The 123,725-nt window shown below is 35.4% G+C and overlaps 3 protein-coding genes across 5 annotated transcripts; 2 read left to right on the forward strand and 1 right to left on the reverse strand.

The window, feature by feature from the left end:
* Positions 1-1,518: 1,518 nt before the first annotated feature.
* On the forward strand, positions 1,519-40,953 carry LOC121370585 (tetratricopeptide repeat protein 27-like). Its single transcript, XM_041495903.1, has 24 exons — positions 1,519-2,014; positions 6,578-6,758; positions 8,676-8,802; positions 9,742-9,876; positions 11,287-11,389; positions 12,350-12,389; positions 14,273-14,397; positions 14,828-14,961; positions 16,323-16,441; positions 17,277-17,343; positions 17,526-17,639; positions 21,668-21,763; positions 22,423-22,545; positions 24,025-24,198; positions 24,517-24,570; positions 26,615-26,713; positions 27,436-27,488; positions 31,371-31,449; positions 32,228-32,314; positions 34,178-34,291; positions 37,049-37,132; positions 37,301-37,412; positions 40,128-40,228; positions 40,787-40,953. Exons 1-24 carry the CDS (start codon positions 1,951-1,953, stop codon positions 40,904-40,906), a joined length of 2,505 nt encoding a protein of 834 aa, XP_041351837.1. The 5' UTR covers positions 1,519-1,950; the 3' UTR covers positions 40,907-40,953.
* Positions 40,954-45,379: 4,426 nt separating this feature from the next.
* LOC121370587 (cytochrome b-245 heavy chain-like) lies at positions 45,380-73,614 on the reverse strand. 2 transcript variants are annotated; one of them, XM_041495907.1, is made up of 16 exons: positions 73,557-73,614; positions 69,990-70,085; positions 68,994-69,104; positions 66,930-67,014; positions 65,733-65,863; positions 60,454-60,554; positions 58,236-58,316; positions 55,528-55,651; positions 54,811-54,903; positions 53,677-53,811; positions 53,175-53,293; positions 52,671-52,707; positions 50,911-50,993; positions 50,092-50,284; positions 49,171-49,298; positions 45,380-48,754 (listed from the first exon to the last, which is right to left on the reverse strand). In XM_041495907.1, the coding sequence occupies exons 3-16, from the start codon at positions 69,051-69,053 to the stop codon at positions 48,628-48,630; spliced, it is 1,497 nt and encodes a 498-aa protein (XP_041351841.1). In that variant the 5' UTR covers positions 69,054-69,104; positions 69,990-70,085; positions 73,557-73,614; the 3' UTR covers positions 45,380-48,627. The 2 variants fall into 2 exon arrangements, with proteins under 2 accessions (XP_041351841.1, XP_041351840.1); XM_041495906.1 differs by lacking the exon at positions 73,557-73,614 and adding an exon at positions 73,258-73,406.
* Positions 73,615-73,700: 86 nt separating this feature from the next.
* On the forward strand, positions 73,701-111,060 carry LOC121370586 (ribosomal oxygenase 1-like). 2 transcript variants are annotated; one of them, XM_041495904.1, is made up of 20 exons: positions 73,701-73,896; positions 82,032-82,107; positions 82,489-82,605; positions 82,991-83,219; positions 84,104-84,241; positions 86,156-86,385; positions 88,392-88,516; positions 91,221-91,320; positions 91,883-91,996; positions 93,750-93,856; positions 95,584-95,691; positions 96,195-96,229; positions 98,503-98,597; positions 99,083-99,166; positions 99,914-100,018; positions 102,136-102,277; positions 104,056-104,179; positions 104,617-104,716; positions 107,717-107,803; positions 109,245-111,060. In XM_041495904.1, exons 2-20 carry the CDS (start codon positions 82,060-82,062, stop codon positions 109,347-109,349), a joined length of 2,193 nt encoding a protein of 730 aa, XP_041351838.1. In that variant the 5' UTR covers positions 73,701-73,896; positions 82,032-82,059; the 3' UTR covers positions 109,350-111,060. The 2 variants fall into 2 exon arrangements, with proteins under 2 accessions (XP_041351838.1, XP_041351839.1); XM_041495905.1 differs by having other exon boundaries at positions 84,104-84,220.
* The last annotated feature ends 12,665 nt before the right edge of the window (positions 111,061-123,725 follow it).

Genomic DNA, 123,725 nt, shown 5'->3' on the forward strand with positions numbered 1-123,725 from the left:
TTCGAATATTGGTTAATGTGAACAAGAATGAGATGAAATGGAATATACGGGTATATATTATATTCATCTTATATTGTAGGTTGGCCCCACCCAATATAAAATCCTGGCTACGCCAGTGACGCATATAATAGGCTACTTAGTAGGCCTATACTGCAAGAGACCGGGACACATTTGAGGACAGTAACTGTTATTTTGGCATTCACAGCGTTCATATTATTATTATTATTATTATTACCACCATATTATAACAGCGTTCAGTATGAGGTATTTAGGTATGTAAAAAAAAAAAAGAAGAAAGTATAATAATTATAGTAAAAAATAATAATTAAAAAAATAAAATAAAACAAGTACACAAAATGTTTTTGGGAAAATACCGTTTTTCATCTTTGGATGGTAAATCTAATTTTTCCAGGCCCGTAGCCAGAGGGGGATCGGGGGGATCGGACGACCCCGCCCCCCCCCCCACAGGATTGAGAGTCCCGCTCAAATAAAAATCGGATTTTACATATAAAAGTCCTTGTCCCCAAATGCTACCCGTCGGACTCCTCAATCACCAAATCAGTTAAAGCGGTATGGTTAAATAAGCTATCATTTTTAATGCCAATTCCTTGTCACATGAGTGCTTGTGTTTTACCATTAATTAATATTGCAATAAAAAATTAATAGGTCTACATCTCTGTTGGCCTATTGGTAAGGCTGTCGCCGTCTTTTAAACACCAGTGTTATTCATGAACAGTTGAAAAGGCACCCATGCTTTATCATATTAAGGCTAGAGGGTAAAACGGGTATGGCGCCATACCCAAAGGTTTTTAAAGATTTTTTTTAAAGTTAACATTTTGACAAAATTAATTACTGTTATCATTACTGTATGATTTTCTTAACCCTGATTCCAAAATTAAGTCATTATCTTTCTGAGAGAGGTCACCCATGTTGACTGTGGTTGCATTCAGTTCCATAGCGCCATACCCCAAAATTTCCTTCTGCAGAAACACTGGTTTCAGATCTCAGTCTATGCATAAAGATTAAACGCGGCCTCAAAACTAGTGGGGTGGGGTGCACGAACACATTGTTTTAGTTTATGCATGACTTACTTTTCGTGACCATGTCGAGGACCTAATTTAGTTTTAGGTACGGAGACGGTAGCCTTGACCTACTGACCGGGCTTGAAACTATTTAGCGGGACATCGGCTGCCCTAGCCTTGACCTATTTAGAGGGATAACGCCCATCATAGCCTTGACCTATTTAGAGGAACAACGCCCGTTCTAGCCCAGAAGCTCCTTGGCTTCTGGCCTGGGCCAAAGTCTGCTAGACCGCATCTTATAATATCATGGATGGTCATGCATTTTCACATTGAAAACGTGTGACGTACACGTGTAGTCTTTTAAATATTGGTATTTATTTTCAAGATCGTGTGTTATTTGAAAGTTATGTTGCGGAGTATTTTAAATTTAAAAATAATAATAGGGAAGAAAGAACCGAATATTGAAGTTGTGTTTGTTTGTTATAATTTTATTTTTGTTGTCAGTTATAACCTATTGTTGAAGTTTATATTTGTACGGGGGGTACACTATTGTACGATATCAGGTGCATATTGGTGAATGGTGATGTCGGGGATTGAAAAAAAAAACCATGCTTTAAGTTTACTATGCTCCTTTCGGCAGGGATGAGAACTCGCAAGATCCCCGTGTGGCTTCTCCCCCTCCCCCCCCCTCCCCCACACCCCCCGCCATAACCCGCCCGGTTGGCATTTTATTTTCACCATGGTCAAGCGCCATTTAATTTTGTCTACTACACTATTTTTTTTTTTTTTTTTTTTTTTTTTACGCGATAATAAGAACACTGTTTATCTTCCCGGATGTAGGTTGGCCGTCCCCCACAATGCAACATTCATGATGTCAGCCTCCATAAAGGCGTGAAAGCATGTTAATAACATTATAAAGTCTTTTAAAATGAATGATTTGAGAAAAGTTGAACTAGCTATTCTTTCAGGAACTAGCCATCCATTTTTCACTGGTAATTGTTTAGTGGTGTTGTCTCGATATTTATATTATGGCGCGATATCTGGTTAAACGCGCTAAAGGTATCGTAGAGCGAATCCATGATTATGACGTTTCGCCCCCCCAGTCAGTTCGCCCCCCAGTTTGACCTGTTCGCCCCATGTACCAGTTCGCCCTAACTATTTATCAGTTCGCCCCCAACTCCCAGTTATTTGTTACTTTTAAACAATTATTGTATTGTTCCTCTAGAGGCATGTTACGCCCTGTGTGTGTGTGTGTGTGTGTGTGTGTGTGTTTCTTTTCTTAGAGGGGATGGATTGTTGTCTTTCCACGATTTGGAGGCATCATGAGTCAGTCCGGCATCGATGATATAATCAACAGTTTAACAGGGGCGTAGGCTGGGGCAAATAGTCCGCTTTCAGTACTAAAACATACACTGATACAGGTTTATAAATATGGAGTTTTGGGTAGTGCAAAAACAAAATACAAAAAGGTCCACTTGGTTCATATTCGAACCCCCCCCCCCCCCCAGGTCCAGATCATGATATGCCCCTGAGTTTAATTAATATAAAAAGCACTTTTACACATATAAACCACATTATCAACATTTATTGAAACATCCATTCCTGCCAGAGATAGGATCTTTTTCAAAAATAAAGAAATAATTTGAGTAAAAAGAATTATGAGCATCTATAAACTTTCACAAATAAAATAAAATAAACCTTCAACTTATTTGATTTTAAAACAATGGTTAGTCAGCTTCATAACCTTGATGCTGATTATGCATCTTCGGCTAACACCTAAAAGGGCTTTGAACCGTAATTCCAATTCGATATGGCCTCTTCTGGTGAGCCTTATTCTAATTGAGGGATTATCTTTTTGGGGGTGAACTGGTACCTTTGTGGGGGCGAACTGGTTAAGCACGCGGGGGCGAACTGACATCCTACTTGGGGGTGAACAGACCTGGGCGAACTGGCTTGGGGGCGAAACTGCCTGGTACCTCGTAGAGTAATCAATAGTCGCACATGTCACATTTTTTCTAAAACTCGTGAGCACGCACAAACTAGTGATGTCACATTTATCAACAAATGATAAAACAAAACTTCCTGGTCTGTTAACAGAATGATTTACATCATTGTTTTTTCATCAGTGAAATATGGATTTCATGTGAAATTACGATAAGATATGCTATACCAGTACTTATTGTCATTGTGTACAAAGCCAAAACAAGGGTGCGAAAAGTGATTGTTGTCAAGTTTAATACCAAATATAAGTGTCCAGAGGCGGAAAGAATGGAGTGCGTGACTTATTGTTACGTTTTAAATCAGGCGAGCATATGAGGACCAATAATGTTGTAATTATCAACGGAAGAAGAAATAGCACTTCCTGGTCCATTAACAGGGCTACATGTAGTAGTATTGTAGGCCTACATGTACGTTAAAAATTAACATTTCCGGTGATTTTCCTGGGAGAAAATAAAGGAACTGTAGGGGTCCTCCCCCTAAAAAAACAACAGTACCCAAACTAACAAAAAACACATACAAAAGAACTCAAACGTAAAAACATTTGAAAGCTCTATGTATAGACCAATCCCTTTCTTTGCCTATTAATATCTTGTATGAAAAGGTTGGTACGATGGATACGCTTACTTAGTTCATCAACATAAACCTCCAGTGCATTTACACTCAAAGTTTATTAAATTATCTTGATGAACTTAAGTTGATTTACTTTTATGTATGGTAGCTGAACCAGACAGAAATATTTACTGTTGATGACTCAAACTGTGTTCAGCTAACGATAAACACATGGATACAATACTTATGGAAAGAATAGTCTTTACTTTTCAGTTATGGTACATAAAATAAAATCAATAACTGCATGAGTTAACGTAAAAATATTAACAATGGACGTAAAATGAATCTTGTAAACCGAACATAATTAAGAAAGAAATCTAACAAAGTGGGAGGGAGGGATGAAAATCACATAAATTCAACTACTTGGCCATGTGTGAGGTTATGTGATGGAACAGTATATTATTTTAGATTCCTTCATTTTAAAGGCATATTGTCACAAACCACTGACCTATTTAATGGTCTAACAAAGTGTTACCTGAACAAAATTAATTTGATTTGTTCCTAAATGTACTTTATTGAACCATCTTCGTAACCACCATACTCCATTTTTTTAAATGCCATTTTGTAAAAATAAATGAATTATGGCAATGGTCCATAATTCAAAAACTAAAATTGCTGAGAGGGATGACATGGATTTCACTCCATCATAGTTCAGTTAAGGTGATGCGATAGCTAGATTTGGTTTTCAACAATTAATGTAATTTTTATTTATTATCCATTTTTAGAGAAATACGGTCCTTAAATCCGTGACAGTATGCCTTTAACTCAACTTCAAGTGAGCCAAATATGGTAATTTTGAGGAATACACAAAAAATGACTTAGTAAAATTAATGCTGTAAGGGGTTTTATAAATGTTTGTAGTTAGTTCATGGAAATGTTCCAGGGGCCCGTATTTTCGAAGCAATATCTTAGCCTACGAAATCGTAAAATCGTCGTAAGCTATGACGTCACTATGGCATGTGCTGTAGTGACGTCACACCCTACAATGGTTTTAAAATTTTGGTCCCTGAACGACATGCAGACAACAACAAATTGGATGTTGTTTGTGTGAACCATGCACAAAAAACCAAACTGAATGGAATTTGAAGCTTAACACAGTTAGGGACGTTGACTGTAGATGATCTACATATTTATATATATATATATATATTTTAGTTCTATCGTCTTCAAGTGAATCGATCACATTGATATCGTTGGTTGATGAAAGTAGTTTTGTTTTTTAAAGGTAGTGTAAATATTTTGGCACCCAAAATAAATCAATTTAATGATGAACACTACCATTTCTGTTATTTTTATAAACGGTGATATCCCTAACAAAATGCAAAGTTTATAATCTTTTATTAGGAATTGCTGAATAAACATATGTCAGTAAGTAAAAATTATCAGTTATGACCAATTAAATCTGCAATTGAGGACAAATTATGAGAAGACAGTCAGTGGACACAAAAGACTGAATTCTTATCATGTGACATGTCACAAATTTGGAGCCAAATAAGTGGTTTTTCAGCCGGAGATTGCTGATATGACTAAAATAAAATAAAATGTGTTGAGTGCGTCGTTAAATAAACCATTTCTTTTCCTTTACATTTTTTTTTGATGAACTGATCCAAGCTATGTGCCAAAATTACCTCATTAAAACTCTGCAAGTCTTTATATTTTGAACTTAATCCTACAGGAACCGGCGTCGTGGCAGGCCATCGGTCTACAGGCTGGTAGGTACTGGGTTCGGATCCCAGTCGAGGCATGGGATTTTTAATCGAGATACCGACTCCAAACCCTGAGTGAGTGCTCCGCAAGACTCAATGGGTGGGTGTAAACCACTTGCACCGACCAGTGATCCATAACTGGTTCAACAAAGGCCATGGTTTGTGCTATCCTGCCTGTGGGAAGCGCAAATAAAAGATCCCTTGCTGCCTGTCGTAAAAAGAGTAGCCTATGTGGCGACAGCAGGTTTCCTCTAAAAACAGTGTCAGAATGACCATATGTTTGACGTCCAATAGCCGATGATAAGATAAAAAATCAATGTGCTCTAGTGGCGTCGTTAAATAAAACAGACTTTTTTAATCCTACAGTACATTCAATTATGTGCCAAAATTACATTATGAAAACTGCATAATCTTTATATTTTGGACGTGATCCTACGAGACATTTAAAATTCAATAGGACCACAACCCTGGTCAGGCTGCTGGTGATCTTTTGCACTTGCCAAGCACAGGTGGTCCCTAATTCCACCCACCCCAAACCCTTTGCTGTCCTGGATATAGGAGCCAGCATGGGCCGATACCTGCACCCATGACAGGTGTGCGCTACAACAGCTTACTCTGAATGTGCATGTTAAGCCCTATGACCTGACCTAATTGCCAAGCATAAAAACCATATACAAGCATATACCTGGCTGTGTATTAGTCTATCACAGTCACTGACCAGTACTCTGACCAGAACAAGTGCGCTAGCAATTAAAACACTACTACTGATAACTTATTTTCGTGCTTATATCCAATTAAGGTTCAAGCACGCTGTCCTGAGCACACACATCAGCTATCTGGGCTATCTGTCCAGGACAGTAGCCTGAGTAGGTTGGTTGGTTAGTGGTTAGTGTGAGAGAAGAGGGTGTAGTGGCCTTACACCTACCCATTGAGACCTTAAGAACTCACTCTGGGTGGAGCTGGTACCGGGCTGCGAACCCTCTACCTACCAGCCTGTAGTCTGATGGCTTAACTACTGTGCCACCAAATAATGAATGGGCCTAAAACATAACAGTTCCTTTTCTTTCTTTTTTTCCTTTTCTGATTCACAGTGACATGCCGACACAGTGCTAGAATTAGGTCTACATTGATGTGCTTGAACTTAGTGGGGTAAGAAAGCACATACTATCTCTCTGGGGAAAGTACTGTGTTGTGTAATGTTTCTAACAATATGTGCTCACATTGTTTAATTAATTTCAGATGTTCCCAGTACTGTGCCATTAGCCAGTAGTTTCCTAGAGGGGAACTTTGAGGATGTTTTGCGTCATCCAATTGGTCAGAAGATCTTAACAGCAGAGAAAGGCCCTGAAAATCTGCTTTCTGATATCAAAGCAAATGTTGACCATTTTCTGTCAGAAAAAGATCGTGATGTGCAAAGTTTGTGAGTAATTTATTTTCTGATTGCAATGTGCAGGATTTATATGTTTTTGGTAATACTTATTCACAATAAATTCCACTTTTGAAGGTCACCTGAGTCGTTTTCATCCGGCGTCCTGTGTAAACTTTTCAAATTGTGTACTTCTTCCCCAAAACTACATTTCCAGCCAAGGTTTATGAAAACTTCCTTGACACATGGAGAAACAAATTTTTGGATGCGGTCATTTTGACCCACAAAGAGTCAATTAAAACAAATCTTCTTTATTTGTGTGACAGCATGAAAAACCTGCGATGTGAAAATGTTATAAAAATTAAAATAGAGTTTTTGAAAGCATAAGATAAAGCACATACTACAGAGAAAAGTGTTACTTTAATTAATTAAATGGGATGAAAACATTTTAAAATATTGAACAATTTGTATTGAAGATTATTAATTTGAGAAAATGTACTCCCAAGTTTTATCCCTAAAACCCCATTAATTATGGGTTCAAATAATCACTTAAAAAGAACATAATATACATCAACTGAGTTATTCTGTACTGTGTAATCATGTAATTATTTTAACTGTATATACCACTGACAAGAATTTGACACTGAACCACCCCCCACCCTAACCAACTTGAGCTGGCACGTTTTTCTTCTTTTTGTTTTTACATGACTTTGTTTGTCTCAGTTTAACACAATTTAAATGTTTCGTGTTTCTTATTACAGCATACACAGTCTTAGTAATGCTGCATTTATATGTTAGTTTATAAACTAAACAGATGAACACGTTTTGCTTATTTATACTTTGGAAGAATTGTTGATTTTTGCCATGTAAATTGTCTGCATGTGCATTACTCTTATGTAACAGATATCTCTGTGCAGTTGCTATATTTAGAAAGTAGATTTCATGACCATTCCATTTTACAATAAGCTCAGCCAAATAAGTGGTTAATTCTTGCATAATTAAAATTAAATCTTTCATTTTTTTTGTATGAAAGTTAAGGTTTTTTTAACTATGACAAAAATGGGGGAAAATAATAAACTTTTTGTGTATTTTATTTTATTTGACATCCGACATCTGACGGGTTTCTCATGTCAGCACACGTTTACAGAAATGCTATAACTGAATGCCTTCATATATTTAGAGGTCAACAGATGGTTTATCTAATTTGTTTATATCATTAGCATGAGGATGAAGTTTGCTAAACATGTACCAGTAGGTCTATAGTGTAGACAAATGTATTTAATTTAATTTCTTCAATTTCTTCTCCAAAACTACTTGACTAATTCCAAGCAAATTTTGTTTCAAGCATTGTTGACACATGGAAAAATGCTTCTTTAAAATTATTTTAGAAATTGAACATAAATTTTCTCTTATTTTTACAATTTTATTTATTTTTAAACTTTAAACTATGACGCAATTCAAACAGTAAACCAAAGGAACAATGAACAATTGAGCATGTTTAACATAAAGTCTGTGTTGAGTTTGTCCTTACTCATAGGCCTACATGTACACTTTTCACATTTATTGGCTACACAGCCCTTAATGCGAAGTTTGTTTTGTTTAACAACACCACAAGTGCACAATAATTAATTAATCATCGGCTATTGGATGTCAAACATGTGGTAATTGCTGACTCATTATCAGAGAAAACTTGCTACATTTTTCCTAATGCAGCAAGGGATCTTTTATATGCACCTTCCACACAGACAGGAAAGCACATACCACAGCCTTTGACCAGTTGTGGTGCACTGGTTGGAATGAGAAAAATCCCAATCAGTTGAATGGATCCTTAGAGGTGGTTCGATCCTGCAAAGCAAGCACCTCAAGCGAGCACTCAACCGACTGAGCTAAATCCCACTCCTGCTTAATACGAAATATAGTACTCTGTAATATCTTATACTTTATGAATACATGGATGTTTTTTCATTGCAGACAGCTGGATGTATTGATAGTGGGAGCATCATGTCTTCAGTTGTTTGTTCAAAACAACTGGGTTGGGCCATTCTCCGACAACCCACCACAAACATTCCTTGGCAAACAGTTCAAAGAGGATGAACAGGTATTAGATATAGAGAATAACCTGTTGTTGCCTAAATATATTGGCTTTATCCTACAAAGGAAAGAATGTCTAAGGCTTTATTAAGCTGCATTTACCATTTGACTTGAGAGGGATAAAGCTAATATGTTACGGAAATAACAAATTCTTTTATGTTTCTGCAATCCAATAAGCATAGTTCAAAAATTATATTTATTACTCCAGCGTTCAGGAAATATCACAAAGATATGAGCACACATGTCTGAAACGGGAACTGTTCCGATGGATTCTGATCTATCAGCACTAACACCTGACATTTATTATACCATTCAGTCGCGGACACATATGTGCCTATCTTAACATAATTTATATACTGAAGTATGATGTAATATGGTTTTTATCTATAAACATTATTCACAGCTAATCGAAAATAAGTTGACGCTTAATTCGATGTGCAGTTCAATCAGCATGTTTGCAATTTTTGCCATATATTTTATTTGTGAACATATATGCGTATACAGTATGTTTTAGTAATTGAACATCGTCCACTTTTTTTTCTTTTTGAGATTTTCATGATTTTGTATCCTCTGATACTCATAAAAAATTGGATAAAAGTGATTTCCCTCTGGCACAATTGCTATAATTTTTATATGTATTTTCCTACTTGTAACTTGTCTGACCTGTAAAATGGTAACCTATTTTTCAATAGTATTGACAAGCCATTGAAAAGTGTTGATAGAGCAACACACAGTTTAATCAGTTTGTTCATTCATGTGATAAGTGAAATATTAAAAACAAATTAATTTGTTAAAATTGTTTTATTTTTGCCACCACTGTATGTTCTTACTTAGCATCAACTTCAACCATCTCTTCCTCAAGCAATTATGCTCAAATGTTCCATAGTTAACGATGGTGTTAGTGAGTTGGTTGGGTAGTTTGTTAAATATGTTTTAATACTTTCAGATCCTTGAAAGTTGGGTAACCAAAGAGCTTGAAGTTGATGGTTCTTCACTTTACACACTTGCAAGATTCGTTCCATATCTTTACATAGCTCGGTGCATCTTCCACGAATGTCAGGACCGTTTGAAGCAATTACAGGTAAATTCAGTTTAAAAAACTTTAAGCTTTTTGGCTCACATGCAATGTGCAATACAAGTCTGTAACACAAAATGTCCTGTCTAGGGGTCCATCCATCAACATTTGGTTAAACTCATGTTAAATTTGCTTAAAGTTTGTTAGGGTCGAATATCAACTCTCCCACTCGCCCATGTTTTACCTTCTGACTACTGGATTAATTTTTTACAAAAAACATGTTGAGGGGTACAATTAATAACTTTTAATCACATATTTTCACTTAAAATGTTTATAAATGCATAAAATAAAGTTTATATCTGAATCAGTAAGTATTATTTTTATGGGTTTTTCAAATTTTTATATTTTAGATATGTTGATTAAAATTAGGCCAAAAATCAAAAAGGTCACATTTGCTTACAGGCATTTGTGGCCAGATGTCCAGTATTTATGTCCATTATTCCCAATCACTGGGTTTTTAACCATAATTTGTTTTGGAAACAAATGTCAGCTTTAGTTTTTCAATGGAGAATACCTGGGAATTCTGAGTTGAAAAAGTGGTTTTCAGCAAGTATTTCCACTTGACATCAGTGGCAGAATGTCGTAGTCATTTTCAGGAATTAATAGCTGATTGTGACAGCTAATTCCATAATACATTTGATCGTTTTACCAACAATAACAATTCCGAAATATTGGGATAGGAATTGCAGTACTCTCAATTAATCTGTTTTCTGTTGTTCTATTATTATTTCCGGTGAGTGCCATATGCAAAAAGAAGGGAAAATATGAATTGGAGTATACACTGTATGTGGACTACTGTGACGTGAGATACTGTGAGATATCTCGCGTATAGTAGTCAGAAGGTTAAAACTTATTAAAGACATATGGTACATATTGGCTATATTCTGTTGTGCATTTATAGTGTTTTATTCAGTTAAGTTGAATTTTTTCTAATTGCCATAACCTTTTGAATGCTTAAATTAATGGCTTTTCATATTTGGTATGGTTGTTCACCAAGTGATAGTTTTTCATCTGCACACCTCTAGGTCATTGAATGCGACTCCAGAGTAAGGTCAGAGTCATTTAAAACTTGGTTAAAATTTCTGTCATTGCCTTTATATCTTAATCATTTTGTTAACCAGTGTGATTCAGTGTGACACCACGACAAGTCATTCAGCAAACAGTAGTCTTTCAACTTTATATGTGAACTCAGACAGACGGGCACTATGACTGGTATATCAAAGGCCGTGGTATGTGTTATCCTGTCTATGGGATGGTGCATATAACAGATCCCTTGCTGCTAATGGAAATATGTAGCAGGCTTCTTCTATGACTGTGTCAAAAATGACCATGTGTTTGACATCCAGTAGCCGATGGTTAATAAATCAAATGTGCACTAGTGGTGTTGTTAAACAGAACAAACTTTAACTTTTACAGACAGCTGACTGGTGGTTGTTGAGATGTGCAGTCGTACACCAGGAGATCCTTGATGAAAAATCTCACACTCTGAAGGAGACGTCACTCCATCTGATAACTGATAGTATGTATCATACCATGCACAGTACTCATTTAGTAGTGTTCCTTATAGAATTCTGTCAACTGTAGGTGAAATTAACCTTGTTACAATTGGATTAATTTTTTATTAAAAAACCCAAACCATGTTAAATCGTATTCAAATTATAACATATACTCATATATTTTAACATAATTTTTTTATCATAAAATGTTATTTCATGACAGTGCCATATGCAGACTATATATTTCTACTTTTACGAAGTATATTACAAAATGCCTACACTAGACAATGATGACATAGCTGCAGTCTGTGAAAATCATGTGAATTATGTCACTATAGTCAAAGAAGTTTTACTTTTCACTTTTTGTGAAAAAGATTTTCAAATTATTATTTTTTAAATTGTAAACTTAAATAGCCTTTATTAGAAATGAAAATATACATGTCATCTGATATTTGACTAGACAAAAATATTTGTTTTAGTTTTAAATTTAATTTATTGTAAAGTTAACCTTTAACACCTAAATTACAATACTGTATTATCACTACCGGTAAGTGAATGTGACTGCAACAGGCCCAAATTCAAAATTGAGCTACTATCAAATTCCCTCCAACATATGGAGAAATCTATAAATGTAAGTACAGTCAAGTCCATGTTTACAGCATGAGCATTTAAGCAAGCTTTAATCTGTTTTGAAATCCAAGGGGAATATCTCGGGCAATTTGGGTATTATTTATGGTAAATCAGTAGTCTTTGCAGGGTTTTTTGTGTGTTGAGAACCATTAAATTCTGTAAGTAAAATGTGTGTAAATCACATTACATGATCACACAAATTTACTGAAAGTTAATATATCACTTTTTGCTGTTTGTTTCTTCGAAATACATGTATGATTTACTGTTCTGTAGATTATATGTTTCATGTCTACATGTAACAGTATGTATGTATGTAGTAAAAATAAGATTGTTATTATTAATGTTTGTTTTAGTTTCCAACAGAGAGCCACTGCTGACAGATGACAGTTGTAGGTAAGCACTTAAACAACCTGTTTGTTCCACATGTCTGACACTGATTTTTGTTTCACGTTGATGAAGTGTGAGACTAAACGATCACATCTTCGTGTTACAGCGGTAGGGAATCACTGAGAATCAGCAGCATCTTCTCCATTAGCAGTGTTTCTGCCAGAAAGACATTTTTGGGTATGGCGTTATGGAATTGAATTCAACCACAGTCAACAGGAGGTATGGGAGGCCTCCCTAAGAAAGAAAATGGGTTAAGTTTAGGGTTAGGGTTAAGGAAAGCATACAGTAATGATAAGAATAATTAATTTTGTCAAAAAGTTAACTTAAAAAAAAAAAAAATCTGCCAAAAATTTGGGTGTGGCACCATACCCGTTTTACCCTTTGGCAGAAACACTGATTAGGTTACAGTTTAGATTAAAGCTGTTTTAATTTGATTACTGAAGTGAAATATTCATACGGATAATTAATCAGTTATGTATTGTAATCATGAGTTGTCTAGGCTAAACACCAAATATTTATCATGTATTTCACTTCGGTTAAATCCCGAAATGTGTCATTTTGTAGTTCAGTGTTTCGCATCTTTCAGTTGTTACTAGCATGTTTACATTATCACTGTCATGTCTCTTAACTCTTTGTCTGGCCTCTGTGGCGTCATGGTTATGCCATCGGTCTATAGGCTGGTAGGTACTGGGTTCGGATCCTAGTTGAGGCATGGTATTTTTAATCCAGATACCGACTCCAAACCCTGAGTGAGTTCTCCGCAGGGGTCAATGGGTAGGTGTAAACCACTTGCACCGACCAGTGATCCATAACTGGTTCAACAAAGGCCATGGTTTGTGCTATCCTGCTTGTGGAAAGCGCAAATAAGATATCCCTTGCTGCCTATCGTAAAAGAATAGTCTATGTGGCGACAGCGGGTTTTCTCTAAAAAAAACCAGTGTCAGAATGACCATATGTTTGACGTCCAATAGCCGATGATAAGATAAAAAATCAATGTGCTCTAGTGGCGTCGTTAAATAAAACAAACTTTACTTTATTAATCACCGCCAGTGTCAGAATGACCATATGTTTGACGTCCAATAGCCGATGATAAGATAAAAAATCAATGTGCTCTAGTGGCGTCGTTAAATAAAACAAACTTTACTTTATTAATCACCGCCAGTGTCAGAATGACTATATGTTTGACGTCCAATAGCCGATGATAAGATAAAAAATCAATGTGCTCTAGTGGCGTCGTTAAATAAAACAAACTTTACTTTATTAATCACCGCCAGTGTCAGAATGACTATATGTTTGACGTCCAATAGCCGATGATAAGATAAAAAATCAATGTGCTCTAGTGGCGTCGTTAAATAAAACAAACTTTACTTAACTCTTAGCTTGCTGCTGCAAAGATATACCTCTCCTGGCCAGGGTCAGTGGCAAATTATTAAAAATATTTTGAGTGAGTTTGAAAGTGTTTAACTATAACTTTCATTGTGTGGAGACATTGATTTAAATTTGGAATGAAATAAGGGCTTCCAGTGAGCACAAAATCCTGACAACCATAGCAGAGGATTTGTTTTGTTTAACGACACCACTAGAGCACAATGATTTATTAATCATCAGCTATTGGATGTCAGACATATGGTCATTTTGACACAGTCATAGAGAGGAGGCCTGCTACATTTTTTCATTAGTTGCAAGGGATCTTATATATGCACCATCCCACAGACAGGATAGCACATACCACAGCCTTTGATATACCAGTCGTGGTGCAGAGGAAGACAGTATTCGGTGATGACAGAGACCTAGACCTATCCAGTTTGAACAGTTTAATACATTTTGTTTAGAATAATTCTGTCATGATGATTAATATGTGGAATATGACTTGTGTTTTGACATTTTAGAGATGTTAGTATGATGTTTCATCTCGAGGCTGGCCATGTCTGTCATACGTACTTTGAAATCAAGTTGGCACGAGAACATTTTGACACTGCAAAGAAGATCTCAGGACTCGAAGTTAAACTTACAGGTTAAATACAAATCTTTTTAGAACGTTGTTTTCCTTCTGTCCTAATTTCAATGTAAAATCGCTATTGTACTGTTTTTGTTTCTTGACTATATGCATTTAATTTTGGAGCATCGTCATACTAATTTCATTTATATGTCAATAAAATTAGTCATGTGATGTGGTTAATTTGCATTTAATAAAAAAATATATAATCTGAAAAATATCACAATCATGTTATTTTATTGGATATGCTACTTATTATATGATAGAGGATATTTAATTATTGTTGAGTATGAAGGTTACAAAAATATGTACTTTAAGTTTGAGCTTATATAAGAGATTATTACTTTTGTGTGTTTCAGGATTGTCAGTGTCATATATTAGGAATAAAAACTCTGGTAATAACCTCTATATTTGAACATAATAAATAATTTATGTATTTTCTTCTTAGGTGCAATGGGCAAAAGAACTCGGTTTCAGCAAGATGAAAAAGCCCAGCTTATACTGCAGGTGACAAGAGAGGAGACGAGAGCTGTTGGCGAGTCATCATTACAGGTTGTCTGCCACAGTCTCACACTGCCAAAGGTATTGTGGTGCAAAACAATCTTTATTTAACACTTTCAAATGCATTGTTCATTTTACCCGAAATACAGATTGTGCTCAGATTATCTGACATATACCTTTAGAAGAGTTTAGCCAGTCGTTTGCCTAATGTGAATTTGCAAATATATTTCATTATCAATTAGCCAAAAAGCTACTTTCAAAATCATTTGCCCTTTGCAGATGCTGTTTGGCTAATTGAAACTTGTTTTTGGCTGCTGATTTTCTGACCAAATTTGCAAAACTGCTAATAATTATGGGGATTCAGCCTAAAGCCTGCTTTAGGCCCAAAACACATCGGATCTGGGTCTGGCAAGTATGGTACCAGTCCAAAATGAAACACATTGAATCAAATGGGACAAAACACACCATGTCTATGCTGGCATCAACTACAGATCTGGCAACAGATGTCATAGAAAATTTGCTTATTATATTGATAACAGGTAATAGTTACAGACCCAGACGTCAACATATACCAGACATGGCATTTTTGTCACACTCTCCGGATCCAGACCCAGCTTCAATGTGTTTTGGGCCTTACAAATGTTTTCTTTAATTTACCTATAGATTTGGGGTGTTTGTATGTTATACAAAATGATCTAACATAAGACGTGTCCTGCTGTTAACTCCAGTAACTACTAACTTGGTTACTGTTCTCGTCGTGAATATGGGTTGTTTTATTTCAGATTGTAACAGTACTAACTTGGTTACTGTTCTCATCGTGAATATGGGTTGTTTTATTTCAGATTGTAACAGTACTAACTTGGTTACTGTTCTCGTCGTGAATATGGGTTGTTTTATTTCAGATTGTAACAGTACTAACTTGGTTACTGTTCTCGTCGTGAATATGGGTTGTTTTATTTTAGATTGTAACAGTACTAACTTGGTTACTGTTCTCATCGTCAATATGGGTTGCTTTATTTCAGATTGTAACAGTACTAACTTGGTTACTGTTCTCATCATCAATATGGGTTGTTTTATTTCAGATTGTAACAGTACTAACTTGGTTACTGTTCTCATCATCAATATGGGTTGTTTTATTTCAGATTGTAACAGTACTAACTTGGTTACTGTTCTCGTCGTGAATATGGGTTGTTTTATTTCAGATTGTAACAGTACTAACTTGGTTACTGTTCAAATCGTGAATATGGGTTGTTTTATTTCAGATTGTAACAGTACTAACTTGGTTACTGTTCTTATTGTGAATATGGGTTGTTTTATTTTAGATTGTAACAGTACTAACTTGGTTACTGTTCAAATCGTGAATATGGGTTGTTTTATTTTAGATTGTAACAGTACTAACTTGGTTACTGTTCTCATCGTGAATATGGGTTGTTTTATTTTAGATTGTGGCTCTGGATGATGATACAGTGCTAGATGTGGTTCAGTTTTCTGGAGACAACCAGGATCTAGAGTTGTCTGTGTCGCTGTCACCTGTTGAACAGGCCGTCGTTCTCGGTGTCATGTGAGTCCACTTACTACAGTCAGACCTGTCTTAAGCGGTCACACAAGGGAAGGAAAGGAAATAGTTTATTTAACGACACACTCAACACATTTTATTTATGGTTATATGGCATCTCATACAAGGGAGTAGAGAAAAAATGACCGCTTAAGACAGGTGGCCGCTGATTACAGATTGCCACATGTACAGTCTTAAAATGTTTATTGTTGTTTCTTTTTTTGCCATCTGTACTACTAATTAAAGGTTGTTTGATCCACAATTTACTACATGTATAAATCGACTTTCGACATGTCTCCTCCTTCAGAAATTGTTCTCAATAAGTTTGTTCTCTTTTTCCATTTAATTATTTTATTCCTACTTCATGCAGTGTATTGTCATAGTATGTGAATCTACAAATGTCAAGCCCAGAGGCAATTAGATACATTCCAGAGTCATACTTTCTTAATTGATACACAGTAGAGATGTCGGGACTGAATGGATACTAGTATTCCTGAAGGTGTGAAGACTGGTTATTTGCTGCACCTTATTGTTGTTAAAATATCCATTTCATATAATAGTAAACATTTTCTGTGGCCGCTTAATACAGGCATTTTAGCGATTTGGGATCCGATTTATTACAAGTGCATTTACATTAAAAATGTTTGGGAAGGGACAAAGGAGTCGCTTAAGACAGGTGACCGCTGATTACAGGTGGCCACTGATTACAGGTGGCCGCTAGGACAGGTTTGACTGTATTTACTTCATGTTAATTCCTCTAAATTTATCATTACATAATACATTACAATCAGGTCAGATTAACTTTGATGTCCTGTCTAATTATATTACATGCATTTTTCAGGGAAAGTTATCGACGCAGTGTGGCAGCTGAAAGATTGACAGAGGAAGAAATAATGGCCTATATTTGTGTGAGTTACATGTAAATTACAACCCATTTATCCCACGACAAATACTGACAAACATGGAAAGATATTGGGTGTGAATCGTTTTTAAAATTATAACATCCAAATTTGTTTAGGATAAGAATAGACAAGCAATTATTAAATGTTTTTGGTTTAAAACATGCTTGCTTTTCTTTCTGTTTTTTCAGACAATATTACCCCATGTGACAAATTGGTGTACCTCAATTATGGCCCTTGTCTTGAGGTCAAAATTTCAGAAGACTAGATGCAGAACAGTGGAACGTTCCATGAGTCAGATTGAGGTTGGTATTAGTATTATCAGATTAAACAATAGTTTGATACATTTGGGAAGGATGTTAGGTCCATTTACATAATGTACAATATTTGGTCACGTACAGTTGATTAAAATGTGACATTTAAATTTGTTTATGTGATATATGAAACAGATATATGTATCTCTTTTCCCTCTTAAATCTGTTGCTTCCTCTTTGTATAGTAGTATTGTCAGCAAAATATATGATATTTCCCTACTGTTGTTGGTTTTGCTGTCACTCTCTTCATCAGTTGCTAGGACTCGTTTGTGGGCCAAAGGCTAGAACTGGTTTGGTTGGATGTTCATCCCCTCCCCCCCCCCCCCCCCCCCCCCTACTTTACACTGAACTTTTTAATGATCCATTGAAAGTCGACTGTTAACATGGCTTATAATGCAACCATGCTTCCTATGACCTGATAACCCCTACATGATTATTCGAAGTGTTATTATGTCACTGCCTGATAACTCCTCCATTCCTAGCATGATAACCTTGGCGTTGCTTGTGTTATCAGATCACTAGGAAATGAGTTGTGCACATGACAGATGTTTGCTCAATTTTCAGGTAGATTGTTTCGTAATTTTTCTAACATCAATTTGCAGCAATAATTGTTACATACAATTGAATCCCATTGGCTCGAACCCCGTCGGTGTTCGAGAAAGTGTTCGACCCATCGTGTAATTTGACCGAACCATTCGATCAACATCGGATATTTCCGTAACATCAGTTAGAAAGTTGAATTAGACACAAATTGTGTAATGGATGTAAGTGCACTGAAATAAAATGGAAAATTCGTAATCTGTATTTACATGAATTAATTACTAAACAATTTGAATATTTCAACAATAAAAAACTCAGCACTGTCCACTTTCCAGAAATGTAGTGATGTTCAAAGTAACGCTTTATGCTGAGGCCCGTTTGTGCACTAATTGTTTGATTGGTATCACGGTTCATCTAACAAATACAGTAACACTAGATGTACTTGAAAGATCATTACCAATAGCCACTCAACAAACAACATGACAATTGTGGTAACAAAATGATTGCAATGCTATTTTTGCGATGGTCTGATTCATTTATGAGTGCGTCGTTAAATAAAACATTTCTTTCTTTCTTTCTATAGTTTGTTCTGCCTAAATAATTAATCCTAAGGTTGTAATAACCAACTGCGCAAGCGCAGCAATTGTTAGTCCTGTTTGGTGGTTTACCATTTGATATTTGACGGATTACCAGTTCGAGGGAAATATAGCTATTAACACAGATGGGACCGATAATTTAGTTCGAGCGAAGGCTTATAGTCTATCCTGGATGTGTTCGACCCATCAGCAGTTAATATAAGGGTTTACCGAACAAAAAACTCGGGACTTCATTTTTGTTTCGAGCGTTGCGGTGTGTTCGACCCTTCCGAGGTCGAGCCAGCGAGGTTCTACTGTAATTGTATTTTGTATCTATTTGTATAAAGGTGTATTTTGTTGCTATTTATATAAAGGTGCATTTTGTTGCTATTTATATAAAGGTGTATTTTGTTGCTATTTATGTAAAGGTGTATTCTGTTGCTATTTGTAACCCCTGCAATTAAGAAAATGTCTATGGCAAATAATTTGCTGTGGAAAAATTATGTCCGCGGCATTTTCCACAGAAATTTTGTTTGAAACTCTGGATTGTAAGTAAATTTGAATGATTAGTTTGTTATTTGTGTTGTTTGCCAATATATATTGTAAGATTTATTCATGTCAGTGGCGGTATTCGTTGATTAAAAGTAACATAACAGTTAACACATGAATGACATGAACGTTCAAGGACAATGGGGTGGCAAGGGGATGACAGTTTATCATATACAGCGTAGTCAGTCCATAGTGACATACCAGTTCAATTTTTATATTTTAAGTTTTTTTTATCAAAGTGACAGAATATATTTAATGCAATATAGAATTAAACTAATTTTCGTTAATAACGGCATAATTTCTGTTAGGAAATCTATCACAAAGACCAAATGCCCCCCTTTCAAGCCCAAGTAAATCGGTAAAGTTTTTTTTTTTTTTTTTTTTGGACCAGACAAGGGTAGCATGTTTTGCCAGTATGAATGACTGAGAAATTTTGATTATATATATGTATTTTTAAAAATATTTCATCATCAGGTTAACCATAACACTTCAAGTGACTTGTAGGAGTTTTTGTTAAACATTTTACTCAAAATAAAGCACCCTTAATGCACCATAGCCATGGTTCAACAGTGTATAAGCTGTCACCCCCCCCCCCCCCCCCCTGCAATCCAGTGGTCCCTGCAATGCATGTGCTATGAACAGTCAACAGAGTTCAATGACCTAGTTAATACTAGCTTAATGCGGGTAATTTACATATATTTACGATCATGCCCGATGACGCTGAGATTCAGATACTTAGTAATAACGGCGCAGTTACTGTTTTAATATTTACTTTTAATCTGTTTTCTGTTCACAAAGTATATTTTATTTTTAACAATAAGGAAAAAATACATCTTGAAAACAAATTCCAATATAGTCCACGGCAAAAGTAATGCCGCAGAGAACGAAAAACTGTGGAAATCTCCACGGCATTGCCGATTACCACGGGCAATTGCAGGGGTTGTATTTGTATAAAGGTGTATTCTGTTGCTATTTGTATGAAGGTGTATTCTGTTGCTATTTGTATGAAGGTGTATTCTGTTGCTATTTGTATGAAGGTGTATTCTGTTGCTGTTTGTATGAAGGTGTATTCTGTTGCTGTTTGTATGAAGGTGTATTCTGTTGCTGTTTGTATGAAGGTGTATTCTGTTGCTATTTGTATGAAGGTGTATTCTGTGTTTTGCTGTTTGTATGAAGGTGTATTCTGTTGCTGTTTGTATGAAGGTGTATTCTGTTGCTGTTTGTATGAAGGTGTATTCTGTTGCTATTTGTATGAAGGTGTATTCTGTTGCTGTTTGTATGAAGGTGTATTCTGTTGCTATTTGTATGAAGGTGTATTCTGTTGCTGTTTGTATGAAGGTGTATTCTGTTGCTGTTTGTATGAAGGTGTATTTGTATTCTGTTGCTGTTTGTATGAAGGTGTATTCTGTTGCTGTTTGTATGAAGGTGTATTCTGTTGCTATTTGTATGAAGGTGTATTCTGTTGCTGTTTGTATGAAGGTGTATTCTGTTGCTATTTGTATGAAGGTGTATTCTGTTGCTATTTGTATGAAGGTGTATTCTGTTGCTGTTTGTATGAAGGTGTATTCTGTTGCTATTTGTATGAAGGTGTATTCTGTTGCTGTTTGTATGAAGGTGTATTCTGTTGCTGTTTGTATGAAGGTGTATTCTGTTGCTGTTTGTATGAAGGTGTATTCTGTTGCTGTTTGTATGAAGGTGTATTGTGTTGCTGTTTGTATGAAGGTGTATTCTGTTGCTGTTTGTATGAAGGTGTATTCTGTTGCTATTTGTATGAAGGTGTATTCTGTTGCTGTTTGTATGAAGGTGTATTCTGTTGCTATTTGTATGAAGGTGTATTCTGTTGCTATTTGTATGAAGGTGTATTGTGTTGCTGTTTGTATGAAGGTGTATTCTGTTGCTGTTTGTATGAAGGTGTATTCTGTTGCTGTTTGTATGAAGGTGTATTCTGTTGCTATTTGTATGAAGGTGTATTGTGTTGCTGTTTGTATGAAGGTGTATTCTGTTGCTATTTGTATGAAGGTGTATTGTGTTGCTGTTTGTATGAAGGTGTATTCTGTTGCTGTTTGTATGAAGATGTATTCTGTTGCTATTTGTATGAAGGTGTATTCTGTTGCTGTTTGTATGAAGGTGTATTCTGTTGCTGTTTGTATGAAGGTGTATTCTGTTGCTGTTTGTATGAAGGTGTATTCTGTTGCTGTTTGTATGAAGGTGTATTCTGTTGCTGTTTGTATGAAGGTGTATTCTGTTGCTGTTTGTATGAAGGTGTATTCTGTTACTATTTATATAAAGATGTATTTTGTTGTTATTTGTGGGTGCCTTGATAGACAGATTTGACCATTTTCTGTTTTAATTCAGGAGCTGGTGAACCAGATGTACCGACCATCTCCATCTCCTTCTCAAAGACTCTCGCTGTTTTACGCGACTAACGTGCCAACCATATGGAATCTGCAGGTACGTACTTGCAAAACAACAACAGACGGTTTAATACTAAACCTGAAAAGGGTACCAAAAGTTAAACTAGTCTAGAAATTGTGTTAGCTTTGTAATTTTAAAACGTTATGAAACGATATGTTGCAATTTAATATTCAGTGTTCTGCACTGACTGGGATTTTGTTGAACCACAGTGTTATTTCTAGCCAGCGCTCCACAACTGATATATTAAATGTATTGTATGTGCTATTCTGCCTGTAGAAATTTGCATATAAATAATAACGATAACACTGAAAGAGAATATTTTTCAGCTCTTATTAGCCAGATATTTCATATATAAATGTATCCAAAGAGTCGTATATAAATGTATCGTATATAAATGTGTCCACTTAATAGTACCCATTTTCAAAACAAAATCAGTGATGTGAAGTTAACAAATATAACTACAACCTTAATACATTTTTATAGTCAGTGTATCATTCACTTTTTGAACAAGCCTAATTTGGTAAATTTGTATATGTATCCTCTTGTTCACAGCAATCCAGTTATTATTAATATAAAAATATTACTTTGTATACAACTCTTTGGTGTACATTGTGAATACACATATGAAATAAGTGTGTGTGTGTGTTGTGTGCATGTTTTACAAAATGTCTGATTTTAACATGTTATTTTAACAGCGGGAGCTGGCCAGTTTGTTGTTGTCACTTGGAGCTATAGGATCTGCTCTCGATATATTTGAGAGACTGGAAATGTGGGAACAGGTCATAGAATGCTATCAGACACTGCAAAAACTAGAGAAGGTATGGAATTCACACACATCTTGAAATGTAACAGTGTGTGTGACTGTGACTGTGAGTGTGTGTTCGTGTGTGTGTGTATTCGTGTGTGTGTGTGTATGTGTGTGTTTGAAATTTGTGAATGTGATTTTATACTTTAAAGTGCTTGGATTTTATAGACATGCCTTCTGTTTATAAAAAAACCCACAAGTTAAATATATTTAACATATTAACTGTAAATAAAAGATGTTTTGTAAATTTATCTTAACATTTTGAACACCAGACTGATAAGTTCACTTGTCAGTGAGTGGTTGGGTACTGTTTGTATACATGAGTGGCATATGTGTATAGCTTGTGATAGTAGTGTTATAGATATACTATAGCCCCTTACAAGACTTGATTGAAACATACAAACAGCTGTTTAACAAATTGGTTAAACAGTTGCATGGTGTGAACTGTATCTGATTGAGATGAATGTTCTACCCACCATGGTGCTAGAGGTGTTTGTATCTTAGTTCACTCCATCTGTAGCAGACCTGTTGAGTTCACGGAGGTCTGCTGTTCTATAATCTGTCTCACAGGGAATGCCTTTTTTCATACTATGAAATTTACTGCAAGTTATTTATTTCTGAGCTCTTGATTTGTAAATTGCACACAAAAATTGTTTTTTTTTATTTTTTATTTCCAAAACACTTTTACTTTTCTTTTTACATCAAACCAAACTGAAATTATTTAGAAAAAAAACAATTTTTATAGAAAGATGGGATGGACTATAGATACTACCAGTGACCAGCCATCTTACATCTGCCTGTGTCTGTGAGATGTTAGTCGGTAAAAGCCACACTGTATTCCATGTTCATGAGTAGATGTTGTGGTTAAAAGTCGTTGATAAGGTTATTTCTTGAGATTGTGCATTTAGATACTGTATTTGAATCTTCTTGGCGTGTGGCTATGATTTCATCAAGGATACTAAGCTGTTTGATGATGTTTGGGAAAACACCTTCGGTGCAGATTTTAAGGAAGGTATTTTGTAATATTTAAAAACACCCAGTGTCAGTTGGCAGGTTTTGAACCTACTGCACCAATTCGCATGAAAAGATCTTTATTTGGGTTTCCCTGGCAACATTGTTGAAGTAAGTCTTGTGATATGCACTTTGACTTTGTTGACAGCTTCATCTTTGGATTTGGTCCATCAGGGGAAGTTTAGCTTCACAGCCATGGAGGTTGTCATGGTTGTCTGTTGATCAAATCTCCACAGTGGTTAAGTTGAGACTAATCAGATGGCTGTGCAAGCCGTCAGTGGCTACAGCAAAATGTTGCAAGTTACGTCTGCTGGATACCCTTGACACATGGTTTGACTGTTGACGGATTCTGATCTGGAATGCATTATGGTGAGAGGCCAGAATTAGTGAAAATAATATACATTCCCATCATTTGTAAATGTTTTTCTCTAATAATATACATTCCCATCATTTGTAAATGTTATTTTCTTTTCACTTGAAGGCCAAAGCTGTGATAGAAGAGCAGCTGAAAGTGAAAGAGACGCCCATCCTGTATTGTTTCCTTGGAGATGTCACTAAAGATATGAAGTGCTACCAGAAAGCCTGGGAGCTATCAAATCACCACAGTGCCCGAGCTATGAGATGCATGGCTTACATTCACTTCACAAACAAACAGGTACAGGTTCTAATGTTAATTATGGAGTACAGTCAAGTCACTTCCCAAATAGGTATTATAGTACCTAAGCCATGATATGCATGATTTACGTTCTCTTCACAAATAAATTGGGACATGTTCTAATGTTAATCATGGAGTGCAGTGACATTTTTCTCTAATTTACTAGACCAAGTGATTAGTTACATTTGCTACCTAATAGGCATTAATTAATTAATTAATATGAATTGTTGTGGGGGGGAAGCTTTCTGGGTTTTTTTTATACAGTTACATTTTATTCTGTTAAAATGCTTTAATGGTTTTGATGATTTTATTTTTCAGTATGATGATGCCTTAGAGTGTTTTCAGAAATCTTTGAGCATCAACCCTCTTCAGGTTTGCTTGTTTCCCGTCTTTAGTATGTTTAGTATGTTTATATTCAGGGTTGGTCGGTTTTTGTCTCCCATTGCTGGTACTGTATATTCTCTATAATTACAGCTCCTGCTAAGTGTTTATGAAATTTTCAAGGTCATTAGTATTAAATGACGTCTGAAAGGACAATGTTTGGCAAAAATATAAAAATTGGAGAGGCATTATTCAATTACTCTATATTGCTGGGGGTCATAACCATATATGGGAAATAAAGCCACTGCATGCACTATAGTTTATATCAAACAAGCAATTTATGTGGTTATCTCCCTTTTCCCCAACTTTAGTAAAAACACTTGATATTAATACAGTGAAACAAGTTTTTGTTTATATCTGTTTTCACTTACGGGTAGTTATATAAGGGGATTACTATATTAATACGGCCATTCTAAAACCGTGACATTATTACATTGTTTTTCACTGATCATATAATAGGCTGTTGATGGATGGGGGTAATGGTATTCATTCCAAAATGCACCACGACTGGTACATCAAAGGCCGTGGTATGTGCTATCCTGTCTATGGGATGGTGCATATAAAAGATCCCTTGCTGCTAATCGAAAAGAGTAGCCCATGAAGTGGCGACAGCGGGTTTCCTCCCTCAATATCTGTGTAGTTCTTAACCATATGTCTGACGCCATATAACCATAAATAAAATGTGTTGAGTGCATTGTTAAATAAAACATTTCCTTCATTCCAAAATGTTATTGAGAGAGAGTCATTAGTTGAGTCTATGCACATTTAAAAAACCCACAAAATGTCCAGCATTTATGTTGATTGATTTATTTATTTACCATCCAGTACATAATTAGAGAATAGTCAACGAGCTACGAGACAATACCGTTGATTTTGCACGAGTGAAGTAATGTTGGCCTTCAGAAGTGCAAGATAAACAGTATTGCCGAGTAGCGAGTTTATCACCCATTTTCAATCTTTATCATTTTATGGAAGATTTTCAAATGATACTCTTATTGAAAACAATTTTGCAAGTTGAGAACAAGAGGCATTGTTGTGTCATAGATGTGCCGTATGTATCACTGATGACGCAACTAGTTGTTGATGTGACTGTCACCATGAAAAATATTTGTACACTTAATTAACCGCTGCACACACTAAAACGATCACCTAACAGTGTGACTTCAAAGCCTATAGTGAAGCACTGATTATGACGTAAAAATATATCTAGGGGAGAAATGTTTTTTTCTTCCCTAGGGAAAGATCATTTTTGTTTTCCCACTTTTCTCTGCCCATATGGATAATAATAATAGAATCGATCACCATTGCAAGGTATAGATAAGGCAATTCCAACCCGAGGGACAAAATGTCTTTTGTGAAGGCCAAGGTTTACCGAGGCCTTTACAAAAACATTTTGCCCTGAGGGTTGGAATTGTCTTATCTATACCTCACAACAGTGATTGATTCTTTTTCTTGCCCATTTAATTACAGTAACAAAACATTAATTTGTTTATTGTTGAACGATTCGTAAACTGTTCACCTACAAACGATGAAACTCATTTAATCATATGCTGAAAAATATAGTCCAACTTATGCAACGACATAAAAATCCAACAACTAAACAATAAACATAAAGTTGAAAATATTAATTTGTTTAAATATTTTTAAAAAGTGAAATGGCAAACAGAATTTTGAATACCATGAGTTATGACGTCAATCGTTGTAAAACATGAGTTATGACATCACACGTATGTAGAAATCGTCTAGCCCTAGGGTCAGACAGATTTTTCTAGCACTGTGCAAAAGCTGGATAACCCTGTCCAGTGGGCAAGAATATGTGAGACATGGCTGTGCAGGTCTATATGTTTATCTGTCTTTATTTGTCTTTTCACTATTTAGTACATTGCATGCAAACCATCATGACAGATGTGTACGTTATATTGTAATGTAATGTAGACACCTGTATGAGCTTGACTGGGAAAATATTAGCACTTTCTTGGAATGTTTTGCATTCTGTTGTTGAACATTGATCGATGTTTGAATATTTTGTTTGTAGATACCAGTGTGGTTTACATATGGGTGTACAGCAATGGCAGCCGAAAAGTTTGAGATTGCAGTAAAAGCCTTCAAAAGATGTGTTAACATTGACTTTGATGTACGTATGATAAAAGTATTTTAATGTTTAACATTTTGACACATGCGTTTTTACATTGTATGGTGTCATAATGCTTGCATGTTGCAGAATACCAATATGTTTTCTGCTGCTTTATGTGTAACACAAATGAAAGGACATGCTGCAAGTAAGAATGGTTTCAGTGTGCGAATGATGTCCCTAACCTTGTCACGGGGATTACTGGGCCATTTTATATAATATAAGGGTCTTCTTTTTATCCTATCTAGAACACTCTGTTTATTGCAAATAACTTAAAATATCTTTCATTGGTGAGACCAAATGTATAAGTTGGATATAGGTCATGAAATGGAGGAACATTTACTTCAGGCTTATACTAAAAATAATGTTCATCAAAAAGATGTGTGTTTTTACTATATTTATTGCTTTCTGTTTTCCAATTTTTAAAGCAAATAATATTGTAAACCTTGGATGAAAATCTTTTTTTATACAGTGAAACCCCTCTAAACCGGACACCCTCGGGACAGTCCAGTATTAAGAGGTATCAGTTTTAGAGAGGTGCTTTTCTGCACCGATATTTAAAAAAGGACCGTGAAAAATGTCCGGTTTTGAGGGAATTCCAGTTTACAGAGGGTTCAGTTTCGAGAGGTTTCACTTTATATGTAAAATTTAGAATTTTTACAAAATTAACAAACAAAAAAATTAATATCAACACTTTTACCTCATGAATATTTTGACTATTTTAGAATTATGAAGCTTGGGCCAATCTTGCGACATCATATGTGAAACTAAAAGACTTGTAAGTTATCGGCTTTAATTTCCTTGTTTTAGTTCAACATGGAATCAGTTTACATAAAACAAACCCTCAAACTAATCAAGTAACACCATTGTGACAATTTTGAAGTGCTAATTTGAATTGGTTTAGGATATTTGATGCTTATTGTATGAGCATACATTCAGTGACAATAACATTTCATTTCTACTTACTTTCATGCTTGTATCCAATTAAGGTTCAAGCACGCTGTCCTGGGCACACACACCTCAACAATCTGAGTTGTCTGTCCAGGACAGTGGGTTAGTGGTTAGTGAGAGAAAAGAGGTGTGTAGTGGTCTTACCTATTGAGTCGTTATAACTCGCTCTGGGTGGGAGCAGATACCGGGCTGCAAACCAAGTGCCTACCAGCCTTATGTCCGAGATAACCGAGTCCGGTGACAATAATAAATTGATCATAGCGTCAGCAGTAGTCCAGTTCTCATGCATAACTAGAAAGTAGAAGATTAAAAATATTTGTAAACCAATCTTTGCTTCTTAAGAATATCAATCAAATGTTGTTGACTGAAAATTAACATGATAAATAATACATAAAAATCATAACATCTCTTAGATTTTCCCTACTTCACTGCTGCAATTTAAACTAATTATGTACAGATTGGTAGTATTTTAAAGCACTTTGTTTTTCATGTACCTGTCTTTGGGATGTCATATTATGGTATGGTATGACTTCCTTATCAGTTCATATTAGATCATCAAACCTTGCATGCAAGTACAACTTGGGATGGGTGTACCATAACTAGGTACATGTTACTGCACATTAAAAAAAAAACCTTGTCCAGGCCATATCTTCCTTATCAACTGATATAGAATAATCAAAAGTTGCATTGAAGTCCAGCTCGAGATGGCAATTTTATCATGACCTACTTTTCATCAAGGTGTTCTTGATGGACCAGGGTTTCTTTCATTTTTTTTGCATTTTGCTGCCCCTTCTACATTTTGCCACCCCTCTATTTTTCTGCACCCCTCTTGTTTTTTCTCCACACTATGCAGAGTTTTTCCACTATGAAGTGATCGATCTGTTTACGTGTTGCAAACTTAACATGAAAAACCCAAGCCTCCTATCATGCAGTTCTCTAAACCAATCAAGCCATATCTTGCTATGTATTAGCTGATTTTTCATGTCTTTAAGTACCATCCTGGAAAGGGGGCGGGATTTAGAACATTCGGTACAGTGCTCGCTTGAGGTGCTTGCGTTTCAGGATCAAACCACCTGGGTGGATCCATTCAACTGATAGGATTGTTTCTCGTTCCAACCAGTGAACCACAACTGGACAACGGCCGTGGTATGTGCTTTCCTGTTTGTGGGAAAGTGCAAATAAAAGATCTGTTGCTGCATTAGGAAAAATGTAGCAAGTTTCTGCTGATGAATACCTGTCAGAATTGCCAACTGTTTGACATCCAATAGCCAATGATTAATTAATCAGTATGCTCTAGTGGTGTTCTTAAACAAAACAAACAATCCAGGAAAGAAGGGTTGACAAATACAGTGTCAACAAAAAAGGTATAAGAGAGTACAATATAATAGTGATGTGTATGGAAACCCAATACAGGCTTTAATAGCTTATCATTACATAATTTAACCAGTATTTTTAGCAGCCTCTGTTACGTCCCACACCAGTATCCATTTTTGTGTCCTCCACCTCAGTGTGAGCACTGTCAGTGTCTTCTGACTGTGCGACACATTTTGGTGGAGTGTAAGCATTTGTCAGTAATTCAAAAAGATTTATTTGGTCAAACAAATGTGATGGAATCATTTCAATTCCATCCAGAACTTATTTTACAATTTTTACGTGATACGTAATTATATCTATCTGTGATATTTGTATTTTTACACAGTCCTTTACACTGTGTTTTTATTTGACTATTGGATTTTTATACTGATGTTGATCATCACTTTATTTTTCCATTACCATAGTTTGACACCCAATAGCCGATGTATTTTTTGTTCTGGGGTGTTGTTAAACATTCATTCATTCCATTTTGTCTTTGATACACACAATAAAACTTATGTTTTATTTGAGCAATGAAAACATATATTTTTTATATTTGTTGTGTAAGCAATCTCTGGCTGAAGCCACTTATTTGGTGCCAAGTTTGTCACGTGATCAAAATGGTTATTTGTGTCCACTGCCTTCTGCTATTTAGTCCTCAATTGCAAAATCTGATTTAATTGGTCTAACTGATGATGTTCACTTTAATACTGACATTAGTTTATTCTGAAATTCCAAATAAAAGATTGGGAAATTTTTCATTTTATTAGGTATATCACCACTTTAAAAAAAACCCAGAAGTATCATTATCTATATTGGGTGATAAAAAATATTTACACTGCCTTTATAAAAACAAAACTAGCTTGCGATATTGGTGCAATCAATTAATTTGAAGAAGATAGAACTAAAAGAACAACACATCAATGTTATCCCAAATTAGAGGATCTAGTTAAAAAAATCATTATTCATTTTTCAGATATCTTGAAATCTTTATTAAATTTCATGAAAACAAATGTTTGTGCATGATAGACCAACATTATCTCGATGTACATTTGTGTATCTATATACTTTTCCGGTTCACCTACATAAAACTAAATGTTGAGTTGGCTTGTACATCATACAAGCCTCTTTGTACTAGATACTGAGGGGCAAAATAAGGGGTCAGCCTATCCACACCGTCAGCTAATACTCAATATACGGTAACCAATCTTCCAAATATTTTTATGTGGGGGTTTTTTGGTGTTTTTTTAGCTGGAGGGTATGTCATGCTCCCCCTTTAATTTTCACCTAATGAGAACATTGCACAGATTACGGGACATTAAAGAAAATCTTGTTCCTGTCATATCTTCCTTATCAATTCATACAGGATCATCAGACTGTGCTTGAAAATACGACTTGAAAATATAACTAAGTCACTATGACCTACTTTTCACAAATTACTAAACATTAAAGGAAACCCTTGTCTAGGTCATATCTTCCTTTTATCAATTGATATGGGATCATGAAACCTTGCATGCAAATACAACTTGGGATGGCAGTGTTTTGTATACTATTACTAGGTCACTGCGATCTACTATTTAGGGTACTACATAATACATCTGCAATTACTAGGTTATCACCCAGGCCTACTTTTCACTGTTCTAGATAACTTATCTTCTGTCACAGATAAATCATATAATTTGTCTGGATTCTGAACATCATAGGAAAGTCTTGTTCAGCCTTTGAAGAAGCCAAGCAGTTTACTTTACCAGAAGTAAACAGTACATACCTAAACTCTTTCTTCGTCAGTATTAATGTGTCACCATGGTATCCATGCTACAAAACTGTTGTGATAAAGATCAGTAACTTCATTAATCAATCAGCACCTTCTCCAGTGGGTGCAGTATCATCATTAGTTGGTCCAAAACAAACTGTGATAATTAAATTTCCGTTACATTCACTACAATTTAACGTCATCCCATTGGTCCAGTCGTAGCAACGCTAGTTTGTTCATTTCTTGATGAACGTAAAAATATCTGATGACGTCACTTTATAATCATGGTTCTTTGTTTTACTAAGCTTTATTGGTTAAGAACCATGAAATAATGCAAAATAAAATATGAACTTTTAGTGTTATTATTAGTAAGCATGTTTCAAAGTATTATCTGTTATTTCTTTTACGTTATTTCTTTTACGTTCATCTGGGTATGAAAAAACAATAATAATCCGCAAATGTATGTAAGAATGGCTTTGCCCATATGAGCATAAACAAAATAACAGGCAATCCTTAAAATTGCATCTCTTTGCACAAGTTTCACACAATTATAATCTAACCATACACCATCACTAAATAAAATAAATGTTTATTGTATTTCAGACCAAAAGCTTTTGCAGTCTTGAAAGAATCCATTAAGTGCAACTATGACAACTGGAGGTTATGGGAAAATTGCCTTATTGTAAGTTTTTCCTTGAATATTCACATGTTGATTGTAAGATTTGTTTTCTGGTGACTAGCTGAATAATAATGTTTCAAAAACACAATGATACTTCTGATTTACATGATAATTTTTCATTTATGTGCTTGCATTATAAGAAAATGTTTTTAAAAATAATTCCCCAACAACCCAAATAACCTTTTCTTTATATCATACTTAATATTCTCAATACATCATATAAAAACCTTTACATTTTGTTTCATATTTAGGATAGCTTAAGCTTCTGTCTTCTTTCAATTTATTTTCATATTTATATCCAATTAAGGTTCAAGCATGCTGTACTGGGCACACACCTCAGCTATCTAGTCGGTCTGTCCAGGACAGTGGGTTAGTTGGTAGTGGTTAGTGAGAGAGAAGTCTTACACCTACCCATCGAGTCGTTAAAACTCGTTCTGGATGGAAGCCGGCTTTGAACCCTGTATCTACCAGCCTTATGTGTAATGGTTTAACCACGACACCACTGAGGCTGGTCGCTTAAGCTATAAATAATGTATCTAAATGCTTAACAGTAGAGAAGAGAATTGTTTTAAAATTGTTAGTCAGGTCAGGTCAGGTCATAGGGTTTTACGTGCACATTCAGAACAAGCTGTTGTAGCGCACGCCTTTCGTGGGCACAAGAGCCGGCCTTGGCCGGCCCCTTTGTCCAAGACAGGAAAATTGTTAGTTAATTCAAGATAAACATATACTGGGCAGTTTGAACATTGTGTTTATCAATAAGAATAACTTTATTACAATGTAGATTGGTGCAGACTGTGGGGAGTTTAATGAAGTGATCAGAGCTTATCACAGATTGATGGACATTAAGGACAAGTGGACAGACTTAGAGGTATGTAATTTAAACAATTATTAAATATGTAGAATTTTGGTATTTTTCTGTGTACTGTCCAGAATGTAACAGTCTCAATAGTGTTTCTAGTTGCTTTACATTTAAATAAAATAAATATTAAAATTTTCCTTGTTGCTATTAAGGCCTCCATATTGGACTCGAGTATTCGAAAGTCAAACTCGACCCGGACCTGAGTACCCGACACTTACACTAGATGATAATGAGACTTGGGAATAAAGTGAAACAGCATCTTAAGTCCAGTGCTGAACATGGATGCCAAATCATGCGATTGTATTGCATTTCACACATTCAACTTTTGTTTTTCCTTCATGTCTGTTGTGAAATTAATTGTTTCAAAGAGCATGATCCTTTAAAAATGTAACAATGGTGGTAAGCTATGTTAAAACTTGACGTTTACAAATTTCTAATTGATTTGAAGTAATGAGAGTGCTCCAATTCCGTGATTAATGATGTAATCGAGTTCAGTAAACTTAACTGAATATTAATCCTGTGAGTTATTTCATAAAAAACTTAGTATTTCTTGCTAAATGTTGTCGAGCGGAAATGCACGAGACGTACTATTTCCGGTTTGCTACCACTGGATGCCCCTTAGTGTTATTGCTATAGTAAAACGATGATGTTTTTTGAGCAAATGTTATGATTATATAACATTGATATTACAAATTTGACATAGATGTGGCTATTTGTGATCAGTTGTGTATTGTCCTGTGTTTTTCTTGGAGTATATTTGACGTCATACTAGAGATTCAAAAAAGACCAGACGTCAATGTTGGGGTATAAATAGAACTGTTAGCAGTTGTAAACGGTTGGACCAAATTTTGACAACTATCACTGATCGAGCTAAACTGCACAGTTATAACGTTTCATTGAATATTTTTCTTACATTTTGGACAGCATTCTACTTCCAATAAATTACTTTAAAGTAGTTTTGTATTCCAACTCAATCAGCATTAAATTTATCCCAGTGGTCAGAGATATCTTGAGTAATGGGCGATTGTCTAGTCTCCTGGTTTGTTACCAGCACTGCAATACTCAAGAAACATATTGCCTAGTTTTTGGTTGTTTAAATAAGGTGTATTCCATTTGTATTAAATATTTAGTTCTTTTGCATAAAACTCTTAATTAACTGGTTTGAGAGCATCTTGATAATGGGTGATTGTCTTCTCCTGGTGGCGTTAGTCGGTCACTGATGAACATTCAATGGATAATGGGCGACTGCCTAGTCTTTTGGCTGTTTAAATAAATAGGAGATTTTTAACTGTGATACTTGTAATTGACATCACTGGTTAACTATATGTTTTCATAGTTTAGTGTTAATAGTATTCTTAGTTCATAACTTTGGTTGATATCTTAATAATATTTCATGTATAAAATTCCTGTGTTTTCAATGCAATAACAACCCGTCTTTAAAGTGACATCTTGTTGTCTTGTTCATTTTAACTATTATTTTGTGGTAAACGCCTTCATGGTCACACGTAGTTCGAGCGTGCGGCACACTAAAATCGTAGAACCCATTAGGTCTAGTTGCACGACACACGGCCACACAACTCGCACGCAAATTCTACCACAATGTCTCACAAGCCCTATAATGTAACAGGTGGCAAGTATATAGCAAAATTACATACAAAGATATAATTAAATGAGTGCTCTTCCTTTCATGAGTACTCGAGTCCTGTGAACAGACTTGAATCCTGTGAACAGACTCGAGTCGTGCTAGACTTGGTCCATGCCCAAGTACTTGAGTACCCGTGGAGGCCCTAGTTGCTATATTAGTTGATGTTTGCAGCAAATGTTACTGACTATATGGTGTTACATTTGACATGATGTGGGTATGTTGATCAGGTTCTGAATATCCTGGTTCGGGCTGTCACTGAGAACATCCCTGATACAAATGGGACACCAGCTGGTAAACTGAGACCTGCACTGATGGAACTGTTTGGACGAATCACTTCTAAGGTTTGTATTTCTCAGCATACATTTATCCCAGTGGCAGAATATCAGTCCAAGCTATGTTTTTACCAGCTGCAATAAAAGATACATACGGCTAAGTAAGGTTATTCCATTTTATCATTTTTAAGCATAAAACATAATTAGAGATTTGAATCTTTGATAAATTTCTTTTCCATCAGTCTCATCATGATTGTCCTAACAATTTACAAAGTTAGGAGCATTAAAAAATTGGCCAGTAACTACCAAATGTTTGACATCCAATAGCCAATGATTAATTAATCAATGTGCTCTAGTGGTGTCATTAAACAAAACAAACTTCTTCTTCTTCCAATTTTGTAAAAAAAACTTAGTTGTAATCTCAACTAAAATTAGAAATTTAATCTTTTCCTCCTAGTAAATACCAAATACCAAATTTCATCTAAATTAATGGGATCATGTTTAATTTCCCTATTTTGAGGTTGATTTCTTCAAAATAAAGTAATAAAATGGCATTACCGCATTGCATTGGCATTATTTGTTGACATTAATATGTACATGAGTAGAGATGGCTCATTGTTGTTAACAAAAAACCCAGTAGATATGTTACCAGAAGGGTTTTGCTTTGCCACTGCATCCAGAAATCCACAACAGAGAGGTGGGACGTAGCTCAGTGGTAAAGTGCTCGCCTGATGCACGGTTGGTCTGGGATCGATCGCTGTCGGTGGGCCCATTGGGCTATTTCTTGTTCCAGCCAATGTACCACAACTGGTATATCAAAGGCTGTGGTATGTGCTATCCTGTCTGTGAGATGGTGCATATAAAAGATCCCTTGCTAGTAATGAAAAAATGACTGTGTCATATTACGAAATATTTAACATCCCATAGCTGATGAATATTAAACCAATGTGCTCTAGTTGTGTTGTTAAACAAAACAAAAGTTAACTTTTCCACAACTGATGTACTATTCCTCTCTGCTAATTGGAAGGAGTAGCGACATTGGGGCAGGTGGAGCTCAGTAGAGTAGGTCAGAATATCAATCACCTTTGGTGATTCCACCAGTCTTTTTCTGTCCCATTCAGACTGATGTGCTGTGTGCAGTTCTGTCAGAAAGTCCACATAAAAGATCAGTTGTTGCTGTTAGGTAGGAATAACCTTCTCACTAGATCCAATGTTGAAATAATTATATGTTAAATACCAAATAGTTGTAAACTGTGCTGAGGAGTGTTAAACATTGTTTCATTTCCTTGAGAAATTTTAATGGCCACCACAATAGTAAAATGACCCAATGACTTTTATTTTTTGTACCTAAATTAAACGTATATTTTAGTACTCAGTAATTCCTACTGAATAATTGGTTCCATAGATGGGGCGGGATGTAGCCCAGTGGTAAAGCGCTTGTTTAATACACGGCCGGTTTATTTCTCATTCCAGCCAGTGCACCATGACTAGTATATCAAAGGCTGTGGTATGGTATGGTATGATGCATATAAAAGATCCCTTGCTACTAATGGAAAAATTTAGCTTGTTTCCTTTCTAAAACGTAGCCCAGTGGTACAGCGCTCACTTGATGCGCGGTCCGTTTGGGATCGATCCCCGTCAGTGGGCCCATTGTGCTATTTTTCACTCCAGCCAGTGCACCATGACTGGTATATCAAAGGCCGTGGTATGTGCTATCCAGTCGATGGGATGGTGCATATAAAAGATCCGTTGCTGCTAGTCGAAAAGAGTAGCCTATGTAGTGGCGACAGCGGGTTTCCTCTCTCAATATCTGTGTGGTCCTTAACCATATGTCTGATGCCATAAAATAAAATGTGTTGAGTGCGTCATTAAATAAAACATTTCCTTCCTTTCTAAGATTACCAAATGTTTGACATTCAGTGGCCGATGATTGGTGGATCAATGTGCTCTGGTGGTGGTGTTAAACAATTTTATTTTTTTTACTTTTGGGTACATACATGTATGTGTGCAGAGATAATCCAAGATGGATGCACAAAATGGCCACCTTTATATTAAATAAAATAAAAAGTGCTAAAATATTTAAGTTGAGGCTATGACAATTTGTTATTCATTTCACTATACCAGGCCATAATTAGAATTGAAAAAGTAGGAGAAGTGACTTCTCCCTTCCCAGAAGAAATGGGAGAACTTTGATAAAATAGGTGAAATGCATTTGTAAAGTTTTGCCATGTTCTGCATTCATTCAGAAAAATTCTCATTTATACCGATTATTTTTCAATATAAGATACTACGACTTCAGGTAATAAAATTTAAACAAAACAGTTGAAAACGTGATATTATTAGATAGTTGATAATGTGTTATGTTATAAGGAAAGTGGTAATTAGTATTTTCTGGCATTATTAAAACAAGGCTTGACTGGTCACTGCAAACGGCACGACATGTGTCGATGTACAGTCTGGCGCCAAAGTAGAAACACGGACTGACAAGATGCTTAGTGACACTAAACAAGTTGGGGTCTTGATGTCTCAAATATTCCAGCGACTTCAACTTCTCACTCCTGCTAAATCGATGACTTAATTTGACTTTCAGCGAAGAAAACGTTCATTTCTCTGGCTAGATTAGGGCCTGCTATAAGTATTAAGAGTATTGAGCTATGCTATCGAGTATTTCAAATTCACCCAATTTGTCTGAGTAATATGATATATTTTGTGTATAAGTAAACAATATTGATTAAAAACCATGGTATGATTTATCACTTGGCTGCACGATGGTAATTTTGTTGCCAACATTGGGAATTTAATACATTTATATCAATTGTTTTGCAGATCACAAGTGAAGCAAGAATATGGCAGATGTATGCAGAACTAAATTCATCGGGTTCCACAAGAGATAAAATAACCTCAGAAAAGGTGATTCTTTTTATTGTACAAAATTTATGAATAATAAAATAAAATTGATGTATAAAAGAATAAATTCACTGTAATGAACATATTGTACATGAAGATATAGTTGATGGATAAGTAAAATTTTGTGCAGTGCAGTTTATCACTTATCTTATATACTATTATTACATTTAGACCTTGCAGTACCTACAGAAAGCTCATCGTTGTGATATGCAGAAATCGGACTGGGAGAAAAACATTGATAAATGTAAAGAGGTTGCTGCTCTGTCTGCACAGTTAGCTAAAGGTGAGTGTTAAACAAAGAAAAACTAATAAAATTCATCGGGACCTCATGGAATAACAGTTTTCCTTGTATGCTAAACATATTTAACCTTCGAGTTTTCTTCGCACATTTTATTACAAAAGAAAAAATATTTATCACAGTGGTTATTAGATCTAAATTATAGTAATTGTGACACTTAGTTACCAGGAATAACAGCAACATCACCTCAGCACATTTTTAAATTACAGCTTTATGGTTATTTTGACTCTTGGTCAAAAACAGAAAACCTGACAAACATGTTTATAAGGCACGGTGGTGCAGTAATTCTAGATCAGATATATATTATTAGCATTTAGCCTACCAGCATTTGTCATGATGATGGAACTGGCCTCGGTGGCATCGTGGTTAGGCCATCTGTCTACAGGCTGGTAGGTACTGGGTTCGGATCCCAGTCGAGGCATGGGATTTTTAATCCAGCTACCGACTCCAAACCCTGAGTGAGTGCTCCGCAAGGCTCAATGGGTAGGTGTAAACCACTTGCCCCGACCAGTGATCCATAACTGGTTCAACAAAGGCCATGGTTTGTGCTATCCTGCCTGTGGGAAGCGCAAATAAAAGACCCCTTGGTGCTAATCGGAAAGAGTAGCCCATGTAGTGGCGACAGCGGGTTTCCTCTCAAACTCTGTGTGGTCCTTAACCATATGTCTGACGCCATATAACCATAAATAAAATATGTAAAATGCATTTTGTGATATAAAAAACAACAGGATAATCAGAAACACTTCGATTTCTACGGAGATTGATAATTTAAACAATAAAATGTAAGTAATGTTTGATTTTCGTGATCATGAATGGTTCCAATAATGAAAAATATGCCATAATGTTTAAAAACTAGGGTCTGTCCCTTTAAGTTATCCAAAAAGACAACAGAAATCTCCCCCAAACTGAATTTGTGACAGGATAGTGGAACTTTTTTCTGGAGAAGACTAATATATGTTTTATTTAACGACACACTCAACACATTTTTTATTTACGATTATATGGCGTCGCAGAGGAAACCTGCTTTCACCACTTCATGATTAGCAGCTAGGGATCTTTTATATGCACCATCCCACAGACAGGATAGTACATACCACGGCCTGTGTTACACCAGTTGTGGAGCACTGGCTGGAACAAGAAATAGCCCATTAGGCCCACAGACGGGGATCGATCTTAGATCAGTCACTGTACCACTGAGCTATGTCCCGCCCTCCACTGACGGGGATCGATCTTAGATCAGTCACTGTACCACTGAGCTGTTCCCGCCCTCCACTGACGGGGATCGATCTTAGATCAGTCACTGTACCACTGAGCTATGTCCCACCCTCCACTGACGGGGATCGATCTTAGATCAGTCATTGTACAACTGAGCTATGTCCCGCCCTCCACTGACGGGGATCGATCTTAGATCAGTCACTGTACCACTGAGCTATGTCCCGCTCTCCACTGACGGGGATCGATCTTAGATCAGTCACTGTACCACTGAGCTATGTCCCGCTCTCCACTGACGGGGATCGATCTTAGATCAGTCACTGTACCACTGAGCTATGTCCCGCCCTCCACTGACGGGGATCGATCTTAGATCAGTCACTGTACCATTGAGCTGTTCCCGCCCTCCACTGACGGGGATCGATCTTAGATCAGTCACTGTACCACTGAGCTATGTCCCGCCCTCCACTGACGGGGATCGATCTTAGATCAGTCACTGTACCACTGAGCTATGTCCCGCCCTCCACTGACGGGGATCGATCTTAGATCAGTCACTGTACCACTGAGCTATGTCCCGCCCTCCACTGACGGGGATCGATCTTAGATCAGTCACTGTACCACTGAGCTATGTCCCGCCCTCCACTGACGGGGATCGATCTTAGATCAGTCACTGTACCACTGAGCTATGTCCCGCCCTCCACTGACGGGGATCGATCTTAGATCAGTCACTGTACCACTGAGCTATGTCCCGCCCTCCACTGACGGGGATCGATCTTAGATCAGTCACTGTACCACTGAGCTATGTCCCGCCCTCCACTGACGGGGATCGATCTTAGATCAGTCACTGTACCACTGAGCTATGTCCCGCTCTCCACTGACGGGGATCGATCTTAGATCAGTCACTGTACCACTGAGCTGTTCCCGCCCTCCACTGACGGGGATCGATCTTAGATCAGTCACTGTACCACTGAGCTATGTCCCGCCCTCTACCGACTACAAATAAGCAGTTATAATATATTAGTCTTGCACTTTACACTTGCAAACTAAAAAGGGTACATTTTTGTATTATCTGTCCCCACCCCATCACAATAACTATGACAGTGGTTGATAAGCAGCCGTAATGGCCTCGGTGGTGTCGTGGTTAAGCCATCGGACATAAGGCTGGTAGGCACAGGGTTCGCAGCTCGGTACAGACTCCCACCCAGAGCGAGTTTTAATGACTCCATGGGTAGGTGTAAGACCAATACACCCTCTTCTTTCTCACTAACCACTAACAACTTACCCACTGTCCTGGACAGACAGCCCAGACAGCCCAGATAGCTGAGGTGTATGCCCAGGACAGCATACTTGAACCTTAATTGGATATAAGCACGAAAATAAGTTGAAATGAAATGAATGAATAAGCAGCTGTGGCTGGCTGTAATGAAAGACTCGGTGCTAGCATTAAGTAAAAATGGCGTCTGGCTACAGTTGTATGTTTGTCTCTTCTAGCCTACCAGCAGTGTGCCGAGTTGACAGATGATCACACTCAATGTCTGCAGATGATGTCTTCAGCAAAGCTCATGTTGAAAGGAATCACCACAAAAATCAAAGTTAGTTGTTTTCACTAAAAAAAAAATTCTACATAATTTGATTTTTTTTAAATGCATGCATCCATGCATCCACAAGTGAAACAGCTGCCAGTTATGTCATGCTGGAACCTTAATATGTATCCAGTACAAACAAGATTTGGTATTTAAAGGCTATTTGAGTTTTGTTTTAAGCACCAAGTTACAAAATTTACAAGTTATTTTTCTTATTTTGGAAGATTTATTGTGTTATTGTTGGCACCTGTAATTATCTTAGAATTCCTGCTTGTAGTCTAATATTTTGTTATTTTGTTTTTTGTTATTTTATTTCCAAACCTGAACCTCATTTTATTTTTTAAATATCAAATTTGGTAACAAAAAGATACATTACTTTTAACACATCATGCTGGTACATAAAACAATGACATTAGAACAGTAACAACTAGTCTTGAGAAAACTTACAATTAGCTTTTTCTTTTGTTTGAATGAATATTTCAGACATGGCTTTTAAGACAAAACTGTTACAATAGACTATTTCTTTTTGTATTTAATTTGCTAATATTCATGTATTTTTGGTTGTAGCAACAACACCTGGATCCTACAAATGAAACTGTACCAGAGGATCTCGAAAGGTTGTGTGGAGAACTTGAATCACAACTGCAAGTGGTTGTGTCAAAAATAGAACACATTAAAGGGTCCTAATATTTTTAAAAATATATTTGGAAGTAAACTTTCATATTTAAGAGACAGTATATCTTGTTGTTTTCATTAACTAACTTTACGGTAATACAGTTGGATCTCATATACTGACTTCATTGTTAGCTCTGCTACGATATTCGTCATCAGAGCTTTTGTAATACCGATTTGTCTGTCAACTTTTCCTGTGAAGTCTACCTTCTCCTATAGTTGTGATTGAATTGTTCTGAAACTTGGCACAATGGTCTTCTGGGGCACCCTCCACAAACTGATGGAGAGATATTTTGGAAATTTTTAATTTTTATTAAAAGTTTTTAAAATTTGAATTGAAAATTTGAAAGTCTTATCTTGTCCTAGAGTTCTGATGGGATAGTTCTGAAACTTGGTAGTGTGGTTCTCTAGAGTAGTCTTCACAAACTAATAGAGATATTTTGGAACTTTAAAATTTTAACTTTACTATATTTTAAACTAAATAGGAGAGGTCTATATACTGATAGGCCTCTTGTTTTTTTGTTTTTTTTAAATTTATTTATAACATAAGTGACAGTGACAGTGACAGTGACAGTGACATCGGCAATCAAAATGGCTCTTCTCATACTCTCTTATTTTGGCATGTGTGGACATAATCCTGGCAAACATGAAATTATAGGCCTATTAACTGTTTACACATCCTAACCACAATATGTAGCAGTCTACAGGGTTTTGTATTGCATACATACAGAGCATCTTGTGTGATATATATCTACATACTTAGTCTGTAGGCAAGTATTATGTTGAGTTAAGTATGCTTATGAATATGGAACCAGGTAGCTTAAATGGATCATGAAGTCTGGATAGAAATAAGAAATATTTTATTTAACAAATCACTGAACACTTTTTTATTTATGGATATATGGAGTTGGTGGTCTGAAAGGTGGCAGCAAGTTAACATTTAGGTAAGAAAATCAAGGATCAGAATTAATAGGGAGCATGAGGCAATTGCCACACAAATACACTATATGGTTTCTGATCATCGGTTTCACAAACGGCTTTTGCTTTCCTTCTTAAATCAGTGTACAGCTATTCAGGTTAAGAAATAAGGGCCACTATGTTGACATTAGGATGACCAATATTAAATTAGATATTGTACAAATAAAATGATTGGTTTAAATCTACATGTAGAACTGCTTCTCAGTTTTTATATCTGTACAAGTGATCTACAGGTAGAACTGCTTCTCAGTTTTTATATCCGTACAAGTGATCTATATGTAGAACTGTTTCTCAGTTTTTACCATTTGCTGCAATTTTTAAGATGTTATCGACTAACAGACTTTTTAACGATTGTAATTACCTATCAAATATATTTTTCTGCATAAAATATTAGTGGCTGTATATTAAACGTGTTTCTGATCGTTCTAATATTTGTACTATGTTAAATTTCATTTTATTTCCTAAAATATAGTTTTTTCGTACATATGAAATTATTTGAACAGACAATCCAGTTTGGGCTTCTTACAAATATTAAGATGACCAGAAACACATTGAATATACAGACACTGATATTCTAAACAAGAAAATATATTTAATATGTAAGTTTAATCGTAGGAATATTTTATTAGTCGGAAACATGGAGCAAACTCAGGAATGTCCCTTTAAAATGTCAGAAAAGATCACTTCCCATTTCACAAAATGAATTTCGAGCTTTGTTAATTCCAAAATTCCTTTTACATATAATTAAACTTGAGGTACACAACAGTGGTGTGATATGTTAAACCAATCAGGTCATTCTAGGGCCTTTGAGCTTCCACAGTTAAAAGTGTATCCCTTAGGTCAGCATACCCTTCAAGACTAAATTCATTCTGTGCATGAGAAGCAATCTCTCTCTGCTTCACAAATTTTAAGCTAGAAGCAAACACTTGAAATTAAGAAGCAGTTCTAGAAATCAGTTTCAAAATTATTAGACTACTAATTACTGTAATTAGACTTATGGTGTAAATTTCTTAATAATGAGGAAGACTTGAAGGAAGGAAATGTTTTATTTAACGACGCACTCAACACATTTTATTTACGGTTATATGGCATCAGACATATGGTTAAGGACCACACATATTGAGAGAGGAAACCCACTGTCGCCACTTCATGGGCTACTCTTTTCGATTAACAGCAAGGGATCTTTTATATGCACCATCCCACAGACAGGATAGCACATACCACGGCCTTTGATGTACCAGTCGTGGTGCATTAGATGGTGCGAGAAATAGCCCAATGGGCCCACTGACGGGGATCGATCCCAGACTGACCGCACATCAAGCGAGCGCTCTACCACTGGGCTACGTCCTGCCCCTGAGGAAGACTTGAGATCAACGTGAATAAAAGTCCAAAACAAATATTCTCAAGCTGTTTGTGAAGCTGATGTCATGGACTGAGTCTTAGGACGTCATGAAGCAGTGTTACTTTATTTATGTTGTTATGGCACGCTATTATCGTCTGACCGGCCTCGGTGGCGTCGTGGTTAGGCCATCGGTATACAGGCTGGTAGGTACTGGGTTTGGATCCCAGTCGAGGCATGGGATTTTTAATCCAGATACCAACTCCAAACCCTGAGTGAGTGCTCTGCAAGGCTCAATGGGTAGGTGTAAACCACTTACACCCACCAGTGATCCATAACTGGTTCAACAAAGGCCATGGTTTGTGCTATCCTGCCTGTGGGAAGCGCAAATAAAAGATCCCTTGCTGCTAATTGGAAAGAGTAGCCCATGTAGTGGCAACAGCGGGTTTCCTCTCAAAATCTGTGTGGTCCTTAACCACATGTCTGACGCCATATAACCGTAAAACATTTCTTTCTTTTTCTTTCCATTATCGTCTAATTTCTTTATAGCTAAAAAAAACCCAGTGAAATTATGTATCTAAACTACAGCATATAAAGCAAAGTAATTTATAATTTCATAGTGGGGACGTTTTTTCTACAACTAGCCTGTCTTAAATTGAAACCGGTAATTTCGCCAACCAACGGAGTGGTAAGTAGGCCTACTGTGTCTAAAATACAGTTTCCTAAATCTGATGCCACAGATTATTAGTTGGATTATGTTTTAGTTCACTTATGGTATAAAACTTGCATGATGTTGACTAGTACAAATGATACATGAAGAAAACCAATGTGACCTGCTTTTAAATTGGGATATTGGGTTTCTACTTGTAGCGTTTGTAGTAATCACTGACATGTAAGTTTAATCTCATAATTGCACTAAAACATGATCGAACTAAAGGTGTATAACATCAAGAGTTAGTATACTGTGTGTATTTTAGACACAGTAATTACCAAACCCTTGGTCAACAAAATTGTTTAGATGGAAAATACTCCTATTGTTATTTTTTTGTGGTAAATTCCTCACAACAGGAGTACATTTATAAATACATCATACATTGGGGGTGTTTACGCAACAGACTAGGGCAGCTATAATAGGTATGGTTATAATGGCACGCAGCATGCTGACATCACATTACGTAAGGGTTAATAGAAAGCAATTTGAGCGGCATTTGCTGTCTGCTCCTTGTTAATTTCAATAATTGACTAAATGGATAGCTTCAAATGAAATGAAATGTTTTTCATTTAAAGTTAGTTTTGTTTAACAACACCACTAGAGCACATTGATTTATTAATCATCTGCTATTGGGTGTTAACCATTTGGTAACTTTGACATATAGTCTTTAGAGCTGAAAGCCACGTTTTTTCATTAGTAGCAAGGAACTTTTATATGCAGACAGGATAGCACATACCATGGTCTTCGATATACCAGTCGTGGTGCACTGGCTAGAATGATAAACAGTCCAACTTTAATATGCACTCAACACATTTTAATTAAGGTTATATGGCGTTGGACATGATTCAGGACCACACAGATAATGAGTGAGAAAACCTGCCGTCACCATGCTCTTTATAATTATAGGAGCAAGGGATCTTTTATGTGCACCATCCCACAGACAGGATAGTATGTACCTCGGCCTTTGTAACACCAATTGTGGAGCTTCAATTCACATTAGTTTTAATATAAAGTATTCCCTGTAGCAGATGTGCATTAATGGACAGTAGGAAGGACGGAAATGGTTTATTTAATGAGGCACTCAACACATTTTATTTACGGTTATATGATTAAGGACCACACAGATATCGAGGGAGGAAACCAGCTGTCGCTACTTCATGGGCTACTCTTTTTCAATTAGCAGCAAGGGATCTTTTATATGCATCATCCCAAAGACAGGATAGCACATACCACACAGCCTTTGATGTACCACTTGTGGTGCACTGGCTGGAGCAAGAAATAGCCCAATGGGCCCACTGATGGGGATCGATCCCAAACCAACAACGCATCAAGCAAGTGCTTTACCACTGTAACGGACAGTATAAAACAACCAGCTTCCATGTTGACAACTGTGGTCTTACCATTTATGTTAATTTTAACATCCTGAAATATGTGATAATGAATAAACACAAATCAAGTGTAATATTTATATCATCTTTATTTTCTTGTAACACGGAGGGCTGTAGGAACAATATGTGAAATGGGAACAATATGTGAAATGGAAGTGGGGTGAGCACACGTTAAAATTTTAGTAAAATGTAAGAATGTTTTGAAACCCCCACCCTCCCTCCCAGTTCCTACAACCATGACATACTGCTAGTATGCTAAATGGTAAAATAATAGTACTTTAAGGTGTGTAAGTAAATATAATATCAAAGAAACTGTAATTAGATTACAGTAATATAACATGACCCAACATATTAAACACAAGGAGAACATAAACTGACACAATAATATATTTTTGCAGGAGTTGTGGAGTTGCCATGCAGTTTATGAAACAAGTTTGTGGATTATTTCGCATGCAAGAGTGAAAGAACAAGCTTCTTTCTGTGAAGCCTGTCCTGGGATTGGCAAGACCACCTGTCGGCCATGCTCATTTAAATCATGCCTTTATTATGATGCATCCTCCACCTCACTATGAGCCACACTGTTGTGGAAAAGTTCAAGTTTGTTTTGTTTAATGACACCACTAGAGCACATCAATTAATTAATCATAGGCTATTGCATGTCACACATACGGTAATTCTGAAGGATCATCAAAGGAAAGCCATATTTTTCCATTAGTAGCTAGGGATCTTTTTATATGCACTTTTCCACAAACAGGAAAGCACATGCCACTTTTCCACAAACAGGAAAGCACATGCCACAGCCTCTGACCAGTTGTGTAGCACTAGTTGGAACCAGAAAAAAACCAATCAGTTGAATGGATCCACAGAGGTGATTCGATCCTGTGATGCAAGCACCTCAAGCGAGCACTCAACCGACTGAGTTAAATACTGCCTATTGTGGTGGAGTGAAATCATCTTAAGCAAATAAAAAATTATATATTTGGTAGCAACAATGTGATGGAATCATTTCGATACCACCCTGAACTAGTACTAAAATGTTTGACAAATTCAGAATTTTACTACAAATTTTAAATTACTTTCTTGTGATATTTATATTTAATACAGAATTTGGTTATCACTTCAGTCTTATACTTGCCTTTGACACCCAACAGCCAATGTGTGCTGAGGAGTTGTTAAACATTCATTCATTCCAAGCGAAAGCAAGGGTATAATACAATTCCATAAACTTTGTGTTACACTTAAGTAAATATAATAATTTATTTATCACAAACTGCAATTTATATCAAACGTAAAGTATGACAACCAATGTTAATAATATTGAACAAGGTCAGTTACAAAGATGCTGAATTACATACATAAATAGTTCCCATTTATATGAATAAAACAACATAATCCAGATACCATTTATTAATTACATTTTATGTACAATGCAAGTTATAATACTGTTGATACATCGATGATGTTAATTTCATAAACTGCAACTGCCGCTAATTTATAGCTGCTATAAATAAAAAGACTAGTGTGCCATAAAGGTGTGTAGGAAAATACAATATTTACATGTATATAACAGTTTATTGTCAATCATGTGGGTAATAAAATTGCATATGTATACAAGTACATTAATTATGTATTTTAACACATGATTGCCACATATGGGATTTATTAACTATCATAAATATCCTACAGTTATAAATGTTCAAAAAAAAAATCTAAAGTACAAAGTTAAAGTTTGTTTTGTTTACTAAAACAACTAGAGCACAATAATTTATTAATCATCGGCTGTAGATTGAAAACATTTGATAATTATCACATATTAGCATCAAGGGATCTTTTATATGCACTTTCCCTGAAACAGGACAGCACATACCATGACCTTTGGAGAAAACCCAATTGGAGAATGGGTTCACTGAGGGAATTTGATCTTATGACCCAAGCATCTCTACCTGCTGAGCTACATCTCAGTACCAGGAAACAGCAAGACATTTATATTAACACATTACAAAAACATTTCTCATGTCAATTTTAAAATGTCTACAAGCAAAACACTAGAAAACAGCATGAACCGAGATTCATTTTGTAGATGACATTTTAAAGAGACTAATAAATATAAACTTTATATAAAATGGACTACCGGTATATTCAACATATAAAGCTTTGTCCTCAATTTATTACATGCCTATTCAATCTTAATATAGTGATAAAAACATTTTTAAACCGTGTGATAAATTTATCTTGTATCACACGTGTGATCAGGGCCTTGTTCCATGAAGCAATCTTAGTGTTAAGATCACCTTAAGTACATAATATAGTTGATCACCTAAGACGATCTTAGTGCTAAGATTTGCTTCATGGAACAGGGCCCTAGACCGGAACTTGTAAATGGGGAATTCCCTTTTTATTTTTACTGTATTAGTGCCTTTTTATTACCGATGTCATGTATGATTTACAAATTACGTCACATCTTGTTTGAAACATTACACAATATTGCTGCAGTGTATGATTCTTAATGTTAAATAAATCCATGAAACGAGAATTGATTAATACATTTATGAAAGTGTAGTTATGACATTACATTAAAAAAAGTTTTTGTAAAAAAAACATAAAAGAAGATATTTAATAAATACAGAACTTCACATAGGCCTACATTGTTTTTGCTTCCTATTAAAAGTTGAAGTTCTGTATGTGTGAAGTTCTGTATATTTACTCCACTATTCTATCCAGATAATCATGTTCAACAAACAATTAAATATTAATGACCTTTTTTCAAGATATTTTTTTCAATTTGAGATTCAATATATACCAGGGTTATATGTCTGGAAACTGACTGGTAATGACTACAAAATATACTGTTATATCACTTAAAATTGTCATTTTTATGTTCTAGTTTAAAAAATTTACTTTCTTTCCCAGTGTGTATTAAAACATTCATAGAGGGTATTTGCCACTTTAAACTAGAAACAAACAAACAAAACAACTAATTTATTATTTTTAGCTTTTGGAATGTATCATATGTAAACTGAATGTTTTCAAAACCATTAAAAACATTTGTATTCCTTATTTTTTTTAAATGTGTTGCATTACTCAACCAACTTGTTAACGAATATCTGTTGCACAACCAATAAATTTGGGAATGCCATAAATATCCAACATTTTAAAAAAGTGTTCAGTATAAATATATAATTCTCAGATATATAAATACATATAATAATACAACATACAAATTATAACAACAATGTGTAAATAGGAAAAATAAACAGCTCTTTTAAAAATGTTTGTTGCAAAATGTAAAAATACATGTAGTGAATTTAACTGAATCAAACTAAAAATTCTCCTTATTATAGACAAATTTCGTTCCAGTAGATTCAGATTGTGAATATCTGTTGCATAGTTTGTGAAGCTCTGTTGAAAGTCCTTTAGGTCCACAGAAAAAAAGACCAATCTTCACTCTGAACAAAAAAAAAAAAAAAAAAAAATATTAAAGAAAGTACATTTGATTATATTTTGACAAAACACTGGAAAATCACCCTGGATTATGTTTAACTAATGACTAAAAAATGACATAACACTCAGGAAGACCCTAGTGTGCCTTCTGGTTTTTTTTAACAGACTAACCCCGGATTGTGCTGAACTAACAACGGAAATATAACATTCCACTGAGGATGACCGTAGTGAGTCTACAATTTAACACACTAACCCCGGATTGTGCTGAACTAATGACGGAAATATGACATCCAACTGAGGACAACCGTAGTAAGTCTTTACAATTTAACAGACTAATCCCGGATTGTGCTGAACTAACGATGGAAATATGACATCCCACTGAGGACGACTGTAGTGAGTCTTTACAATTTAACACACTAACCCCGGATTGTGCTGAACTAACGACGGAAATATGACATCCCACTGAGGACGACCGTAGTGAGTCTTCTGTTGTAGACCTGTCACAGGATCGACTTTGTCAGCTTCATCATGCATCATTATATTTTTTGCCTATAAATAGAGATGTAAATTTGAATTAATCATTTAATAACTGCACCAGCAACCAATATACTTTTCTGTTATGACTTGATGACATGGACCATGTGGTGTCAGCAGTGAATGCCCAATCTTCCCAATGGAGTTAGTTTGAAAGCAATTTTAGCCAAACCAAATTTAATTTGCCAAAGAGAATCAGTATGTTATTTAAAACTCCTGACTAAAAGAGTAGTCCCTATATCACTGTTATTATGTATAAATTTTTTTTAAAGATAATGCTTTTGTGAAACTTTAATTATCAAAGACTACATCATGGGAGATATACAGACAATCCAAATCAAGTTCTGTAATTGGCAGAAAGCTATTGCATTATTTCACAAGAAGAAGAGACATAACTCTAAACCAGTGATGTCATAGGTCACTTGGACAAGCAATAATAGTTTGGCAGTGTTGATATGGTGTTTGACTTGTAGAAAATTGGAAATACTAAACATGGGGTACATATAACATTGACAGACATTACTCTAACATATCGAAATGTTTGTACATTTTGTCTGGATTTGCAGAAACAAAGATGGCTGCAACTTCCCAGACACGTTATTAATTCCCTTTTTAAGTGGGGCTGGTGGGAAAGACTACCTCAGTTAGATATGCTTATGAGCAATGCTAACAATGTTGATCTTTGTTTAAAACCATATGGACACAGAATTATGAACAATCAAAGCATTGTGCAGTTTCTAAAAACAGGAAATTAATATACGAGATTAGAGATACACTAAATCATGCTAAATTAAATCATTAGCATTACGTGATTCGGATCCCAGCCTCTTGTAAGGTAGATATTATAGAAAAACAGGTTTTTAATGCCTTTCTGTTGCATCTGGGTTTCCATGGACATAAGAAGATCCTGAAACCATTCAAAGGCATGCATGTCTGCACATATCCAGTACAAGTAAACTTTCTTCAAAACAAATTCAGAGTTAACATCCTGGTACTTGTACCTATGGAAACAAAACAAAACTGTAAAAGATTAATGTTAGTTATCATTACCATTTATTATTATGGTACACTGTAATCGATCCCAAATAATGACTTGCCTAAAACCAATTTATATCATTTACTACTAGACTGTCTTTAAGAAGAAGTTTGTTTTGTTTAATGACACCACTAGAGCACATTGATTTATTAATCATCAGCTATTAGATGTCAAACATATGGTCATTTTGACACAGTCATAGAGAGGAAACCCGCTACATATTTTTATTAGGAGCAAGGGATCTTTTATATGCATCATATGGACTTTAAGAGTTACTTACAAATGTATAAAAATCCAGTACTATCATAAACATTATGGTGCAAACTAAGAACACACAGAAAGTACAGAAATATGAACTAGAAGCAAAAAATTGCAAGTTCCAATCAGTAGTACTGAACAAATGTTTTTAATAAAAGCAAACTTTCTTTTTCAACGAAGCTGTGACCCTGTGAAAAATAATATCCCGGAAATTAAAAAAAATAAAAATAATTATCTACCATAGAGCTCATAAACAATCTACTTAAATTGGCTCACTGTATCATGCTACACATTACAAATACATTCAGTTGATTAATTATGATTTGTATTTACCAAATATGTTTCAGTGCAGAAGCAAATGGCGTCACTCCAATTCCCCCAGCCACCAGCACCGACACTTCATAATGTAAGAAGTCCTAAAATAATTAAAGTACATAGTGATGCAATGCTAGAGAGTAAAAAAAATAAAAAATAAATAAACATAGCAATTTTTGACCTGCTACTTAATTTCAGTGTACAAGACCCATTTTTACAAATTAAGCCCTCAAATGAGTAATTAATATGTTTGTACAAGCACACTGACTATTTAGTGAAATTATTTTATTACAAACACTTAAGACAAAGACGAGGCATTTTTTAGGACATCACAAATATACTATACAGATGGTGAAAAGATGAATGGTGACGTTGCAGTATTTTAGACTATTTGACAGGGAACATTCTGTTTTAAAATGTTGATTAGCAACTACAATGATCACTGAAACTTGCAAAATGCTTGACATGATCATACTCAGGGCTTCTAGATTATGGTAGCCCCACTCCCCCATGACTAGTGATATTCAATGTTGGGCTGGTAAATAACTTCTATTGCCATGCCTGACAGCTAGTGAAAACAAAGTTGTCAAATGCAGCATTTAAGTCTACTTTGTAAATATGAATATCCTGCCCCCAACCCCACTCCCCAATCTTAGTGTTGTTAATCGCTATCTCCCTCTTTGGGTAACATCTGATTATTATTATTAATAAAATCGGAATAGTGAATTTTAAATCGTGGCTAGTAAATGTTTTAAATCACTGATCCCATGGGCATGGCTAGTGGATTTTGTAAAAATTCTCGAAGTCCCGACACACACCACTCTTGCTGTCAGTCAAATTAGAAACTGAACTACCTGCTGGGTCAACATCACCCATGATGCCTTACACTTTCCTATGCATTCTAGTCATGCACTTATGCTGGGTTAGGGCATAGAGCTGACACGAATAAAAATATTCATTGCTTCAGATGGGACATGAACTCGTTACCCAAGTCCCACTATAACACTGAGGCTGCATATTTGTCTAAATCTATAGACGTTTGAAGATTCAAATGCAAAAAGAAATTATCTTAAATCTTTGACCTCTTTCAGGACTTCTAGGTCATGGCAGTCCCACTCCAATGGCTAGTGATATTCAATGTTGAGCTAGTAAATAACTACTATTGCCATGCCCGATGGCTAGTAAAAAAAAAAGTGTGAATATCCTGCCCCCACCCCAATGTTAGTGTTTTTAAGCTCTATCTCCCTTTTTAGGTGACATATCCGATTATTATTCTAATTACTATTAATTAGTAAAATTGTATTAACTTAAAGTAAAGTAGGGCTAGTGAATTTTTAATCGTGGCTAGTAAAATTGTTAATGTTTAAAATCACTGATCCCATTGCTAGTGGATTTTATAAAAATTCTAGAAGTCCTGCCTCTTTGGACCACTCAAATGGCTTACAGTTTAATCATACACCTCAACACCAGCCTCATTGATATTTAATATATGCAAAAATTACTTAGTTTTCCAGAAAGAGATACGAGCATTAAGAATACAATTTCAGAGATAGAACAAATACTGTTGATGTATTCGATAATCAAAACATGGCTACTTGAAATGTTTTAAAACAAACTTTATCAGTTGTATAGGACTACATGAAATATTTCAAAGCAGAATTTTACCACTTGTGTCATATAAACAGTCTATATTATTAATATACTGGTTTGAAAGTATCAGAATGTTTTAGAAAGCCTGGACACATAAACAAATATATAATAAGTGAATAACTGCACACTTCTGTTGCTGTTCCAAATGGACCATCGACTGCTATTCTGAAATAAAAATACAAACAATTTGCTAAATACTTAAACAAATAAAACATTGCTATATACAGTGTACGTCTATCTACAGTGTAAGTTGAGAAATGATGAACAGTAGAGGCTTGTTCCTTGTATATACAGTCTGTCCTAGTGAATATGTATCTGAGTATTATGTGTACCTCAACTAAACTACTCGCAACAAAAGATATCATCCATCTAAGATTGTTTGACCTGGCTGCTTAGCATTTAATTTGTGTCAGTCTTTTAAAATGCATTTTAATTCATTTAATTTTGTTTGTTTAGTGGCATTCATTTAAGCTTTTTTTTAGTGTCATTCATTCAGCTGATTTTTTAGGGTCTTCCATTATATTGTACTTTTACTAGAGCAACATTATTGTAGTTAACAGACAAGAGAGACAGCCAATTATTACTGTCCTACATGTTATACATCATTTGGAGAATACAGCTACTAAACTCACTTTGGCATTTTCCATGCTTGTTGAAATTCTCCCTCATCAACATGACATGCCTTTCCAAGAGCTTTTGTCCAATCTCCAACTTGACGAACATGAACGGAAAAGTAATCCTCATCTGGAGACTAGTCATAAATATAACCAAAAAGATATGGAGTGAAAATGCACTTCTATTTAAAATTAATATTGTGAATCATAATCTATTATCTAATAACACAATTAATGTCCTTAAATCAAGAATTAAAATACTTCAATATTATCAAATTGAATACAAATCCAACAAAGATTAAATTGAATACCTCATTAAACGCCTTCAAAAATGTAAACTTTTTGGAACTGATAACAAACAGAGGCTATTTCCTGTTTGTTTGTTTTGAATATGATTAGGAGTAATTTGTGAAAACCATATTTTCATGAATTTTGAATCGATGAGTATTTTTTTCACATATCATGAGTTGACATAAAAATTGTATTTGAGAAAAACAGGATAACTCTTGCTAAGACTTACAGACGTCAGTGTAAAGGGATGCCACTCGAGCTGCGATATGCTGGGACACTGCAGAAACACGTACTGGCCAGGCTCTGCACTGAAGCCACTCTTCTTCAGCTGCAGCTCAAACACATTGGATGGATGTTTTACCACCTGATTCAAAATACACACAACATTGTACTAGTACATAGAAAACAATAAACACATTAATGATGGTACTTGGAAAACAATGGGGAAAATATGTCTGTACTGTAGTATCCATTAAAATTTATAAATTCAATTACCTACTAAAAACCAGATTAACAAAAAGAATTGTGACAATTTTGTTTTCATGAATATACACCTTAATGAATGTTTACAGTGAGAAACAATGCATTCTGAGAGCAATGTCATTTTTTATTTTCTTTAAAAAAAATGTATCAACAAAACATGTCAAATTGTTATTAAAATGTTTTCACACAGTCAGGTCAAATCTTTTTTGACTATGAAGAAAGTAGATCTATACATCTTGAACTGAGCCTAAAAATCCACACAATGTGTCACAGTGTGATCAGTAATAAACTTGGGATACAACATCACAGTACTAAATACTGGTGAAAAAAGAAAATATTGTTGTCATTTGATCATAGATAAAATGTATTAGTTAACATATAACAGGACACAAGTTTGTTTATGAACACTTAACATGTCCACTCACAAGTGACCCCCTCCACCTCACTCCTCCCACCAATGAACTGGTCTAAACATCTCATCAGTCAATCGTCCACTGAAGGATGGGAGAGCTGAAGACAGACAGGTCAGTTTTGAGTTGGAAATGGTCTCGTCAGATATGTGAAAAGGTAATGCATGGTGATGAACAGAAACGGGTTGCAATAGGTCATAGTCTAGTTGGCAGATTCAACCAATTAAAAAATTATAATTTCATTATCCACTAGCAGATGGCATATTTCACTATAACACATAGTATTGATAAGCATTGCTTTTTATTTATATATCAATGTTTTTACAAATCGTACATAAAAAGAGAACTTTCTTCTTTTTTTCTAAAACATTTCTCCTTTTCTTTTTATGTGAAGGCAAACTGAAATTAGTGACAAAAAACACCTTGGGGGTATAGTAATATTGAGCAAATCAATAATTGCAATCACAAACCTTTGTTATGACGACTTTTTGCATACTATGAAAAAATCGAAGTCCACGCTCTATAATATACAGAACAAAAGGAGCCAAAATCCACTGCCAGGTCTGAAAGAAAAACACAAATTTAAAGCATAAGATTTATGTGGACAAGGCACATGAGATTATTACCAAAGAAGGGTTGGTGTTTTTTGGTGGGTTTTTTTTTTTTTGGGGGGGGGGGGGGGGGTTTCAAATCTAAACTATTTTTATTACTGTGAAATTTCCAAAAATATGTTTATTTTGATGGGCAGGCATTTAAAATCCTTCATTAAAATGTCTCACAATTTTACAGGAAAATGCGTATAATGATCCTTTACTGCCTAGACAATGTTACACCAAATACCTCTAGGCTTTTAATATTCTTAACAATTCAACAGGTAACAAAGGAAAATAAAAATCAATATGTCATTGAAAACTGCAATTATACAAGATGCACTTGCATAACAAATAATATGAATTTGAAGACTTCACGAGATAAAATACAAGTTATATTCAACAAAAGAACATGAATTTTTTTATTTATTATAAAACATTTGTAATGTTATTTATATTCTCTAAAAACACACACAAATCCACTGTAAACTGGGTAATCGATCAATGGAATCCTTTTGAAAGAAGGTCACTACAGTGAAAATATACAATTTCACTCAGCAATTATATTTTTCAATACTTATAATCTAATCTGCTTGCCTTTGCACTTTGCCCAGCAAATTGTGGAATTGGACAACTAGCATCAGAACCCCATTTGTCATAGTTTAAATAACACTTCTCAGGATTGTGTTGCAAGGTGTTAATTTGATGCCGGATAATACCTCTGCAAAAAAATAATAAACATAACAATGCATTATTATATACTCCACACAAAAGGTTAAATACCAATAAGTATAAAAATTAAGTACTAACTGACAATATTCTTAAAACGATTTGATATGGTAAACACACCCAAAGCTCACATTGGTCGTCCTATGAATTAGCTACTCTTGAATACAAGACCCATAGAAATGCACATGCAAAACACAATACTTGTAGATGCCATGCATATTTTTGCACATATGCAGTTGAACAAAATTAAAGTTTGTTTTGTTTAATGAATGTTAAAAAAAAAAATTGTTTAACGACACCACCAGAGCACATTGATTTACTTATCATCGGCTATTTAATGTCAAACATTTGGTAATATTGACATATAGTCTTACAGAGAAAACCCGCTACATTTTTCCATTGGCAGCACTGGATCTTTTATATGCACCATCGCACAGAGAGGATAGCACATACCACTGTCTTTGATATACCAATTGTGATGCACAGGCTGGAACGAGAAATACATCCCACCCCATACACAGGTGAATTTGCTTTATAAAGTGGAAGCTGATGTGGTTTAGACATCTCCAGCAATGGTTAGGCATTGTTTAACACCCAACCGGTCTCAGTGGCGTTGTGGTTAGACCATCGGCCATAGGTACTGGGTTCAGATCCCAGTTGAGGCATGGGATTTTTAATCCAGATACCGACTCCAAACCCTGAGTGAGTGCTCCACAAGGCTCAATGGGTATGTGTAAACCACTTGCACCGACCAGTGATCCATAACTGGTTCAACAAAGGCCATGGTTTGTGCTATCCTGCCTGTGGGAAGCGCAAATAAAAGATCCCTTGCTGCTAATCGGAAAGAGTAGCCCATAAAGTGGCGACAGCGGGTTTCCTCTCAAAATCTGTGTGGTCCGTAACCATATGTCTGATGCCATATAACCGTAAATAAAATGTGTTGAGTGAATCATTAAATAAAACATTTCTTTCTTTGTTTAACACCCACTGAGGAGGCCATTGGAATGCAAGGAGGGAGGTCACACTACAGTGTACAACCTGTCTAAACTGCTCACTTAGTATTGCAACCTGACAGCAAAATGTCAAGATGAGAACAAAAAGCAACCACAAGTTAAAAGGAAAAGGTTTTTACTCTGAACAAATTTGTTGATACCAAAATCTGACCAGGGAATTCTGGGTCACATGGCTCAAAACAATGCACCACACAAACTAAACGTTTTATTTTTTTGAATGATTTATGGATAATAATGGAGTCACAGTTCAGTTATATATAAAGATGTTGATAACATGTGAGGTATGATGATTATGCAACTGGTTGAACATAGTACTTTTGAGTACAAATACAAGGTATATAATTGGGTCTACATGGACAGTATTTTATTATGGGTTAAATCTGTCTTGATGCATAAAAAAATAATGCAGATTACCATATCATGGAGTTCTAAAATTGCTGGAAGACGTATTAGTGGTACTCTGTTTTTGAACTAGTAGAAAACCATATCAAAACAAGAGGCCTATCAGCTTAGAGAGCTCCACTATTTAATTTTAAATTTCGAATATCAATGATAAATTTCTATTTAAATTTTTGGAATTAATTTTTTTTTTAAAAGATCTCTCTATCTGTTTGTGAAGACTGCCCCAGAGAATACGTATATTAAATTTTAGAACTATCCAATCAAAACTCTAGAAGACATTTTCTAATTTTAATGTTAAATTTCTATTTCAAATTTTTTATTTAATAAAAATTCTAATATTTCCAAAATATCTCTCTATTTGTTTGTGAAGACTGCCATCATAGAATCATAGTACCAAGTTTGCTTGAAGAAGTTTAAAATTGTCAATTTAAATTTTAAAAACAATGAATAAAAATCCAAAATGTTAAATTTCTAAAATATCTCTCTAGTATTCTATTAGTTTGCGAAGGGTGCCCCAGAGTATCACTGTACCAAATTCCATTAAAACTGTAGGAAAAGATAAACTTCAAAGGAAAAGTTGATGGACGAATGAATAATGGAAAAATTGGCAGAAAAGCTCCTGTTGACGAATGTCATAACAGAGATAAAAACTATTTACATTCATATGTTACCTCTTTTATCAGCTGTATTTTTTTTTTTTCTTCTTTAGTTTCTTATTTAGATCAGTTTTCACAAGATTTTAATGTGTTATTATAGTAGATAGTAAACAAATAACACCAATGTCCTAGCAGTCAAGACACTATGATTTAACCCAGGTTATCCGTCTACACAAGAAAGTAAATGTTAACTTGGCTAAAGCTGAAACTGACTCTGGTACAATTCCAGAGTTAAAATAACCCAGATTAAATTTTAGCTCTACAATTTAAATCTGCATTTTTTACTGCATAGACGCGTAACCTGAGTTAGAAACCTGTATGTAAACAGGCTTTATATTTTCACATCATTCTTCGTGAGGTGATAAAGTAGGTCAGCTGCTGCATGACTCCATATTTAATGTATTAGCAATACAAACAGCATACTGTGACACACTTAAAGGTCTATGAATTTTATTTGTATAATTCTATTTTAATTTAAAAAATGAAATAATGCAATAAAACTTACTGCACTCCATGGACAATAATAGCTAAATAAAATAAAACAAACAGCTGGTGGGTGAACCAGAAGACTTCAAAATATGACCGCCTGTCAAAAAATAAAAATATAGAATTGTTATGCACCATATTGTAAAAATATAGTCAGATCAGAATATTGGGTATAAATTCGGAAATATTAGGTGTATTTTTAATTTTGAACTTGTCACTTAAAACTAATAACTAGTATGCATTTTAAAAGTGTATTTTGTTTCAGTATTTGAAACAACAAAAAAAGCTGTAGTTTTCTTATCATTTACACAAATCCATGCTTTGTGAATATGAGCTCACATGACCAATCTATTTTGACACACACATCCCCCAAAATCATAAGCTAAAAGGATTTGTATTTTCACATACTGTTTATTCATTACTTCTTTGTGTTTTGTATAAATTAGCAGTAAAAAAAATAAAAAAATTGATCAGTAAAGAATTAAATGGATTATGATAAGAAATGCTTTTGAGTAGCTGATAATGATGTCTTAGCTTAACCGGTCTCAGTGGTGTCTTGGTTAAACCATCGGACATAAGGCTGGTTGGTACTGGGTTCGCAGCCTGGTACCAACTCCCACCGAGAGTGAGTTTTAATGGCTCAATGGGTAAGTGTAAGACCACTACACCCTCTTCTCTCTCACTAACCACTAACTAACCCAATGTCCTGGATAGACAACACAGATAACTGAGGTGTGTGTGCCCAGGACAGCATGCTTGAACCTTAATTTGATATAAGTATGAAAATATATTGAAATGAAATGTGTTGGCTTAGTAAAATATATTATGTCCTCTTACTTTCACTATAATTTTAGATTGAATGGTTATTTGGTTTTTAGATAAAAATTCAAATGTACTACTTTTCAAAAATATAATTATTTTTGTTGTTGTTGTTGTTGTCTTGACCAAAACAGGCTGGGTTTTTTTTGTTTTAAAACTAATTTTCTTAGCAATCTACAATGTGATCAAATTACAATTATTCTGATATTATTGAATGAAACACACCAAGCTGGTTGATCAGTTGAAAGATTTATCACAAATAAATATAGGAAGAGCTAAACCACTTGATGATCCTATAAAAGCATTTCGTGTTAGAAACAATGTTTTGTGTCTCACACACATCCATTTTAAATCAAACATTCTTACATAGAAACCAATAATTAAAAAAAAAAAAGTGATAAGTCTGAATGGGTTAATATTGGTTAAAAATGTTCACTCTTAATTCAATCAATGCGTTTTAATATGTATCGCTGCTATAAAAAATAAATAAAAAAACTACAGTACTGTGGTTGCAAAGTTGTTGTTTTTGTTTCATTAAAAAAATTATATATTTGCTGCTAATGTTGAAAATTGACTTTGTACTTTGTTTTTTGGGGGGGTTTTAAAACAATATTTATTAACATTTAACGTTTGGGATTGACCAACAGGCGATGCCTATATTAAGGTCTCTCCCTACATTTTACAAATACAATTTTTACAAAACATAGCAGACAAAACAATAGTTGTGAGAAAAACAATCACACAAAACGCATGAGAAACCAGAGGACAGACAGACAGAAAGAGAGAGAGAGACAGAGAGAGAGAGAATTAATGAATGAGAATTGTCAGATAATGTCAAAGTGTTTGCTTGCAACAATAAACTGTTGAACCATTTTAAACATGTCAACGTTTTCTTGGTCATCAAAATTTGGATTTCCAAGTAAAAGCACTTTGTAATTTAAATTTGAGTAAGCAAATAGAAATTGAGCACGTTGTCTGTCATAGTTTGGGCAATGGAGTAAGAAATGTTCAGAATTCTCAATAGGATGGCCACAGGCACAGATTGGAGTATCCGATATAAAACGTGTAAATTTGTGTCCATTTAGGTCGCTAATATTTAGACGAAGATGACAGTGTAATATCTCTGGTCTTCTCTCACACGTGTAAAATAAAATGGAGTTTTAGTTTTGTTTGCATATAAGTGTTTTTTAAAGCAACTTATGGATAAAGAATTTCTAGTATTTATTGGTAGTTTGTTCCATAATTTAACTCCTGAAGGGAAGAACGAATTAGAAAATAGTTTTGTTCGGCTTCTAAATCCCTGCAAGTGATCAGCATCATACTATGTTTGTTGAATAGACCTATCCAATTTAAGACTTAGGTGGACGTGAAACATATAATGAATAAAGAACAGCCAAATTGGTACTACTGTACAATACCTGATGATATCTGTTGAAGATGACACTATCAGTATTAAAGCCAGAGTGGCCACAACACCAGAAATACCAGCAACCGTCTTGAACAGTTCACGGGTTGTATCCTGAAGTGAAAATCATTCCAAAACACAATATTATAATTCACCCAGTTTTTAACAGTTCATGAGTTGTATCCTGAAGTGAAATACATTCCAAAAAACAACACAATATCATAATTCACTCAGTTGTTAACAGTTACTTTTGTTCATAATCACATTACAAACATTATTTTATTTAAAGTAATACTATTATTGTCATGGAAAACATATACTGAGAGAAACAAGTAAGGGAACACTGGGTATTGTAGAATAAATTTAATATGACTATGTATAATTGTATAATACAAAGATGTAATGTGTTACTGAATGCCAGTAAAATGGGATCAAGTGTTAACTTCCTGTTACAATGGATGAGGCTATTGATTATATTTACTTCCTGCTGTCAGTCTTTCTGTGATCTCTTATTTCTTTCTATCAGTATACAAGTTGGGTTTTTTTGTTTAACAACACAACTAGAGCACATTGATTTATTAATCATCAGCTATTGGATGTCACATTTGTATAGTCTTAGAGAGGAAACCTGCTACATTTTTCCATTAGTAGCAAGGGATCCCACTGACAGGATACCACAGTCTTTGATATACAAGTCATGGTGCACTGGCTGGAACGAGAAATAGCTCTATGAGCCTACTGACAGGATACCACAGTCTTCGATATACAAGTCATGGTGCACTGGCTGGAACGAGAAACAGCCCTATGAGCCCACTGACAGGATACCACAGTCTTTGATATACAAGTCATGGTGCACTGGCTGGAACGAGAAATAGCCCTATGAGCCCACTGACAGGATACCACAGTCTTTGATATACAAGTCATGGTGCACTGGCTGGAACGAGAAATAGCCCTATGAGCCCACTGACAGGATACCACAGTCTTTGATATACAAGTCATGGTGCACTGGCTGGAACGAGAAATAGCCCAATGAGCCCACTGACAGGATACCACAGTCTTTGATATACAAGTCATGGTGCACTGGCTGGAACGAGAAATAGCCCTATGAGCCCACTGACAGGATACCACAGTCTTTGATATACAAGTCATGGTGCACTGGCTGGAACGAGAAATAGCCCTATGAGCCCACTGACAGGATACCACAGTCTTTGATATACAAGTCATGGTGCACTGGCTGGAACGAGAAATAGCCCTATGAGCCCACTGACAGGATACCACAGTCTTTGATATACAAGTCATGGTGCACTGGCTGGAACGAGAAATAGCCCAATGAGCCCACTGACAGGATACCACAGTCTTCGATATACAAGTCATGGTGCACTGGCTGGAACGAGAAATAGCCCTATGAGCCCACTGACAGGATACCACAGTCTTTGATATACAAGTCATGGTGCACTGGCTGGAACGAGAAATAGCCCAATGAGCCCACTGACAGGATACCACAGTCTTTGATATACAAGTCATGGTGCACTGGCTGGAACGAGAAATAGCCCAATGAGCCCACTGACAGGATACCACAGTCTTTGATATACAAGTCATGGTGCACTGGCTGGAACGAGAAATAGCCCTATGAGCCCACTGACAGGATACCACAGTCTTTGATATACAAGTCATGGTGCACTGGCTGGAACGAGAAATAGCCCAATGAGCCCACTGACAGGATACCACAGTCTTTGATATACAAGTCATGGTGCACTGGCTGGAACGAGAAATAGCCCAATGAGCCCACTGACAGGATACCACAGTCTTTGATATACAAGTCATGGTGCACTGGCTGGAACGAGAAATAGCCCTATGAGCCCACTGACAGGATACCACAGTCTTTGATATACAAGTCATGGTGCACTGGCTGGAACGAGAAATAGCCCTATGAGCCCACTGACATGGATACCACAGTCTTTGATATACAAGTCATGGTGCACTGGCTGGAACGAGAAATAGCCCTATGAGCCCACTGACATGGATACCACAGTCTTTGATATACAAGTCATGGGGCACTGGCTGGAATGAGAAATAGCCCTATGAGCCCACTGACATGGATACCACAGTCTTTGATATACAAGTCATGGTGCACTGGCTGGAACGAGAAATAGCCCTATGAGCCCACTGACATGGATACCACAGTCTTTGATATACAAGTCATGGGGCACTGGCTGGAACGAGAAATAGCCCTATGAGCCCACTGACATGGATACCACAGTCTTTGATATACAAGTCATGGTGCACTGGCTGGAACGAGAAATAGCCCAATGAGCCCACTGACAGGATACCACAGTCTTTGATATACAAGTCATGGTGCACTGGCTGGAACGAGAAATAGCCCTATGAGCCCACTGACAGGATACCACAGTCTTTGATATACAAGTCATGGTGCACTGGCTGGAACGAGAAATAGCCCAATGAGCCCACTGACATGGATCGATTCCAGACTGACTGCGCATCAAGTGAGTGCTTCACCACTGAGCTAAGTCCTGCCAGTGTTTGAAGTAAGCACTTATCCGTTTGTCCTGACAAGTGATAATCTACTGGGACACGCAGAATGAACTTTAGTGGTTGTCCAGTGGACAAGTAAAAAGTTATAATGCTGTTTCATTTTGAGCAATCAAAAACATTGTCCTTGCTCTTGAATAAAACTAACAACTTATTTGAACAAGTAAAAATATTGATGGACAAGTAGATTTGTAGATGTACTTGTCCGGTGGACTAGTGAAAAATTCTGCTTATTTCTATCACTGACCGCCCCTACCAGCATACAAAGACTACCACTAATCAGATTTGCAAATTTACTTTTGACTAATGTTTCACGTGTTTCTTATTATGATTTTATCCAGTGTAGAGTAGAAAAAAAGCTAGTTTAAAGCTGGAATGTTTGATGCATCTAACATACTGTAAATCAGGAAATATTAGCGAGCATAAAATGTTAGCTAAATTAGCGAGGTCATACAAGACACTAATATTTCATAACACTAAGTTTAAAAAGACATACATCGGACGGTTTCAAAAAACTTTTGTGCAATTGTTTTGTCTGTGATTAACTGAACAATGGTTACATGCTATTGATTAAATCAAAATCATAGCAAACAACAGTAGTTAGTTAGCATACACATGACTGCAATTTTCTACTAAATTCAAGATGTCTGTACGCTGCATAACGTCAAGATTTGTCAAAAACATTATTAAAACTTAAGCTTATTATTTTTTTACTTTCTGATATGATGACCTTGTGAAAGATCTATGTCACTAATATGTCACTTATTTGGATTTTGCTAAATTTTAAGATCGCTAATATTTTATGACTTGCAGTATATAGTAATTGTGTTACTTTATCTAGTGCCAAAGAAATAACTCACTCAGTTGTCAGAAGGACATAGGGGAAATATGATAATGGTGGATTATGGGTAACAGATCTATTCTGTGATTATACCAACACGCTACCAGAAACAATCATTTACATTAAATCCAGAAGGCTGTATAGATCCTACTGACACACAAAAAAAAGGAATGTGCTCTACCAGTGTCTTTAACTTAACTAAATTGCATAATCAAATATACTAAAACGCAAAAGAAACGCAGGTCCTGAAAATGCGAAAGAATTGCACTTTGTAAAGCAGTATCTTTGGTGGAATTGAACCTCAACTGTGTTAAAGGACATGGCACACACCCACACCGCAGTCCCACCTGCGTGTCAATTTCATTACCTGTGTGACGTCACGAATTCTCAAAACACGTTGTTTGCACGTGCTGGATCATCCGTATCATGAATCCAGTGCAAACACACTCATTGAAATGCTTATAAAGCCTACACACCTGGATTTAATCGCATAAATTCAATTTGAGTAGTGACAGACAACAGAATCACATTTTAAAAATGCCGCGACTGACGCAACTCCAGCGAGGGATGGCCATCGGGATGTTGCAAGCCGGACAGACCCGTACTGCTGTAGCCAGACAATTGGGATGTCATGTTTCGACAATCGCACGCCTTTCTCAACGTCACCAAATCACTGGATCTGTGAACGATCGACCACGCACCGGCCGCCCGAGGGTGACAACCGCAGCCCTAGACCGGTACATCCGGGTGACCCACCTTAGGAATCGGATGCTGCCAGCAGCTAACACCGCTCACCAGGTGCGTGGTCCACGTGGTCCAGTGTCCGCCGATACCGTCCGACGCCGTCTGAGGGCAGCAGGACTCCGTAACCGCCATCCTTATGTGGGACCAATATTGACCCCTCGGCACCGCCAACAACGTCAACAGTGGGCGCAACAACATCAAAGATGGCGACGTGGCCAGTGGCAACAAGTTCTGTTTACCGATGACAGCCGTTACAATGTTTCCAACGCTGATGGCCGAATCCGAGTATGGCGACGTCGACATGAACGTTACTCCGACTGCTGCGTTCTGCAGGCCGACCGATGGGGCGGGGGTAGTGTGATGGTGTGGGGTGGGTTCTCATTCAACCACAGAACACAACTTCATGTGTTCAGACAACGCGTTAATGCCGCCGTTTACCAAAATGACGTCATCAACAATCACGTCGTTCCCTTCTTTGCCGCTCACCCACGTGTGCGCTTGCTGCAGCAAGACAATGCCAGGCCGCACACTGCCAGGGCAACACAGGCGTTGCTGGCTCAGCACAACATCCCAACGTTGCCGTGGCCAGCCTTATCACCGGACATGGCGCCTATCGAACACGTCTGGGATGAAATCGGACGTCGCCTTCAGGCTCGCGGACAACCTCAGAATATGCAGGCGCTGGAGGCAGCATTGGTCCATGAATGGAACTCACTCCCTCAGGCATTCTTTCAACGGCTTGTCAACTCAATGAGGAGACGTTGCACTGCCTGTTTGAATGCCCAGGGTGGTCACACGCGATACTGACTTTGACAATGCTACAGGTCGTCTCTTTCACATTTTTAACATGGACCCCCACCCTACTTTATGACATGAAACAATAGCCAAAAAGGAATTCAATCAAAAATTTCCAACACCAATGTGTGCCGAATTGGTGTAGCTCCAAAATAAATGTTGAAATCTTCATTTCGTTTTGTTTTTTTAATATTTTATATCCAATTTAATGAGAACCTGCGTTTCTTTTGCGTTTTAGTATAGGATAGAATAGGTGTTTAACGACACCCCAGCATAAAAAAAATACATTGACTATTGGGTGTCAAACTATGGTAAATGCAAAAATAAAAAAATAAACAAACTGAAGTCGATCAATGACTTACAGTGTTGGTGTCTCTGATTGGGTTGACATTCGGTGTGGTTGGAAGGTTGCTGATTGCCTGAGCTGACTTCGAACCATGATATGCTGCCAGAAGCCGCTCAAAGTCGAAGCAGTGAGCCACAATATGTATAGCTGTAATTGAAAATGTTAACAAACATAAGTACAGTGGTACAGCTATATGCCTGTCAGGAATTATATTAGGTCAAAATAGTTCCTTTTCATGTGTGTGTGTTTGTGTGTGTGTGTGTGTATGTATGTATGTATGTGTGTGTGTTTGTGTGTGTGTGTGTGTGTTTGTGTATTGCTCCATGTGTGTGTGTATGTATATGTGTGTGTGTATGTATATGTGTGTGTGTGTGTGTGTGTTGCTCTGTGTGTGTGTATGTATATGTGTGTGTGTGTGTGTGTGTGCGTGTTCTTTTCTATTTAAGTAATGACACTTCATTACATTATTCATTCAGTGGGTTTTATACACAGTCAAACTTTTGTCAACAATTTGTTTGGCTTGACATAAAGACTATAAACTAAGTCTCATTGAGACTTAGTTTGTGAGAAACTGATCTAAACATGAAACTTTAACGTTAAACTTTAATGCAGAAGCAGACAATGTCGCCACTGCCACCTATATCTTGCCTCTTTACTTCATAACAGCCAGACGAAAAGAAAAAGTGTTTTGAAAAAAACAAATGTCAAACTGTAACAGTACATGATAAAGCTATATATAACATTTCAACTCAATATCTTGAGGCACTGTGTGGGGTGTGGGGTGTGGGAGGAATCCAGAAAACTATATGTGGGATAGACATTTCCAGACATACATGTGCTAAATAATCATTACAGACTACAATATGTGAATACCTGTAGTGATTTCCCTAGAAATTAGCCAAGGCATGGTAGACCAAACACTTTTGGGGCATTCTCACCATTTTCAGGGCACTTGTTTTTCATTAAAAATACACAAAAATTTATTGAAATAAACATTAATGTAATTTATGTGCTTGCTTTAATAAATGAATGGCAAAAGATATAAAAGGCATATTTTATTAATTAATAATACCTTTTTGGGTGTTTTATAAAGGCAATTTTAGAATTAATTATTGAAAAAGGCTTGTTTAATCTCAGGGCAGCATGGCACTGATTAAGGCAAGATGGTGCTAGACTATTGAGACATGGTGCTGAACCATGCTAAAACACTAACCTGTATGTAAACAGATCATGTAGGCAATATATCTGTGGAATGTTAAATTCTTGTCCAACTGTCGGCTGGCAGTATGAGAACACCTCTGAAAACAGACAGGTACAACAATATCAGCTACTTAAAGAGACATTCCTGAGTTTGCTGCATTGTAAGATGTTTCCGACTAATAAAATATTTCTACTATTAAACTTGCATATTAATTATATATTCTTGTTTAGAATATCAGTGTCTGTATATTCAATGTGTTTCTGGTCTTCTTAATATTTGTAAGAAGCCCAAACTGGGTTTTGTCTTCAAGTAATTTCGTACGTTTCAAAATTACATCACGCGGTGAACAGTTGGTCATGGTTTTATTACCAATGTTGCTCATTCGTTTTTTATTCTCAATTTTAAGACAAAATTTTCTATATGAACATGAAAAATCAGCATTTTTAAAACATGTTCATATTTAATATGTATCTGTACTTTGTCAGGTTAATTTGATTAAAGAACCAGGCTCAAGGACATTAAATTTATTAATAAACAGCATGAAAGAAAAATACATATTATTAAAAATCAAAAACGAAATACCATCCCAATTATTAGTATTAATAGTGACTTTTTGTAAAATGACTCAGCAAACAATATTGCTCAGTTAAATGTTTTAGTGTAGACCATCCATAATATGGCAGTTGGTATTAATAGGTAAATTTAGTGACTACAGGCATATCTCATGACAAATGGTACATTAATGGAAGAGGAATAACACATTATATTAAAGACCAAGAGATAACACATTCCACAGGGTTGTTTTGGGTTTTTTTTTATGGACAGATTTTGGTTGAGTTTTGATCATGCAAAAGTGGGTAATTTAATTGCCAGTCCTTCTATCAGCAAATGCCTCTTGCCATGATACAGGATCACATGACCAGGCCCTAATCATGAACTGAAAAAGTAGAAGTGACTTCTCCCTTCCCAGTGAAGTGAATAGGCCTATATTTCGTAACGTTTCACCATGTTCCACTTTCATTTGGTAAAATTCTCAATTAAACACTTGGTTCTAATCCTATATTTTGATATAAAATATTACAACTTCTGGTAATAAAATTTAAACAAAACAATTGTATGTTTCATTAAAAATGTGATATTATTAAGTGGTTGATAATGTGTTTTATGTTAAAAAGAAAGTAATAATTAGTATTTTCTGGTATTGCTGAAGTTAATTTGGCCGAGAATTAACAATGCTTGACTGGTCACTGCAAAACTGCACGACATGCATTGATGTACAGTCTGGCGCCAAAGTAAAAACACGGACCGACAAGGTGCCAAGTTATCTATGACACTAAACAAGTTGTGGTCTTGACGTCTGTTGTGTGATTTTGTTTTTGAAATCAGATTATGTCTAAAATATTACGACTTCGACTTCTCATTACTGCAAATAATTTGGTGGCTTTCGGTGAAGAAAATGTTCATTTCGCTGGCTAGATTAGGGCCTGCATGACCCAGCTTTTGTAGGTGAAAAACATTTGGCATGCCATGGGGAAAATATGATACTGGTACTTCATATTTCTTGTAAATGTAATACATAAATATCAAACAATGAATGATAAATATCATTCTTAATAAGCCGTGCTCTTTAAATAAATTACAATTCTTTATATGTGATAACTGTCACCTCTTACATGATGTCAAGTAGCACCAGTACATGTATATAGAATAATACAAAATACAGTTAGTTGAATTGTGCATTAACTTTTTTTTACAACCACATGTAAATACGATTACCAACTTTTACTGGTTAATAAAATTAGCTTTATTTTCTTGAACATTCTTACTTTTACAGCATTAAGACATAAAACAGTTATTTGTCAAGCTTCAGATTCTTCTGGCACTTGAAAAAAGCTAGACAAAGTACTGACTTTGTTACTGTTCTCTGACTGAGAATACATTTAGATGATAGAAACAGTCATATCTAAAAGACACTGGTCTCAACACAAAATGTTTACAATTTACTTTCCCAGGAACAGAACAATTTCAATGTGTCCACATCACTGGGTATATGTACACTGAAACAGAGATACTCACTGCACATGCTCCCCGGATAAAGGAGAGAAGATTGCGACATACAGGCAACAACAGCAGCATACAGTTGAGATTGAGGCAAGCTGCACTGGCCCTCGCCCAACAGAGAGCATCCTGAAAAATAAAGACCACATCTACTTTTTAATACATGTAACTGAACAATGACATCAATAATGGATTATTATTCTCATAAACGATATGATTTAGTTACGTGGTTGAGAAGTATGACATACGATTATATTTATAAATAAAAACTGCATGTTACACTTATTCTTAACAAATACTGGCACTGGTAAACAACTTATCATTCAAAATGATATTAGCAATTTTGTTAACACACCACTATATGACACATCATGTTTTCTTTGAGAATATTGTTCTAAATTTATATAAATATTACCTTCAATTTTGCATTCTTTTGAGACAACTTTATAAGATAATTTTCTGACTTTAATTTATCTTTAACTACATGTCAAGCACAGCAGAGCAGGGTGTGGGGGCTGGGAGGGCTAATAATTCTGAATAAAAAATATTATTGTTAGTAAATCTTAAGGCAGAGATGAATTTTACCTATAGAATGCAGGAAATTGCATTTCAGGACATCTAGTGTTCTAAATTTTATAGGGGAGTATACCCCCGAAACACCTACAAACTTTGCTTTGCACCCTCGATCTCAGTCAGCCCCTTAATGTCTACTTGCTTCTGCTATCCTATAATACCTCAGATACCATTTTATACTAATGAAATTGTAAAACATATGGCAGTCTACATTCATCAAACCATTTGTCATAAACTTGTTCCACAGCAAGTCAATAGCAGACATTAAAGTGTACAACAACTGTGCTAACATTAGATTTACATTTGTAAGATTCTTTAAAGAAATAATCATTAAAGTTTTATGGAAATAGAAAGGAAAGTTAACAGTTGCTTTGATAACCACAGTACAACAGTGGGTACCCAGCTGACTGCCACCTAAAGCATCACTAAAACGGAACTCACCCCCACTAACAACCGTAAGTAGAAGAAAGAGTCATTGTGCTTGTACTGAACAAATGTTCCAGCAAACAGTCCAATGTTGATGATTATCCATACTCCCTGTTAAATAAATTTAGAAAAAAACACATTTTATTTCTGAGTCAACTAACCAACTAATTAACTAACCAATTAACTAGCTTCTGCTACTACTACTAATAAAAACATGCATGCATACATATACATATGGTGAATGCCAGCTTAAACCCTGCATATATGACATATAACTATCTTTAAAAAACATTATCATACTGAAATGTTACAGATGGGACAATTGATGCAAAGAAAGAAATGTTTTATTTAACGACACACTCAACAAATTTTATTTATGGTTATATGGCATCTGACATATGGTTAAGGACCACACAGATATTGAGAGAGGAAACCCGCTGTCACCACTTCATGGGCTACTCTTTTCGATTAGCAGCAAGGGATTTTTTATATGCACCATCCCATAGACAGAATAGCACATGCCATACCCTTTGATGGACCAGTCATGGTGCACTGGCTGGAGCGAGAAATAGCCCAATGGGCCCACTGATGACAATTGATTCACTACATGGAACAATTTATTCAGTATCGCGTCACGATTTGCTAGACAAGTTTCAGTGATCACTACATAATTCTGTAACATTAAATACTAGTTGCCAATCAATTTTTCAACTGATGGCAAATGTTGCTAATTAAAATATTAAAAAGACAATGTTTCCTGCACTACTGAAGCAATATTTTTAAAATATGTAAAGCTACTTTAAATCTTCTGATGGTATTCTTGGCTGTTCCAACTTCCATGTCTTGGTAAAAACAAAATTCAGGAAGATATTAGCCCAAAAATTATTGTTCTGTCTGCAACAAGTCTTTCTCTTCTTTTTTTGTAGATAAATGCAAATATTATAAGTTTTAATTGTTTTTTCATGAAACATTTTACTTCTGAAAGTTGAATTATCTATAGTTCACATCTTAACTAACGAAAATGATGAAAGAAAAAAAATCACTCTGCATGGCACAAATACCACAGAACCGCTCACAAATTAAAGTCCTAACATTTTGTAAATAGTTTTGTGGGTGTAGAAACATTTTTTATGGACGTGAGATTTGACATCTTGAAAATAAAGTGATTTTGTAAACTATGAAAAACTATAATCTGTCCCATCCTCCTAAGGTTGACAACAATCACTCTTTGCGCCCTTGTTTTGAATTCGTACACAATAAATATAACATATCCAATGATAATTTGTTGATACAATATATTTGACAAAAGGTACTTTTTATTTCTTTCATCTTTTTAAACTTAAAGTTGATATTTTCTCTTCAGCTATTTTTTAATTTGAATCAGTATTCCAATGACGTCACTTTCCATCTCCTTAAAATAACAATAAACTGGGTACATGATGTTTTTGTTTTAATAATGTTGAACAAATTCTAATGCAAAATTGGTGTTGGAAATGTTTTTCTTTGAACATTACTAATCCACCTAAATGTGTTTGAAGAAAATCTTGTAATTATTTTGTGTCAACTATTTATGAAATACGGATTTCAAGTGAAATTACAATAAGATATGTTATATTTATTGTGTATGAAGCAGTGTTCTCACTGCCCCATTTAAGCAGGGCGGCCTGCCCCGCTATTGCATTTTGCCGCCCTCCTTTTACGTTCCCCGCCCTCCTTTATTTTCCAGCACCTATCTCCACTATTTCCAATTTTTTTTCCACACTCCCCCCACCCAATTTTTTTTTTTATTGTTGGGTGTTTTTGTTTTTTTTGGAAGGGTGTGGTGCTGCCCGGCCGCCCTCCTTTAATTTTCACCCAGCGAGAACACTGATGAAACCAAAACAAGGGTTTGAAAAGTGACTATCGTCAATCTTACAACAAAGGTTTTTGTATCGTCCGTGGACCAGTTTCAGTGAGTGTCCTATTTTGGTGGTTGCGTTGTTTTTGCGCAACAGCACGTACATTTGAAGATTTCTGACGTTAACTTTTGAATGGGGAAAGTAAACAAATGTCTGTCACATTCACAGAAATGTTCGTAAATATAAGGTTACAACAAGCAAAGAAAGCAAGATTGAACGTAACCCAATCATAAACATGGCACATTCCTTAATACTGGTACCTTTTTTCTATGATTTTCAAAGACTGTCATTTGAAAGAAAGCTTAATTTTAAAAACTATTTTTGTCCGTTTTCAGCTGTAATGCTATCTTGTTATTGAAGTCACATGATTGTCAAGGCGTCGGCTGGCAAAACTCTCTTTACAGATACTTGTCAAAAATATATAGTCCTTATATATTTTAAAATAAATATCTTTCTGGATTTCTGTTTATAAATAAATTTATTAAAACTCAAAATGCAGCTTATATTTTTTAACCCAACAATTTTACCATTATAACTATTCATTTCCTCAACTTATAACATGATTGCAAGACATCAGAATTGTTATATTCGGTTTTTTAAAATGTTGTCTGTTAACATTGGTTCTACTTCTAGAGGACTCCATTTTGTAATGTGTCTTAAAATATATTTTTAAAATTATTATAAGTACATGTTTTGTTGAACAACATACATGTTTTGATAAAACACTGAAAAGTTTTGTGTTGGAAAGTTTTGGCTGTAAGCTATACCACTAAACATTTTCACTGACCGGAACAGGTTACAATATTTACAGCTGATGCATGCTACAGTTTTTGATGCAAGTGCGGTGATCTTTGTTACATAGCGGCCAGTTTAGTGTTCATTTGAAGCATAGAAATACTAATAAAAAGGTAGCTATTTGAATAACAACTGTCTGTGTATAAATATTGATATGCTTCAGAACCGAATGAATATGCTCACCGAAACTGGTTCACCCATGATAAATAATTTCAGTTTGGTTTGTCATAAAGAAGAAAAGTAAAAGTGTTTTGGAAAGGGATGCGATTGATTCGTGCCCTGGACAATTCATCAAGCTATCTGAAAATACAGTGAACAAATTATTCGAACCCAGTGAATGAATCATCTGTGGTAGAATTGTCCTGAGGATGAACCGTCTAGAAAGCTTTGGAAATAAAAAAATTTTATATTTGTGTTTGAAATTTTAAAACTAATCTGCTCAGAAATAAATAACTTTTAGTAAATTCCAAAGTATAAAAAAGGCGTTCCCCATATGATCATGATGGCATAAACGTGAGTGGTCTGTAACTGTTTATGACCACTGGCTTTTATTTGGTCTGTAACTCAGTTATAATCTGGAGTACACTAACCAAGATCAACCACCTAGGTCCTTCATTTATAAGCCAATCCCCCATAGTAATAAGCCAAACAATACATAGAGCTCAAATGTAAAGGCACACAAGTTAAAATTTCTCCTTTGCTTCCGCATGCATGACGCAGTTACTTCCCCTGATGTAAAAATGTCTCGGTAGGTTTAGACATTTGGTTTAGGACATTTGGCATTATCGAGACTCACTACAACCGTGTCTAGCTAGGCATGTAATCTTTGTCTTCAGATAACAATTGTAATAACTGAATGTGTTTGTAATTTAAAATAAGGTTAATCTACCACAATGCATATAATTAAAAATCTTCAAACGGCTTCTGAACTATTTGTGCGTGTCAGACTTCCGGTGTATAAATGAAACCCAGAGCATATTACTGCGCGTCAGTCTACTCTAATCATTTCCGGGTCATTGAGGTCAAAATAGCCATGTGTGTTTGACTTCAAGAATGAATATTTATTTACTTTTATAAACAAAAATAGAAGAGTAATTGTTGTTTGTATGTTTCCTTACAAAAGAAGATAATTTTCTATACTATTACTTTGTTTATGCTATTGTGACATTGAATGATTTGGATTGAATTTAAAATTTAAATACCCCACCTGTAAACAGTGTTACGAGTGTGTAAGTGCAATTTGAATTTAAAATTTTATATTTATGATTTTTATTTTGTTTATAAAATTAGTTAATGTTTGGAGGTGGAAATGATACAGGGAAGGACTTTCCTTTGGCACTGTCACTAACCCTAACCCTAACTATTAATGATAAGTATTTTAACTATTTATAAGAATCATAGTCACTTTGTACCCAAGTCATATTGGGTACAGGCTAAAACGGAACCATGCCAAAACGGAACCAAACATGGCTAAAACGGCACCATATATAAATATATATAACTTAACTTATTTTTAATTTCAGGATTAGGGTTCAGAGCGATGAATAGCAGTTGGGGGGGGGGGGGGTGAATTCGGAAGTCTTTCCTGCCCCACTTTTCTATATATACCCCATCAAAAAATCCCTCTTTAGATCGATAACTAATGGGGGGAACGGGCGGTACACTTTCCGTCTTTCCATTTTAATGATGTAGACTGGCCACACTGTTTATGTAATGTTACTACTAATATTACGTATTAATAGATTATAACGTGATGTAAATACGTAAATTAAGAGTTCACAAGAGCTCTCCTCAGCAAGATTGGCGTCTGGCTCTTGTCAGAGGCAGCTCCCAATGGGAGCATGCTTGAACAGTTGTCTGATGGAAGCACGTAAATAAATTTACCTGACCTGAAGATTGTTTGTGCAACTATCAGAAGTGACACAAAAACATTTATTTTTTCTTTTAATAAATAACTTTTCATTTGAGTTAAGTTGTTTTGTTGGGGTTTTTTTGTCTTATTTACTATTCTTCAAATAAAATTCAATTATGGTGCCGTTTTAGCCATGGTAGGTTCCGTTTTAGCCATAAATTTCGGTGCCGTTTTAGCCAACGCAGGTTCCGTTTTGTCCAATTTGGTTCCGTTTTCGCTTGGTGCCGTTTTGGCACGGTTCCATTTTAGCTATAACCCGTCATATCGTACCATCCATTTCCGATGATTTCGTACCACCATGCTGCCTGGTTATTTCATAACCTAGTCATTTTGTACCTTGGTTATTTCGTACCATTGCAAAATGTCATTTCGTACCCCAGTCATTTCATATCAGTATATAGAAAATGAATCGACTATAGCATAAAAGAAGTGGGTTTTTTTTTGGTTTTTTAAACTTTATTTTGACAGTTTGAAAATCAGAACATGTTATTGTGCAGCATATCATTATTGATAGCCATAATACCTGTCAGTTGCTATTTCCATTTTACCTGAGAAGAGCCGTATATGGTATTTACTACTAACTGCCAACATCGATTTTGTGTAAAATGGATCCAGATAATTAGTCAAAAACAACATAATGGACCAACAAAATATTATTTATTTATTGGGTCTTCTTTTCAAACTTACTTATTTGCATCTTATTTGTTTAAAAAATAAACAAAAACAACCATTAAAACATTAACTACTCTACTGATTACCAACTTAACTAATTGCTATAATGTTTATACAAAGTGGCAATAATTTTTAGTCTTTTACTGATAAAATATCCCTTAAATTAATCAAAAATTTATAATTTTATGTTATTTTTGTTATAAATTGTTATGCCATGGTACGATAAGACTTTCAGTTATGGTACGAAATGACCAAGTTGTGAAATGACTAGGGTACGAAATGACTTTTTGCAATGGTACGAAATGACTTTTTGCAATGGTACAAAATGAACAGGGTACGAAACAACCAAATTAGGTACGAAACAACCAAATTAGGTACGAAACGACCAAATTAGGTACGAAATGACTATGGTACGAAATGACCATGGTACGAAGTGACTAGCAACCATTTATAAAGTTCTTTATATTTGACAGTGCCAAAGGAAAGTCCTACCTTAAAATAAAACTTGGCATATTCCTTTCTTATCATTTTGTAACAAATCTAATGAAATCGGGGAATCTACAAAGTCTGCCAAGATGACTGTTGGAGACTGATGATTTGCAAAAAGACGGCAAACTTGGAAACATCTTATTGATGTTACATTGTTCGCTCCTCAAAACAAACCAGTTCCATCAGTTGTCTTCTAAAGATGTTCCAATCTGGGGGGTTTCCCACTGGTATATCAATCCTTCACACTTGAGGTTCATGATCATGTTTTCATGTCAAAACTCACCATAATTTTATCTCAGAAGCATTTTTTATTGTACTTTCAGTGTTTGAAATTAGCACCTGACAACAGGTCCTAATCTAGAATTGAAAAAAGTAGAAGTGACTTCTCCTTTCCCAGAAGAAGGGGGTGGGACAGTGATAAAAATAGGTGAAATGAACATTTATCGGTACATTTCGTTATGTTCCATGTTCAATCGTAATATTTTGATACCAAATACTACTTCTGGTAATAATTTTTTTAAAGCAAAACAATTAAAATTAATATTTTCATTAAACCGCGATAGTATTAAATAAATGATAATTTATATGTTATGTTAAAATGAAAGTAATATTACTGAAATTAATCTGGCTGTGAACTAAACAATGCTTGACTGGTCACTGGAAACATGTGTCTGGCGCTAAAATAAAATTTCAGACTGATAAGTCAGTGATTTGATGTCTGTTGTGTGATTTTGTTTTTGAAATCGGATTATGTCCAGAATATTACGATGACTTTGACTTCTTATTACTGCTTATAACTTGGCGACTTGAGCAGACTTTCGACAAAAAAAACACCTCCATTTCACCGGCTAGAATAGTGCCTGTGACAAGGAAAAATTTGCCTGGACAAGCAAAATATACCTAAATGGTTGTACAGTGGACAAGTAAATATTTATAATGTTTTATTTTGAAAAATCAAAAACAGTGTCCTTGCACTGGAATAAAACCTATGACAGAGTGAGACTCTTACGATTATACAGAATACCATGTTACCTACATATGTTACATGTGAATATACAATGATTTATGAAGTAATACTATCCAGGTTATTGTTGGCTGTAATAGTCAATTTAGTTGTGTTGTTGGACATTTGTTGCGGTATACAAGGCAACCAACCCTCCGCTAATGGAAAAAAATTCTGGAATTTTAAAATATTTTTATTTTTAAGCTCATGAACACCCTTTTTCAGACAATTTAAAGTGCATGAAAACACCTTTTTCATAAAAATAATGTAAGTGGACACAAAATGTCATGTTTGACATAAATATGTAAAACAACAACAACAAAAGAGATACATAACAATATGCACACCGCCCAAAAATCATCATCAATAACAACAAAAAACCCCACACACTTTATTGGCAAATATTGTATTACAGTTTAAGACTCCCACCTATAGATTGGTAATAAAGTGAAAAACTAACTTGGGACATCATTGACAGGATGTGACCCAGTGGTAAAGCGCCCGCTTGATGTGTTTGGGATCGATCCCTGTTGGTAGGCTCATTGGACTATTTCTCTTTCCAGCCAGTGCACCAAAGGCTGTGGTATGTGTTATCCTTCCTGTGGGATGGTGCATATAAAAAATCCCTTGCTACTAATGCCATGGAAAAATGTAACAGGTTTTCTCTCTAAGACTAAATGTCAAATTAACAAATATTTGACATCAAATAGCTGATGATTAGTAAATCAACGTGCTCTAGTGGTGTCGTTAAACAAAACAAACTTCTTCATTTTATCATATTGCAGCCAATAGAAACACGCCTTAGTAATCGCACAAAACTCTGTTGACAATACTGAGTTCAGGTTAAAATGAGAGATAAAGATACATGTATTTTATTCCCGAGAATGTAGAATGTAATAAGAATTAGTTGCTTTAAAAAAACATTGTAAAGAATTTGAAAAAAAATTCCACATGTTTGGCATCATTTCTGGAATTCCTAATACAGGACGAAAATTCCCGATTTTTCTGAAAATTGCAGAAAGTTAGTTGCCCTGGGTATACTTATATGAAGGCATGATATAATATTAGGGCTAGGTAGAGAATTACAGATCCCTAATGAAGATGGCTGGGAAAGTTTTAACGAATATGTTTTAAACTTTCTGTTATGGGATTTTCGTACAGTGATTTACTTTCTAGTGGTAAAATGCTTGCATGACATATTCTAGAAGTATATGTAGTTCATATTTGCACAAATAGCCATCTATAAATAACTTTAACTTGATCATATTCTGAATTGGCTGAAACGGGACAATATTTCGAAATCTGAGTCCGTTCACATGGTTTTTAGTGAATTATATTTGCGTAACTCGTGGGTAACCTGATTGGTTACCTCAAAATTACGTTGAAATTATATTTTAAATACATAGTTTTTAGCTCAAACATAAAGTTAAAACAAATACAAAAGGAAACATTTTACAAAAAAAAATATGTCTTTAATGCTTGCTAAAGTTAACAATATTCTAAAAGAACTGAATATCAGCCCCAGTACTGAAACAAAATACAGGGGCGTAACCAGAAATTTTTTAAGCATTACGCACGCCAAAGGCATGCCCGAGCCAGGGGATTTCGGGAAGCCTCCCCCTGTGAAAATTTTGAAACTCAGAACCGCTGTAGATGCATTCTGAACCTTTTTGTTTTTTTTTGTTTTTTCTATCTTTTTTCGAGTCAATTTTAAGAGGATATTTTATTGAACAATTACATACAGCCTCGACCTATTCCCGGATTATGTTTTTGCATTACGCACATGCGTAATGGGCGCTACGCCTTTGAAATAGATACATAATTATTTGAAGGGATTCCTTTTTTCGTTTTGCGCTGGTTATGCTACTTTCACTTTATCGCAGGGCTGTAGCTAGAATGTTTTGTTTGGGGGGGGGGGGGGGCAACTGAGTAGTTAATAGTCTAAAACTCCTTAAACAGTTAAGAAGAGAATTTTCTTTAAGTTTCTATAATGCAGTTGCCCTAGCTACGGCCCTGTATCGATGGTACTTCTATACTACAGTGACGTTCCAAATGTTAGTTTTTTAAAGCTCATTATGTGATGTTAGTATTTTTCTATTTTTGTTACACTTTTGGATTCCTGTTTACGTTAAAACTGTTTTTAACATATGTAAAATTATAGGCAATCCAATATTATGTCGACATATATTCCTTTAGAGATAAATAGCAGCAGATAATTTAGCCGTCCCCAGCGGTCTGAGCACATTTCTTTAAAACTTTTATCTCGACTCTATACTGAACATTTACTTTAGACTAGTTACAAATTACAACTTGAAATATAACGTTGTTTACTGATTTTCTGCACATCAAGTATCTAAAATTCAGCCTAAAACATTTGTCGAAATACTAGTAGTATGTCTGCGTGAATAAACGTCCTGTAATCGTGAAGTTTGCAAGTTTTAATTTCTGAACGTTTACAATTCATGATGTAACCAATTTGCGGTTAGCGTAAATTTAATTTTGCATAACCGACACGCGAACAGAATGGCGGTTCGCGTCAAATATTGTGCCCTGCTGAAAGTATTATGCATACAATGCATAAGATTATAATCATAAGACTTGGTATAAAATATCCCATTGTGCATTAATTCTGTTTTAAAGTATACTACTCAAAAGAATTTAAGGGTCAGACGATATTTTCGACATAATTTTCTGAATGTCAATTATATTAGCTAGACCATAATGTCACGCATGGTATTGTTCCATTTTGACGAAAGTGGGTCTAAGCAACCCATAAATGAATTAAAATCCACTGTCATTGACACTGTCGACTAGTTCTAATGGCGAAAACATGCTTACATTTGCAGTAAATTTGGGCGAAAGCGAAAGGTCTGCTAAGTGCCCATAACTTGCTTTTTCACAAAGCGCTTCATTTGCACGCTTTGCATGTGTATTCCATGTTCCCAATGCTGAATTTCCGTATAATTGGAGCTTGCGTTCGTGTACGGTGCACACTCCAAATTCGACAATAGTACGACTTCAACTGACTATCGAAGATCGAGGAAGGGCTATTGCTTGGCTTCAGGATGGCAATACGCAAAGAAATGTTGCTCTGAGACTTGGTGTCAATCAGAGTGTCGTTGGCCGACTGTGGCAACGGTACCAAGCAACGAATTCTGTTCGAAATCATCCACGTTCGGGAAGACCCCGAAGCACTACAAATAGAGAGGACCGCTACATCACCAATATGGCTCTACGTCAACGCACAACCACTGCACACCGATTACGTGACAATCTGCGGACTGCGGCTGGAACTCGAGTGTCTGATCAAACCATACACAGTCGTCTGAGAGCCAATAATCCACGTTGCCGTCGCCAGGCTATTCGACCACCACTCCTACCACGTCACAGAATGGCCAGACGTCACTGGTGCACACTTCATCTGCGGTGGCAACATGTTCAGTGGGGTCGAGTGATGTTCACTGATGAGTCCAGGTTTAGTATCCAGTTTAACGACGGTCGGGTTCGTGTCTACAGACGTCCTGGGGAGCGCTTTGCTGACGTTAACGTTAGACAACGTCACCGGTTCAATGGTGGCAGCGTCATGGTGTGGGGCGGCATCTCTATCCACCACAGGACCCCCCTCTATGTGGTGGATGGCAATCTGAATGGAATCCGCTATCTGAATGAGATTATCCGGCCGTTGGTTCTCCCAGGCCTTCAGCAGATTGGCGGCGGGGCAGTTCTGCAGGATGACAATGCCAGACCCCACCGCGCCAGGGTGGTAACGGACTTTCTCAGACAACAAGGTATCGCCAGGATGGATTGGCCAGCATATTCGCCTGACTTGGCCCCAATAGAGAATACCTGGGACGAATTAGGCAGGAGAGTTCGGGATAACCATGCCCCTCCGGCCAACCTTCATGATCTGGGTCAACTTCTTATGGCAGAATGGCAGGCCATTCCCCAAGAGTTCTTCAGACGTCTGATCAACAGCATGAGGCAACGATGTGTCGAGTGTATTCGTGCTAGGGGTGGATTCACACACTATTAAACGAATGTTCTAATGTGTAAAATCCATGTTTGACAACCTTCAACTTTGACAGCATGTCATGTGACTTTTTTGTATACAGTGACGTTTATTTGTGGGTTTTTGTAAATATGGAACAATAAATAAAAAATTTGGTGTAGTTTATTTACATCATCAATCTAATACACTCTGAAAATTATTTGGTTATAAATTTGTGACCCTTAAATTCTTTTGAGTAGGGTATATTTAAATATTTACTACCTATTTTAAATAACAATAAAATGAAGCATGACAGCATTTAATTATCAACATTAATTATGTTTTCAGATTTCTTAAAATCAAACACCATAATAATAAAAATTACTGTAAACTATAAATGTTTTTTAATAAAAAATAATGCTGAAAAAACCAAAGGTGTTAATTTGCATTATTTTGTATATAAACATTACTTAGCATTCTTTGAATATTCATAGTTATTGTTTGTTCTTATTATCAATTATAATAGGCTTGTTTGAATGAAATCTTACATACATGTATATAAATCTTTGCAATAATAATATAAAGCTGTAGTAATTAAATGATATTTAGAATGTAACTATTGCCCGATTATCTTATTTTGTCTTTGCTACATTTAACAAAGATGTATGCAATGTATGTATTATCAATGCACAATATGGAAACCTTCAGATACATGTATTCTGGAGGTTTCAGTCATACATATATAAAATATACCTACTGCCCCACAGCTGTACTATTGTTGAGAATTTTAAGAGCAAAACAATATTTTTGGCCTAATTTTTATGAAGGTGAGATATAGGTACATGTATTACTTTTCCAATGAAGGCAGCAATGTTTGTGTTTAGGCCTAGATCAATTAAGTCATAATAAAATGTATACTTAAATAAATCTAGTACATCTAGTAATCTGTCTGGAATGAAACAGTTGTCCATGTCTCAACATTGGGTTATTGTTATATTATATCTCCATCCTTAAGTCTGTCCATCTGTCCCACATATAGTTTTTTGGATGTCTCTTTCACAATGCCTCAAAATATTGAGCTGAAATTTTGTATATAGCTTTATCATGAACTTATGTCACAGATCAAGTATGACTTTCATGCCATTTTACCCATTTTTCATAGAGTTATGGCCCTTGAATTCAGAAGATACAAAAAAAATTGGGCCTGATAGGGGCATGTATTTCTTTAGCAGTACTCTCAAAATTCTTGTTATATTGTAATATTAGTTGACATTATCCAATGGTTTATTTTTTTTTATAGTTAAAAATTTCCAGATCTAACATCAGAAATGAAAAGGGTATCTGCTTTTTCTGTCTTTTCAAGTAAAAACAAAAAAGTGAGTACATTTATTGTCTAATCTAGAAATGTTCAATTAAATAAAAAGTTTAAATCACAAATCACGTGCATTGAGATGAATATCATTGTATTAATAAACTAGTATGTAGATGAAGTAGATTGTATAAACACTTAATTAATAGCTTTTTTTATGTTTATAATACAGGAATTTACTAATAAATGACATTGAAAAAAGGTTTTAAGTTCGTAAACATTGTGAGCAGACTGCATTTATTTCAAGTTTTAACAAATAAAAGGATGAATACCAGTACCTCAGTGTAATGCTGAATAATTGTATGTAAGTCTTTGTTATATATTGTCATTAGTCCTTTATGTCATGTCAGTGGAATGGTGATTTGATTTACACAAACTACATTTTCAGGGGAAGTGTGCAGATGAAGATACACCAAAGATTAAGGTTTCACCAGGCATTTCCTCACTGAGAAAAACATCCAGTACTCCTACTGTTGCAGGAGAAAGCAAGACAAAGAAATTGCTTGTATGGCATATTATATTTACCTATAAATAACTTGACACGTGTTTTTAAAAACTGTAGATCCTGAAATTAATGTGATCATGATATTAGGGTGAAAAATGCAAGCTAATGTTAGTCACATTTTGGCTGTTTTTATTTTGCCTGACCCTATACATTTCATCTCAGTAAGGTAGTTTTATTGGCTACTTTTAATTTAATGAGTTATGGTTGATATTACTCTCGGTATCCACTGATTAACTTGTTTAGCAAGTATTGTTTTTGGTAAGGAAAAAAAACATTTATCTGCCAGTATATCTTTTGTTGAAAATAGAAAAAAATAGTTTTTTCTTTTGTTTCCACTGTCTATAAAGTGTGGACATACATGTTGCATACCTTTTTTTTTTTGCAGAAAGTCTTGAAAGGTGGCAGTTTGAGAGGTAGTTTTAAAGGGTCGGCGACTAAATCTCGTCAGTCCATTCTTCCTGATGTTGCAATGGACAGTCCATTTATACCACATGGTGGCGACCCTGACTGTGAACTCACAAGTATCAAGAGTGACAGTGTAAAGAAAAATGGATCCAATAAACCCCCTCTTCCAAAGAAACCAAGCCGAAAGGACAAAAAGAAAATTCAGCTTGGTGAGTAAATGTACAGCAACCCTGGTAATTAACAGAACAGGAGCCAATTTCACAACATTTCGTAACTTTAAGTCATTTATATTTGAAAATATCAGGCTAGTGAGTGATTTAAGTTCCATAAAAAAAAAATCTTGTGGGAAGCTTATACGTAGAAAGATGTTTTGACTAGCCCACATTGAACAATCACTGAATCAGTACAATGATATTCAAATGCCATTAAAGCACCCATTGCCAACAGCCAACTGTTGTCATATTTTTAGGTGGATGCTAAAAGTCACTTCTGGGATGATATTAAGGTGTGCTTGGACATGACTGTTAAACTGTTTTATAATTGCATACAGTAAAATTAATAACAGTCTAAATATACACCAATTACTTTCTTTTGTCCTTACCATGACTTATCTCCCAAATAGGGGTACTTTTACTGCATGTCACAGATTCCATATACCTATAAATGTATGAATGTTGACCATATAGGTAAAGTTCAGTCCTTCACATCAAAGGTGCACTAACTCTACATTTATGGTCAGCATTCATACATTTATAGGTATATGGTATCTGTGACATGCAGAAAAATTACCTCTATTTGGAAGATGAGTCATGGTAATGACAAATGAAAGTAATTGGTGTATATATTTAGACTGTTATTATTTTTACTGCATGCAAGTATAACAATACTTTAACAGTCATGAAATTATGTTTATGTGCAAAACTTGACTACTATATCCACGATTGAAAACAGTCGGGGGACCCTGTTCAAAATATACATAATTTTTTTTGTCTTTGCCATGATCCATATTTGTAATTTTCTGTGTGAAATAGTTATCATCAAATATTTGAAATCATACTCACACGTATCAAGAGTGAAAGTGTTTCTTTTGTAGATGATGCCACTGACAAGGCAGCTGATAATGATGAAAACACTAATGTGACCAATTATTCTGGTGTAAAACGCCAGTCTCCTAGGAACGAGGGTGTTCAAGAAAATGGACTCACAAGGGGTAAAAGAAAAGTGTCACCAAGTTAGTTCACCATAATTAATTTAGTACAGATCATTTGATCAATTAATTTTTATGTGAAACCTGTTTGTACTGATTACACAAATTAGGTGATTTTATATTTTATGATACATATAAGAATTGTGTGTAATTTTTGGTGTGTTTTATGCTCACCGCCCAACAGTATTATTTTTCAAGGCAGTATTAGATAATTGTGTATTTTGGTTCTGGCTTACTTGGTCCCACACCTTTTATTTGTATTTTGATGAAAAGAAATATGAATGACATCAACAATAACAGGAGAGAGTGACTACAACCAAAACCCTCATCCAAGTGTTGTGATGTTAACAATGTTGGTGACATCATTCTGTCATTACTGACATTCAGTCTCACATTACTGACATTCAATCTCACATTACTGACATTCAATCTCATATGATTGACATTCAGTCTCTCATGACTGACATTAAATCTCTCATTACTGACATTCAGTTCTCATTACTGACATTCAATTTCATATGATTGACATTCAGTCTCACATGACTGACATTCAATCTCACATTATTGACATTAAGTTCTCATTACTGACATTCAATCTCTCATTACTGACATTCAATCTCAAATGATTGACATTCAATCTCACATTACTGACATTCAATCTCTCATTACTGACATTCAATCTCACATGATTGACATTCAATCTCACATTACTGACATTCAATTTCACATTACAAACATTCAATTTCACATTACTGACATTCAGTCTCACATTACTGACGTTCAATTTCACATTACAGACATTCAATCTGACATTACAGACATTCAATCTCACATTACTGACATTCAATCTCACATTACTGACATTCAGATCTCACATTGACATTCAAATCTCACATTACTGACATTCAACCTCTCATTATTGACATTCAACGTCGCATTACTGACATTCAGTGTCACATTACTGACATTCAATCTCACATTACTGACATTCATTCTCACATTATTGACATTCATTCTCACATGATTGACATTCAATCTCACATGATTGACATTCACTCCCATATTACATGTTTATGTGTTATAGAAGACATCGCAGTGCTAATAGTCAATGAAATTAGGACCGCAGTACCAAGTGTTTATTCTTTCAGTATTATTTCTCGGTGCCAGCCAGTGCTCCACAACTGGTGTAACAAAGGCCGTGGTATGTACTATCCTGTCTGTGGGATGGTGCATATAAAAGATCCCTTGCTGCTAATCAAAAAGAGTAGCCCACGAAATGGCGACAGCAGGTTTTCTCTCTCAATATCTATGTGGTCCTTAACCATATGTCCGACGCCATATAACCGTAAATAAAATGTGTTGAGTGTGTCGTTAAATAAAACATTCCTTCTTCTTTCAGTATTTTTCTGTGATACTCTCGTAGAGTTTTAATATAGTGAAATATTTTTCAATTATCAGTTTTGATTTTATTAAAATTTTTATTCAATGTTTTTAAAAACAAAATAGTTTCTCTTCTGGAATTTTTTAAAATGAAAATAATAATGTTTACAATTCTATTATGTTTGTATGTAGGATTTGAAATCCACAATGAAATTAGTCTGTTGTAAACAGTATTTTGTTTTTAAATAGTAATGTAAACATTATCTTTTTTTTCTCTTTTTCTGACTCTCCCAGTTCTTGACAGTTTACTAATAATATCTATAAACTTGACATTTTTGTATCATACAAATTTCTTGATGTTAGTGAATGGACCAAAGTTACAGAACAGTAATTTACTAATAACAATGTAAGTGGTTTTGCTTAACAGAGACTGCATGATATAGTTATAATGTTTAAAGTGTATATTTTACCTCTGTGATGGTAAATACTGCAGCATTAGCCTTAAGATTGATCTGCTAAAATTATAAAATATGTGTTAAATATTTGTTTTTATTTTAGCTAAAGCCTCAAAGTCATCAAGTGATGAAATGGAATTGTCGCCATCGAAGAACGATACAGCTATGCATAACATGGGACAAGACAAACCACCACGTGCAAAAGTTTCAAAGGGACAGGCAAAGGTTTTGCCACCAAATATATCGCCATCTGCAAAACATTTGAAAAAGAAAGATAAAAGTTATGCAGAGGAAATAACAGGACTTGATCTATCTGGAGTTGGAAATTTGAATGTATGTACTAAAATAAAAGTAGAATATGTTTAGTATTAAACAGAAGGAATTGCCTGAGGTATAACGGTCATAGTATGTAAATCTTGTAACGTGCCATGTGTCTTGTTTTATTATCGTGTTAGTCTAGAATCGATTTCCTTCAGTGGCTGTACTCAGCCTTTTCTCTGGTGTAACAAAGGCCATGGTATGGTACATATCAAAGAGAGTAGCCTGTAGCATGACAACAACAGATTAACTTTCTCGTTATGTGTTGTCCTTAACCATATGTCCGACACTATATAACCATATGTCCGACACTATATAACCATATGTCCGACACTATATAACCATAATTCTAATACAACTTTCATATATGCCTTTTTTTCCATTGGTTAATTTTCGTGATAAATCGGATGATAGATGTACGCTGTCATGGTCAACACAGATTTATTACGGTGACAAAGTTCCAAGAATGCGTCTGATGTGCTGTAACTCTGCGTCTTCCGATATATTTAAACATTGATATAAATAATAAAAAATAAAAATTAATAACTTCAGATGAAAATGAAGTTATTGTTATTATTTTATTAGTATTTCATGCCATTGTAATTTTGAATACTTGGTTAGCAGCAATGAACATCCACCCACCCTAAGTAAGGTCTGGTCATTGATCGATCGCAGCAGTCAATTCAATCATGTGTCTTGTGGTCTGCTCTTCTAGTTGGTGTTCCCAAAATGTCACAAGCAGGTTCATCAGAAATAATTGTATCACAATCTGAAGTACACCATTTTTGTTTAGAACATATTTTTTGGGACAAACTGATGAAGACGATGGAATGACTATCAATTTTTTAAACACAATTTTAAACAGCATTAACTGCTTTAAAATATCTTACAATTTTGAAAAACCTACGAAAATAATACTTAACCTTTCGTAAATGAATATTATTTTATGTATTTATAAACAATTAAGTGCAAATATGTTAGCAGAAGTTATAAACTTGTAGACGTGATCAATGTGGTTTTTGTCCAAAATTAATACAGGCAAATTCCTCGAAATAATTCAATATGAGGTGGAAAAACCGCTTCACTAATGTAAAGTCCAATCATATCCATGTCTTGCAACAGAAATTAACAGCAAACAAAACTATATTTTTAGTGTATACTGTATTACAATAAATCATGTTCAAAATACAGACTACAATACTGATAAATTTGCTGTTTGGTTCACTGTTAAGTCAGTGATGTCATGTCAAGAGAAAGTAAAAATATTACGGCATACTTTTACTTACTACAATCATTTTCATTGAATATTGTAACTAATGAGAATAGATAATGAGGTTTTTAAGGGTTGTGGGATTTCTTTGATAAAAACACAATAAAATGTCTTACAAATACTCCTAATAGGTGTAGTATTAGAATAGGCATAATATGACACTGTTTTGTTGTTAACTATTGGATTTTGTGATAAATCTTATAGTTATCAACGAAACACAGTGAGATTATCCCCTAATTAAAAACTAATTAAAAAGTGTTGTAAAATTTGACAAATGTGTTGGTCCTCACACTGATTTTCTTCAAATATGCTTTGTCTTAAGATCATTCTCCATTAATAACTCAGCTTGCATCAATTTGAACAGAACATAAAAGATATAAATCTAAATGTGTTTGCTTTTTATACACCTGGAATTAAGATAGCTTGAAAATTAGAAGATATAGTCAACTGTTAAGGTACATAAAGAGTGCAAACATGTAAACATTTATTATTTGTTTCATTTGTTATTAAACCCTCTTTCCTATTACCCGACACATCTTGATAAGTATGTAATATGTTCTATGGGCTAACAAATGAATTACAAAATATTATGTGGAATGTGATTTTTGTTGCGACCGATGCTCCGTAACCACTGTTTTAAAAAATGTCCACCACTGATGTAGTTTCATTGATCCTTTTCGCTATCCAATCATCGAGTGGCATTCTTTGATACTGATTGTGTTCAAATGGTAAATTGTATTTAAACTGGCAGGCTGATGAAAAGATCCAAAGTTGTTCCGAGTCTCAGGTGCCAACAGTGATGTATGACAGCACTGCAGAAGCCAAGAGAGCCTTTGATACCTTGATTCATCCTGTCACCAAGCAAACGTTCTTCAGGTGAATATCACAAGTGCTTGTTCTGTTTTATTTTCAAAAATCACTGTGTGGAACCAAATGGATATTGCTTTGTCATAACAATCTTGCTAGCACATGTAGAGAAAATAATTATTAAAGTTTTGTCTTATTAATGATTATTCAATTTCATATAAGTTCATATAACTTTAATCTTGCAGGACACATTATGCATAATAATGCATTTCAGTTATTGTCAATTAGCTAACACACCGATTTGTATGTAGTTACCTTTCTAAGCTTTAAATTGATGTCTGTCTTCGTACATAATAAATATAAAATATTAAACTTGAATTTTTTTAAATGATCTGTTTTACGAAAGGTACTTTTTATTTCTTTCATTTTTTAAAACTTAACCTTAGTATTTTGTCTAAAAATATTTAAAATTAAAACATACCAACCTGTAAAAAAAAATTTGCTCAATATAGAACTGGGAACAAATTTAATAGTAGGTTCTAAGGTAAGTAGACCGGTTTTTAACTTTGAATTTGAATGATGTCAGTATTCCATTGACATCACATGGCATCGCTTCGCAATAACAATAAACTGGGTACATGATGTTTCCGTTTTCAGAACGCTGGAAAATTCCAATGCAAAATTGCTCTTGAAAAAATATTTTTTAAGAATTACAAAACAGTTTGTTTGGTTTAACAACACCACTAGAGCACATTGATTTATTAATCATCGGCTATTGGATGTCAAATATTTGGTAATTTTGACATAGTTTTAGAGAGAAACCCAATACAATTTTCCATTAGTAGCAAGGGATCTTTTATATGCACCATCCCACAGACTGCGTAGCACATACCACGACCTTTGTTATATCAGTCGTGGTGCACCGGCTGGAATGAGAAATAGAGAATTACAGAAGCACCTGACTGTTTGAAGAAAACCTTGTAATAAAAAAATTGTACTGTTACAAAATATCGATTTGAAATTAAAATTAATATTTGAAGTGAAATTAAGGTAAAATATGTTATATTTATTGTTTATGATACCAAAACGAGGGTGCGATGAGTGACTGTCCTCGACCTTAATGTCGTCTGCTTGTGTATTCTCAGTTTTCAGTATTAATAACAAAAAACATTCTGCTGTTAATTCAACTTGATATTCGGAACCATTAATCATAAGAATATAGTTTCCGTGAAGTAGATTTGCTTTAATGGTGCCACTTCCTTGTTTGTCAATACTGACACAATTTTCAACTTTAAAAGCGGCCATGTTTGTTATTAAACAATTTTGACAGGTGAACCTGAAGCTGAACTCTTTTTAAATGCTGTTATAACACAAAGGTTTCAGGCACACCCATCACAGGCTGAATCTTTGACTTCGCCAGTGACTAATTCCGGGACAGGAGTGGGTGGATAAATTTGAGTTGGGGTGGAATTAGGAATAAATTTAGAAAAAGGTCAAAGACCTAAAGCCAAAATGGAGAATAAACATTCTGCTCATGTCTGGAAAAAAGTTATGTCCAAAAATAAACTTTGAGTGCTCAGCCCAAAAAGAATTCCAGTGATTTTAGCAATGTAGATGGGCTGTCAAAATAAAGTTGGTCAGACTATTTAGAACAAAAATAAACATAAGTTTTTAGAATTGGTGCCGAAAATGTTTCAAGTCTGACTAAGCCTTTACCTGGAGGCAAAGGTTCGATGAAAGGTTGGCGCCTATGTACCGTTGAACTGTGGTACACATTTTCTCCACCTGTGATTTAGCAAGATTTTAAACTAATCAACATAATGGACACAATGATCTTCACAATCCTTTGGACGGTGATGTTGCCTATTGATCACTTGTCGGTAGAGACCATCACGGCATAACATCACCACAAGACAGATTCCTACATCATCCAGGTCCGCATCGTCAATTGCCAGCTCACTGCCGTCTGGAAAGCATTTAAATGTTCTCTCCTGCAGTCTGCCCAGCAGTGAGTCTACGTTGGTGGTGTCGCCGACCAAGTACTTGGTGTACTGGAGCTTGATCTTGCTAGTCTGGAGGCTCCAAGTGGTGAAGTCCCTGCCATGGCTAGACGTGGAAAGCCTTGCCTTGGCTAGCTGGTCACTCAGGGCAGTGACGGTCTTCCGCTTCACAAGTCCAGTTTTAGATGACTCAATGGGGGTTACCTTCTGTGGCGGCGATGACACAATCAGAGTCGTCTGGGTAGAAGCTGGAGCAGGGGTGGCAGGCGGTTCCAACATCGCGATGTTGAGGTCCTCCACTGGCGTCTTGGTCCTAACAGCCTTGGTTCTCTTCACCGGCTTGGTTCGGGCTGGGGCGGCGATGCAGAAGGAGCTGCCAGCTTATCCCCCCTTAAACCACTGACACATTCTTCCTGTTCCTGATCCTCTTCTTCCTCTTGACTGCGTCACCATACGTCAAAGTCATGGAAGCCCATGACCAAGTGTATGTGACGTGGAACTCTAATAATGCACCAAAGGTGCTACTCAATAACCCCAGTGGTGGGGGGGGGGGGGGGGTAGATAGAGAGTATATGATGCTGTATGACTTAGGAGTCACCATGACAGGTGAAACTAGTTTTATGTCATCGGTATGTAATTTGCATATTAATGTAATTAAAAATTGCATAGTTACGTCTCCAAATATATGATTTATGTTATGGTTATGTCCAATGGTTTAACAAAGTAGTTATTTGATAAATATGTATATGTAGTTTTTATTGTTTTCTTTGTAGAGAGATGTGGGAACGAAAGCCACTGTTGGTGAAGCGACATCTTCCTCACTATAATCAAGGCTTGTTCAGTACTTCGGATCTAGATGGAATTTTAAGAAAGGTCAGCTAAACTTATCACATATTTTAAACTTGCCTCCTTTTAAAAATTCTATTTTTCTGACCTTTTCGGGCATAAATTGTTCTAAGTAACTATTTAAGGAGATTATCCTGGAAGTAGCCCAGTGGTGAAGTGCTCACTCGATGTGCAGTCTGTCTGGGATCGATCCCCGTCGGTGGACCCATTTGGGCAATTTCTTGTTCCAGCCAGTGCACCACGACTGGTATATCAAAGGCTGTGGTATGTACTACCCTGTCTGGGATGGTGCATATAAAAGAACCCTTGCTGCTAATCGATAAAGAGTAGCCCATGAAGTAGTGACAGCGGGTTTCTCTCTCAACATCTGTGTGGTCCTTAACCATATGTCTGATGCTGTATAACCGTAAATAAAATGTGTTGAGTGCATCATTAAATAAAACCTTTCTTTCTTTCTTTCTTTCTGATGCCTACGAGTCAGAATTACCAAATGTTTGACATCCAGTAGCCGATTGTTATTTAATCAATGTACTCTAGTGGTCAAAACTTTTCTCTTTTTCTTAACTTAACTTTCAAATTTGTTTTGCAGGAAAATATTCAGTTTACTACCAATCTGGACATTGTGTCATATGAGGATGACAAGCGAGAGACGCACAACCCAGTAGGTCGAGCGTATGCTCCAGTGGTGTGGGACTATTACCAGGTACAGGGCAAGACACACAAAGATCTTGACAGACGGTGTCACTATTTCTCATCAAACGCCTATTCTTTTTATTTATTTACTTATTTTTATCCTACTGCCCCTTTCTTTTTACTCCTTTGAATCGGGCCATAATTTAGAATTGAAAAAGTAGAAGTGAATTCTCCCTTCCCAAAAGAAAGGGGAGCATTTTTTATAAAAAATAGGTGATGTGAACATTTATTGGTACATTTCGTAACGTTTTGTCAATTTCCACGTTATTTGATCAAATCAATCGTACATTACAGTTGGCATGCACAGAAACCATTTCCATTTAATATGGCGGTTCATGATTACTCGAGTATACAGTCTGGCGCCAATGTAAAAACACTGTCCGACAGACGGTGACACGGTGCAAAGTGAGCTATGACACTAAACAAGTCGGGGTGTTGACGTCTGTTGTGTGATTTCGTTTTTGAAATCGGATTAGGTCCAGAATATTACGGCGACTTTGACTTCTCACTACTGCTAATAACTTGGCGACTTAGCTGACTATTGGCAAAATTGCCGGCAAGATTAGGGTCTGCTTTGAATTACATCTAATTTCTTCATCATCTGGCAACTCCTTTTTTCTTCTAACTTCTTTCGCTGTGCGCTTCCACATCTCAGTCCTGGTCTCTCCAACTGTGACAGGTGCTTGTCTCGTGTGGCTATCCCTGCCATACACCTGTCATTTCCCATCAGATTTTAGCTATGGGCTTAGTCTGACCACTTCAGAGAGTGTTCAGTAGTTAGTTCTGGCATTATTAAGAGGCAGTTGTAACCACCTACGAGACATCTATTCTTGATCCAAGAGTCCATGTAAATCACTGACTAAAATTTGGTTAAAGTTTCTCTGATTTGTTTCACCTCTTGAATTCTTCAATGGATGACTTTCATATTTAGTATAAAACTGGTGTTTCCTTTAAATTGAAATTTAGGCAGGGTGCTGGACTTTGAAGGAAGATACATGACTATTTAATGCAGGTTATGGTCCTTTATACAGTATTTGTGTTGTTATAAAAAAGATTTGCTTATCTATGTTCAGTTTTATTTATACTCGTAGCAGATACAGAATATATTTTTTTTTTTTAAGCATAGACACACTAGATCTAATGCATGTTATTACAAACATGTTGATAATGTGTCACAATCAAGGCTAGCTCTGGTGAACAGTTTTCCAAATTATCTATTGAACTGAATAAATTGCAGAAATGCACAATTATTTTTCAACAAAATGTCAATCATCACTTATATTTTTGCCAAATTAATATAAAAATCACCTTTTTTGAAATTCATAATTGCCAAATTTGATGAATACAAGTGTTACAACTTGGTTAATGCTTGGTTAAAGTTTCTCTCATTGTTTCAGACTCAAAAATCCTTTATTCAGTGGTTTTTATACTGACTATCCTTGTCCATCAAATGATTTCTTCCAGTGCTCTGTAAGAGATCGTCCTTAATGAATCTATCAAAGACTGGAACTTGCTTACACGTTTTCCTTATTGCCTTCAGCTCACTTTTTAAAAACTGTTCACTAACATACAGAATTAATTTATCATTCACTTTTAAGTACAGATGGTGCAATGTTTTTTTTTTACATGCTTGAAATTTTTTGGAAATCAATTAACAATTTGTTTTTCTGTTCTGTTTTGAAAGAGTTTTTATCTCTATATTATATACTTTAAAAAAACACACAAATAAATCCTCTAGTTAACACAATTGATCTGTTTTTCAGAATGGTTGTTCGGTGAGGCTGCTCAATCCACAAACATACTCGAAAAGTGTTTGGACGTTACTGGCGAAACTACAGGAATTCTTTGGTTGCTCAGTTGGTGCTAATATGTTAGTAATATTTTAACCTCAAATATAACGAAGTTGCACACCAAAACAGTATGGTTTTGCAATGAGTAATGCATATCAAAAGCAAATGATAGTGTGACAGCTTTTTTATCATATATTAGCTAGCATATCCAGTGTAATCAAAGTATGTGATATTTTGCAGATCACATACTTTCAGAATTTGATAACTTTGCAAATTAGATGTAAATTAATCGAGATCAAGGCACCACATTTATTGACATATAAGCAAATGTACTATGGTGACACTCCACAATGAGGCTCGCATAATATAATTTTTATTCCAAATATGTGATATTGATGATACCAAAAAACAATCTGGTAATAACCTCTATATATTTGTTAATATAACTGTAATAACATCATTTAGTGATAAAATTAGCAGATAACAAAGATGGAACTTAATAATAAAAAAATATACAGCATAAGTTATCTGATTTAATCTAAACAATCCTGAATGTTCCACTTTATTTTAAATGCATAGCCCAGGTTAGATCCCAAATTCAATGTTAATCTCAAGTTGGGTAACACATAGAAACCTTGATTCAGAAACCTTGATCTAACCTTTGATGAGTGAGTTTGGTTTTATCTAGTTATAAGTTAGCTCTAAGAGAAATGAATTTTATACGTTTTGGTTTATCAATGGAGATGAAAATTTGGGATGAGATGCCAGATTGTGACAACACAATACATTTCAGTTAGGCAATAGGCAGAAAATTGGATCTATAGTATAAAATAAGAAGTTTTGATCATTTTAAAAATGTATACAAAAAATAAGACACTTACAAAAACCACACCGTCCCAGGTTCACTTTGTCATTATATCAAATTTGCTGTAAATCTTAAGAATTTGTTTTTGTTCAGATTAATTATAATATAATAATTATAACAGAAAAGAAAATAGCTTGTAATTAATGCATTGTAGTTATAATCGACAACAATAGATATATTTAATAAAATATGTTTCAAAAAACATAATTACACTTAGCCAGTTCAACCGGAGGGGACTATAGGTTTCGTAACCATCCACACACACCTGCCATTTCCCATCAGCTTTTAGCTGTGGGCTTAGTCTGATCACTTCGGACAGCGTTCAGTAGTTTCTTCTGGCATTGTTAAGAGGCACTTGTAACCACTTGCTATACACCCATACTACCGGCGCTCGTTTATACTTCATTAAAGATGCGCTTAAAATATTATTTTATCCAGCAAGATTTATTGTTGCGGACTACTTTTTACATGCTTTAGAAGTCAAATATTACTTGGATTTCCCATATTTAAGACCTGGACTTAAATACTGAAAATATTACCTTGGAAAAGATAGTTTGATCTGAAATTAGTCACAGGGTTTAAATTAAAAAGTTTTGAATAATATTTATACTTTAATAAAGATAATACCTGGTTGGTGCAAGTTAGGATAGCATCAGGGTATATAATAATTATTGTTCAATATCAGAGGAGGGGCAGTTATTAATTTGACTTTTAATTGAGAAGGGGGAAATACATTTAACAATTATCAGAACAAAGTTTCTTCAATTTTTAATGGTAAATACAATATTATTTTTTGTAACCCATGGGCTTAAGGATGGAGATCCTGGTATTGTGCATGTTTCACCCACATTATTTAGCCTTTAACCATTTACACTTAACACAGTGGAGTAGAATTCACTATATTTGCTTATTAAATATTTCAATGTGATTTGTTTTCCCCAGTTATTTGACACCTCCTGGCACCCAAGGATTTGCACCTCATTATGATGACATAGAAGCATTTATTTTGCAGTTAGAAGGCAAAAAACATTGGAGACTTTATAGCCCAAGGTATGTTTTACATGTGTAATGTGTGTACTAGTTTTTGACATTTGAAGGGATGTACCCCAGGATTATAGCCCAAGGTATGTTTTACATGTGTAATGTGTGTACTAGTTTTTGACATTTGAAGGGATGTACCCCAGGATTATAGCCCAAGGTATGTTTTACATGTGTAATGTGTGTACTAGTTTTTGACATTTGAAGGGATGTACCCTAGGATTATAGCCCAAGGTATGTTTTACATGTGTAATGTGTCTACTAGTTTTTGACATTAGAAGGGATGTATCCCTGGAGTTGATAATGGGTTTCACCAAGTGGTCCACGTCATGGTTCGAACTTAACGATGGCCTAATTAAAACAAAAATGTGTCCAAAAAAAAAAAAAAAAAAAAAAAAAAAAGAAATTTGTATCAAGGAACTTTCTCAAGAATTTTTTTGATTCATTATCATTGTGTTTTTCAGTTTCGGCGATGTTAAATTTTAGAAATTACTCCCTGACATTTTTCTTTTCAGAAGTACATCTGAAATGCTGCCAAGATTTTCCAGTGGTAAGCATCAAAATATGATTCTTATTGTCATGTTGGAACTCTTTAGCAGAATGTTCCTTAATAAATATACTGATGGAAAGAAATAAAGGATCACACAGATAGCAACAAGAAATAATGACTGCATCAAAAATTAATTCATATTGTCAGAAGTTGACTGGGAACATATAGGCAGCACATTCAACACTACAGACATTCAATCCCACATTACAACTTGATATGAAATACAAACATTACTATGCTAGTAGTGAATTACATTTGGTCTACAATTCGATGTGTTCCCTTATTTCTTTCCTTCAGTATATTAATCTTTTAAAATAAATGAATATAAAGTGGTAATGTAAAGAAGTGAAATTCAAGGTAGAATGTTCTGGAGACCACAACATCAATTGACTGCCCTCAGTCAGTTTGGGTTTAAAATCAGAAAAGCATCTTTACCTAATAAACTTTCACAAAGTATCAACTCTTCAAGTGTTACATTAATATTCATAGTAAATGTCTGCTGCACTGAATAAGTGAAAGAAATTAAAGAATAATCACTTTGATCTTAAATATCTTGTTTACTTAGAAGAAATACACTAATAAAGTGTCAACATAACTTGTTTTATGATCTGCTTTTCTTCCTTTTATGTGTAGAATTAATTTAATTTTAATTATTATCTGCTCAGGTGTAAAAACCAGATAAAATTATTTTTATCAGGATACAAGTCCTACAGTATTAAAATATAAACACTTGAGGTTTATACCGACTAAAATTGTTCAGTGTATCACAAATTTAGATAAAAAAAAAAATAATAATAAAAAAAATATATAAATAAACATAACATAATATAATTAATTACTCACCTGTAATTAAGCCATCTATCTTTATTTTACTTTCAGCAAAACTCTTGGTTTTATTGACTAGTGTTTTCCATATATATATATATATATATATATATATATATATATATATATATATATATATATATATATATATATAAATAATATATAATATATATAAAAAGAGTAAATAAATAAATTCTTACGGACTTCAAGTATATTTTCATTAAATTTTGCCATGTTTGTAAATGGATTTTGCAATGAAGAAATATCTTTCCATGAACAGCGAGTTGTCAGTCCAGATATCTTTCAACAGAAGCCACTCGCATTTAAAATCTTCAGAATCGTTTTCAAATATTAGTCTAAGAGAAACTCTGATGGAAGAATTTTGTTTACATATATATGGAAACCCCAACAGCTATAGTGCTGTTATAAAATAACCTGTAATCAGCACACACAATACATTTATTTCATTGTGGTGTCATTTCTGATTGGTTAAATGTATGGCGTTCCCATTGTGACATCATTCTTTTGTGGTATTTTTAGAAATATTTTTAAAACCAAAGCAAATGAAAAGGTATTTCCAAAAATGACTGTTGTCATGATTAGTATTGTGGACCATTATGTTCATCAAAACTATTGTTGCATTACGCACTTGAAGGGTTAAACTGTCATGTGATAATCATAGCAGAAATGTGCAGGGTTCATGGCAGTCTTTAAATTCCTTGAAATTCTTTGACTTTGAATGAAAAAAACATGATTTTTAGGTCTTTGAAAGTCTTTGAAATCTCATATTGTGTTAATTTTGTTGTTTTTATTATTAAGTTTCCTGCAACCAATGTCAGTATTCTACTGACCTACCTTCTTCTAGTGTAGCTACATCATCACATAATACTTTACTTATTTTACAAGTTATTGTGATATATGCACATGCTCAGCCTTAGTGAAGAAATGGAGTTCAGTCAAACTATGCTTGTTATACATTTTTATTTTTAATTAGTCTTGATCAATGTTGGCTGTTTACTAAACTCGTAATAATCAGTTCCAAATGGTTTTTATTTTAATTTTCTGAAACTACAGTCGCTTACATTTAATTTTGGACATTACATGATACAGTTTTAATATAATATAAAACTAAATAAATATATTGGGGTAAGCTGCCCAAGCATGTGTTTTACGACAGTTAATAATTAATTGTGCATACATAGTTTATTTAGTTATCATATAATTTGAATACTTACAATGTTATGTGCATAGTTCACATTCCAGTTGCTGACTTACAGAAGATAATTATTATTAAATTCTATTATACATCCATTATTTTGACTGCTGTGTAAAAGTCTTTGAATGGAATTTGTTTAGTTTATGAACCATAAATATGTTAGTATATAATTTTAAGTAAGTTTACTGGATATTTATACATTTGACCCACTCTCTGTGTTTGGCTACTTCAGACAATTTAAGCCAGGAGGACTTGGGAACTCCCATTCTGGACAAAATACTGGAAGCAGGTGATATGCTGTATTTTCCAAGAGGGACCATACACCAGGTTTGTACTTGACGGGTTTCAGGCAGCTTCTGGAAAACCTAAAATTTCAATTGATTTGAAGCTGTTTAAACAAAGCTCTCAAACACATTACAGACACTTTATATATTTTTAAAATCTAATCTGATGTGTATCAACATTAACTTTAAGAAACTAAAAAATACTTCATGGTTTAATTCATGTGAGATTGCACATTAAAAAGAAAAACTATTAGATCCATGGAAATCCGCAAATTCAACATCTTGACTTTTCTATAATCTGTTTTACTTGAGATGTATTGACTGTTTTACCAGTTGAATCTACTCTTGTATGTAGTGTGTGTCCCACCTTATGTGTTGATCATCATGTGTATCCTATTGTATTGAACATTTTCAGGGCCGAATATGTGATTAGTTGAATCTACTCTAGTATGTAGTGTCTGTAACACATTTTGTATAGAACGTCATAATGTTAATATTGTGTATCTTTTTGTTATTGAACATTTTCAGGGCCGAACATGTGCGGATGCTCATTCGCTACACATAACAGTGTCTGCATTTCAGAAGAACACTTGGGGTGATCTTTTACAAAAGGTATAACCATGTTTTGATTGTCTCAGGGGAATGGACATATTAAAGTAACTTTCATTGAAAACCTTGCTTATCATTTATAATACATCATATGTAAAATTATGAGTATATTAAACAAAACTAAATGAATGACACCCCAGCACACAAATACACATTGGCTATTGGGTAAATATATGAATATGATAATTTACATAAAAAATAGAAATTAATATATAATGATGTAAAAACAATATAAAAAGCTATAAGGAAAATACAACACAATACAAATATTTGAACTTGTATACAAATCAAAATGTTTAAAAAAAATTGTTGGTGGAATTTAAAAGAGAGAGTATTCAAAAAGTCTGTAGCCTAATCATAGTTTAAACTTTCCCTGTGATTAATTGATTGTACAACTATTCAATACAGATTTGACAAGGTCACAAACTAATATCTTGCACTTATTACCATTTCATTGGCTATTCAGATAAATGATCTTAAATGTCTGCCATAAACATACGGCAGCGGGAAGCTGCCAAAACTTTGGGAGTATTTTGTAACGTATTTGATGAGATATAAAACATGTTTTCCCAGTTTGGGAGTTTCGTACTGTAATGTATATGAAATAAACATAGTTTGGGGGAAATATTTAGAATTTTTTAAAATTATATGTCAAACTGTTCCCATATATATTACTCTATGTGATTGTAGAGTGTAAAAGATTTTCTATCGGTACAGTTGTATACTACTTATCTCTGAATTCTTTTTCAGCTCTTACCATCAGCTCTGCAGTCTGCTATGGAGGAAAATCTGGATTTTCGAAAAGGCCTTCCATTGGATTATTTGAATTTTATGGGTGTTGTTAATTCAGATAAGGTAATAGTTTTTTGTGGTCATATATACATATAGTAAAAAAAGAAATGTTGCACCTTTATAAAGTGTCGGACTAAAGTGTCAGTTTTAGATTTGTTTCAGATAAAGCCCCACGTTAAAATGTAGGGTATTAATTACAGTAACCTGCCTTAAAATTGTGCAGTTTATTCAGTTTTTGATGAGATAGTTTGCACCTTGATGCTTTACTTATTCTTTGTTACTGGCTTCGATGGTGCCGTGGTTAAGACATAAGGCTGGTAGGTACAGGATTCGCTGCCTGGTACTTGCTCCCACCCAGAGCCAGTTTTAATGACTCAATGGACCACTGCACCCTTTTTTCTCTCACTCACCCACTGTCCTGGACAGATAGCTGAGTTGTGTGCCGATGACAGCATGCTTAAACCTTAATTGGATAAAAGCACGAAAATAAGTTGAAATGAAATGAAATAGTCTTTGTTCTCACTGGGTGAAAATTAAAGGGGGATGTGACACCTGCCATATCCCCCCCCCCCCAAAAAAAAAACCCACAACAACAACAAACAAACAACAACCCCTCCAAAACCAGCAACAAAAACAAAACAAAAAACACATTTGAAAGCTTGGTTGCTGTGTATTAACCAGCTCTGTGAAAAGACTGACACCTTTCTTTGCCCCTCAGTATCTGGTAGAAAAAGGTTGGTACAGTGTAGGGTATAAGCTGACTCAACTTTTATGTAGATACATCTAGATAATGTTTGTCTTTCAACAGAGTGAATCATGGGCATATGTTTTGGTGAGCTGATCAAAGTACAAATATTATTTTGATAAAAATTTCAAAATAACTGAAGAATACAAAATTTGGTGATATCCCTAAAAGAATGAAAAGTTTTTAATCTTTCATTAGAAATTGCAGAATAAACAAATGCCAGTAAGTAAAAATAATCAGTTATGACCAATTAAATCTGCAGTGGAGGACAAAATATCATTATCAGATTACAGTGAGTGGACACAAACCAACTACTGACCATTTTGATCCCATGACAAATTTGGCGGCAAATAAGCTGCATCAGCTGAAGATTGCTGGGACAAAAATAAAATATATATTTTTTCATTGCACAAAATATAACTTTGATTGTGAGTATGAAACAAACAAATGGACACTGGTATGGGACTTAATAAAGCCTTTTGAATTATGTCCAGGGTAGCCAACATAGTTTTCGCCAGTGTTGCATATCCGTTCACGGTATAATTTATATTATGTTTTCTTAGACATAGGCCTACCCATATCATACCATAGCATGAAAAAAAGAAGACGAAAACAAGAGTGTATTTCTAATAACAGGGTGCTTACAAATGAAGCTGGGTGTGGTAAAATATAGTAGTGGTAAAATAAAGAGAGGTGCAAAAAAATAAACTGGAGGACTGAACGTGAAAGGGGAAAAGAGTGTTTTCTTACACTTCATGCATTATTTTTGGTAACACATAGTTATTTACACACATATGACTGGCTGCTCCTAGGTGATGACCGGGTCATCAATGCCATATATGCAATAAAAAAAAAGCACGGTAGAAATCGATTACACTGCAACGTATAGTTAACCTGGCAGTCATGTGTCTGTGACGCGTAAGTCGGCTACAAGTGCAAAGGGTGGTAAATATTTTTTTGTCAATAAAGATTTGCTTAAAACCTGGTTTTTGAGGATATGTAAGAAATAGAATAATACATTTGTTTCCGTTAGATACCATTTATCTCACAAGTCATTGTTTAAAAACATATTAAACTTGCTTTCGCTCGTTAGATACATTTTAAAACAACTCGTTGTGAGATAAATGGTATCTAACAGCCACTCATGTATTATTCTCTATATACACTTGTTTACAATGTACAAGTAACATCGGTGAAATCTCTGACCTGGATACAAATGGCAGCTGTAGATTGCTGACAAAATAATGTAGTTAGAACAGTAGTGTGACATCACTAGTATGGATTAAATTCAGTGGCACTTATGCTAGATTATACCACATGCATCAGATTCTGTACCTTTCACCCAAACTTTTTAATTATAAGAAGTTGTGTATTAATTAAAAAGATATATATAGGCCCTATTTTTTTTATAAAAATTGTTCTCCATATATTTCAGGACTGTCCTGAAAGAGTGGACTTCTTGAGCAAGATGAAACAATTACTCACTTCTCTGGTGTCGTATGCTCCAATAGATGCTGCCTGTGACCAGATGGGAAAACAGTTTGTGGTAGATTCATTACCACCTGTCCTTTCTGAAGGTAAGGATCACTGGACTTCAGAAAATGTTAAATTGGGTCATGTGAATCAGGGCTCACCCTGAATAAAATCAACTACAGTGAAACCCCTCTAGACTGGACCCTCTGTATACCAGAATTCCATCAAAACCGGATGCTTTACAGAGTCCCTTTTTTAAAAACCAGGACAGAACTTAACCTCTCTAAAACGGATCCCTCTTAAAACCGGACATTTGTCTTGGTCACAAGGGGGTCTGGTTTAGAGGGGTTTCACTGTATAATCCAAACAACTACTGTAGAAGACTTTATTTTCGAGGAATAAAATTTTCGCGATTTAATGAAAATGGGTCAATTCGCGAACATTTATTTTCGCGAACCTCCCAACCCCCATCAATAAAAAAACCGAAGTACAGATGTCAATAATTTTGTTTTAAAAACGGAACTTTTTGCCGGTTGTTACGCTAATCTGTAGAACTAATCCTACATGTATACACGAGTGCTATACACATAAAACAATAGTTTTCCTGCTTTAACCAATCAAGACTTTATTGTCCTTATAATTGTTATAAAAACAAAAACCGAAAACAAACGAAACGAAATTTGAAGGCACAAGCTACTAGTACTCAGTAACTTAAGTTTGATTGAAACAATATTTATTGCCGTCAAAATACTAGTTCAAAACGGTTTGTGATTGGCTAACAGGCAAAAAATAAAAATAAAATTGTGAAACATCTGAACATAGCCCAGTCCGGATTTTTTCAATTCCACATTTTTAATATACTGTGATAATGCATGTTTACTTCCATCGATGAACTGATCGCTAGCACATGCGAAGGAAAACAGCATAAAGCTTTTTAGTGTTAGTATTGTTTTATTATCATGTTGTGTTCTTGATTTAAAGTTTTAAACAGCTTTTGTGTTTTGTGGTTTGTTCCGTGCTGGGATTTTTTCCCAGCTATACTCAAAATGATTTAGCCAATATTAATTTGAGCACTAATGTACAGAGTATTTATGAATATGAAAATGTATCTTTTTTAGCTAATTATGTATAAACTGGTATTAAAAGAGATCATGTTATAATTTCTATATACATTTAATGTAATTTAAAGTGTACATACTATTCCATAAATTGCAGTCATTCAAAGAAGACAGCAACTAAGGGATAGGGGGAGGGCAGTCAAATAATTGAATTGTAAACTGGGAAGGGGGAACAATGCATTATCTTTGGAGTTAGGCACAATGTATATTCAATTGCAAACATAGTTTTCTTTCCTGCTATCGTGATCCATGCATGCAAAATCAACAAAGACTGAAATAAGTATGTATGCAAGACTACATTTAAAGGGACAGACCCAAGTTTTTAAACACTAAGGCATATTTTTTACCTAGACCCTAGTTTCAACCCGTAAAAATGGACACTAAGTTTGGTTAATTTATAAACCTGTAACAAATTTGGATACAACAGAGTGAAACAAGAGTCTGTGATGTTGAAAATAGACTAAAACGTTACGTCTCGGATACAAATACATAATTATTTTGTCTACACATCTACTTTTACACCTTGCATCACTGTCATGCAGAGCACTTTACTCTTTTTCGTTAACTCCCAGGATGGATCTGTCAGATGACTTAGGTCTACCGATTACATTTCTTTTTGGCCAACTAAAACTTGCATTTGGCAAACAATATTCTCATAAAATTCACCAAAGTGCTAATATTTTTTGTTGTCCAGTTTAAACATTGTGATCTATTTGACTGAGGTTATAGACAGGTTTTGATCAATATTGCATGTTATGCTGCAGGCGAAAAGCAGTGCAGTATACACGGAACAGGCGAGCACTGGAACAGTGAGGAGCATGGTGTGAGAGGGACTGTCGAGATTGAACCCGACACACACATCAAACTCGTCAGAAAAGGGGTTATTCGGTAAGTAGGACTCATTGCAAAGATCCATTGCTACTAATGAAAAGTTGCCTTCCGAGTGGAAGGAGTTTTTAGTCTTCATATCACATTCACAATTTTAGATTTTTTTTTTTTTTTTTTAATATGCCTACATGTCACAGTGAACAAACGACTTTACAATTGCTGTCTCCGTCTCATTACTTCATTCATTCATTCATTCATTCCGTCTCATTACATACCAGATATTAAAACCAGGATAGCTATGATTTTGTATTTTAGTGTGCAGGACAGCATGTGTGTGTGTGTGTGTGCCATATGATATGACTTTAATGCATAGTAAACAAAGAATGAATAAATGACTGAGCATCTGTCTACAGAGCGCATCTCTAGGTAGCACCTTAAATTCATGTTATGAGAACAATAATCAGATTTGGTGATGGTATTTTTTGTGGACATTTCAGCATCATAACGGAGGAGGACCAGGTTCGGATCTATCACTGTCTTGAGAATGCTCGCATTTTCCGCGAAGTTGAGCCACAGTATATTGAGATACAAGCAGAGGTAAGGATTGCAGTACTGTTTTGTAGTGTGTGTGTGCCAGTTAAACATCTCCCTCACTTCCCTGCACCTTTCGTACTTCTTCCAGTCCATGTTGTATAACCCATATATTAACCATCGTTATGCATATTATTTCTGACTGGTTTAATCATGTCCATTATGTGTCAACAATGACTGACAGTCACAATCTGTTTGATGGTTTTTACAGTTAATGAATAACTTTGACCAGTTATTAAATACTTAGTTACTGTATATTGCAAGACTTTTCTGAAAAGGAGAGATGGTTCATATATGGAAGCAACAGGCTGGTGTATTAAATCCAGATTAGATCTCTACTTATACATTTTGATCAAACTCTTAAAGACTTTCAAAGCTTATGTAACAATAACTTGTGCATAGTATAAAAAAATCCAACCCCATCATGCAATATAATATATTGTAGGTTTGATGATTAATAAAGAAAATATACTTGTTTTATTGTTATTTCAATGGTGGAAACTAGAGCTGGGCGGTATACCGTATATACCATTCGGTATTGGTATCATGTCGGTACCAATTTACCATACCAAAGCAAATTTAAAAATACCGAAATTGTGGTATTGAAAAATGTTTCCCACCATTTACAGTAGTAAAACACTAACAATATATCTGACAAATGTTTCCCACCATTTACAGTAGTAAAACACTAACAATATATCTGACAAACGTTTCCCACCATTTACAGTAGTAAAACACTAACAATATATCTGACAAACGTTTCCCACCATTTACAGTAGTAAAACATTAACAATATATCTGACAAATGCAAAATGGGTTGGGTATAAATGAAACGAGAGAGTTGTGTATGGAATTTAATTTAATACCATGCAATGTAGCTATTTTTGTAAACAGTGAACATCACTTATGGGACCACTGAATTTTTTGTTTCAGTTGGGAGAGTTTCAGTTGGGGTTGGGAGAGTTTCAGTTGGGGGTTGGGAGAGTTTCAGTTGGGGTTGGGAGAGTTTCAGTTGGGGTTTCAGTTGGGGTTGGGAGAGTTTCAGTTGGGGTTTGGGAGAGTTTCAGTTGGGGGTTGGGAGAGAAAGCAGGATTAAATATGCCTGGATGAGTCTGTTTAATTGCTGCTGTCCTGTGTATAACCTAATTATTTGTGTTCAGTGATGTATTGTTACTTCTTGAATTATTTATTTTCTTGTTAGAATTTATGAGTGCTAAATTATGTTTGCGCCACACGTAAGATGTTAGTTATTTGTGAATCTTCAGCTGAGATTTATGCATACCAGCCCCTGGCATCCTAAATGCCCACCTTTGGTTTAAAGAAAGATGCAGGTATTTTAGTCTCAAGGAAATTAAAAATAGGATCATTGAACTCATTTTAAAAATGTTGAGTGAAATGTTTATGTTACTTCCATCATAAAGACACATACACTCATACAAACCACACCCAAGTGGAAGTTGGCAGATATCTAGCATATATTTATGGAAACTTTGCTTCATTAAAATAGGTTTTAATAGTGGGGGGTTTGTAAAACCAAAGTACCAGCATTCAAAATGTTGATTATTTGATAAATATTGATTGTGAAATTTACGTCCCATTCTCCTTTCTGGTTGATAAATTAATAGAAGATGTTGGTGTATTGACATATACATTGAAATGCAACAATAAGCATGTGTCAAACCTGCTTCAGTTAAGTGTTATCTTGGACGCATTCTTTTTCTTAATTAATACACAATAGAGATTAAAAACTAAACAAATGACACCCTCCCAACATTTTAGGATGTCCACAGCCCCAAAGGTAATACAAACATGTGACTTCTGTTTCACACGACTGATTGCAGCTAATCGCTGCATTTGTTGAAAATCTACCGGCCTCGGTGGCGTCGTGGTTAGGCCATCGGTCAACAGACTGGTAGGTACTGGGTTCGGATCCCAGTCAAGCCATGGGATTTTTAATCCAGATACCGACTCAAACCCTGAGTGAGTGCTCCGCAAGGCTCAATGAGTAGGTGTATACCACTTGCACCGACCAGTGATCCATAACTGGTTCAACAAAGGCCATGGTTTGTGCTGTCCTGTCTGTGGGAAGCGCAAATAAAAGATCCCTTGCTGCTAATCGGAAGAGTAGCCCATATAGTGGCGACAGCGGGTTCCCTCTCAAAATCTGTGTGGTCCTTAACCATATGTCTGACGCCATATAACCGTAAATAAAACATTTCTTTCTTTCTTTCTTTCTTTGTTGACAATTTCTGTGAAATAAAACAACTAGGTTGGTATTTGCTTTCATAACAAAACATGTTATTCTGTGTAACTGTTACTTTTCAGCATTATTGTGTGTAGGTTATACAATAAAATGACTCTGTGCTATACCTTCCAGAAATTAACTATGGCTTCCTAGTTTGAAAGTAATACCTTTCCAACTAAATAAACATAACTATTTAAGTACTAGTTTGCGCAAATCATATACCTGCAATTAACTATAACACCAGAGCATGGACAACTAGGCATGTGACATGGCATGATATGACAGGTAAATGCTGTGATTGCATCTGTGGGGTCCAAATACATTGAAAACAACCACTGGGTCAGACTTTACTGGTTGTAATTTGTAATAGCAGGGTGGTCTTAATACCAGAGTAGTTTCACTATAAAATAATACGGAAATATTCTGGTCTTTAAAGTAATGGTCTTTATAGCGGGGTACTCTTAGAACTGAGGTGGTTGTTAGGTGGGGTTTTACTGTAGTATTAAAATCAACACAGCATATATAATTGGACAAAAGATGACCTTGGCTTATACCAGACATTTAGGGTCACACTAAGATGTCAGCCTTTCCAAGAAGTTGGCTAATACAAGGCAGTATTAGTAGTTAAAATAAGAAATGTTGCAGCATATAGTGCATATTATGTGTTCAGAAGTGACGTATCTTTTTTCAAAATAATGACTATTTTAAATTTCAGTTATTTGTTGACCATTATTTAATTGCATTGTGCTGTTTGACCGCAGGTGGCTCCAGCAGTGGAATTCCTGATACATAACTACCCCGAGTATATCCCAGTAGACAGTCTGCCACTGGACTCCCTCGAGGAAAGAGTATGTAACCAATGTTTCTTTCTCAAATAGTAAACTGTTCTTTGAGGCAAACACATGTTTGATGACTGTCTCTTTTGTTGGTGTACATCTGTCCAGTCTACTTTGAAAGTCTGCATGAGTCTGTGTGCTCTGTGGTTGTAACACATTTCAAATACAGGGCTTGGAGTTAACATTTTTAGATAGGTGCAAAGGGTGCCTAAACCAATGAAAATAGGAGCAAAATATTTATTTCAGGAGCCACATACATCAAAGGCTGTGGTATGTGCTGTTCTGCCTGTGGGATGGTGCATATAAAAGATCCCTTGCTACTAATGGAAAAATATAGTGGGTTTCCTCTCTAAGACTGTCAAAATTACCAAATGTTTGATATCCAATAGCCAATTATTAATAAATCAATGTGCTTTAGTGGTATCGTTAAACAAAACAACCTTTTCTTCTTCTTTTTTTTTCAGAAGCAAATCTTATAAATGTAAAAATATAAGTAATTTATGATGGTACTGAACATTTAAGATTGTAAGCACCTGTTTAAGATATTTTGTTTATCATAGTATTTTGAAGTTGTGCAATACGGTGTATAATACATTGTGTTTAGAAGTTAGTTACAATGTTTTTGATGTGCACTGTTGAATTAAAATGACCAGTGTTAATATATCACTTATAGGAAATACAAACCTTTTTAAGTACTGTAATCAACCAAACTCCATCAATGCAATTGGTAACGGTAACTGAATAAATCATAATAGAATAATGGTCAAAGTTCAGATTGCGTAATGCGACTAGGGCAATTTATTTAGGTGTAGAAATTAAATTATGGTCGCATGTGCGAATAAATAGTCTCTAATTCAAGCCGTGATGTGTGTGGGTCAGATATCAATATCCCTGTGTAGAATCACTGGGTTATTTCCTGTTTCCATGGTGCTCCACAACTTGTATCTTTGTGGTATGTTCTGTCAGCACAAATGTGCAGTTGGCTTTTTGTAAGAGGTAGCCTTTGTGTTTGCAGCAACTTTCTTCTTGCATTTTACAGGTCAATATGAAGTGTCACAATTACCTTGTTAGATTCTTGACATCCTGGTTAACAATGTACCGTGATGTTATTACACAAACATACTAAGCTTGTCCTTTCCTGAAAGTCTCTTCATGTCAGCATGTTCTTCGTTTTATTTACAGTCACTTAAACAATGTCTAGGGGTGGGAGATTCAGAACATCCAAATTAAACTTATTACCATATAATCTTACGAAAAACCTTAAAGTTTTCTTGTATTTTAGTGCCACTCAGAGACTCGTTCTTGTGCTGTAAGGAAAAGGTCCTACTGCTGAAGACCTTGTAAATTTATGTGCACTTTTTATCCATTTCTGTTATACTCGTCATACGTTTATATATAACATCTTGTGAGTGAAATCGTGTTGCTTAACAGTGGTTGTGAATTTCTTTTTCAGATAAGTATTGCGAAGGACTTGTACGAGAAAGGTCTGTTGATTACTGGCGATCCCTTGGAACCACTGTATGACACCAGCGAAACTGATGATAATGGCCATTTGTGAAAAACTACTTTCTTATGAAGTGGAACATTCCACAAAACATTTGAAACATTAACTTGTGCCATTTAGCTGTTGGTAGGTCTTCCTATTGATGAAAACAGGGGACAATATTTCAAAATTCATGTTGACCAGAAGTCAGTTTGCATGAGTTTTACCTAGTTAACCAATTATTTGGTGACATTAAATATATTTAAGTGACATGTGAGTAACGCATATACTACCGATCCTGGAGTACTACATTCATTGATATTCCAAATGTAGTGACAAATTGATTTGCAAATTATATAATAGTATTTTTCAAGTGTTCAGAATCATTTGAAATTTAACAAAAATAGTTTACAAGTCTTGACAGGGTGCAATACTTCTCACAAACCATTGTTCTGTTTGCGTGTCGGTTACTCAGATTTAAATTCATGCAAACTGCCAATAGGTTACATGGTGAACTGCGCCAGATAGGAAAAAGGTTGCTGTATATACAAGCTTCCAGAACAGACATTTAAGTACATGTACGTCTCAGCCTCTTCACTTCAGATCTGCTAAGTCAAATCCAGAGTTCGGGGAAATGTTCCATTGAAATATGGATTGTAATAATTTTATTGAGTTGAAGATTTTATGATCGAGGACCAGGGCCCGTGCTTATAAAACTTAAAGTCTAGACTTTAATAAAGTCCAGACTTTAACGTAATGCTATTTGAATGGCGTTGTCATGACGTTAAAGTCTGGACTTTATTAAAGTCTAGACTAAGTTTTATAAGCACGGGGCCTGATCTCTTAGCAGTAGAAATCTTATAGTCGCTTTCATGATGATCTCATTCAAATTACACTTGCCAAGATTAGATATTATGTAAATATACAATATTTCACATTTACTAATTTACTACATTTCTTTGTGTCGCTTTTTTAATGTGTAAATTAATGTAAAGAAGGGGGAAATGTGACTTTATTTAGCTATGATGACTTTTAAGTTTGGTTAACTTAGTCTCATGTTAAAATACATGATGTTTATTGTCAAGGTTAACTGTTTAATACATTTAATGTTACAAAATGTGATGCAGGTAATATGCTGCTTTTAGAATTAGTTTTTAAACATATGTAATTATCTCCTTTGTAGTCAGGATTGAAGGTTCTATAGTTTAGGTTCCGTTACATCAAATATATTTCCATTGCCAATAATGTTAAAAAGCCTTTATTATAAATGAAAACATTATGTAATATCATCTCTGATATTTGACTCAAAATGGCACAACAAAAGTTTTGTCTTGTTTTAACTTTACTTTATCGGAAACTTAACCTTTAATACAGAAATGACTTCAATTTTTTCTTTGATACTTACAAGTAGGTTGACCATCACGGTATTTAAAGTGACCGATTTTTTTAAAGTTCTTCACTATTTTTATTACTAAATGGAAACAATGGTACATGTGGTGTAACAGCTAGAATAGATATAACAGCTAGATGAGACTGTTGGCTAAGGGATGGGTCATTTAGAATGTTTATGGTCAACCTACATTTGTCACCATTACAAGTCTTCCAGTATCATTAATGTCCACAGGTTAAATCTTTGTAATCATATATGTACTGTATATATTATACTATTATGGTTAAATGTCGAATTTATGTCATTTTGGGTTTTTTTACCCGTGTGGCTGAAAATCACTTTAAATGACCTTGTACAATGTACATGTAGGTATAAATATTAAAATGACTGACCATGTTTATTTGTTTTTTTTGTAGTGATATTCATACTTAAATTTTAATTTAATGATTATATTCAGTTTGTAAATAGTTATATGTACTCATTTGTAAAGAAAAGTGGTAACTTGAGCTATTAAAATAACCTAAGCAAAGCCAACAATGTATAGATATATAATTGTTACTGCGAGACAAGAAGGTCAGAATAGCAAAGAAATAATGATTTAGTCACATCATTGATAAAAATGTCAGCCTGAATACTGTGTTAAATTCAAACAGCAAGTAATGTGTATGTCATCCTCCCGGATAGATAAAAATGTCAGCCTGAATACTGTGTTAAATTCAAATAGCAAGTAATGTGTATGTCATCCTCCCGGATAGATAAAAATGTCAGTCTGAATACTGTGTTAAATTCAGACAACAAGTAATGTGTATGTTATCTTCCCGGATAGATAAAACTGTCAGTCTGAATACCGTGTTAAATTCAGACAACAAGTAATGTGTATGTTATCTTCCCGGATAGATAAAACTGTCAGTCTGAATACCGTGTTAAATTCAGACAGCATGTAATGTGTATGTCATCCTCCCGGATAGATAAAAATGTCAGTCTGAATACCGTGTTAAATTCAGTCAGCAAGTAATGTGTATGTCATCCTCCCGGATGGATAAAAATATCAGTGTGAATACCGTGTTAAATTCAGTCAGCAAGTAATGTGTATGTCATCTTCCCGGATAGATAAAAATATCAGTGTGAATACTGTGTTAAATTCAGTCAGCAAGTAATGTGTATGTCATCCTCCCGGATAGATAAAATGTCAGTCTGAATACTGTGTTAAATTCAGACAACAAGTAATGTGTATGTCATCTTCCCGGATAGATAAAACTGTCTGAATACTGTGTTAAATTCAGTCAGCAAGTAATGTGTATGTCATCTTCCCGGATAGATAAAAATGTCAGCCTGAATACTGTGTTAAATTCAGTCAGCAAGTAATGTGTATGTCATCTTCCCGGATAGATAAAAATGTCAGTCTGAATACTGTGTTAAATTCAGACAACAAGTAATGTGTATGTTATCTTCCCGGATAGATAAAACTGTCAGTCTGAATACCGTGTTAAATTCAGACAACAAGTAATGTGTATGTTATCTTCCCGGATAGATAAAACTGTCAGTCTGAATACCGTGTTAAATTCAGACAGCATGTAATGTGTATGTCATCCTCCCGGATAGATAAAAATGTCAGTCTGAATACCGTGTTAAATTCAGTCAGCAAGTAATGTGTATGTCATCCTCCCGGATGGATAAAAATATCAGTGTGAATACCGTGTTAAATTCAGTCAACAAGTAATGTGTATGTCATCCTCCCGGATAGATAAAAATATCAGTGTGAATACTGTGTTAAATTCAGTCAGCAAGTAATGTGTATGTCATCCTCCCGGATAGATAAAATGTCAGTCTGAATACCGTGTTAAATTCAGACAACAAGTAATGTGTATGTCATCTTCCCGGATAGATAAAACTGTCTGAATACTGTGTTAAATTCAGTCAGCAAGTAATGTGTATGTCATCTTCCCGGATAGATAAAAATGTCAACGTGAATACTGTGTTAAATTCAGTCAGCAAGTAATGTGTATGTCATCTTCCCGGATAGATAAAAATATCAGTGTGAATACTGTGTTAAATTCAGACAGCATGTAATGTGTATGTCATCCTCCCGGATAGAAAAAATGTCCGTGTGAATACTGTGTTAAATTCAGACAGCATGTAATGTGTATGTCATCCTCCCGGATAGATGAAAATGTCAGCCTGAATACCGTGTTAAATTCAGTCAGCAAGTAATGTGTATGTCATCCTCCCGGATAGATAAAAATGTCAGTCTGAATGCTGTGTTAAATTCAGACACCAAGTAATGTGTATGTCATCCTCCCGGATAGATAAAAATGTGAATACCATGTTTCATTAAAATTAGAGGAGAAATAAAGTTTGTAGAGCAGTGACATTGTTATAAGTGTATTTCTATTTTTAGTAATAGTGACCTTGACCTCTGACACTGAGATACCATGATCCAATTCCTATGTGTGAATTTCGTGAGAAATGACGTTACTGGAGTGATGATGTCATAAAAAAATTTTAAAAAAATAATAGTGACCTTTACCTTTGATGGAAAGAAATTAAATGCGAACTTGTTTTTAGAGCCATGTTTTTATATATTTGTTTTTAATAACTAACCTTGACCTTTGAAGCATTGAGGCTAAATGCAAAATCATTAAAAATATCATGATCCTATTCCTGTATGTGAAGTTTCATGAAAATTGGATGAGAATGGAGACATTGTGTTTTCTCATATGTACAAATAGGAAAGGTATTATATCCCCTTGATGACTCGGCATAAGAATATTATAATGCAATTATACACACAAATCAGACTCATAAGCGTACAAGACAGGGGGCAGGGAGCAATATCTCAAATTCTGGCAAAAATTATACAGATATTCGGGCAAAATGTGCTAACCTGAGACCTTTTTACCGTGCATTTCCATCATTCTACCCTCAAAATTTGTTGCAATCCATGTAAAAATGTGTAGCGATTCGTTTGCAACCCTATATAGCTATTTAGTAGTAATGCTAATGTTGTTATCCAGATTCGGGCATTTTCGTTTAATTCGGGAAAAAGCCAGCCTGCCCCTCCTACAAAAATGGGAGCCTGTATGCCTATGATCGTACTTCAGATTTCCGATTTAGAATAAGCAGGTGCACTAGATCCCAAATAACTCTAATCCAACATGTTTCTGGTCATCCTAATGTTTGTGGTAGTTTCTAGGTAATTTTGACCAGCCTCGGTGGCGTCGTGGTAGGCCATCGGTCTACAGGCTGGTAGGTACTTGGTTCGGATCCCAGTCAAGGCATGGGATTTTTAATCCAGATACCGACTCCAAACCCTGAGTGAGTGCTCCGCAAGGCTCAATGGGTAGGTGTAAACCACTTGCACCGACCAGTGATCCATAACTGGTTCAACAAAGGCCATGGTTTGTGCTATCCTGCCTGTGGGAAACGCAAATAAAAGATCCCTTGCTGCTAATCGGAAGAGTAGCCTATGTAGTGGCGACAGTGGGTTTCCTCTCAAAATCTGTGTGGTCCTTAACCATATGTCTGACGCCATATAACCGTAAAATAAAATGTGTTGAGTGCGTCGTTAAATAAAACATTTCTTTCTTTCTTTCTTTCTAGGTAATTTTATGACAAACCAAAAAGGTACTTGTGTACCTCAGAAACTAGATTCATGGTCCTCAAGTTAATATTACATTCTTAAGTTATGTTAAACTTTTAGTATTTAGTTAAGTGACATTCATAAATATATATTTATGGCTGTTTTGTCAGTAATAGACTATACATTTATGCGACTTCAGTATGTATAAATTGAATCAATAGAAACAGCTGATGTTCAAAATAGCTTGCCTTAAAAAATGCATATGTTATTATGTACAAATTTGTTGCCATCACTGGATCGTACCAGTGTTTTTTTGTATGTAGCCTATTTTTAATATACATGTATGAACACTGACTAGAAACCAGGCAAGTCAGATATATTCTATTTTTACTAAATTATGTATGTTCAGCTAGTCTTTTGAAGCTTATGTTCATTTATGTCACCATGAAGGATTAGGGTGGGAGGCAAAATGAATTAAAAAAAATTGTAATATATCATTTTGTTGTGTCTTATTTCATTTCTGTATTATTAGCAAAGATATTTGATATTTGTATATTTATGCTTCAGAACATCATATTTTAGGTTACCTGAGCTGAGACTGTGGGATGGTGCATATAAAAGATCCCTTGCTGCTTATCGAAAAGAGTAGCCTATGAAGTGGCGACAGCGGGTTTCCTCCCTCAATATCTGTGTGGTCCTTAACCATATGTACGATACCATATAACCTTAAATAAAATGTGTTGAGTGTGTCGTTAAATAAAAATATTTTGTGGGAAGCTTCTTTGGTACATGAAGAAACAAATTTGTGAATTTGGTCTTTCTGACCCACAAGAGTTCTCAAGGTTTTTTCTTCTTTTTTTAATTTATACTTTATATGCTAATCTATACTCTATATGCTAAAACCAAACCTGTCCGGCACAAAATGTAAAATGTGCTACTAACATGAGGGGGTCCGAGGGCATGCCCCAAAAAGGGAAATTAAGCCAATTAAAAAAAAATCTTATTCTCTACTTCCAGAAATGCTACAACTGAATAGTCTTCATATATGTAAAGATCAATAGATGGTTTATCTAATTTGTTAATGTCATTGTTGGGTTCCTCGTTTATCCCCAGGGTTGGGGTGAAGTTTATTGTACATGTACATTGTAGTTGTATAGAGAAGTGCATTTAAACTAATTTCTTAAAATGTCAAAAACTATGTGACAAAATCCAAGTACATTTTGTGTGAAGCTTCCTAAGGGTATGGAGAAACACATTTGTGAATTTGGTCGCAAGAGGAAAGTTATGTCAATAATACTAATAAAAAAAATATTTTTGCACTACTTTACCTTGGCATATGGAAAAACAAATTTATGAATTTGGTCATTCTGACACTCCCCCCGCCCCCCTCACAGGAGGTCTGAGGCCCAAAAGGGAAAAAACCCTCTACTTCCAGGAATGCTATAACCGAATGTTCATCATATATTTAAAGATCAATAGATGGTTTATGTAATTTGTGAATATCAAGGAAGGAAGGAAATGTTTGATTAAAGGACGCACTCAACACATTTTATTTACAGTTATATGGCACCAGACATGGTTAAAGACCACATAGATACTGAGAGGAAATCTGCTGTCACCACTTCATGGACTACTCTTTTCAATTAGCAGCAAGGGATCTTTTATATGCACCATCCCACAGACAGGATAGCACACACCATAGCCTTTGATATACCAGTAGTGGTACACTGGCTGGAACAAGAAATAATCATTAAGGTGTCGTTACTTGTAATAGCAACTGGAGATACCATTAGTCTGGTTCATAATTTTTTTGTTTTAATTGTGAAATGCCTTTTGAATAATTTAATGACCCTAGTAGTACTTTAATTTTGAATTTACTTGTAATATTTAGTACCAATTGATAACTACGGTGCAAATGACTGTCACATGTATAACAACAACATGACACGAGGGTAGCTGACTGAAAATGCCCGTGGCAAAGCTGTAGCTGTTAAGTGAGAGTACTCCATAAACTAGTAGTCACATGACCTTCTCGATGTTGATTTCCTATAGAATTTATTTTGACATAGAAACTATTGAACTGCATGCCTCCAAACAAAGCTGTATAACAAAAGGTCGACTTCAACTTTCCAGTAGTCAATTTTCCATTTGTGTTGAGCAATATTCCTTCTGTTCCAGCTATTTGTGTTTACATTTCATAATTTCTTAGATACCGTATGCAAAATTCAAACAATGTCATATCATTGTGGCAGAGTTGTTTCCTACAGGGTTATGTCCAGGGACTCAATGGGGTAAAAAACATTTTATAGTAGACCTTTGGAGGCTATATCTACTAAATACGATGCATCATTGATCAGAATAAGGGCCAACACTATTCCATATTTTGAACTTGTGCATATCTTTTCATCTAGGACAGGATTTAGCTCAGTCGGGTTGAGTGCTCACTTGAGGTGCTTGCGTCACAGGATCAAACAACCTTGGTGGATCCATTCAGCTGATTGTGTTTTTTTCTCTCGTTCTAACCAGTACACCACAACTGGACAAAGGCCGTGGTAATTGCTTTGCTGTTTGTGGGAAAGTGCATATAATAGATCCCTTTTCTGCGTTAGGAAAAATGTAGCGGGTTTCCTCTGATAACCTTTCCTTATGAGTCAGAATTACCAAATGTTTGACATCCAATAGCTGATGATTAATTAATCAATGTGCTCCAGTGGTGTCATTAAACAAAACAAATAAACTTTATCTTTTAATCTCTTTGGTGAAACTTGCAAATTTGTTCATTGTTTTAGATGAAGTGACAGACTTGACTGCTTCTAGTGGAAGTACTCAAGATGGGTGCCACCGGTTAGGCAAGATATGGTCACTTATCATAAACACCGGATACCATTATTGTTATGACAGCGATTCAGGAGTGCATGTAATCACACATATATTAATTCCAATGAGTGCTGGTTTTGATTTAGTAAACTGAGAGTGGCAGTCCTCTTGTTGGCCAGTAATAGTGGCTGTCCTGTAAATAAGGCACTAGACGAGAGATTTATGGAATCAACTTCTATTTTGCCAATTTGCCCATTTGACTCAGCATTGTGCAGATACGGTCTTAATCATAGATATGGTTTTGTTGTTCAGCTTCAGTTGATATGGTCATTTAGCATATAATAAAAGTCATTTAAGCCTAAAAAAAAAAAAAAAAAATCTGTTTGCCTATGCTTTGGAATTTAGCATTTTCACTTGTTCGTATGTTTCACCCAAAAAAGCATGTTTTTGACACCAAATTTCTCAGCCCGCACTAATTTGCCACAATGGCTTCCTGAATCATGACCCCAAGACGAACATTTTGATATATTTCAACCTACATGTATGTTTAACTCTGGGTTGGACCATTTCAAAAACTAGAGGACTTATTGACTCTCTGCTGCTCCACTACATGCAAGTCATTATACATGGTTTATCAAAGTTGTGAATTCCATTAATGTTGGATCCCCTGTTGCGCCTGATGAGGGGTGAATATCACTGTTGTATAGAGATATGCATTTAAATTGCAATTTCTTGAAAAGCTTACTTGACCTATGGAGAACAAAAATAATGAATTTGGTCATACCCTCCACCCACCCAAAACCAGGTATCATGTATTTCATGAATTTGGTATATGGAGTCAACAATTTACTCAGATCACCATTTAGGCCCATGGGCCTCTTGTTTTAAATGAAGAACTATTTCCTAAGTGAAAACATAATTACTACTATGTTTACTTTAGTATATTCTTTCAACTGTATGTCAGTTTTTATCCAAACTAAGCTTTATAACTGTTTACATTTTTATAAAACATATTAAGGCATCAGGGATGTCAACAGAAAAAAAAGAAAAAAGTCTTTAAGTCGAGTGAAGCAAATAATTCGAGCGAAGTGAGAGAAGAAATCTGTAATAATCCAGCTGGGGGTGCAGGGGGGACGCTGTAAGCCCCCCGGAAAATGTTTTTTAAATAAGTGCTTCCAGAGTGATACTGATCCACCTGCTGTGGTATATATCAATACTTATGAAGCTATATTACCTACCCATTTTGTAATTCATACCAACTGTTTATAATTTATTAAAAATTTATTAGAAAATAAGGAATTGTGGAATTAATGCTTTTAAGTTATAATGGGGGGGGAGAGAGAGAGAGAGAGAGAGAGAGAGAGAGAGAGAGAGAGAGAGAGAGAGAGAGAGAGAGAGAGAGAGAGAGAGAGAGAGAGAGAGAGAGAGAGAGAGAGAGAGATAGAGATAGAGATAGAGATAGATAGATAGATAGATAGATAGATAGAGAGATAGATAGAGGAATACACTTGCAATTTGTTCTCAATACGTATAGCGGTATATATACTACTCAAAAGAATTTAAGGGTCAAAAATTTATAACCAAATAAGTTTCAGAGTGTATTAGATTGATGATGTAAACTACACCAATTTTTTTTTTTATTGTTCCATATTTACAAAAAAAAAACAAATAAACGTCACTGTATACAAGAAAGTCACATGACATGCTGTCAAAGTTGAAGGTTGTCAAACATGGATTTTACACATTAGAACATTCGTTTAATAGTGTGTGAATCCACCCCTGGCGCGAATACACTCGACACATCGTTGCCTCATGCTGTTGATCAGACGTCTGAAGAACTCTTGGAGAATGGCCTGCCACTCTGCCATAAGTTGACCCAGATCATGAAGGTTGGCCGGAGGGGCATGGTTATCCCGAACTCTCCTGCCTAATTCGTCCCAGGTCCTCTATTGGGGCCAAGTCAGGCGAATATGCTGGCCAATCCATCCTGGCGATACCTTGTTGTCTGAGAAAGTCCGTTACCACCCTGGCGCGGTGGGGTCTGGCATTGTCATCCTGCAGAACTGCCCCGCCGCCAATCTGCTGAAGGCCTGGGAAAACCAACGGCCGGATAATCTCATTCAGATAGCGGATTCCATTCAGATTGCCATCCACCACATAGAGGGGGGTCCTGTGGTGGATAGAGATGCCGCCCCACACCATGACGCTGCCACCACCGAACCGGTGACGTTGTCTAACGTTAACGTCAGCGAAGCGCTCCCCAGGACATCTGTAGACACGAACCCGACCGTCGTTGAACTGGATACTAAACCTGGACTCATCAGTGAACATCACTCGACCCCACTGAACACGTTGCCACCGCAGATGAAGCGTGTACCAGTGACGTCTGGCCGTTCTGTGACGTGGTAGGAGTGGTGGTCGAACAGCCTGGCGACGGCAGCGTAGATTATTGGCTCTCAGACGATTGCGTATGGTTTGATCAGACACTCGAGTTCCAGTCGCAATCCGCAGATTGTCACGTAATCGGCGTGCAGTGGTTGTGCGTTGACGTAGAGCCATATTGGTGATGTAGCGGTCCTCTCTATTTGTAGTGCTTCGGGGTCTTCCCGAACGTGGACGATTTCGAACAGAATTCGTTGCTTGGTACCGTTGCCACAGTCGTCCAACGACGCTCTGACTGACACCAAGTCTCAGAGCAACATTTCTTTGCGTATTGCCATCCTGAAGCCAAGCAATAGCCCTTCCTCGATCTTCGATAGTCAGTTGAAGTCGTACCATTGTCGAATTTGGAGTGTGCACCGTACACGAACGCAAGCTCCAATTATACGGAAATTCAGCATTGGGAACATGGAATACACGTGCAAAGCGTGCAAATGAAGCGCTTTGTGAAAAAGCAAGTTATGGGCACTTAGCAGACCTTTCGCTTTCGCCCTAATTTACGTGCAAATGTAAGCATGTTTTCGCCATTAGAACTAGTCGACAGTGTCAATGACAGTAGATTTTAATTCATTTATGGGTTGCTTAGACCCACTTTCGTCAAAATGGAACAATACCATGCGTGACATTATGGTATAGCTAATATAATTGACATTCAGAAAATAATGTCGAAAATATCGTCTGACCCTTAAATTCTTTTGAGTAGTATACATTGATACCAATTGTGTGTACCCATCTTTCCTATGCAGCCCTTGACTGGTGGTAGCATTAACCTGTCACCACCACCCTCCCCCCTCCCCCCCCTAAAATTTTTGACCCGGATTTGCACTGATCTCAAAAATGGTCCAAATGACCACAAAAAAGTCGGAAATCCATGAATCCGCGGAAGAGTGACATCCTTGAGGCATGTTTGTCAACAATTCATTTTCAATTAATGTCCTGCATGTAGCACCTAGTTACAAAGCCAGATACACAATAAACCGGTGTTCACAAATAACTGCACATTTTTTAATTTATGTTTATCTCATTGCACCCCCCCCCCCCCTTTTCATTTTACTCCTTTGAATTCCCATCTCATTTCTTCCCGATCAGGCAACTCCTCCTATCTTTCAACTTCTTTTGATGTCCACCTTCACATCCCAGTCCTTGTCTCTCCAACAACGATAGGTGCTCGTCTCTTGTGGCTATCTGTGCCACACACCTGTCATTGCCCATGAGCTTTTTAACTGTGGGCTTAGTATGACCACTTTGGAGAGTGTTCAGTAGTTACTTCTGGCATTAAAAGACACTTGTAACTACCTACTATGCTCCCCTACTACCGGCAATCGTTAGTGCTGTAGGTCAGTCCAGCTTTATTAGCGGCAGAGGACGAGGATGCCAGGTGGGTGCAGGGAAGTACACAGAGACCACACCCGTGGAGGAAGTTGAGACAGGTACAGAAATAACTGGAAATTTGACTAATCCAATATTGGTTACCCCAAATAATTTTAGATAGCCCATTTCATTTTGCGTAACCTGTTACGACCCTAAATATCATGTTTTAAATTTACTGCATAAATAAAAAACGGGGCAAGCAACATGCAAATGAAATGATCATTTGCTCATTTCATCTGCACAATTTTCAGAGCACAGGCATGGGCTCCCATTTGTGTAGGGGGACAGGCTGGGTTTTGCTCGAATTAATCGTAAATGCCCGAATCTGGGTAACAAAATTTATTCATATTAGTATTACTGCCAAACAACTATATAGGATTGCAAATGAAACAATACACATGTTTACAACCAATATTGTGGGTAGAATGATGGGGAAAAAATGGTTAAAGGTAGGGTCAACTCAAACAAGAGCCTTATGTGTTGGACAGATGCATACCCGGACCACCAACACATACTGACACTTTAACAAATGAAAAACGTGTAATTTTAGAGTTAATAAAAAAACATGATTATTCCTGCTAACTGGGGACAGCCATTTTGTTTCGTTTTTGTGACGTCCGATGGGACAGCTTTGGGCAAAGTGACGTCGGTTCCTGACCATCTCCTGTATGTACAATGTAAACAAAAGCAGTAATTTTCGACAAGGCGCTTCTCTTTGATCAACCTGACTTGTAAAACAGCATAAATGACGTAATAATATAATAAACTATTAACTAAATATATTTCAAGTTGCATTAACGGAACAAAATGGGGTTATAGTATTTTTCTCTGTTAAATAATCCAAAGGTAAAATGTATACCATTAGGCCTATTGATATGCTATGTTTGGGACTACGTAATTGGTCAGTTCTGTGGTTTTAGATGGAAAAGTCTACTTAATCAATAGTTTTACATAACTATTTACAGTAATAAACCATGTCCATTACAATTTTAGGGGCGACAGGTAATATTCCACAATACCGGTATGTATTTTTGTGTCTAGACAGCGTCAATTAATTGGCTCGTCTGGTTACCAATCAAATACACACCTGCAAATCAGGAATCACAAGTAGAAGCAACTAACAGCATAGACCAATTAACTAAGAAAACACTCAGTGTATCATTTCAGTATGTAGGTTAATGCATGGACAAAACATTGTTAATTACATGTATTTCGACTTCTTGTGTAACCACTCTGACAATGGTATTTTATTATGTATTGAAAAATAATATATATAGTGCTGGATATACTTATTGCTAGCTTACTGGGATGTGTATTATTACAGAACATTGCAATGTACGACTATTTATCATCCCACAAAAAACAGGTAAATTGTTTCTCTAGTTCTAAGGCTCATTCGTGACGTTACGCGTTAAGTATTACGTAACCACCAGCTCGCCAGAGGGCGTACTCACTGAGATGGTACAAAATGGCTACGCCCTTTATATATAATAGCCATCACATTTAACCATTTTATTAATTAACTATACGATTATACGTTGATATTAAGCAATAATATGCATTATATATCGTTGAATGTGCATACTAGGCCAAATGCCTTAATTGTCCTTCCTATAAGAGATTTTAGGCCAGCTAATTTTGCCCAAAAATCTTTTGTTTTTGCCTTAATTTGAGGATTTGCTCCCCCCATACCCACCACCGTTCCCCGTCTCGTATGATTATGTTTCAGAGGCCAGCCATTTGTACATAAAGACACACAAGTGTCAAAAGTGAAGTTGTGTTTGAGGACACTGTGTTATAGTGTCTAGTGACTGCTGATTTAAATGGTTGGTGTATCATAGTTTTAAATTTAAGTCTGTAGTTTAAACCTTGAGCCTAGACTTGTTTTATAAGCAAAGACGTCTTTGGGTTTTTGGGGACATACACATATATTAATCTCACTTCTGACAAGCGTTTATGGTGCAATGTTTAAGTTTCCTATAAATATAAAAATGACAATATCATTAGCTGTGCAGAAATCGATATTCCAAGAATTAACCTCAAAATACCACTGCAATTTGTTGTTCATTAAAACACTATTAGCCATTAATAGTTTATGTTGAACAGGGCAGCATCTATCTTTAACACCAGTATTGGACAACTAGAATAGTTCAGGCATGTGCCCAGGACAGCGAACTTGTGCCCGATTAATGAATGAATTCATTATGAACAATTAAAAAACAAACAACTCAAACACATGTATATATATATGTATTGACTAAGAATAAATTAGGGTTCTTGTGCACTGTAATTCTGTCATCATTTCAACTTTCATTACACTGTACACAACAAATTAATTTACATCAGAACCTGAACTGATATTCTCTCCAGACATGCCATTAAAAAAAAAAAATACAAGCTGGAAGTTGACGTGGTAACCACATTCAGCACAAACCCCCATCAAATACATCTTTAAAATGGCACCAACCTTGTAAACAAAGTCAAACGCCACAGCCTTATTGCACATTACTGTCAGTTTCTGATTCACAATTTATGAAAAATGTCATTCAAATTTAACATGAAGGGATGATTTCTGTGCCACCATAAATGGTTTTACATATGTACATGATAGCAATGGCAGTTTTTATCAACTTTATATATATTTTTTTTTATATAAAGATGAAATAAAAGAAAACTAGATAATGTAATCATTCATATCACAATGTCAAACTACTGTTCTTTGTTTCTTCAACAAGGGTAAGCATCTCACATTTAACATGGCTCGTGTAGGTATACTAATGCAAATGGTATTTTTGGCATAGATTTTCAAGTTTTTCATGATTTGTAGTTTACTTGCAACCACACAAATCACATT

The sequence above is a fragment of the Gigantopelta aegis genome, chromosome 4, assembly GCF_016097555.1.
Source record: "Gigantopelta aegis isolate Gae_Host chromosome 4, Gae_host_genome, whole genome shotgun sequence".
NCBI lineage: Eukaryota > Metazoa > Mollusca > Gastropoda > Neomphalida > Peltospiridae > Gigantopelta > Gigantopelta aegis.

Excerpts from the sequence above, each read along its gene's own strand:
- LOC121370586 (XM_041495904.1), top strand. The coding sequence starts at position 82,060 with ATGAAAAGGGTATCTGCTTTTTCTGTCTTTTCAAGTAAAAACAAAAAA. Across the intron at positions 100,019-102,135 it reads GTGTTGTTAATTCAGATAAG|GACTGTCCTGAAAGAGTGGA; the intron begins GTAATAGTTTTT and ends CATATATTTCAG. Across the intron at positions 104,180-104,616 it reads GTCAGAAAAGGGGTTATTCG|CATCATAACGGAGGAGGACC; the intron begins GTAAGTAGGACT and ends TGGACATTTCAG.
- LOC121370585 (XM_041495903.1), top strand. The coding sequence starts at position 1,951 with ATGAATGATTTGAGAAAAGTTGAACTAGCTATTCTTTCAGGAACTAGC. Across the intron at positions 27,489-31,370 it reads TATGTGAAACTAAAAGACTT|ACCAAAAGCTTTTGCAGTCT; the intron begins GTAAGTTATCGG and ends ATTGTATTTCAG. Across the intron at positions 37,133-37,300 it reads ATAAAATAACCTCAGAAAAG|ACCTTGCAGTACCTACAGAA; the intron begins GTGATTCTTTTT and ends TATTACATTTAG.
- LOC121370587 (XM_041495906.1), bottom strand. The coding sequence starts at position 73,302 with ATGGGGGATTGGCTTATAAATGAAGGACCTAGGTGGTTGATCTTG. Across the intron at positions 58,317-60,453 it reads TCTTCAACAGATATCATCAG|GCGGTCATATTTTGAAGTCT; the intron begins GTATTGTACAGT and ends ATTTTTTGACAG. Across the intron at positions 53,294-53,676 it reads ATCCCTTTACACTGACGTCT|TCTCCAGATGAGGATTACTT; the intron begins GTAAGTCTTAGC and ends ATTTATGACTAG.